General features: G+C 42.3%; 2 protein-coding genes and 1 long non-coding RNA gene across 13 annotated transcripts in view; 2 read left to right on the top strand and 1 right to left on the bottom strand.

The window, feature by feature from the left end:
* Positions 1–3,803: 3,803 nt before the first annotated feature.
* On the top strand, positions 3,804–32,211 carry LOC116985339 (carboxypeptidase A1-like). Its single transcript, XM_033040073.1, has 13 exons — positions 3,804–3,940; positions 8,010–8,080; positions 16,550–16,631; positions 18,822–18,956; positions 19,943–20,041; positions 20,742–20,843; positions 21,778–21,876; positions 22,246–22,356; positions 27,807–27,897; positions 28,931–29,130; positions 30,689–30,773; positions 31,271–31,477; positions 32,014–32,211. The coding sequence occupies exons 2-12, from the start codon at positions 8,013–8,015 to the stop codon at positions 31,456–31,458; spliced, it is 1,260 nt and encodes a 419-aa protein (XP_032895964.1). The 5' UTR covers positions 3,804–3,940; positions 8,010–8,012; the 3' UTR covers positions 31,459–31,477; positions 32,014–32,211.
* Positions 32,212–37,281: 5,070 nt separating this feature from the next.
* Positions 37,282–106,577, top strand: nrf1 (nuclear respiratory factor 1). Of its 11 annotated transcripts, none has more exons than XM_033040063.1 (14): positions 37,282–37,412; positions 52,431–52,681; positions 56,228–56,342; positions 56,624–56,710; positions 58,076–58,202; positions 59,563–59,703; positions 68,273–68,431; positions 71,081–71,266; positions 74,099–74,200; positions 76,165–76,322; positions 81,866–81,990; positions 91,656–91,778; positions 102,401–103,832; positions 104,488–106,577. In XM_033040063.1, the coding sequence occupies exons 2-13, from the start codon at positions 52,456–52,458 to the stop codon at positions 102,571–102,573; spliced, it is 1,722 nt and encodes a 573-aa protein (XP_032895954.1). In that variant the 5' UTR covers positions 37,282–37,412; positions 52,431–52,455; the 3' UTR covers positions 102,574–103,832; positions 104,488–106,577. The 11 variants fall into 11 exon arrangements, with proteins under 11 accessions (XP_032895954.1, XP_032895953.1, XP_032895956.1 ...); XM_033040062.1 differs by having other exon boundaries at positions 74,099–74,236; XM_033040065.1 differs by lacking the exon at positions 104,488–106,577 and adding an exon at positions 96,036–96,149 and having other exon boundaries at positions 74,099–74,236; positions 102,401–102,526.
* Positions 106,578–117,176: 10,599 nt separating this feature from the next.
* The window catches only part of LOC116985336, a 22,991-nt gene continuing 5,153 nt past the window's right edge, over positions 117,177–135,014 (bottom strand). The window contains exons 2-3 of the long non-coding RNA XR_004415247.1: positions 130,010–130,105; positions 117,177–118,287 (exon numbers count right to left, since the gene is read on the bottom strand). This is a non-coding gene — a long non-coding RNA (uncharacterized LOC116985336). The remainder of the gene's footprint in view (positions 118,288–130,009; positions 130,106–135,014) is intronic.

Here is a 135,014-nt window from a genome sequence, read left to right as displayed (position 1 = left end):
GCTCAAATGCATATAAAAAATAGAAAATAGGTGCAGGAGGAGGCCATTCGGCTCTTCGAGCCAGCACCGCCAAGGAACTATACAGGAACTTAAAAGTAACTTTCTGGTTCAACTTTAGCAAAGGTACAAGGTCAGCTGAGAAGCTCATGGTTTATCTTCAGAAATACCCCAGGCCAATAATATTGTTCAAATGGCTGTTGCTTTGCGCTCTAAATGTTTTATTACTTTCTTAGTCATGAGAAATATTTTTTTTGTTTTAGTTTTACAACATTTATTGCTCACAGTGTGAAGATGGTGGTGGGCCTTGAAGCAATGGATGAACTTTAATCATAGAGAGTGAAATTAAATTAAGGACAAGATTGATTTGTAATTTTCATTTGCAGACTTGTAAATAAATCATGTTGACAATTTGTGTCTGGCTTTGTGTGTGAATCAATTATTCTTTTTGAAAACTGGAAGGTTCGTATTCCTTGATGCATTTCAACAAACGGATCCCAATCCACGTTCTTGAGTCACATTATATTGTGATATTATTGTCAGTTGTGGCAAACTCCAGATCATAAGGAATTTGGAGGTAGACAAAAATGCTGGAGAAACAGTGGGTTTAGGTCAGTAATCTATCACCTGCGATGGAGATAGTGAGGTGAAGGACTCCACCCCCTACTCCCAATTCCTCCGTATACGCCGCATCTGCACCCAGGATGAGGTGTTCCACACCAGGGCATCGGAGATGTCCTCATTCTTCAGGGAACAGGGGTTCCCCATTTCTACTATAGATGAGGCTCTCACCAGGGTCTCTTCTATACCCCGTGACTCTGCTCTCACTCCCCATCCCCCCACTCGTAACAAGGGCAGATTCCCCCTTGTCCTCACCTTCCACCCTACCAGCCGTCACATACAACAAGTAATACTCTGACATTTTCGCCACCTCCAACGTGATCCCACCACTTGCCACATCTTCCCATCTCCTCCCCTGTCTGCTTTCCGCAGAGACCGCTCCCTCTGTAACTCCCCGGTCAATTCGTCCCTTCCCACCCGAACCACCTCCTCTCCGGGCACTTTCCTTTGCAACCGCAGGAAATGCTACACTTGTCGCTTTACCTCCCCACTTGACTCCATTCAAGGACCCAAGCAGTCTTTCCAGGTGCGGCAGAGGTTCACCTGCACCTCCTCCAACCTCATCTATTGCATCCGCTGCTATAGATGTCAGCTGCTCGGTTCGCAATAACCAACCTGATCTCCCGGTGGCTCAGCATTTCAACTCCCTCTCCCATTCCGAATCTGACCTTTCTGTCCTGGGCCTCCTCCATGGCCCGAGTGAGGGCCACTGTAAATTGAAGGAGCAGTACTTCATTTTTTGTTTGGGCAGTTTCCACCCCAGCGTATGAACATTGACTTCTCTAATTTCAGGTAGTCCCTACTTTCTCCTCCTCTTCTCAACTCTCCCTCAGCCTACTGGCTCCACCTCTTCCTTTCTTCTCCCCCCCCCCCTCCCCCATCCTCACATCAGTCTGAAGAAGGGTTTCGACCCGAAACGTTGCCTATTTCCTTCGCTCCGTAGATGCTGTCAAACCGTGGAGTTTCTCCAGCACTTTTGTCCACCTTCCATTTTCCAGCATCTGCAGTTCCTTCTTAAACATAAGGAATTTGGAGTCCGGTTGTGCCAGTGAAGGGTGCTGTATGAATGCAAGTCTTTCTTTCTACTTCATCGCATCCCATCAACACATCCTTCTATTCCTCTCGAAGATAGGTACAAAAAGCTGGAGTAATTCAGCAGGACAGGCAGCATTTCTGGAGAGAAGGAATGGGTGACGTTTCAGGTCGAAGCTTCTTCTTAAATCCACCAGTGGTTCAGTCTGAATCCTGTTGGTGGAGGGTTTTGGGTGCTGGTTCTCTGCGGGCGGAGTTTCAGCCCACGTCACCCCTTCAACATAAAAGGATGAAAAGAGAAAATGACATGTAAAAAAAATGCCCCTATCCCACTTAGGAAACCTGAACGGAAACCTCTGGAGACTTTGCGCCCCACCCAAGGTTTCTGTGCGGTTCTTGGAGGTTGCCGGTGGTTGCAGGTAGTGGAAGCAGGTAGGGAGACTGGCAAAAACCTCCGGGAACCGCACGGAAACCTTGGGTGGGGCGCAAAGTCTCCAGAGGTTTCCGTTCAGGTTTCCTAAGTTAAGTCTCTTACATTGAACACGCACAATTGTAGAATGTCTACCCCTGCTCCCTTGTTACATTACTTCAGAAAGGCCAGAGTCTAATTGTGAATTAAATAAAACCTTGAGAATTGTCTGTTATGATCATACAGCAAGGAAATAGGCCTCTCGACCCAACTTGTCCATGCGACCTTGATGCCCCGTCTAAACTAGTTCCACCTGCCTGCATTTGGCCCACATTCCTCTAAACCATTCCTGTCCTGTCCTTACCTGTTCAAGTGTTTTTTTAAATGATGTATCTTACATGTTTCAACTACCTCCTCTGGCAGCTCGTTCTTTATACCCACCACCCTCTGAGTGAAAAAGCTGCCGCTCGGGTTCCTATTAAATTTTCCCTCTGTCACCATAAACCTATATGTCCTCTGGTTCTTTATTTTTAAATTGTATGACTGACCTGGCCAGTGAATTTCCCTATACCAATTGGTGTATGTGACAATAAATGAACTTCTTGACTCCCTAACCCTGGGTAAAAGACTCTGTGCATTCACCCTGTCTATCCCCGCATAATTTTATACACCTCTATAACATCACCCCCTCCGTATCCTGCGCTCCAAATAATTAATTGCGAACTTGCCCAACCTCTCCCTGTTGCTCAGTCCCTCTAGTCCTGGCAACATCCTTGTAAATCTCTGCACTCTTTCCAGTCCACCAGTGGATTTAATAATTCCAACCATAAGTGCTCAGTCATTTCGGATTGAGATGGGAACGAACTCTTTCACCCAGAGATGAAGATCAGCAATTTTTTTAATATTAAGGCATCCATGAACATAGAAACATAGAAAATAGGTGCAGGAGTAGGCCATTCGGCCCGTCGAGCCTGCACCGCCATTCAATATGATCATGGCTGATCATCCAACTCAGTATCCTGTACCTGCCTTCTCTCCATACCCCCTGATCCCTTTAGCCACAAGGGCCACATCTAACTCCCTCTTAAATATAGCAAATGAACTGGCCTCAACTACCTTCTGTGGCAGAGAATTCCAGAGATTCATCACTCTCTGTGTGAAAAATGTTTTTCTCATCTCGGTCCTAAAAGATTTCCACCTTATCCTTAAACTGTGACCTCTTCTTGTTCATGACAATCTTCCTGCATCTAGCCTGTAGCGTTAGTGCAGGAAAATGGACTGTAGAGTAAAAGATTCGCAGTAATCTTATTCAATGGAGGGACAGGTTCGAGGGGCCGAATGGCCTCCTCCTACAACTATTTCTAACCCTTTTGTATGTTCTTCCGAGTGTCCGAGCGCTTTCATTGTCACCCTGGTCAGATTTTTACGCCAGTTTTAAGTGTCTCCGGTATCCCCCTACTTCTCCCTCGTGCTGAACAAAACTTTGAAGAAAATCGCTTACTTAACCGTATGACTGTCAGCCAAGAGAGTAATTATTGGGAATTATTACAGAATTTTCGAAGGCTTCATAAATCAGATGCCACACCCTTGGACAAAAAAAAAAACAACTCTGTATAGTGTACGTGGAATGAACTCCTGCAGCCGTCAGGCGGTGATGCTTTATTGCATTACCTCAGTAAACTTGTGTGGGGAAATGCAAACCGCAAATTTGTCAAGCGCCTTGGCGTCCGACCCCTCCTCTCGGCGATGGGCAAACAGCCGTGGGACAGCGCGAAGGCAAAGCCTCCTTCCCGCGCAGACCGTGCTCCAAGCCTCCGCTGACGGCGCGAACTCGTTGCTTGGACTTCGCTCTACTCAGCCCGAAAGCTCCGCTTGACCGAGGTGATCCCACCAGCAAGTTGGGGGATGAATGGCTTTTGCTGCTTTTTACTGGCGGCTCAAGGGGGGAGGTGGGCGGGAATTTTGCGGCGAGTTTGGGTGGGGGGGGGCTGTTGTTGTTGGTTGATCTTATGTGGCGACCTGCTAGCATTGGGGGGGCAATGGTCCCATGTTCATCGGTGGTGGAGGAATCGCACGGCCCATGCACGTTCGACTGATGATCAGTCTGAAGAAGGGTTTCGGCCCGAAACGTTGCCTATTTCCTTCGCTCCATATATGCTGCTGCACCCGCTGAGTTTCTCCAGCATTTTTGTGTAACGTTGATCTGGGGGAACAAGGAACTGCAGATGCTGATTTTACAAAAAAAGGTGACGGATTAACTCAGCAGGTCTGAGTTAATCTCTGGAGAATGTGGATAGTTGACGTTTTGGGTCAGGACTTCTTCACACTGATTGTGTTGGGGGAGAGAAAGTTGGAAGAGCGGAGGGACAGGTCAAAGCTCGGCAGGTAACGGGTAGAAACTGGTGAAGGAGTTTTCTGATAGGCAGATGGTGGGCAAAACCACAGCTGAAAAGACAGGGGGTGTCAGACAAAAAGGATTGAAGAGTTGTGAACTGTAAAGCTAGAGAAAGGAATGTAGGTGGGAAGGTAGGGGGGAGGGGAGAAATAGGTGCAAGTCCAGGTGCGGCAGAGGGGAGAGGTGGTGGAGGGGAAGAAGGGCGATGGGGAGGATTTTCAAATTACTTAAAATAGGAGAATTCAATGTTCATGGCATTGGGTTGTCAGGAACTGCACATGCTCTGTACAAAAAAGGACACAAAGTGCTGGAGTAACTCAGCGGGTCAGGCAGCATCTCTGGAGAACATGCATGGATAGGTGACATTTTAGTTTGAGTAGTTGAGGGGACTCAAGGACAATAGACAATAGGTGCAGGAGTAGGCCATTCACATGATCATCCACAATCAGTGTTCCTGCCTTCTTGCCATATCCCCTGACTCCACTATCTTTAAGAGCTCTATCTAACTCTCTCTTGAAAGCATCCAGAGCGTTGGCCTCCACTGCCTTCTGAGGCAGAGAATTCCACAGATTCACAATCCTGTGTGAAAAGGTTTTTCCTCATCTCCGTTCGAAACCTTATTCTTAAATTGTGGCCCCTGGTTCTGGACCCCTCCCCCCCAACATTGGGAACATGTTTCCTGCCTCTATCGTGTCCAAACCCTTAATAATCTTATATGTTTCAATAAGAAACCCTCTCATCCTTCTAAATTTCAGAGTATACAAGCCCAGGCACTCCATTATATTAACATATGACAGTCCTGTCATCGTAGGGATTAAACTCGCAAACCTACGATGCACTCCCTCAATAGCAAGAATGTCCTTCCTCAAATTTGGAGACCAAAACTGCACACAGTACTCCAGGTGTGGTCTCACTAGGGCCCTGTACAACTGCAGATGGACCTCTTTGCTCCTATACTCAACTCCTCTTGTTATGAAGGCCAACATGCCATTCGCTTTCTTCACTGCCTGCTGTGCATACTTTCATTGACTGATGAACAAGGACCTCCAGATCCCATTGAACTCCTTTTCCCAACTTGACACCATTTAAATAATAATCTGCCTTCCTGTTTTTACTACCAAAGTGAATAACCTCACATTTATCCACATTAAACTGCATCTGCCCACTCACCCAACCTGTCCAAGTCACCCTGCATCCTCATAGCATCCTCCTCACAAGTGAGGAGAAACTAAGTGAACAGAAAACCAAGTGAACAGGAGGGAGAAGGACACATGAGATATTCATGGAGTTGGGTAACAGAGGAGAATGCTTCCGTGGAACATGAACAACAGCATGAACTTCATGGTCCATACGGCCTGTTTACCTCCGACAGGTCTTGCTTACTTGGGATGCGACCATTGTTGGCAATGCCAGCATTTTTTGCCCTCCCTAACTGCCCTCAAGAAAGTGCCGATGAGAGAGTTCCAGGATGTAGACTCTGTCAATGAAGCGCTGATGTATTTCCAAATCAGGATGGCAGACAACTTAAAAGGGTACCTGCTTGTAGTAGCGCTTGTTGTCCTTGTTCTTGTTGATAAAGGTCTTGCTTTAAAGGCCTTTATCGGGGAAGCTTTGCCGAGCAACTGCAGTGCCTGTTGAAGAGACTACACACTGCAGTCATTGTGCTCTGGTTCAGTTCACATGTTCTAGGAGCAGAATAAGGCCATTCAGCCCATAAAGTCTACTCCACCATTCAATCATGGCTGATCTGTCTTTCCCTTGCAACCCCATTCTCCTGCCTTCACCGCATGACCCCTGACACCCTTACTAATGAAGAATCTTGATTAGTAAGTACAGGAAATTCATGCTGAGAGTGGTGGATCGGGTAACAATCAAGCTTGATACTTTGTCCCGGTAGCGTCAAACTGCACTCACCCACGCAAGTGCAGGGTATTCTGTTACACTCTTCGTTTGTGTCGTGGAGTTGGTGGAAATACCTTTGGATTTCAAGAGGTGAATCACTTGCCTCAGGAAATACGGCCTATCTCATGCTCTTGTGGGTTGGTTAACTTCCGTCCATCTGCAAAAGATGATGGCGCAACTTTGATGTTGTCCTGTTTGTAGAGGGGAATGTTTCCTCTATGGTTTCATTTCCTGCTGACGGCCTATATTATTAATGTGGCTGGTTCAGTTAAGATTCTGGTCAATAGAAACCCACAAGATGCTGATATTAGGGTAGTTGGGATTTGTAATCCCATTAAATGCCACGGGCTGGCAGTAAGACATTCTCTTTCTAAAGATGTTCATTGCCAGGCACTTCACAATTAAGCCCATGCCCGAATGTTGACAAGATAGTGCCAGATGAATGCATGGACGGCTTCATTTGCTGAGGAGTGGAAAATGGAATTGAAGTCTGGTTACTCAAACAAAAATGTACAAGATTCTTGAATGTCATTGCACCAGTTCAGGCAGACAAAGAGTTAAAGTGAAGCACTAAGTTGCTCCCAGCAGTGTTTAATCTATTGTGACGCCACTTTCAGGGAAATATGTACCTGCACCCCTCGATCCCTCTACTCTACAACACTCCCCAGAGTCCTGGCAAGGTCCTGCCCTGGTTTGACTTCCCAAAATGCAACATCTTGCACTTATCTGCATTAAACTTCATTAACCATTCCTCCGCCCATTTGTCCAACTGATCAAGATCCCATTGTAATTTTTGATAACCATCTTCGTTATCTACCACACCACCCACTTTAGTCATCTGTAAACTTACTAATCATTCTCATTCAAATCATTGATTTTGAGATAGCAGATGGTGTGAGACTGATTTGGCGAAAACTAAAATAGTCGAAGCTAGACACAAAAAGCTGGAGTAACTCAGCGAGACAGGCAGCATCTCTAGAGAGAAGGAATGGGTGATGTTTTGGGTCGAGACAGAGATACTGCCTGTCCCACTGAGTTACTCCAGCTTTTTGTGTCTATGGTTTAAACCAGCATCTGCAGTTCCTTCTTACACACTAGAATTGTTGAGTCTGAAGATGAAAGGCATTGAAATGCTTCAGCGGCAGATGACAGGCAGTGGCAAAGGGCAACACTATTTGGCAGTACAACTCAATGCAATGGTGAAGGGGACGATATGGAGCCAGAAGCTTAGCTCAAAACATGAACTCTGAACTCAGTTACTAGGAAATTGACTTTAATAAACAAGTGGTTGAAAAGTATTATAAAGAAACGTATTTTTGTGTCAATAAGTATATTGCGGTGAAACTTCCTTTCTGTGGGTGAGCACCATTGAGCAATGGGTTTTCTTCCGATTTATGTAGTGGATATGGCCTGGTCAGGTGAAAGAGGTTTGCCCAAACTCCACTGCTTGGTCTTACAATCATCCCTAAATTCTAACATTTTTTAATGGAAAAATGGCAAGATTCAAGATCCGATGATCAAGATCTTGACTCCACTACAATTGTAGAAACCCAGAGAAGGGAAACTAAACGAATGATAATAGTGTCCAAATTACCAAGAGGAAATATGTGAAAATGTTTAGTAACACTGCTTTCCTGGTCTTTATTTTCTCAGACAATGAAGACATCCTGGATTTTACTAAACATTGTTCTTGTGGCTGCTCACAGGCAGGTAACTTACATTGGGTAAGTAATTTCCCTTGGTCATTGAATTTTCTTGAGCCATGATTGTTGATAGACAATCGTACCCTTCCTCTTCCTTAGACCCTGCTCATAGGTTTTACCTCCTATGTCCTCCTCCCAGATCTATATCCTCTTAAGAAGTAGGCTGGCAGTCAGAGCTTACATGTAAAAATTCATTTGAACATTAAGCAAGAAGTTAGTGCTTTTTGATAATCCATGTTTTGTGAGAGCATGAGTGTATGATGACTTAGGCATCATGGCCTGGCTTTGGACTGAATAAATGAAACCTTTTAGAAAGATTAGCAGTAGAAGAAAAAAATGAACTAGAACACAAGCCTTGTTGTAACATACTTCAACTTAGAACACAAAGTCTTCAACCCTTTTATGTAACCACTGTCCTTTAAAAAATTGCTGAATATCGAAGAACAGAAGGCTAGTGACCTAGGTAAATACCCAGGCTAAGAAAAATTACCTTGCTACTCATAATTGGAAAAGTGAATGGATGGCTAAATCTAAACCAACCATAAAAAGTAGAATCTGATCAGAATCTGGCCAAGGGGCATAGAAAGTATTTTTCAGGTTGAATCCAGTAGAGCCACTGGGCTAAACGCCTTTACCAGTTCAGAAGACATTAAGGGATGAGCAGTAGCTGCCAGTCATGAAAATCAAACTACTTTGTCCTGCAACATTACAGTCAATGCCAAATGGGTAAACCTGTCTCATTTTTAATGGGACACTGTTATGTTTTTCAACACCTTTATCACTCTCTTACTCATTAAATTCAACTGCGGTGAGATGGAAACAAATGGCTGGTTGAAGGTGAACAATATAGGGCATAGACACAACATCTAACAAAAGTTTCAACAAAAGTTACAGATCAGAAATAATTTCTCCACAATGTAATCAGTGTGGAAGTGTGCCAGATGATTAATTTAAGATGAGCTAATCGCTTTGAAAAATATTGAATTAATTTAAAGAAAAGACCTCAAAGTATTCCTAGTTTGCAGTCACCATCAAAAAATAGACATTTGCTCAGAGTAAATTCCTGCATGATAGCAGTAACCCAGTAACTTGTTTTAAAGGAATCATATTTCAGAATAAATGTTGCCCGGGCACCAGAGAGGATTCCATTTCTCTTAAATAAATAATCAACCTGTGAGAGTAAGTTCTGCTTCCGTTTAACATTTAAGCCTGGATTTTCATGCTCATATCTGTTGCATGGGATTAGAACCTACATCCTTCTAACTTCCATCTAAAGGCTATGGAGTTAGCCACCAATCCATGGCTGACATCACATAAGAAGGTGGAAAGATACTAAAAGATTTGACAGTATTTGATTCCATTTCATCTAAAGGTGGAGGGAGATAGAGCTAAGTCCTCTGGGTTCAGACATGGCTTTGACTGGCTGATTAACATTTCTTGTCAAATGTTTGAATATAGTTAGCAATGAGACTCCCACACCATGTTAATTCCCAAAACAATAAATAATATCAATATTTTCAAAAATCATAACTCTTGCCAGTACAAACCACACTTTTCCTCTTATATTTACTACATTTTGCACTGCTTGATCCCAGATAAAATAACAAACTTCTTCCCCCCCCCCCCCCCCCCCCCCCCCCCCCCTCCCCGGACAACAAATAAAAATATTTTATTCATCTTCTGAGATTTTGAGATAACAAGATCTGCATGCCTGGACTTGTCTATTAAATTTCACCTCACTGAAAGAATCCTCTCCTATTTATACTGGCTATCTTCCATCCGCGTTACAGAGTAGTTTTCCACAAATACCACTCCATTTTGTAAGAAAGGTGGAAGAGAGAAAACGGGGGAGTAAAAACTAATAGTAAGATTAAACGAGAACTTACCAGTTTGAAGTTTGATCTTTATTTTATGAGGAGGAACGTTGAGGGAATACGTGAAGAACCCCGCCTACGGCGCATGCGTGTCATTCTTCAAAGCAGCGGTGTGAGGTCACAGATAGAAAATAATGACCTAAGATAGTAAGATTATTAAAGAGATACCAGTTTAAGATATGACCATATAAGGGTGGGAGCGGAGGGCACGTATTCCCTCAACGTTCCTCCTCATAAAATAAAGATCAAACTTCAAACTGGTAAGTTCTCGTTTAATCTTACTATTTTACTTCGGAGTCACGTGAGTGACTTCGTGAAGACTTCAAAGCTCTGTGACCTCATGCCGTGGAACGAGTCCAATCTTCACAACTGCCTTGGTAGTTTGGGAGAAATTGTTACTGGTATTTAAAAAAAAAAAATACAATGATACCAACATTTTTAAGCAAAAATTGTAAATAATATTTATTAAATCAATTTATAAACCTTATAAGCTTCAGGTGTAAATTAAATAGAACTCAAAATTTTGCCCGAAAAAACGTTTCTTCGTTTCTAACTGGTTTGTTGTAATATGTGCGAAACGTTTTCTCTGATGACCATCCTGCAGTTCTGAGGATATTGTCCATCGGTACCTCCAGGCGATTAGCTGCTGATGTAGATGCAGCCCTGGTGGAGTGAGATTTGAATACATTAGTGTCCACTCCTGCCTGAACTAAGCAATATCTCAGCCACCGTGAAATGGTCTGAGTCGAGACTTTATGGTATGGCTTCTTATGGCTAATTAAAAGAGCCTTTTCATTGCCTCTGATAGCCTTCGTTCTGTCCATATATAACATGATGTGTTTTACTACACAGAGACGTTCATCCTGTGGATAGGCTATGAACTCTATCACCTGACCCGCTGATCCTGGTCTATTTTGCTTAATAAGGCCCTGGATCACGAAAATCAGCCTTCCTGTCGCCTCCGTCAAGTTATCCAATCTTAACTTCTGTAATGACTGGACCCTTTGCGCTGTGACCAGCGCCATAAGCATAACCATTTTCATAGTTAGATAGTTTAGCGGTAATGCCGTAGCCGGTGACCAATTCCGTAACATTTTTAGGACTACGCTCACATCCCAGATTTGGCTATATCTAGCCCTTGGTGGGTTAGTGTTAAAGATGCCTCGTAGCAGTTTTATTACTAGAGGATGTGAGCCGACACCCTGTCTTTCTGTGCCTTCCCATAAATAACTGGACAAGGCACTCCTAGCACTATTGACCGTGCTGTAACTGAGTCCTTCAAAGTGCAGGCTTGTGAGGAATTCTAGGACAGCTGGAATATCCACCTTTCTGTGGTCTAGATTGTTGTCCAGGCAGTATTTAGTCCATTTCTTGACATGACATAAATATTGTTTTTGAGTGGAAAGTCTCTGTCCACAGTTCTATCAGATAAACCCATATGCCGAAATGGTTCCTTCAGAGTCTACAAACCAATAAATTTAGATAATTATGGCAAGGATGGCTGTCCCCAGTCACCGGATGCACCAGCAACTGAGGACTATGTTTTAAAGTAATATATGGTGTAAGCACCAAATCCTGCAGCACCGAGAACCATGGTTGGGTAGGCCAATCAGGTACTATGAGAATCCCAGATGCCGAGTCTAGCTGAATTTTCCGTAGTACCCGATTGATGAGGCAGAAAGGAGGAAATGCATAAATGAACCATTTCCCCCAGTGCAAAGAGAATGCATCTGTAGCTTCTGCCTCAGGATCTGGTTCCCATGATATATACCTAGGTAACTGATGATTTAACCTGGATGCAAAAAGATCAATATCCGGCCTTCCGTACTTTGCTGTGATATCAGCAAATATCTTTCTGTCTAACATCCATTCCGTATTTTCATTAAATTTTCGTGACCTGGCGTCTGCCACTGAATTAAGTATCCCTGGTAGATACGTAGCCGATAACCAAATATTCCTTTGGATACACCATTCCCAAATATGGTTTGCCAATTCATCACAGGATATTGATATATTTCCACCCATATGATTTATATATGCCACCCCCGTGGTATTGTCTATCTGCAATCTAACATGCTGGTTAATCATTCCCGAGCAATAAGATTTTAAACCATAAAAAGCACTCAACATTTCTAAGTAATTTATACCCTTTGTGGTAAGTAGGTTAGTTTCCTGTATATTCCATCTCCCTCCAGAGCTCGAGATGGTATCCGTTGCTCCCCAACCCAGTGCACTGGCATCTGTTTGTAATACCACAGATGGGTTTGGAATAACTATTGGGTTGGAGCTATATATAACATTTTGTTCCCACCATTGTAGTTCTTTTATAGCTCTAATTGTTAGCTCCATAGGCCTATCAAAATGGCCTCTATTAATTTTTAGTGCTCTAATTTTTTCTCTCTGTAAATTTTGGTAATGCAATCGTCCAAATTGAATGGCAGGAAACGTGGCTATAATTTTCCCAATAATCCTGGCTACCCGTCTAATGGATGGTTTAACGGTATTAATAAGCTCTGTGCAATCCTCTTGGAACTCAGTGGCTTTCCCTATAGGTAAAGTCACTAACATATCAAGTGTGTTAATAGTGAACCCCAAGTAATCAATATTAGTTGCAGGTGTTAATCTTGACTTAATTGGATGGATAATGAATCCCAGCTGTTCCATCAATATTCTTGTGGCAACCACTGCTCTACTAGCCAATCCACTTTAAAATGAGCATATTGTACAAACTTATTAAGTGTTGATAAATCAATAATTATCCGGCAACCCCCATCTTTCTTATGTCTAATGAATATATTTGAGACAAATTCCTGTTGTTCATGTTTGGTTTTTTCAATTACTCCTTTCGTGAACAACCTTTGTATTTCAATTTTTGCTTTAGCTCTGTCTAATTTGGTAAGCATATAAGTTCTGTCCGGTGTATGTTGTACTGGAGGTTCTTGTATGTGTATAAACTCTATAAGATATCCCTTAATACTGCTAAGGATATACCTATCCACAGTTAACTTACACCATGCTTCCAAATGAAATTGCAACCTCCCTCCAAGGTCTGTGCTCCTTATTAATTTTTGAGGCACAGACCCACCTACCTCCATGGTTATCGGTGGTGTTACTTTCTTGGTCTTAACCGAGGTTGCGGAGGGCCTTGAGGTTGAAAGTGGGGTAAATGTTGAAGTGGAGGCTTCCGCATTTTCCATTGTGGGCGTCCCGGGCCAACCCCTAAAAAAGGACGCTGTTGCTGGTTTCCTCTGGCCTCTCTCCAATTTTTCGTACTATACATACTAGTACTTGCTTTTTTAGTCGTCCCATAAGGATGATACCGTTTTCCGACATATCCTTTGGTCGCTTTTATTAGGCCCAACGTTTTGGCCTCTTCCTCCAAATCTTTGACCTGTTTTGATAGGTCACCCCCAAACAACAAATTTTGAGGTTTTATGGCTTTCTGTTTGCACAGGATTGCAAATTTTGGGTCTAACGTTGGCTGAATAGCCCCTTTCCTGATGTTGTTCAGTTCAAATTGAACATTGCAAAACAGTGCTAAAGCGTCTTTCATGTCATTGGACATATCCACATTTTCCAGCCTACGGGCCAAAGCTGTTATACCCGCCGAGAGTCCTTTACTAGCATTCTGTATTTTTATATCCAGACTCCGAATATCCTGCCCCACGTGTCTCCAAATGCTTCGGTTCACCTTGGGTACATTCAGAGCCGCACAATTTCGCGGAGGTAAATGTCTTGCCCATACCTCAGCTAAGGTATCAGTTTTGAGGTGATGGGTCGTCATACAATCAATGCTGGCCGCCATCCTGGCCTCTAGGTCTTTTCCAGTTTCTTCTTGCTGGAAATATGTGTGCACCATGTCCAGCAACTGTGTTCCCTCATCCTCCATATGGGAACGTGGCTCTGACTCTTGTTCAGAGTCCGAGTCAGGCAGCCCTTGAACACCCTCTTCAGATGAGGATGATATGTCCAGCAGCCTTTTCTGGCCATGCTCTGAGGGACTTACACCTGTATGTGTGCGGCTTTTATCCATTTTCTGGAGCCTGACACTATGGAGATGTTCCTCCCACAACCGCTCCAGCCGACTTTCGTGCTCTCCCGCACTAGTCGCTCGCGGGTGTTTCTTTTTAGCCCACCGCTCCTGCCGACTTTCGTGCCCTCGGGCACTAGTCGCACGCGGTTTAAATCGCAACTCGTCGCCATGCCTACCGGCTCTGGTTGCTCCCGGCCGCTGCAAAACGCCGTTTTTCGCCGTCCCGGTACTCCTCCAAACAGATAGATGACGGCCCCACATGCTGCAGCCACTCGTACTGTTTTCCGAGCTCTGCAGATGCGATCGCTGCCGGCTGCTCTATGCCCTGCAGCTGGTCATCATCACTGCTATACAAGTAAGTATTTACCGGCGATTTTTCGGGCTCACTTTCCCAGCGGTTCGTTTTGCGTTTCGCCTTCCCGCCCGGTCTAGAATTAGTTTTTCCCGGCGCGGGGTTTGAATCTGGCACAGCTGGCTCAACGCAAACTGCCTGTGCCGTCGGCTGCTGCTGCGGGTCCCCGGCACCTTTACCGCCGACATCCTGCAGCTTCTTCACAGCCTTTCTGCGTCCTCTATCCATTCCTAAAAAACGGTGAAAATGCAGAATCACTTACCTGCCGTCGACCGGCTTGTTAACTCTCTCGTTCAAGGGGACGTCCTCCCCAGGTCCGACACGTTCAATGCGTGTATGCGATATGACACGCATGCGCCGTAGGCGGGGTTCTTCACGAAGTCACTCACGTGACTCCGAAGTAAAATTACCTAACTTTGATAGCAGGGAAAATATTAGGATCTGTTACTAAGGAAGCGATAGAAAGGCACTTAAACATAATAACTGAATTGAGCAAAGAGAAATACTTGATAAATACAGCAGCATTTTTTTTTAAAGTTCTAACTAGTGGAATAGAAATGGGGAGACCAATGAATGCGATGTATTTGGACTTTAAAGTGGTCATTGCTAAAATGCCATACAAGGATTGTTAAATAAAATGAGATAAAATTGTTAAATAGACAAGAGATAGGGTGTAATTTACAGGCATGGATCAATTCAAGGACAATATAATAGTTGCAATAAACTGATCATGTTTTGGTTATGAGGTTGTGAGATGTCACCAGGTTCTGTGCAGGGATCCAGGGGTCAAGATGTCTGTATCAATGATTTGGGAATCTTGAGAAAAGCACAGTGTTGAGCACCTCCATGTTTGACAATTATACTAAACTGAGTGACATCAGGAATTGAGAAAATGATGTAGAGAAGTTTTAAGAATATATTGCTCAGTGACTGGTTGAGGAAATTACAACTGGAATATAACAGGGAAAAATGAAAAAGATTGTCCAATTATATTCCAGGTGAAATTTTGTCGAGGGAATAGGAAACCAGAGTATCTTTCAAATGAAAAATTTTAAATGCAGGAGTTTCAATGACCAATGAGTCCTTATAATTAAATCATTTCAAGAAAATGGGCATTGAATTGAAACGTACAAAATTCTTATGAGGCTTGTGAGGGTAGGTACAGAAGTAGTGTTTCCCCTTAATGTCACAGATTCAAAATAAGGGATACTGCAATGAGAAAATTCTTCACAGGAGGGCACTGAATCATTTTTCCCAAGCGGTTTGTGGAGTTCAAGCACAAAATATATTCAAGACAGGGTTAAAAACAGAAATGCTGGGAAAACTCAGCAGTTCAGGCTGCATAGTTCTAACACCTGCAGCTTATTTTATTTTCAAGACTAGGAATCTCAGTGATTCTCTTGTTTCCATCAGTCTTGCCAACATCCTACCACTGATGGGTGTCCAACATGCCATTCTCACACGTTTCCATCCCAAACAGATTTTTGCTAAGGTGCTCTTTCTTAATCCTGCAATTTCCTGCAGCAAAGTTGTCTAATACTTGGAGTCAATCCAGGAGAACTGTTGAAAGCAATTTTCCTGGGTTTGATGTGGAACATAGCATTAGTTAGATTGTTCTCTTTGCTTTCTAAGAAAGACAATAATTGTCACCAGAATCCCTATTATTTAATTTGTTCTTGAGACCTGACCTTTTCTGGCAATTCATTCGCTCCCATGGGCTGAGGCAGCATTTGGTTAAATGCCAACTCTCTTTGTTGCAAATATATACTTTCTGATACAGAGGACAAGGTGCCAATTAGGTGCAATTACAAGGCATTGTGAACTGCAGTTCCTCCTTCCTGGCTTCTGATGTTAGAGAAGGCCAATTCTTAATTGACCTGAGCGGGTGGCCAATCTTGAACATTGTAGTATTCACTGAGACATTATGGAACAAGTACAAATTACTTCAACGAATGCTACTTTGCCCTGAAGAGCCTGTTCTAATGACTGACCTCATTCACTGAAATATTGTTTGCATTAATTAGTTTTTAGTATATACCTTTCAGCACATGTTGCAAGTCAAATAATCCACTTGTCAATGTTAAATGTGAAGTTATGAGCTGAGCCCTCTAATTTATAAATTTAGTAGCTTTTAATGGCTTATGGCTGCCTCACTATTTTTGATTTACACACCTATATGTTGTGTAATTTGATTTATATTACCTTTAATTATCCAAAACATTACTTTTCAGTGATCAGGTGCTCCGGATCAGTGCCAGCAGTCAGAAACAGCTTAATCTGGTGAAGTCACTGGAACAGTTACAGCATCTGAAGGTAATAGACCTTTTATAATGTGGCTTTTGTGTCAATGATTGTGACTTTTGAAGAATCTGTAGCCTCAATCCAGAAATGAGTAAGTACCGACACATGCAGGAGATATCGCCACATCTTTAGGTCTCTGTCTTGCCGAACTATTCTAGCTCCAAATCTTTGATAACTTTTATTTGGGTCAGGCGTTGGATGGGTCTTGCTTGTTATATGATCTCTTTAACCAAAATCAATGCTTTGTACTAAGAGCAATTGCTGTCTTCTGTGATACAAGAGCATTGTGAGGATGGAATAAAGAACTTAGGCAGTCATGGTTTGATATGGAAGAGCAAGAGTCTTCCAGTAACAGGAACCGGTGGTAAAGAGACTTGTACTTAAATGATGCCTTTCATAACCGGTGGACATCCCATGGCAATTCATGTATAATAATGCACTCTGAAGTTTTCTAACTGTTGTAGAAAATACAGGAGCCAATTTGTTCAGAATATGGTAGTATCTTTAGGAATATTTCACATTCAACGGGAGGTGAGAGGGGTTTCATCTCTCCTCTGGAAATGAGACTTCTGGGAGTGTAGGAGGACACTGAGATGACACCACTGATTGTCCTAAGTCTATGCAGAGCAGCACACTTCCTGAGTTTTCCCCTTATTCACCTATTCAACCCACTGTCACCTTGAGTAGGTCTCACAGTGTAAATGTCCTCCTGGAAATCACCACTGAATGCTTGCATGGATGATAAAGCCATGTCTAAAAGCCGAATCAGTGGACAAGAATTTGAACTTTTATGAGTACCTCTGCTATTCCCAGACATTCAAAAAATTCCTGAATCTGTTGGAAAATATTTAAGTTAAAAAAATTAATAACAAATACTGGAAATATGTAATAACACACATGTACATTCATTCAATTAGCTAAAAAAATGTAAATTACTTAATACCCCTCTCCCTCCCTGATATTCCTCTCCATTCAATGAATGGGTTCACAGTTCCTGCATGTGTTCATCACATAGATTTCCATTGTATTGTATCTATACAGAACGAAAACTCTGATCTTGTGCTCTTCCGTTTTTTCTATTTGCGCAAAAACAGTATGCGATAGTGCTACGATTTTTCGCCAGCTCACTCACCATTCTTCTGTGCTGCGAGTGCAACAAGTTTCGTTCCAATCAGCCATATATTGTAAAAGTGCGCGAGGTTTAAAAATCTTTAAAACCACGTGTGCGCAAACCGATCTCCTCTCCTGCCAGTCAGCGCCGCGCGGATTGGTCTCTTCTGTCACTACCCGGGATGGTCCGCCCTTTCCTGCGCCATTGCGTCTTTACTGGAGCTGAGGGACTCTGTGGATGGCCGGCGGAGGTCTCCAACCGGACACAATTTTCGGAGGGACCGGAAGCGGCACGGAGTTGGCGATGCCGCTGATGTCGCCAAATGGAAATCGGAGACTCTAATCCCGGCGGAGAACGACCGTTGTGAGTCCCCATCGCACCGCCAGCTCCATACCCTTCCCCTCTGGTCCCCCTCGCCAGCTCCAGCCCAGTCCCCCGTGATACCCCCCTCTCCCCAATGGCTCTTCGCCGTCTTTTCTCCAACCTCCCTCCCCCACCCCCGCCTACACACCCCCTCCCCCGTTGCCACACCCCTTCCCCACACCCCCGCCCCCACATCCCTCCCCCCGTCCACACATGAAGAGGAGGGGGAGGGAGTGCTGGGGATGAGGAGAAATGAGCCGCGCCTGCGCAATTAGGGGCTATATGCGAGTGATGGAATATTGTGTTGGGGGAACGGGTTGGCATTGGGGAATGGGAGAGTGGTGGAATATTGCGTTGGGGAATGGCTTGCGTTGGGGGACCAGGCCTCCCTTGTGCCTGGGACCAAACGGTCCCACTTAGTCTAGTATTCACATGAAACCGACAGCATTTCTGCAGATGATTTAGCCTTTATGTTAAGACTCTGGAATGGGACAAATCTATAACTTCCAGATTCAGATGCAAGTCACCTCAGGGGCAGTTGATGGGGATATGGAGAAAATTGCAAATGGGATGAGAGTAAATACTGTAGGTGTTTGATGGTCGTCAGGAATACAGTGGCCCTGGTATACATGCTGTACGACTCTTCATAAATGCTTTGGTAGGCTCCTTCCTGCAGCACTTTGTATGTTACAGACAATACTAAACTTCCCTTTCGATCAACTTTGCAGCTTGATTTCTGGAAAGAACCTGTGAGGAGCTCCCTCCCCATCGATGTACGAGTTCCTGCGAAGCATGTCAGCACAATCAAAACAATTCTGAAGTCTAACAACATAGCACATTCCGTCATGATCGAAAACCTGCAGGTAATCTGGAAATGGGTCAGGTACCTGATCCATGTTCTACCTGTTGTCATGGACTGAGCGCAGGAGTGAACTGATGATGGAGAATTGTTTCATGGGTCACAGACTCATGACAAAAACTAAATGCAAAGACGGATCAGTAAATGTCAACACACGCGACTAGGCTACTTGGTCATCAAACAGAACAATGTGATGCCTAACATCAGATATAACAAATTCGTTCATTAGTTCAATTTAAAACTGTATTTTGCCTCTGATGCGAACCTGTCTAGAGCAGGTTTGGTGGACCACTATTAGGATCAATCTCCATGGAACACGGAAGGTTAAGGCGATATTTAATAATGGTACTAAAAATTAAATGGGAATGTGATGGAGCACACACACGAAAATAGAACAGAAGTACATTGGCAGGCCCTTCATGCCTGCCCCACCATTTAATGGCTGATCTTCGCTGGCCTCAACACCTCTTCTGAATAATTTCTCCACACGGCTTTATTCTTTGATTTATCAAATATTTTTCCATCTCCATTTTAAATACTTTTAATAATCCAGCTTCCACCACCCAGTGGGACAGAGAATTCAAGAGATTCGCCACCTTCTGTGAGAAGAAATGTTGATGTTCCACAATTCTAAATAACCACCCCTTACCTTCAAGTGATGTTCCCTTGTTCAAGACTCTCCCACTAGTGAAAACAGGAAGAAACTGTTTCCACTGATAGAGGGATGATTAATCTTCTGGTCCTCAGTGGTGTAGCCAACACCCCCACCTCAATGAATACAATTTCATCCACAGCAGCTCACTGCTGATCGCCGGAATGCAGCTGATGCAGAATGATGCAATGATTTACTGGATGACATGAGCAACTGAGATTCAGCAAGCAATTTATCAAGTAAATAGGGCCTTCACAAAGGTGATGTTCATAATAAACTAATCTTTGGTCCTGTTTATGTTTTTTGGAAATGAATTTGTGTCCAACTTTATTTTTCAGTCATTGGTGGATGAAGAGCGCATAAGCACATTGATTTCTGAGCTGAGACAAAATGGTACCTACAGCTTTAACTATCGGTACTATCACCTGCTAAAGGAGGTGAGATATATTGGTTCGTTTGCAGTGTTGGCCGCCCTGCTGTCAGTGAGGCATGTGAGATCATCCTGCTAGGCCTGCTCTGATCCATGTACGATTACACAGTCCACAGGTTCAACCAGTCTATTTTTACATAGTCAAATATCACACATGTTCACTGTAGCACTGTAGCATTATGTACAATATTTGGATTTAGAGATAATGTTTAAATTACCACAGGAGGAGATAGGAGAGGTTTAAGAAGAGAATTTCAGGTAAATTAGAATTAATCAAGAGGAAGAATTGGAGAAGGCAAAAGACAGAGAGTTGTTGCTCAGAAACAGGGAGAGGAGAGACCAGAGAGGGATGTGAGCACGTGGCTATGTCAGTCTACAACAGGGAAATGGGTGAAAGGGACTTATATGTGTTTGTATATATTTGGTAATATGAGGAATATGGAGGTCAGAAGTTCTGCTTGGGGTAAAGTCAGATACCAAAAGGCCCTTTGAAAGTTTACAGCCTCATGACAGTGAATGCAGATAGTTGCCATTCAGAGTCTCCATTTACCACAGTAGTGCACAGCACCCTGCAAAGTGTTGATAAATGCTTAATCCGGTGGGTTCACTGTTCTCCTTGGCAATCTTATAATTGACGTGGCGCTGCATTACCATGCTATAAGGGAACATCCTGATGTGATTGACACATTGTCTTGCTACTTTCACAGATTTACAAGTGGATGAAGAATCTTGCTGATGAAAACCCACAGTTGGTCAGGAGAATGAGGATCGGTAGAAGTTCCCAAGGTCGGGCAATTCATGTCCTGAAGGTTAGTCAAGAAATTGAGACATTTAATGCCTTTGAACAAATTGGATGTTCATCATCCAAACTCCTTCCCTAGGGTGTTCCATTATAATGCTCAACTGTCGCCATTAATTTTTTAGGCAACAGTCCCTGACTTCTAACCATTGGATTTCCATGGATATGGTGGCTATTTGCTCAAAATGTGGAAACAAGACAATTGTCCTTAAACCATGTCCCTCATTCTTTTCCAGAACTGCAAGTCTGTGAAGCTTCTCAATTTCTCCAGCCTTCTCTTCCTAGGCATAAAGCAAATATTATTTTCGATTTGTCTTGACTTTTCCTCTACTCTGCCTCACATTTGTACTATCCTGTACTTTGAAAAATGTACAAGTAGACATAAAAGCAGACTTCCGCTCTGAATGATTTATGTGGCATATTATTATATATCTTTCATATGATGGTATTAGTCTTCTTAATCTAATACAAGATTGAAGATTAAACATCTGTATAATAGCATTAATCAATTCATGTCAATAAGCTAGCAAACCATTCATGCAGTGCATATAAAATAAAGATACCAAAACTTGGACACAAATCAAGGACTCATTTAGCATGTTACAAAATTCACCTTGGCTGTTTACATAGCTTCTGTGAAACCAGATTAGGCATCTTCCGTGCTTCTAAATTGCTGCAATTTTTATATATTGTTGATATAAGCCAAATTAAGTTAACGTAGTTAACACCATTGGTTGTGCACGACTTTAGTCTCATGCCATTTCAGATATTCACCACATGTGCTGCTCAGAATGCAAAATCTGATGGAACCATTGCTGAATGAGTCTGTGTGGATGTTTTCTTGTTATTCTACGTGATTTGTCTGCACTTTTCTATCGTTCCTTTCCCCAATCGGCATTGGAGAACACTTAACGGGTATTGTTCTGTTTTCCTCATGGGGACAGTTTAGCACGGGGCACAGGCGGCCTGCCATATGGATCGATGCCGGTATTCACGGCCGCGAGTGGATAGCACCTGCTGTCGCAATATGGATGGCAAAGAAGGTAAGTGACATTTCTGGAACTGACCATTTCATTCCACTGTATGCCTTAAGGCTCAGCTCACTCCGATTCATACTGGTACATACAAGTAGAATCCTACATTCTTAAAGCACAAAGGAGGACTGTTCATTTAATTCTGCTTCTGCTGGCCCTTTGGCACAGTTGTCGAGTTGTCATTCCTTTTAAAATAGTCCCTTGTAAACCATAAAGAAATTCAGATTAGTTTATTGATATATACACCAGTGAAATTCCTTGCCCACTGGATCGACAGCAGAAACAACAAATAAACTTAAACCTGTATGTGAACCAAACTCAATAAATGCATGAGAATCCTGACATCTGAATGCCGTACTTCCTACTTTATTTCATTAGATTACCACTGACTATGGCAATGACCCTTCCATCACAACACTGCTGAATAAAATGGACATCTTCATGGTGATCATGGCGAACCCTGATGGATATGTTTACAGTAAAACTACGGTATGTGGACCAAGGTTTGGCACCTTGCCATTTCATAAAAACAGAGTTGTACTGCACAGAAACACTCCTTTTCAACCCACCTAGGCCAACCATGATGCCCGTCCACACAATCACATTTGTTCACACATGGCTCATGTCTCTGTGCTTTTCATGTCTAAATACGTTTTAAACATTGTTATTGTGTATAACCTTTACCATTTCCTCTTGTAGCTCATTCCAGATAACCACCATCCTGTGGAAAAATGCATCCCTCAGATCCGCTATAAATTTCTCCCCTCTCACTATAAAGCTGTGCCCACTAGACTCCGCTGCCTGGAGGAAAATATCTAACTATCTATTCAATCTACAGTGGCTTGCAAAAGTATCATACCCCTTGAACTTTTCCACATTTTGTCACGTTACAACCACAAACGTAAATGTATTTTATTGGGATTTTATGTGATAGACCAACACAAAGTGGCGCATAATTGTGAAGTGGAAGGAAAATGATACATGGTTTTCAAATTTTTTTACAAATAAAAAACTGAAAAGTGTGGCGTGCAAAAGTATTCAGCCCCCTTTACTCTGATACCCCAAAATAAAATCCATTGCAACCAATTGCCTTCAGAAGTCACCTAATTAGTAAATAGAGTCCACTTGTGTGTAATCTAATCTCAGTATAAATAGAGCTGTTCTGTGAAGGCCTCAGAGGTTTGTTAGAGAACATTAGTGAACAAACAGCATCATGAAGCCCAAGGAACACACCAGACAGGTCAGGGATAAAGTTGTGGAGAAGTTTAAAGCAGGGTTAGGTTATAAAAAAATATCCCAAGCTTTGAACATCTCACGGAGCACTGTTCAATCCATCATCCGAAAATGGAAAGAGTATTGCACAACTGCAAACCTACCAAGACATGGCCGTCCACCTAAACTGACAGGCCGGGCAAGGAGAGCATTGATCAGAGAAGCAGCCATGGTAACTCTGGAGGAGCTGCAGAGATCCACAGCTCAGGTGGGAGAATCTGTCCACAGGACAACTATTAGTCGTGCACTCCACAAATCGGGCCTTTATGGAAGAGTGGCAAGAAGAAAGCCATTGTTGAAAAAAAGCCATAAGAAGTCCCGTTTGCAGTTTGCCACAAGCCATGTGGGGGACACAGCAAACATGTGGAGGAAGGTGCTCTGGTCAGATGAGACCAAAATTGAAGTTTTTGGCCTAAATGCAAAACGCTATGTGTGGCCAGTTGGGGGGGGGGGGGCTTTCTGGAGCGCTAGTATGGGTGTAGTGGGCTGAAGGGACTGGTTTCCAGAGGGCTGGTATGCAAATTGTGCGCCAAATGGATTCTTGGGCTGGCGTCTCAGTCAATCAAGCCTGTTGTGCTGGCAACTCACTCACTCACGGCTGGTGGGCTGGTAGTTGACTCAAGGCTAATCCTTGAAATTCTATTTCAAGCAGGGTATAAGGCCACCAAATTCAAGTGCAGTTTCTTACCACTTCTAGCAGGGTGCAAGGCCACCAAATTCAAGTGCAGTTTCATACCATTTGAAGTAGGGTGCAAAGCCACTAAAGACAGCGAGTCGTGACCTCTCCCTCCTCCATCTTGCAGAGACTGAGCCACACCCACATTTCCGGATTTTATAACCCCTCCCCCCCCCCCCCCACTGGAAAAGGTGTGGCTTTCATGGAGTGATTGACAGGAGAGAGATTCTCAACATTTTTTAAAAAACTAATAACACTTTTATTTTTCATTGATGGAAAGAATTCTCTGCATCTGCTCAGCGGAGGGGGACTGAGTAAGATGGCCAAAAATCACAGCCGTAAGTGGTAGCGTTTTATCTAAAATCAATATACAGTGCAAACAGGAAGTAAGTGCATTTACAGTAGTGCCTTTTAACTTCAAGCCAAAGCACCCAAGCCACCATTTGCAGTAAGTAGTGCATTTCAACTTCATGCCACCATTTGCAGTAAGTGGTGCCTTTCAACTTCAAGCCAATGCACCCACGCCACCATTTGCAGTAAGTAGTGGCTTTCAACTTCAAACCACACCCAAGCCACCATTAGCAGTAAGAGGTGCCTTTCAACTTCAAGTCAAAGCAACTAAGCCACCATTTGCAGTAAGTAGTGCCTTTCAACTTCAAGCCACACCCAAGCCACCATTTGCAGTAAGTAGTGCCTTTCAACTTCAAGCCACACCCAAGCCACCATTTGCAGTTAGTGCCTTTCAACTTCAAGCCACACCCAAGCCATAATTTGCAGTAAGTAGTGCCTTTCAGCTTCAAGCCACACCCAAGCCACCATTTGCAGTAAGTAGTGCCTTTCAACTTCAAGTCAAAGCTCCCAAGCCACCATTTGCAGTAAGTAGTGCCTTTCAACTTCAAGCCAAAGCAACCAAGCCACCATTCGCAGTAATAGTGCCTTTCAACTTAAAGCCAAAGCTCCCAAGCCTCCATTTGCAGTAAGTAGTGCCTTTCAACTTCAAGTCAAAGCTCCCAAGCCACCATTTGCAGTAAGTAGTGCCTTTCAACTTCAAGCCAAAGCAACCAAGCCACCATTCGCAGTAATAGTGCCTTTCAACTTCAAGCCAAAGCTCCCAAGCCTCCATTTGCAGTAAGTAGTGCCTTTCAACTTCAAGTCAAAGCTCCCAAGCCACCATTTGCAGTAAGTAGTGCCTTTCAACTTCAAGCCAAAGCAACCAAGCCACCATTCGCAGTAATAGTGCCTTTCAACTTCAAGCCAAAGCTCCCAAGCCACCATTTGCAGTAAGTAGTGCCTTTCAACTTCATGCCACCATTTGCAGTAAGTAATGCCTTTCAACTTCAAGCCATTGCACCCAAGCCACCATTTGCAGTAATTACTGCCTTTCAACTGTAAGCCAAAGCACCCAAGCCACCATTTGCAGTAAGTAGTGCCTTTCAACTTCATGCCACCATTTGCAGTAAGTAGTGCCTTTCAACTTCAAGCCAATGCACCCACGCCCCCCCATTTTCAGTAAGTATTGCCTTTCAACTTCAAGCCACACCCAAGCCATCATTTGCAGGAAGTAGTGCCTTTCAACTTCAAGTCAAAGTTCAAGCCACCATTTGCAGTAATAGTGCCTTTCAACTTCAAGCCAAAGCAACCAATCCACCATTTGCAGTAAGTAGTGCCTTTCAACTTCATGCCACCATTTGCAGTAAGTGGTGTCTTTTAACTTCAAGCCAAAGCAACCAAGCCACCATTTGCAGTAATAGTGCCTTTCAACTTCAAGCCAAAGCTCCCAAGCCACCATTTGCAGTAAGTAGTGCCTTTCAACTTCAAGACAAAGCAACCAATCCACCATTTGCAGTAAGTAGTGCCTTTCAACTTCATGCCACCATTTGCAGTAAGTAGTGCCTTTCAACTTCAAGCCAAACCAACCAAGCCACCATTTGCAGTAAGAAGTGCCTTTCAACTTCAAGCCAAAGCAACCAAGCCACCATTTGCAGTAATAGTGCCTTTCAACTTCAAGCCAAAGCTCCCAAGCCACCATTTGCAGTAAGTAGTGCCTTTCAACTTCATGCCACCATTTGCAGTAAGTAGTGCCTTTCAATTTCAAGACACACCCAAGCCAAGCCAACCAGGGGAGGGGGGAGCAGGGGGGGGGGGCAGGGAGGCGCTAGTATGAACCATTTTAGAACCAATAGACATTTTTTTTGCAAGCTTTAGAACCAATAGACACACTTTTTGCAAGCTTTAGAACCAATAGACATTTTTTTTGCAAGCTTGAGAACCAATAGACATTTTTTTTGCAAGCTTTAGAACCAATAGACATTTTTTTGCAAGCTTTAGAACCAATAGACATTTTTTTGCAAGCTTTAGAACCAATAGACATTTTTTTGCAAGCTTTAGAACCAATAGACATTTTTTTGCAAGCTTTAGAACCAATAGACAATTGTTTTGCAAGCTTTAGAACCAATAGACATTTTTTGCAAGCTTTAGAACCAATAGACACATTCTGCAAAACATTTTAGAACCACTAAGGGCACTTACATTTGAGTAGACATGTGTTCAGTGTTATTCACAGCTCAGAGAAACGTGACCCTCTGCCTTCCTCCATCTTGAAGAGATTGTGTGGCACACCACTTCCTGGTTTTATAGTCCCTCCCCCCTGCCGCCAGCGGGGGCAGCAGAGAGAATGGGGAATTTTGTAAAAACATTAATATCTCTGTCATTTTTAATCGACGGGAAAAATCCTCGGCACACATGCGGCGGAGGGGGGCTCTGAGCAGGAAAAATCCTCGGCACACAAGCGGCGGAGGGGGGCTCTGAGCAAGGTGGCCAAAAATGACGGCCGTAGGTGGCGGCGTTCTCTCGGAAATCGCAGCACAGATGGCCAAAACCGGTCAAGAACAGACTTTTAGTAATATATAGATAAGATCCTCTCTCATCCTTCTAAATTCCAGTGAATATAAACCCAACCGGTCCATTCTTTCATAATATTTTCAGTCCCACCATCGCGGGAATTAACCTGGTGAACCTACGCTGCACTCCCTCATTAGCAAGAATGTCCTTCCTCAAATTAGGAGACCAAAACTGCACACAATACTCCAGGTGCGGTCTCACCAGGGCCCTGTCCAACTGCAGTAGGACCGCCTTGCTCCTATAGGTAGGTAGCATCTCTGGAAAAAAATGAATAAGTGATATTTTGGGTCGGGCGCTTCTTCAGACTCCAGAAATCTGAAAAAGGGTCCTTCTTCAGACTCCAGAAATCTGAAGAAAGGTCCTGATCTGAAACGTCACTGATCCATTTGCTCCAGAAATGCTGCCTGACCCACTGAGTTACGCCAGCATTTTGTGTCTTTCTTTGGTATGAGCCTGTATTTGCAGTTCCTTGTTATTACATCTTTGTGAAAGTCTTTATCACTCATTCTTTTGCTGACTCATCCTTCCTTCATATGGCAACCATAACTGTACACAATATTCTTAAGTGTGATCTAACCAATGTTGTAACATGATGTACCAACTCTTATACTCAATGCTTTGGCCTATGAAGGCAAACTTACATGCGCTTTTCACTACCTCATCCACTTGTGCTGACATTTTCAGGAAGCTATGGAATTTCACTCCAAGGTCTTTCTATCTCATACTACTTCTAAGGTCCATCCCATTTACTCTATATTTCCTTCTAGAATTTGACTGAATTTGAATTCAGTTTCATACTCATACAACCTTGCCCATCGCTCTTTGTTTCTCTTCTCCCTAAAAAACATCAAAAATACCTTACATTTCTGTAGCAGCTTTTCTATGTTAATTGGGGCAATGTCCTGTTTCTGTGTTGTAGGGTCTCAGTAAAATAATTGCTTTAATGTAATGAATAGAGATCTTTAATCAGAAAAGAACTCTAACTAGAAACTGATTAATAATTTCTCTTTCTGAATGCTGATGGAATCTACTGTGTTTTTCCAATAATATTTAGTTTCAAAAACTGAATGTGCAACTTTTTTAACCCCAGGACCGCATGTGGCGGAAAACCATGTCCAAGAGGCCTGGATCTCGTTGTTTTGGAGTTGACCCAAACAGGAATTTTGATGCGAACTTTGGAGGTGGGAAATTGCTCCTGATATTCTGATGCAACAATATTCACGAAAGTTTCTGAGATATTGATTACCTAGAGCAGGTATCATACAAGAGATGTGGAGAGACATCACACAATATCTTACTAATGAGGGTACGCAGACTAATATCTTTTTCCAGGCAACATCCCACAAGATCAAGGTTCCAATTACACTTTGATTGGATAGACCACACTATTCACATGCCATACCCCAGACTTCCCAAATTGACACATTATTTCAAGCTCCATTATAGAAATATATTATCAGGGGACAAAGGAAACAATTCAAGAATATTCTCAAAGTCTCAAAATATCCCCAGCAAGTTCTGAGAATACCTGTCCATTACCATCAAAATGGAGGAAGAACATTTGGGATGGCACCGGGATCTTTGAATTCTTTGTCAGGAGCACACATCAGCAAAGGAGCACATCTCGTCCCATTCTACCCATCCACTGATACATCAGGCACCTCCTGCTCCACCTAACCATGGCATCTCTTTGGTGTCTCTGAACTGACAGCCCATGAACAGAAGCAAATCATCCTTGACTCCAGGTTAAAAATGAAAAGAGGATTTGGGGTAAGGATTTGGATCTGGGTTGGGGACGGATCGGGCTATGTGCAGAAGGGTGAGTGTACCCTCTTCTGTTCATGTTCTCATTGCCTATGAGTTTCCTTTTCCACTGGCACCCAACCCGATTGCTTGGCTCAGCATGCTCCTAGCTCCTGACTCAGCTTGCTTGTCATCATCCTTTATTTGGAAGTTTCTTTGTTCCTGACTGGAAGTTTAAGTTGGATTCAAATTCAAGTTTATCCCATCCTCTAAAATTGGGAAACACTGAATGGAACATTAAATATCAACCAAGTCTTTGGAACTCTTATTAGCAACTCCGCTACAATATTCTGCACAGGTGTATTTACAATCGATTTGGAAATTGTTAGGGAATCAGATACTTTGGATGTGAAAGGGACAAGATTCAATAAACCCAGTGGTAAATGAATAAAGACTGTTTTTAATTGGCAGGGAATGGCAGCAGCAGAGTTCCATGCTCAGAAAGTTATTGCGGACCACATGTGCACTCCGAACCTGAGATCAAAGCTATTGTCAATTTCATCAAGAAGAATGGCAGGTTCATAGTGTTCCTCACCCTGCATAACTATTCCCAGCGTTTGATGTATCCTTATGGATATACACAGGAAACTCCAGAAAACGTTGAAGAACTGGTATGATTCTCTCTTTTTTTTAAACAGTAGTTTTAAACCCAATTGACTTCTGAAAGCATTCAGGAGTATTGATGTACTGAATAATTGATAATAACTGAAGATGTGTCTGATTGGTAGCAAAATCACCTAGTGGTCACCCCCAAGAATATCGGGTGTCAGTTGTGGTGAAGAACCTTAGGGATTGTAACATCCAGTCCTACTAATCAATATGAACATCTGGATCAAACCAGTGACTGCTGCGAAAGGGGAGCTGACAACCAGGGAAAAACCTAGTGACGGCCTGGAGAGACTGCTGACCGTAGGGAATAGACTCCACCTAGCTCCTCATGCCAGCAGGATCCATCGCTAATCAGCGTTTTGGATCCACCCTTATATTGCTACAGAAGGAATCGACTATGAATAAGAGAACTAGCACAGCAATAGACAGAGCAGCAGCACCGGCAGGACATAAGCTACGAAGCTGCATCTGTGGCTGGGAAAAGATAACATCAGAGAAGGGTCTCAAGATCCACCAGGGCAGGGAAAAGTGCCTGGGAGAGCTTGGTGTGGGGCCTCGCATTGACCATTACCTTCTAAGAGGTAGGCCAAATCAGTCGAGTGAAGCCCAGTGACAGGTTAACCACCACAGTCCACAGGGTATCAGCACCCCAGGCGAAGCTCAACCAAGTACTGTCCCACCAATGGACACGAGTCCAGAGCCCAACCAGCCACAGTCAGCGGTAGAGAGGAAGATGGAAGGAAAGAAGCAGAATGGAGCAGTCACCGGCTGTGGCTGAAGAGATAAGATGCTGTCTGGGCTGCCACGTGACCATCTAGAAACTAACCATAAGGCACACACCCAGGGCTGATCACCTTGCGGTGGGCCTGCCTCGACTGAGGGTGTCTTGTGATAAAAGGCCGAAACACCCAGTGATGTTGAGGTACACAACTGAAGATGTGTCTGATTGGTAGCAAAATCACCCAGTGGTCACCCCCAAGAATACCGGGTGTTAGTTGTGGTGAAGAACCTAAGGGATTGTAACATCCAGTCCTATTCATCAAAACAATAGCACATTCCGTAGCTTTTCTAGAATGAAAACAAATAACATAAAAAGAAAGGCTTGCATGTACATCTGGACTTTTGTGATCTCAAAAGCACCTCAAAACCAATAAAATACTTTTGAAATGACTTGATGGAGGAAACAGCCAATTTGTTCACAGTGGTTTCCCATAACATCAGTAAGAGTTAATGATCAGATTTTATTTCTAGCAATATTGGTAATTTGTCAGCCATAGACACTTCCTGCTGCAACTGAGAAAGCAATTAAACACATGTTTTAAAATCTATCTCAAATGAAGGGTTGCCAGCAGTACAGCACTCCTTCTGGAAGACACTTGCGCATAATCTTGGAGGTAATACTTGACCTCTCAATACTCTGATTTAAAACCAATGCTACCTACATAGCCGCAGCTGACAATTCGTCAACTTGTGTAGATGTTGTTCTAAGCCACGAGTTTATTCCGAAAAAGCAAATCACTTTCATACTCTGATGATTTCCGTGACCTCTTTCTGCTACAGGATATGTTGGCTCATGAGGCCACTGAAGCTCTGACCTCCCTGTATGGCACTCGATATTCGTATGGAAGCATAGTACAACTTATAAGTAAGTAATCTACAAGGAACAACGGTGCATTGTGATATAAACAAACCCTTGTAAAGTCCAGCTCAATTGTGGGGTTTCTCTGGCATAGATACAACTAGCTGAACAGAACAGCAAGCTGCAGATGCACCCTGAAACTTGCTGGACTGTTAGAGAGTATTCTAAAAAACCTTTGGGATAATAGACAGCAAAGTCCATTAAAACACTGAGGTTTTTGTTTCACTCTCTTTCTTGGCCTAACTAATGGCAGGAAACTACAAACCTATTTCAGTCTGTAAAGCCATCAAAAGCCAAGTGGTTTTGACTTGCCAGGTTCAAAGGGCCAGGCCTTCTTTGGTCCAACCCTGTCAATGCCACATTATAATTCTGCTAGTCTTATGAAACATTATATGATTACATAAATAATGCCATAAGTTATCAGTTGGTCTTCAATACAATTAATGTTGCAAAATAGTTCGATATGTGATCTTCATGTGTTCTTTTCTTTTTCCCACCTTCAGATGAGAGTAGTGGAAACAGCATTGACTGGAGCTGTAAACAAGGTGTTAAGTACTCATATGCCTTTGAGCTGCGCGATGAAGGTCAATATGGCTTCATGCTTCCACGGAGTCAGATTGTCCCGACTGCTGAAGAGACATGGTTGGCTGTAAAGAAGATAATGGAACATGCCTGCAATCGCTTGCCTTAACTTTGGATATGTTGCCATCTATTATGCACATTACGCCAATTTTGGCCTCCCTTCACTGGCTCCCAGTGCACTTTCGAGTTCATTTCAAAATTATTTTATTTGTTTTTAAATCGTTGAATGGGCTCGCCCCGCCTTACCTCTCTGAGCTGCTCCACCTATATGCTCCTGCCCGGTGCCTCAGGTCAGCTGATCAGCTGCTCCTTGAGGTACCAAGGTCTAAGCGGAAGCTCAGAGGGGATAGAGCCTTTTCTGTTGCTGCTCCGGCACTCTGGAACACCTTGCTGCTGCACATCAGACAGGCCCCCTCACTGTCCATCTTCAAATCCTCCCTAAAAACACATTTTTATTCTTTGGCTTTCGACACTGGCTGAGGCATTGCTCCTGTTTTTAGTGCTTTTAATGTCTTTTAATTTTTAGTGTGTTTTTTATAGTCCTTTGTTTTACGGTTTTTAATTGTTTGTACTAGCTTTTTGTTCATGAGTTCTCATGTACAGCACTTTGTGGCAACTGCAGTTGTTTAAAGTGCTTTATAAATAAAGTTATTATTATTATTATTATACATAATGTAAATTACTTAATACCCCTCTCCCTCCCTGATATTCCTCTCCATCCAGTTCCTGCATGGGTTAATCACTTAGATTTCCATTGTATCTATCGATCTATACATAACTAAAACTCTGATCTTGTGCTCTTCCGGTTTGCAGGGTTTTTCTATTTGCGCAAAAACGGTACGAGATAGCGCTACGATTTGTTTGCCAGATAACTCACATTTCTCCTGTGCTGCGAGTGCAACAAGTTTTGTTCCGATCGGTGGTATATTGTAAACGTTATCGAGGTTTAAAAATCTTAAAAAACCGCACATGCGCAGATTCTTTCAGTCAGCACCACGCAGACTGGTCTCTTCTCCTGTCAGTCAAAGCCACGGCCGGGATGGCGACGCCCCTTCCTGCCCCACCGTCGGTGGCCTGTCCCGCCTCACTCACAAACCTCTCTCTCCCCTCCTCATAGTAACTTGTCTATCATCCCCACCATCACCGGCAGCGGCCGCGAGGGGGGTTCAGTGGAGGCCCTGGTCCCGTCTCTTTCCATCATCACTCACCCCTCTCCACCGCCCACCCTCTGCAAACACCGGCTCCATCCCCCCCCCCCGAGGCCCGGCCTGGCAGCGTCAGCGAGCCCGGCATGTAGGCGGGTGGGCGGGGACGGGCCGTGCGGCAGCAGCGAGAGGGCGGGGCCGAGCCGGAATGGGCAGAGGGAGGGAGGGAGAGTCGGGTTGCAGGGTGGCCGAGCAGTTTGTGCGGAGTTTGAGTAACTTACACACGATGCAAACTGGTCCAATCATCAAGTCAACTGGATCTAAACCACAGCTAACAATGAATGACCTGTGGTGGAAGGAACTGCAGATGCTGCTTTTTATGGATGGAGGGAGGGAGGGAGTGACTGAGGGGAAAGGAGAGGGAGGGAGGGATTGGGGGAGGGGAGGAGGAGAGGGGAAAGATCCTGGGGCGGTGAGGAGGGAGAGGAAGGGGTAGGGAGGGAGAGGGGGAAAGTGGGGGAGGTGTGGATGAACCATGAGATCCACACTCTTTTGGTCCAGATCCCGGGCATTCCGGTCTGAAGATGCAGAGGTCTACAAGAAGTCCAGATACGACCTTGTTAAGGCCATCAAAAAGCACAAAAGGGACCTGCACCAAGTTGGACGATGAGACGGATGTTAGGCAACTGTGGAAGGGCTTAAATGCCATCACCTCGTACAAGGCGAAATCAGGAGGCAGCTCAAATATCAGCGAAGCATCACTCCCTGACGAGCTCGATGCGATAACACGCTTTGATAGGGAGAACACTGATGTGCCTTCCTGAGCCCCCATTCGCCGTGACGGTATTTCAGTCACAGTCACAGAGTCCGACGTCAGAAGATCCTTCAGGTGGATGAACTCTCGGAAAGCGCCTGGACCTGATGGCATACCTGGTCGTGTTATAAAAACCTGTGCGGACCAACTTCCTGGAGTTTTTACGGACATTTTCAACCTCTCACTTCTGAGGTTCCCACCTGCTTTAAAAGGGCATCAATAATACCGGTGCCCAAGAAGAGCAAGGTGATATGCCTCAACGACTATTGACCAGTGGCACTAACGTCTGTGGTGATTAAGTGGTTTCAGAGGTAGATTATGGTGCATATCAACTCATAGCTCGACAAAACCTGGACCCACTGCAGTTCGTTTACCGCCATAACAGATCAATGGTGGATGTGATCTCACTGGCTCTCCAATTCGCTCTGGACCACTTGGACAACAAAAACTCATATGTCAGGCTGTTATTCATTGACTATAGCTCGACATTTAATACAATCATCCCCAACAAACTGGTTACCAAGTTCTCAGATCTGGGTCTCTGCGCATCCCTCTGCAATTGGATCCTCGACTTCCTCATCCACAGACCCCAGTCTGTCCATATTGGTGGAAATGTGTCATCCTCGGTAACAATCAGTACGGGAGCACCTCAAGGCTGCATGCTCAGCCCTCTGCTTTACTCACTCTATACTCATGACTGCGTAGCCGGACATAGTGCGAACACCCATCAAGTTCGCCGACGGCACCACTGTTGTGGGACGAATCACTGATGGGGATGAGTGAGAGTATAGAAGTGAGATCGACCGATTGACCAAATGATGCCAGCACCATCCTGGCCACACACTTATCTCCCCGCTACATTCAGGTAGAGGGTACAGGAGCCTGAAGACTGCAATAATAATAATAATAAATTTTATTTATGGGCGCCTTTCAAGAGTCTCAAGGACACCTTACAAAAATTTAGCAAGTAGAGGAAAAACATGTAAGCGGAATGAAATAAATAGTAGAGACATGACTAGTACACAAATTAAAGACAGAATTCAATACAAAACACAATATGAGGCAATTCAAGCACAGATGAAAAGGGAGGGGGACGTGGGGCTAAGGATAGGCAGAGGTGAAGAGATGGGTCTTGAGGCGGGACTGGAAGATGAAGATGGTGAGGGACACGGAATTGCGGATCAGTTGGGGGAGGGAGTTCCAGAGCCTGGGAGCTGCCCTGGAGAAGGCTCTGTCCCCAAAACTGCGGAGGTTGGATTTGTGGATGGAGAGGAGACCGGCTGATGTGGATCTGAGGGACCGTGAGGGTTGGTAGGGGGAGAGGAGGTCAGTGAGATATGGGGGGGCCAGATGGTGGAGGGCTTTGTAGGTGAGGACCAGGATTTTGTAGGTGATCCGGTGGGAGATGGGAAGCCAGTGAAGTTGTTTGAGGACTGGAGTGATGTGATGCCAGGATTTGGTGTGGGTGATGAGTCGGGCGGCTGCGTTCTGGACCAGTTGGAGTCGGTTGATGTAGGTGGAGCTGATGCCAAGGAGAAGTGAGTTGCAGTAGTCCAGTCGGGAGGAGATGAAGGCATGGATGAGTCTTTCAGCAGCGGGAGGTGTGAGAGAGGGTCTGATTTTGGCGATGTTGCGGAGGTGAAAGAAGGAGGTTTTAATGACATGGTGGATGTGAGGCTCAAAAGAGAGGGTGGAATCAAAGATCACGCCAAGGTTGCGGGCCTGGGGAGATGGGGAGACAGTGGTGCCGTCGATGGTGAGAGTGGGGTTATTGATTTTGCTGAGTGTGGTTTTGGAGCCTATGAGGAGGAATTCTGTCTTATCGCTGTTGAGTTTGAGGAAGTTATGTTGCATCCAGGTTTTTATAGCTGACAAACAGGAGTTGATATGGGAGAGGGGGGGGTTGTGGGGGGATTTGGTGCCGAGGTAGATCTGGGTGTCATCGGCGTAACAGTGGAAGTCCAGGTTGAAGTGGCGGAGTATCTGACCAAGGGGGAGGATGTAGATGATGAAGAGGAGGGGGCCGAGTACGGAGCCTTGGGGAACGCCTTGAGTGACTGTGGCTGTAGCAGAGGTGTGGTTATGGAGAGAGATGAAGTGGGATCTGTTGGAAAGGTAGGAACAGAGCCAGCTGAGTGCAGAACCTTCAATGCCAAGGTCCCCAAGTCCGGTAAGCAGGATGTTATGGTTCACTGTATCGAAGGCTGCACTCAGGTCGAGGAGGATGAGGATGTTGAGGGAACCAGTGTCAGCAGAGGTGAGGAGGTCGTTGAGGACTTTGAGGAGAGCAGTTTCTGTGCTATGGAGGAGGCGAAAGCCAGATTGGAGGGGTTCGAATAGGTTATACGCAAGGAGGTGGGAATGAAGTTGTGACGCAACGATACGCTCCAGGGTTTTTGAAAGAAAGGGGAGGTTTGAGATTGGGCGGTAGTTAATGAGAGGAGGGATCAAGACCAGGTTTCTTTAAGGTTGGTGTGACAGCAGCAGTTTTGAAAGCGGAGGGGACAATTCCTTGGGACAATGAGGAGTTGAAGAGATTAGTGAGGTAGGGGCAGAGAACGGGGAGGCAGGACTTCAGTGGAGAGAGGGTCGAGGGAGCAGGTAGTGGGTTTGGAAGAGCTGATGAGTTTGGAGATTTCAGTAGGGGTGACCAGGTCAAACTGGGAGAGGAAGCAGTGTGGAGGAGGGGTAAGGAGGTCAGTGAAGATGTTGAAAGGAGGGGCCTTGGTAGGTGGTGGAGTAGATGCTGGGGAGTCGGGTACAGGGGATAAAGATAGATGCTGATTTTATCAGTGAAAAAGTGGAGGAATGAGTTGCAGAGAACCGGAGTAGAGGTAGGGAGAGTGTTGGCTCGAGGCTTGAGGAGGTTGCCCACTGTGGAGAAGAGGGTTCTGTGGTTTAGGCAGGGGTCGGTGAATATGGAGGAGAGGTAGGCAGATCTTGCAGCAATGAGGGCATCTTTGTAGGCAGTGAGGTGGAGTTTGTAAGCTTCATGGTGGACTGTGAGAGATGATTTCTTTGTGAGTCGTTCAAGTCGGCAACCAGTCTGTTTCAGCTTACGAAGTGCAGGTGTGTACCTGGGTGAAGATGTGTTAAAAGTCCAGGTTCAGAAATAGCTACTTCCCCACAGCCATCAGACTATTTAACTCACCAACAAACAGACTCTGAACTGTTTAAGAAGGAACTGCAGATGCTGGAAAATCGAAGGTACACAAAAATGCTGGAGAAACTCAGCGGGTGCAGCAGCATCTATGGAGCGAAGGAAATAGGCAACGTTCTTCAGACTGAACTGTAACAGCCTATTGCACTTTATCTGCTATTTATGCGTATATTGAACTGAACTGTTCTGTATTTTTGATTACAATATTCTGTTGTGCTGCAGCAAGCAAGAATTTCATTGTCCTGTCTGGGACACATGACAATAAACTCTCTTGACTTGATTTGACAACTAATGATGAACAGATATACCAGTATACCAGAACCAAACACAGTCAGTCAATGTGAAAACATATGTACAAATCCAGAATCAACAAATTTACCCCCTGGAGGTAAATTTACTCCACGTTGGGGACCTTTGATCTAATCCCTCAGCGAGTGACCTCTAAAATAGGACTTTCTCTAATCGCTGAGCACTGGGGTTAATCTCAATCTCCAAGAATCTGTTATATGCATACCTCAATCTGAAAGAATATTTCAACTTCTTGATTTAAACTGGTACCAATTTCAGGGTAAGAATCTACCTCAGTCGTAAGATGCAAGGTGAAGATAGATACTAAAAGCTTGAATAACTCAAGTGACTTAGTCGGTGCCGTGGAGCGTACTGCGTAGGCGGTGGGGGAAGGGCGGTCCTGCGCTATAAGAAGATCTTTGGTCCTGCGCGGTATGGGAGGAGCGGGCCGGCAGACACCGTAGCGCCTGCGCGGTGGGGGAGGGGCTGGCAGACACCGTAGCGCCTGCGCGGTGGGGGAGGGGCTGGCTGGCAGGGTAGCGCCTGCGCGGTGGGGGAGGGGCTGGCAGACAGCGTAGCGCCTGCGCGGTGGGTGCTGGCAGCGCAGACACGGAGAGACAGACCGAGTTCCAGGCCTTCGGCGCAGCCGCTCTGAGGTTAGTGCGCACCGCGCATTCTCCACATTTCGGCCCTGGCGCAGTCGCAAATCGGATCCCAAAAGCCGCCCGGTCGCGCAAACGGGTGTTTTGCTTCATAAAAGGACGAGAAAGAGCTGCCTAACCGAATTTTGTACGGAGGGGAAGAGCTTAAAATGCAATGCGAGAGGGACTAGGCCGCACTAGGCCCGCCTGTTAACAGGGCTGGATTTTGGCGGGACTAAGGGAGGAGGAAGAAAAAGGGATTCGGGGGTGGAATAAACTCCCGAGCATTGAGCAGGCTTTGGAGTGGGAGCAGGTTCCTTGTCCCTGCCACGGGCCCCTGTGCCGAGTCAATGCTCCCTTTTGGATGTTTGATAACCCGGTTGCCGCTTCAGGACTCATTCCTGTAGCTTCCAAACTACTAAGTATTTCTATTCAAAATGGGTCCCAGGGCGGAGTTTTTGAACGTCGTGTATTTCGAGGTTTACCGAGTGATTACTAAACGGTTGTGCGTTAAAAAAAAATAAAAATCGTACAAATTGAGCAGGAATTCAGTAAAAATGAAAACAATCAAGGTTTTACGCGCGTAGCATAATTAAACAGAGGGATAAAAAGCCTCGACTTTGCAACGATTTTGCGTTTGGATTGTTTATTGGGGTAGAATTGTAAGATTCGCTATTTGTTAAGTTGTGCTAAAATATGCTTACATGTAAGGTAGGAATGAATGTAATGTCACTTTTGTCTAAATGCTCCAATTGGAATGTTTGTATGTGTATCATCACATGTTATATCTGACTACCTTGAGTGTTTAAAATAAAACACGTTTCTCAATGCGCATGTATTTTAATTAGCTTTAATGCTTTTCGGGGGGGGGGGGGGGGTAAGGGAGCTAGAACACAAGATTTGCATTGTGTTTGGGGTCTTTGCTGTCCTTCATCAGAATTTGAAAATCTAATTTTTTGGTTTGTGCAAGCAATTTCTTTAACATAAAACTTTGATTTGCAGCACTGAAAACAACTAGGAGAGGAGCAATTTAGTAAGAGCGGTAAAAAAAACTGATGGTTATTTGAAAAGGAGGTTTAAAGTAGGTGCAGTTAAGGAAAAGGCGTATTCTTTAAAGTGTTAAAATGGTAAATATAGATTTTAATAATTGCCTATGTACTGAATAAACAATGATTATAATAGTACCAGACAACCATAGTTAGCCACTAAAAAATTGTATTCAAAATGTTAGTCGAAAGTAGTTGATATATTTCCAGGCATAGAAAATCTGGATTGTAGAACACTAAGTACATATACAGAACTTTTGGAAGTAACCATTTCTAATTTTGCCCAAAGACTGGAATTATATTTGAGTAAGCTTGTCTTCAATAATTATCAAGAATAAGTGAATTTATTGTGCAGTATAGTGTTGCATTTAAACCTGTAAAGCTGCAACATTATTGTGCATATGAAATAAACACTCTTTGAAGAAGGGTCTAGTTCTGAAACGTCACCCATTTCTTCTCCCCAGAGATGCTGCCTGTCCCACTTAGTTACTCCAGCTTTTTGTGTCTACGGTTTAAACCAGCATCTGCAGTTCCTTCTTGCACACTCTTTATTTCTTGATTAGCACCATGTATATTCAACATTACAAATGCATCCTAAGCGGTATATGGAGGAAAAAAACACAGTTGCTGGGCCATTGAACTACAAAGAGATATAAGGATACCTAATTAACTAGAGTTAGATATAGTTCTTGGGGCTAACTGGATCAAGGGCTATGGGGAGAAAGTAGGAACGGGGTACTGATTTTGGATGATCAGCCCTGATCATATTAAATGGCCTTCTGCACATATTTTCTATGTTTCTAACCATGACTGAAATAAGACTGCTGAAGAAGGAAGAGGTTGGTGATATTTAAGGCAGAAATTTCAGTTTACTGCCTTTTCACCTGAAATTCAGGGCACTTGTGCTAGTGCGATTACATTGGAAATTTCGGGGGTGGCCAATGTTCTTGGAGATTTTTTGAAAACCAAAATCTGAGCTTTAAAATCAGTTACCGTGAACCATTATAGCTTAAGTACAATGAGTGAACGTGGATATGGTTTGGATGGTCTTGAAGTGATGGTGAATAGAACACGGAAAGCTAGTTGGAAATGTTTTTGATTCAAGGTAGCAAAGGCATAGATGAGGATTTAAGCATCAAAAGAGTTGAGCAGCAAGGCTTCAGCTGTGGAAATAAATAGTTTTGATAAAGGCATAGATATGTTCCAAAATTTAAATCTAGTAAATATGAGATCAATGTTACAGTCTAGTTTGGTTTAATATAGTTTAAATATGTTTAATACAGCACGAACAAAGATGCTTATGACCTCAGAACTAAGCTTTTGAAGTTGGGGAGCAAATGTCAAAGTCTTTCATCTGAATATTTATTTGGAAGCAATTTCAATTCATCCAACACTTCTTTATGGCAACCATTTGAACGGTTTAGAGCCATTTATAAGATCTTGCATGAAATGTATGGGAATAAGCCAGTGACCCCAGAACTACAAGCATAAGCCAGGACCAGAGGTTAAAAAATAGTTCCAAAGTGCAGGGAAGTTGAAAGAAGAGATGGATACAACAGAGGGTGTCAGAATAAAGTTGCTATGAGGCTGAATTTTCAGGGTCTTTCGGGTGAATTTGGTTAATGAAAGCACTAGATAGTGCTAATATGACCAAAGATGCGTAGTGCATTTGCTAATAACTGGACTGAGGAATATTCCAATAGGTCGGACAGTATTAATGAGGGATGGAAAAACAGATCAAATTTCACAGAAATAGCCAGAGAATTTGAGTTACCCAAAGTTGGAAAATTCAATTTTGGGTCAGGAAAGCTGCAATACACGTGACATGCTGTTCTCAAGTTTTCATTCCGTCACATTATAGCAGTTCAGGATGTCATAGACAAGTAGGTCAGAGTGGCATGGAGAATTAAAGTGGTAATCTGCAGGAGGGTCAGGTTGGTTTCTGTGGAGAAAGGATGTTTCACAATTTGGTCAAATGTGACTTAGTGGCCAATAATGAAAAGCTCACTGGGAAAAGTGTATCTAGATGGCATAGACTCCTCAAATAAATGTATTTGACTACTAAATGGCCACTATTTATAATTTAAAAAAAGTATTCTATGGATGTATTGGCCATCATTTTTTTTCCCAACAAGCATTAGGAAAGTACTGTGTATTTATTTTGCACGTTGTGGAATCTTGCTGCTGATAAGTTTAACATGTCTATCTTTGACTTTAATTCAGTGTAATTTATTTTAGTACACTAATGACATTTTTTCTCCTTGCACACGCATCATTTGGATGTAATTGGTATATGAAAAGGGCAGGTGTGGAGGAATTAATTTTACCAGTAGTTCAATCCGTAACGAAAAGACAAATGTTAAGGTAATTGGACATTTACACATCAGTACCATTAGAATATTTTTCAATGAGTTAATATCTGCTATGCATTATTGAAAGGGTTACAATACATTGAATTACAATTTCCAAAAGGAATAAGTTCATAGGTTCGAGGAGCAGAATTCGGCCCATCAGGTGTACCATTCGATCATGGTTGATCTATCTTTCCTTCTCAAACCCATTCACTTGCCTTCTCTCCACAACCCCTGACACCATTACTGGTCAAGAATCTACCAATCTCATGGTGATATTTTATTGAAAAAGGGAAATTGCAGAATTAATCGGGTAAGAGCACTAAGAAACCGGGATTCTTTGGACAATAAAATTAGCTAATACACAATTTCAATATCATACAACAGTTCTAGTCAGTGTCAGAAAAATGGCAAATGTGGTGAAAGTAAAATTTAATGTAAGAATAGCAAAGCCGAAGGTAATGAAGTTGGTTTGGGTCACAAAGTATGGAGTAACTCGACTGTCAGAGAGCATATCTGGAGAACATGGATAGGCAAATTTTCGGGTTGGGGCACTTCAGAAGGGTCTGACCCAAAACATCGTCCTATCCGTGTTCTCCAGAGATATTTCCTGACCCGTTGAGTTACTCCACCACTTGCTGTCTTTTTTTGTAAACCAGCATCTGCAGTTCATTATGTCTAAGTTGATTTAGGCGTTCATTACATGAATCTCAAAAGTTAGATGCAGCTACCTGATGCAATTAGGAAGGCATGTGTTATATTCATCCTCATTGAAAGGCACTGTAGTTTAGGAGTAAGGAACTTTTGTTGCCATTGTTATTGATTTAGATATGGCCATGTTTGAAGTACTGTGCAATTTTGTTCTTACTGAAGGTAGGATAAAATCGTCTTGGAGGAGATGCAACAGAAGTTGAATGCATTGGTTGATTCTTAGAAAGAGAGGGTTAACTGCATTTTCGTTGAGTTAGTACAATAGGCCCATTTTATCTGGAAAATAGAAGAATTTTAAAAGGTGAGCCGTTTGAAATATATACATTTCTTTGAGGGCATAATAGGTTAATACTGAGAACTGGAGGAAACACTTACTTGTCCGTTGGGCTATTTAATTGAAAGTTTTATTGAGAATGCCTTTTAGCACTATTGTTCATAGCCCTTTCTCGTAGATCAGTTTAGTGAACCTATTGCTATCTCTTTCTAATCCAAGTAATTCCTCACTCTTAATGCCTTTGTTTCTTTGGGATATGTCTTTTGCACCACTATCTTTCATCATATTGAATAACTCAGTATGGGAAAACTGTACTGAAGTGCCCGTAGAACATTTCACTCAGCCATTTCATAATCTTTTTCAAGGCGCAATCCTTTTCATAAATAAAGTAATGGTTGTATAGAAACATAGAAAATACGTGTAGGATGAGGCCATTTGGCCCTTCGAGCCAGCACCGCCATTCATTGTGACCATGGCTGATCATCCACAATCAGTAACCTGTGCCTGCCTTCTCCCCATATCCCTTGATTCCGCTGGCCCCTGGAGCTCCATCTAACTCTTTTAAATTAATCCTGCGAATTGACCTCTATTGCCTTCTGTGGCAGAGAATTTCACAAATTCACAACTCTGGGTGAAAAAGTTTTTTCTCATCTCAGTTTTAAATGTCCTCCCCTTTATTCTTAGACTGTGGCCCCTGGTTCTGGACTCCCCCAACATTGGGAACATTTTTCCTGCATCTAGCTTATCCAGTCCTTTTATAATTTTATAAGTTTCTATTTAAGATACCCGCTCATCCTTCTAAATTCCAGTGAATACAAGCCCAGTCTTTCCAATCTTTCCTCATATGACAGTCCCGCCATCCCGGGGATTGACCTCGTGAATCTACGCTGCACTCCCTCAATAGCAAGAATGTCTTTCCTTAAATTAGTAGACCAAAACTGCACACAATACTCCAGATGTGGTCTCACCGGGGCCCTGTACAATTGCAAAAGAACCTCTTTACTCTGATACTCAAATCCTCGTTATGAAGGCCAACATGCCATTAGCTCTCTTCACTGCCTGCTGTACCTGCATGTTTACTTTCAGTGACTATCCTCATTTAGGGAAGGTAACCAAACTGCATTCAATATTGCAGGTGTGTTCTCTTCAAATTAAAGCAAAAAATATTTGAGCATTTGCAGGCAAAAAATATTTGGAATATCCAAGGGACATGTAATCTGCTAAACTCTTCAAATTAAAGCAAAAAATATTTGAGCATTTGCAGGCAAAAAATATTTGGAATATCCAAGGGACATGTAATCTGCTAAAGATGTGGACAGGATGTCTCTTGCATCACAACCGACTGAAGTTTATTTACCTTGAAATATAGATCTGAGGGGCTACGTTTAATATTTTGCACACATCCTTCAATTTGGAGTGTGCCTCTAATGTGAAATGTTATTGCTACGGCAGAACAACTTTTATCTACATAATACCTTTAAGGATGTTGTAGATTCGTTCGGCGTAGAAATAGGCCCTCTGGCCCAACTTGCCCATGCTGATCAACACGCCGCATCTGCCTGTTCATGGTCCATAACCCTCTAAGCCTATGCTGTCCAAATGTCTCTTAAATGTTATAGTGCCTGCTTCCACTACCTCCTCCAGCAGCTTGTTCCATATACTCGCCACCAGTTGTACTAAAAAATAAATAAATAGAAAGTTATCCCTCGGGTTCCTATTAAATCTTCCCTTCCCCTCACCACAAACCTGTCCCTTGGTTCTCCCATCCACTTCTCGGGGCAAAAGACTGTACATTTACCAGATCTGTTCCCCTCATGATTTTGTACACCTCTATAAGATCAGCCCTCGTCCTTCTACACTCCAACAAATGAAGTCCTGGTCTGCTCAACCTCCCTCAGTATCACACGCCTGAAGAGGCCTGGCAGCATCCTCGTAAATCTTTTCTATACCAGCTTTCCTATAATTCAATGACCAAAACTGAATACAATACTTTAAATGGGAATTACCATTGTCTTATATAACTGTAACATGACCTCCTAACTTCTCAACTCAATACTCTGTCTGATGATGGCCAATGTGCTAAAAGCCTTTTTGACCACCCTATCTACCTGTGATGCCACTTTCAAGGAACTATGTACCTGCATTCCTAGATCCCTCTGCTCTTCAACACCCCCAGAGTACTACTATTCACCGTGTATGTCCTGCCTTTGTTAGACTTCCCAAAATCCAACACCTCACAATTCTCTATTAAATTTCATTAACCATTCCTCAGCCCATCTACTCAACCATTCAACATCCTGCTGTTTTCACAGCCATCTTCACTACAATACCTCCCATTTTAGTGTCATCTGCAAACTTGGTAATCATGCCTTGTATCTTCTCATCCAAATCATTGATATGGATGACAAACTGCAATGGGCCCAGCACCGAACCCCGAGGCATACAGTCCTCCAGTTCAAAAAAACAACCTTCCATCATTACCCTCTGCTTCCTTCCATGAAGCCAATTGTTTCTCCATTCAGCTATCTCTCCTTGGATCCCATGTAATCTAACCTTCTGGAGCAGCCTACCATGTGGAACCTTGTTGAATGCCTTGCTGAAATCCATGTATACACGTCTACGGCTCGCCCTCATCAACCTTTTTGGTTATATCTACAAAAAAAAACTCATATTTGTGAGACACGATCTCCCACTTATAATATTATGTTTGAGCAAGACTGAGTTTGGAGATAGTTCCATATAGGACCAGATTACCACTCATAGAGCTGTGGTAAGAGTTGAGTGCATTAACAAGGCAGTAAACTGCATTTGGTTGGCTGTTCCCCATGAAGGAAACTCACTTCCAGGGTGTGATTGGCAATCATTCCGGTTGAGTTGTACCATGGTGCATAGTTTCCCATTTACAGACAGCGCTGCAGCATCTCTTTAAACTCACTGTCGGTGACGATCAGATTCCAGGCAGCATGTGCTTATTAACACTACTGAGTTCCACCTGTACTCGTAATCTGTCCTGATAACCGCATTCATCAACTGTTTATCAACAGTGTTGGGTGAAAATGCTGGAACAACCTAAGCTGGCATACCTTCAAGTGAGCTGCCACAGTCTTCAATCAAGGGTTATATTACAACCAATACCCCTATCCCCAGGATTAAACAAAGTGAGATTTTTGCACTTTATATTTACATGTACACTGTCCATTTTCCCTTCTCACTTTGTTTAATTCAGCTTCTTGCACACACAGAAGGAACGATCACTCGAGCCTGGTACAGGGTGACACTCTGCATCCACTTTTCTGCCATTAGCTTTGTTATTCTGCCAAGTGCAGAATAACGATACCAGGTTGACCTGTCACAGTGTGTGACAGTGTTTGATGTGGTCAGATATCTGGTATCCCTGAAAGGAAAAGGGCCAGTGTCTGATCCTCATGCACTGGTTTCTGTTGTGTCGTGGGATGATTATTCTATTGTAATTTCAAGTGGAAAAATCACTGGATGTTTCTACTGCTGGAACACCTGCCAAATTGTGCCCATTTTACTGGCTAGGTTACAATTCCAATTTCTACACACAAAAAAAAATCATTCCCTATAATGGCGCAATCATAATAAACAATTTCATAAATATTTGTGCTCATTTGTTCTGTCACGAAGTATTTCTTGCTGAATCCAAGTGATAATCAAATGTACTTTTATTAATAAAGATTGAAATAATCATTAATAATGGTGTCCAATCCTTGATCAATAACCAACTTCACTTAAGATCATTGGAGATAAATAAAAAACATATAATGCTGCAAATACTCAACAGTTCTGGCAGCCTCTTGAGAGAGAAACAGAGTTGATGTGTCAGTCAATAAACTTCCATCAGAATTTAAAAATGGGCAGATTGGAAAAGTTTCAACTTTGATGCTTTGTCTGTGCTAATTGAGTTCAACTGTGTTTCACTGTGGCAATGCACCGAGCTGCAAAATCCCTGATTTAAGGGGAAAGGATATTAGCCAGGGGTCTTGTTCATTTGAATGACTGACAGGCTAGGACAAGAACTTGAGTTTAGGTACAGTGAAAAGGTTTGTTTTGCATGCTATCCAAATGGATCAGATATTACCATACGTAGATACAATCAGGTCAAACTCAAGTACAATAGACAGAGCAATGGGGAAGATACACAGCACATTATATAGTTATATAAGCATTGTAGCCCATCAGTTCCTTGATCAAAGTTCAGTCTCCTGAATAAGGCGAAGGAGACTCGTTCACTACTCCAGCTTATGGAAAGAATTCCATTCAAAACCCCAATAGCGGAGGGGAAGAACCTGTTCCTGAGTCTGATGGTGCGTGCTTTCAAGCTTCTGTACCTTCTGTCGTACAAGAACAGGGAGGAAAAAGGAATGACCGGGGTGGGACAACCCTTTGATTATGTGGTGGCTGCTTTTTCTGTAGAAGTTTGTATGTATCACTGGGAACGTGCCAAATATCCTCAGTCCCCTCAGGAAGTAGAGGCGTTGGTGTGCTTTCTTGGCTGTTGGATCATTGTAATTATTTCAGTATTTTGCATCAATGTGGTTGGTCCATGGCAGATAGTTCGTAATATTAATGCTGAGGAACTTGAAATTCTCAACCATTTCTACATCCATACCTTTAATGCTGATGGGGGCATGTACTCCCCAATGTTTCCTGATGTCAATAACTAGCTCCTTCGTCTTGCTAACATTAAAGGAGAGGTTATTGTCCTGATACCATGTCACTAAGTTCTCTATCCTCCTTCCTGTACTCCATCTTGTCATTTTTCATGATTCGGCCCACCACAGTGTTGTTATCTGCAAACTTCCAGATGGAATTAGACCCGAATTTAGCTGTACAGTTGTGAGTGCAAAGGGAATATAGGACTACACCCAGAAACATCACCTATCCATGTTCTCCAGAGAAGCTGCCCGACTCACTGAGTCAGCATTTTGTGTCTTTCTTTGGTAAACCAGCATCTGCAATTCCTTGTAACTACTTACACCAATTCAGCATTCAAAAACAAAAAAATGGAACCATTATTATATTCCCCAATGATTGAACAATACAGTGCCCTCCATAATGTTTGGGACAAAGACCCATCATTTATTTATTATTTATCTATACTCCACAATTTGAGATTTGTAATAGAAAAAAATCACATGCAGTTAAAGTGCACATTGTCAGATTTTAATAAATGTTTAAGAAGGAACTGCAGATGCTGGAAAATCGAAGGTAGACAAAAATGCTGGAGAAACTCAGCGGGTGAGGCAGCTTCTATGGAGCGAAGGAAATAGGCAACGTTTCGGGTCGAGACCCTTCAGACTGATGTGAGGGTGGGGGGGGGGGGGGCGGGAAGAAGAAAAGAAGAGGCGGAGACAGTGGGCTGAGGGAGAGCTAAGATGGGGAGAAGAAAGCAGCGACTACCTGAAATTAGAGAAGTCAATGTTCATACCGCTGGGGTGCAAACTGCCCAAGCAAAATATCAGGTGCTGCTCCTCTAATTTCCGGTGGTCTTCACTCTGGACATGGAGGAGGCCCAGGACAGAAAGGTCGGATTCGGAATGGGAAGGGGAGTTGAAGTGCTGAGCCAACGGGAGATCAGGTAGGTTAATGCGAACCGAGTGGAGGTGTTGGGCGAAGCGATCGCCAAGCCTATGCTTGGTCTAACCGATGCAGAGCAGCTGACATCTAGAGCAGCGGATGCAATAGATGAGGTGTGAGGAGGTGCAGGTGAACCTCTGCCGCCTCTGCCTCACCTTTGTTCCCCTCTGTTCCCACCTCAATTAGTTCCGCGTCCGCCACGATGTGGAGCTCTTCTTCCGTCGCCTCCGCATCAAAGCGTTCTTTCATGGGATTGGATTGGATTGGATTGTTTCTACCTGTTCATGTCCTACCAAAGTTATTTCCACATACCTCGACTCAATCCTATCCCTCCTGGTTAAATCCCTCCCTACCTATGTTCAAGACACCTCACATGCTCTTCGTCTACTCCAGGCCCCCATTCCCTCATCTTCACCATGGATATCCAGTCACTCTACACCTTAATCCCCCACCAGGAGGGTCTTAAAGCCCTCTGTTTAGCAGAGCTGGTCCTTACCCTTAATAACTTTTCGTTTGACTCCTCCCATTTTCTCCAAATACAAGGTGTAGCTATGGGCATGCGCATGGGCCCTAGCTATGCCTGCCTCTTTGTAGGGTACGTCGAACAATCTTTGTTCGAGGCGTACCAGGGCCCTATCCCCAAACTACCTCCGCTACATCGACGACTGCATTGGTGCTACCTCCTGCACCCACAGACAACTCACTGACTTCATCCATTTCACCACTAACTTCCATCCGGCACTCAAATGTACCTGGACCATTTCCGACACTTCCCTACCATTTCTAGACCTCACTATCTCCATCACAGGTGATAGACTACTGACCGACATCCACTATAAACCCACTGACTCCCATAGCTATCTGGACTACACTTCTTCGCACACCCTGATTCCTGTAAGGACTCCATCCCCTACTCCCAATTCCTCCGTCTATGCCGCATCTGCACCCAGGATGAGGTGTTCCACACCAGGGCATCGGAGATGTCCTCATTCTTCAGGGAACGGGGGTCCCCCTCTTCTACTATAGATGAGGCTCTAACCAGGGTCTCTTCTATACCCCGTAACGCTGCTCTCACTCCCCATCCCCCCCCCACTCGTAACATGGCAGAGCCCCCCTTGTCCTCACCTTCCACCACACTAGCTGTTACATACAACAAATAAACCTCCGACATTTTCGCCACCTCCAACGGGATCCCATCACTGGCCACATCTTCCCATCTCCTCCCCTGTCTTGTTTCTGCTGAGACCAATCCCTCCGTAACTCCCTGGTCAATTTGTCCCTTCCCACCCAAACCACCCCCTCTCCTGGCACTTTCCCTTGTAACTGCAGGAAATGCTACACTTGTCGCTTTACCTCCCCCCTTAACTCCATTCAAGGACCCAACAGTTTTTCCAGGAGCGGCAGAGGCTCACCTGCACCTCCGCTCGGTTCGCATTAACCTACCTCATCTCCCAGTGGCTCAGCACTTCAACTCCCCCTCCCATTCCGAATCCGACCTTTCTGTCCTGGACCGCCTCCATGGCCAGAGTGAGGACCACTGTAAATTGGAGGAGCAGCACCTCATATTTCGCTTGGGCAGTTTGCACCCCAGCGGTATGAACATTGACTTCTCTAATTTCAGGTAGTCCCTGCTTTTTCCTCTCCTTCTCGGCTCTCCCTCAGCCCACTGTCTCTGCCTCTTCCTTTCTTCTTCCCACCCCCCCCACCCTCACATCAGTCTGAAGGGTCTCAACCCGAAACATTGCCTATTTCCATCGCTCCATAGATGCTGCCTCACCCGCTGAGTTTCTCCAGCATTTTTGTCTACCTTCGATTTTCCAGCATCTGCTGTCCCTTCTTAAATATTTATTAAAATCTGATAATGTGCACATTAACTGCATGTGATTTTTTTCTATTACAAATCTCAAATTGGCCATCTATTTTGCAGCTAACCAGTGGCTTGCATCTTGCAGTGTATCCTCTGTATTTCTGTTCATGAAGTCTTCTGCGGATAATGGTAATTGACAAATCCACACCTGACTCCTGAAGATTGTTTCTGATCTGATGGACAGGTGCTTGATTAGTAAGCTCACTTTCTTCTTAATGATGTTCCAAACAGTTGATTTTGGTAATCCGAATCATTTGGCTGATGTCTCTAACAGTTATATTCTTGTTTCTCAGTTTCATAGTGGCTTCTTTGACTTTCATTGGCAAAACTTTGGTCCTCATGTTGATAAACAGCATTAAAAGTTTGCAATGGTGATGGAAAGACTAGGTGCTCGGAGCTCTCTTATACCTGCATGAAGGAGCAATTACAAACACCTGTGAAGCCATGTGTCCCAAACATTATGGTGCCCTGAAATGGGGGGGACTATGTATAAACACTGCTGTAATTTCTACATGGTGAAACCAAAATGTATAGAAATGGCCTTTATTAAAATCAGACAATGTGCACTTTAACCACAAGTGATTTTTTTTCTATTACAAATCTCAAATTGTGGAGTACAGAGGCAAATAAATAAATGATGGGTCTTTGGCCCAAACATTATGGAGGGCACTGTAACAATATAATTTTTATTCAACTAATTTTCTTGTTCACCCTAATCTGCTGTTAGGTTATAAAACACAGTCGACTGTAAGGTATTTTGGATTGCCCCGAGGTGCATTCTTACCCGTTCTTGCTTCAGATTGTTTATCGCAGCGGGCCTGAAGAAAGTTCCAGAACCATTTCTAATAGCCTGGTTGAGGTCAGCTAAATAAATAGGGCTCCTGATTGAACACAAGGTGCTCAGTAGCTCAGCGGGTCTGGCAGCATCTTTGGAGAACGTGGATAGGTGAGATTCAGGTGGGGACAGTCCAGACCCGAAACGTCACCCATCCATGTTTCCAGGGGTGTTGCCTGACCCATTGAGTTACTCAAGCACTTTGTGTCCAATAAGGAGCCCTTTTCAGTTAGCTGACCTCAACCAGATTATTTGTGAATCAGCATCTGCAGTTCCTTGTTTCCAGGGCTCCTCATTCAATATAGATACAGTGGCTTGCAAAAGTATTCATACCCCTTGAACTTTTCCACATTTTGTCACGTTACAACCACAAACGTAAATGTATTTTATTGGGATTTTATGTGATAGACCAACACAAAGTGGTGCATAATTGTGAAGTGGAAGGAAAATGATACATGGTTTTCAAATTTTTTTACAAATAAAAAACTGAAAAGTGTGGCGTGCAAAAGTATTCAGCCCCCCTGAGCCAATACTTTGTAGAGCCACCTTTCGATGCAATTACAGCTGCAAGTCTTTTGGGGTATGTCTCTACCAGCTTTGCACATCTAGAGACTGAAATGTTTGCCCATTCTTCTTTGCAAAATAGCTCAAGATCAGTCAGATTGGATGGAGAGCGTCTGTGAACAGCAATTTTCAAGTCTTGCCAGAGATTCTCAATTGGATTTAGGTCTGGACTTTGACTGGGCCATTCTAACACATGAATATGTTTTGATCTAAACCATTCCATTGTAGCTCTGGCTGTATGTTTAGGGTCGTAGTCCTGCTGGAAGGTGAACCTCCGCCCCAGTCTCAAGTCTTTTGCAGACTCTAACAGGTTTTCTTCCAAGATTGCCCTGTATTTGGCTCCATCCATCTTCCCATCAACTCTGACCAGCTTCCCTGTCCCTGCTGAAGAAAAGCATCCCCACAGCATGATGCTGCCACCACCATGTTTCACAGTGGGGATGGTGTGTTCAGGGTGATGTGCAGTGTTAGTTTTCCGCCACACATAGCGTTTTGCATTTAGGCCAAAAACTTCAATTTTGGTCTCATCTGACCAGAGCACCTTCCTCCACATGTTTGCTGTGTCCCCCACATGGCTTGTGGCAAACTGCAAACGGGACTTCTTATGGCTTTCTTCTTGCCACTCTTCCATAAAGGCCCGATTTGTGGAGTGAACGACTAATAGTTGTCCTGTGGACAGATTCTCCCACCTGAGCTGTGGATCTCTGCAGCTCCTCCAGTGTTACCATGGGCCTCTTGGCTGCTTCTCTGATCAATGCTCTCCATGCCCGGCCTGTCAGTTTAGGTGGACGGCCATGTCTTGGTAGGTTTGCAGTTGTGCCATACTCTCCATTTTCGGATGATGGATTGAACAGTGCTCCGTGAGATGTTCAAAGCTTGGGACATTTTTTTATAACCTAACCCTACTTTAAACTTCTCCACAACTTTATCCCTGACCTGTCTGGTGTGTTCCTTGGGCTTCATGATGCTGTTTGTTCACTAATGTTCTCTAACAAACCTCTGAGGCCGTCACAGAACAGCTGTATTTATACTGAGATTAGATTACACACAAGTGGACTCTATTTACTAATTAGGTGACTTGCTGAAGGCAATTGGTTGCACTGGATTTCATTTAGGGGTATCAGAGTAAAGGGGGCTGAATACTTTTGCACGTCACACTTTTCAGTTTTTTATTTGTAAAAAAATTTGAAAATCATGTATCATTTTCCTTCCACTTCACAATTATGCGCCACTTTGTGTTGGTCTATTACATAAAATCCCAATAAAATACATTTACATTTGTGGTTGTAACGTGACAAAATGTGGAAAAGTTCAAGGGGTATGAATACTTTTGCAAGCCACTGTAAATGGCTCAGTTATTCGCTGCTTTGGCTCACTGAGTTGCAACTTCATACTTTCTATTTCGTGCTGGTGATTTTAATTACTAATTGACTATTTCAGTTGCTGAGAATGGATAAGTAACAAGATAATTTTTCTGCGCATTTGCCCTCCAATCAACTAACTCAATCCTCCAGCAGTTCCTCCATTTTGTTGCAATAAACTATTCAGAAGTCCACAGACTATGAAAAACCTGATCAACCTCATTGTTCTAGTTGAGATTTTGCTTTTAGCAAAGTTGTATCATTTATTTTGAGATTCTCACAAAATATTCCTGTGTTACAAGCAAGGAGACTATTCTGCACTTGCTAATGGATATGAGATATAACAGACAAAATGTTATATTATCTTTACGTTTCGATGAGGTGTTTCTATTCTTACTATTCATCTCTTTGAATCAATCGCATTTCCAGCCTTTTGCAGCATTGTTTGATGGAAGGACACGAAGTAAATCAAAATCACGGACACATGACAACCATCGAGGCTCATGCGGTTGCCCAGCAGGTCCAGCAGGTACATGTGGCCACGTACACAGATCACATCATTCTTAGCGGGGAGGATGACTCGCCCTCATCGCCTGAAGAGACCTCCTTTGACGATTCTGACATCCTAAACTCAACCATCACAGATGAGGTTACGGCCCATCTTGCTGCAGCAGGTGAGACTCTGGAGTGAATGGGAGTAGGTGTTTACTACTGCTGGGTGGAAAACTCATAAGGTCATATGTGATAGCAGAATTAGGCCATTCAGCCCATCGTCTATTCCACCATTCAATTATGGATGATCTATCTCTCCCTCCTAACCCCATTCTCCTGCCTTCTTCCCTAACCCCTGACACCCATACTAATCAAGAATCTATCTATCTCTGCCATAAAAATACCCTTTGATGGCCTCCACAGCCTTATGTGGCAAAGAATTTCACTGATTCACCACCTACTGACTAAAGAAATTCCTCCTCATCTTCCTAAATGAACATCCTTTAATTCTGACGCTATGACCTCTAGTCCTAGACTCTCCTACTAGTGGAAACATCCTCTCCACATCCACTCTATCCAAGCCTTTCACTATTCTGTGCTTTTCAATTAAATCCTTCCTCGGTCATGGTGCCCAACACAGAGTGCTACATGTTTATGTTTTCTTCATTCAGAGTCATACAGCTTAGAAATAGGCCAACTCATCCACACTAAACTAATTCCATTTGCTCACCTTTGGCCCATAGCCCTCTTAACGTTTCCTGTCAGTGTAGCTATCCAAATGCCCATTACATGTTATTGTACCTGCCTCAACCACTACCTCTGGCAGTTCATTCGATTTATGAACCACCCTCTGTGTGGAAATGTGGTCCATTGGGTTCCTATTAAATCCTTCCTCTCTCATCTTAAACCAATGTCTTGCAATTCTTGATTCCCCAACTCTTGGTAAAAGACAGTGAGCATTCTGCCCCTTCATAATTTTATACACCTCTATAAAATCACCCAACAGTCTTCAGTGCTGCAATTATTAAAGTCCTAGCCTGTCCCTATAACTCAGTCCTTCAAGTCTTGGCAGTACCCTTGCAAATCTTTTTACACTCCTTCAAGTTTAATAGCATCTTTCCTGTTGTAGGGTAAACAAAACCAATCACAATATCCTGAGAGTAGTCTTGCACAACTGCAAAATAGCATCCCAACCTCTCTACTCAATTCCCTGATTGATGAAGGCCAGCAGTGCAAAAGCTTTTCTAAAACTCCATTTGCCATTCCTTGGCCCAGTTAACCAACTGATCAAGGTCCAGCTGAAATTCTTGATAACCTTCACTGCATACAATATCACCTTTATCTATAAACTTACATGCCCTGTACATTCTCAACCAAATCATGGATATGGATGACAAACTATTTCCTGTTACCTTTTTGTATTCTTCTCCGTTGTCCTGTCCCATTTCTCAATTCCCTAGTTTTCTCTTCCGGACACTGATTTTTTTTGATGGACTGCAGTTTAACTGCTATCTGCTACCTTCCATCTCATGGTTCAGTAGGTTAACCTCTCTATGCACTTGATAGTACAGTCCAAGAATAGCCTGTGAGAATGCAAAAGATTACATGGGGTTATTTTGAAGTAACCTGATGATGACTCGGGCGTGTCTTGGCTGGTATTTAACCCCAATTCTATTCTAGAAACCGGTAATCTGATTATTAATGTTGTTGCAGTTTGTGGAAGCTTACTTTGTGTAAGCAGCTTGCTGCTTTTTTAAGCAGTGGTGACAAAGTTTATCTGTTATATCTCTGTACACATAACAAGAATACACCAACACCAAACTCTTCCCTGCTTCTCTAAAATAATATGCACATTGGCCTGAAAATGTTTTGTGTTTTCGCAAAATGCAAGCTGGCCACTTGAATGAAGCACTAGAAAGGAACCGATAAGAGTTCATGTCTCAAGACGGGAACAGAATTGTGCTGGCATAAAAATAAGTTTGTATAGTGCATTGAATATCAGGGCCAGCAGATGGTGCTAAGAAACCACCAAAACATTAAGCCAGCTACCTCGACGCTGTCTCGCGTCAGCCAGCTTGGTCACAAGAAGGTGCAAATCCGGTTCTGGAAGTGATCACTGCTACTGTTTAAATCCTTTTATATATATTCGGTTTTCCGTAATTTTCCTCCTAAATGTCATTCCTTTTCCCATTGTAAAAGTACCAACTCAAACTGGATACCCAGTCATATAGAAATCTGCCTTGTGAATGTGGATAGACTTTACCGCCCTATCCTGTGCCCATTTGATGTTCACCTACACCATGCAGCAGAGCTACTGGATACAAGAAAACGGGGAGAGAGTGAGTAATGGGGAGGAATCCGATCTTAATTTCTCTTTTTCAGTGAATATCTGCTCCCCAATTGTCCAAATGCAAAAGGTTCTTATGCCCCTGTCCCACTTAGGAAACCTGAACGGAAACAAAAAATTCAAAACCGGCTGCGACTAAAAATAGGTTGCTGTTTTAAAAATCGGTAATTGTTTAGTCGAAGCCGGTTGCGATGCTAGTTGAAGGTGGTTGCTGGAGGTTGCAGGTAGTGGAAGGTCTTACCTTTCACTACCTGCAACCTGCAGCAACCACCTGCAACCTCCGGCAATCACCTTCAACTAGCATCGCAACCAGCTTCGACTAAAAAATTACCGATTTTAAAAACGGCAACCTATTTTTAGTTTGGCCGGTTTTTAATTTTTTGAAATAATCGCCGGAACATAGAAGAAGTGGAAACCACTTTTGACCATTAGGGAGACTAACAAAAATCTCTGGGAACCGCACGGAAACCTTGGATGGGGCGCAAAGTCTCCAGAGGCTTCCGTTCAGGTTTCCTAAGTGAGACAGGGGCATAAGGATAACTGGAATTCTGCATCACTCAGACTGATGTCTGCCAACAACACAGTGGGCTGCAGCTTGTTCCTTGGAACTTCACGATCTTTATTATTCTGTAATGAAGTAATTACTGAGATATTAGGACAACTATGGTTTCACGTTCTCTTACTTCTTTGTATGTTCATACGACCTGTGTCTTGTTAAGTGATTGATGTAATTGCATCTTTGGCAATCCCAAACACAGTGCATTTGTTTAGCTGTTGGGTCACACAAACCAAGGAAGTCTTCTATTCTAGTCTCCATTCCAAAACTGTTGCACGCAGGCCGCAGGCACTTGTACGGAAGGAAGTACAGTTGATTGGTGTGGCCTTATTTAACAAAAGGAATATGTTCCCAAGGATCCCACTCCTGATTACCCTGGCAGTCCCCTCATCTTCCTGCTCAATAAACCCCCTCAGTTTATTTCCCCCATTATCATCACTGCAACACAAATGCCTTTGCCACCATGTCAAACACTGAAGATTTCCTAAATTCATATATTTTCTGGCACCACCTCAACTAATACACCCAAAGCAGCCACAGAGGGAAATACTAAGTTGGAACATTAAGCTAAGTGTCGTTCTGCCTCTTTTTTAAAAATATGTGAAGCTTTTGGTAGAATTGTGCAGAGTGAGAATGCAAGTTGTAAATGAATTTGTGTTTTAACTTCAGGTTCAGTGATCTGCTCTATGATCTGTGCAAACTAACAGGTACAGTCTTGACTGACCCTTTGCCCAAAGACGGGCACAGTGATGAGTGGCATCACGGGTGATTTTCATTGTCGGGAAAGCTGTGGGGCTTACTGACCTTTCCACTCTTTGCTCTCAGGTCCGGTTGGAATGGCAGCGGCTGCTGCTGTGGCAACGGGCAAGAAACGGAAGCGCCCCCATGCTTTTGAGTCCAACCCATCAATACGCAAAAGGCAGCAGACGCGCTTGCTACGGTGAGACTCCCTTCTGTGGCTCAGGAGCCCCAGCTCAGAGCACCAGCCACCATGTATAAGTTACCTGTTCATAGACATACCAGATTAGGACATCAGTACTGGCCCCACATGTAAATGGTTGAGTTGAAAAGAAAAAGACCTAGAAAGTATTTGGGGAAAAATGGGGGAGAGGGTTCACTGAGAATAGAAACTGTTGAATAAATGTTATAGGTTAGGTTTAATGTAGATTTAAATTTCAAAACATAAAGCTGATGTAGAATTTCACTTTTTTTTCAAAGCAGCCCCAATGGTGTAGTTAGTAAATACACTGCCCAGAGCCTGGCCGTGCATCAGGAAGATCCCTGCTTCAAATCCACGTCTGTAACTGAGTGAGTTGATCTTCTGAGGTTAAGTCACATTGTTAGAGTGGAGGAAGTTTCACACTACGTCTATATTCAAGCCAGGGAGTGAAATCAGACAGTGAAATCATACATAGAAAAGTGTTCTTCTCTGGGTGAGTGACTTGGGACTGAACATGAAGCAGTAAACTAAGCAGATTGTTGGGCCTCTTGCAAAGATTTGATCTGAGAAACTGCAATTTTCATAGCTGACAGATGAAGTGGAGCTGGTTTACCTGTAGATCAGTCCGTTGATTAATTTGACCTGGTGCTACTCAGTTTATTTTATACATTACAGAGAAGTTCTAACTTGCCACAAGATCTCTTTTTGTGTATTTACGTGCACTAGGCAAACCTCGCAGCACATGCTAGCTTTCCATCATGTTTGACTTTCCTCTGGAGGGCTCAGCTTTTATTTTCCACACAGCTCCCTGAGCTTGTTGTTTGTGTGTTTTTCACCTGCGGTGCATCATTCGGGAGCCTTGATTATTCCCCATATCCTAGGTTTGAGGACAATGGCCTCAATTATATTTGCCACACTACACCTCTAGCAGCGATCAGTCTATTCAGCACAGATTATGGATCAGACCTGGGATTTTTATGACCTCTGGTTACATACCAAACTGGGCAGTACGTTTATTAACTGCTACTGGAGAACCTTGTGCTCTATGAACGATTTAGAGGTACAGAGCTTATAGGGAATGAATTCAGCTTCTAACTTCACCTGCCCCCAAGTTCAATATTTTGAGATGTATTTGAGACTTGAATGAAAACTTCCCAGTTTGAAAGCCACTCTTTTCAGTCAAACCTACAGCTGCGGTATAAGCTCCAAGCCGTTGCAATATACATGTTGACTAACTGAGAAGGATTATTTCTCTAGAGAATGCTTTACAGTGGTCTAGTAAAAAATGTATCACATTGACTTTGAATCCATACCCAATAAAGTCTTATTTTCCTGATAGAGCTCTTCCTAAAAATTATGTATCTGTAATTCTTCTATAGAAAGTTCATTGTAAACATTTTAGCCATTAAGTAAATGTTTTTTTTATGATCATTGGATGACATAAGAATTAAGCCAAGTAAAAATATAGCCCTCTTTCTATTTGTGTGCTCTGGGCATGTTAGGATTAGGGATTTAAGGACCTTGGGTGTCTCCAAATGTTAGGGTTTAGGACATTGAAAGGCAGAATCTGCAACTTTCACTCAAGTATTTTTATTAGATGATAGGATTATAGCATGGAGACGGTCAATATCCCAAGTGAAGCTGGTGTTGAGTTCTTTACTTTAAATCCAAACTTCCATCATCTCATCCGAGTTTCTGTTTTCTCTCTCTCTCTCTTTCTCTCTGCCTCACAGAAAACTACGAGCTACTTTGGACGAATACACAACCAGAGTTGGTCAGCAGGCGATCGTGCTCTGTATCTCCCCATCCAAACCAAACCCCGTCTTTAAAGTGTTTGGAGCTGCTCCTCTGGAGAATGTGGTAAGCAACGAATGACCGTTGGTTTTCAATATTAGTTTTCTTTTGTTTCTACTTCATTGGCAGGTGGCAAGTTTAGCTGTAATTCACGTGCAAAGGCCCCATTATAATTGGGGAGGCTCACCTTCATGGGTATGTTTAGAGCCGATTTCTCAACAAACAATTCTAGCCTGCAATAGGAACAGCTTTTTACGTATTTCTCCAAATAAATCCAATAGAGAAAGTTGACTTTTAGCTGAAAAATCCTCCCGTATTCACACGAGCAGGTCACTGGATTGTTGTGAAAGGTAACAGTGAGTTGGGGGAGGGGTGGATTAAGCGTGGCTGGACTGACTATTAGAGGGTTTATTTGATGCTGAATGATTGCATTATAGAAAAAGGTTACGTGACGTGTAGGTCAAAGGTAGGACTGTGCTGGCAATTGCACAGGTGGATGTGAATTTAGTTGTTTGGAAATTTCCCCTGGGGATTGAGGCAAGCATCTGCTTTTGAAAAAAAGACTTGGCTTTGCTATTAATTGGGGTGTGGTTAAGGTTCATGTACAGGCGATAACAAAGCATGAAATCATTGCTTATTTTACTAAAAGGTTTTTTTTAAGCCTTCCCTTCAATTTTATTGCATTGGTAAATGTCAGCTGTATTTACCACCCTGTATATTTGAATGCAATCATGGCTTCAATCTGGGTTCATACAGTAGGTTCAATCAGTTTATATCCCTCGATGTAAATTCAGTAATATCTCAATTCTGTTCTGTACAATTCAGCACTGTTCTTTACAGCTTATTTTCCATCGCGGGACCTTCATTGTAAAACATTATTTCCTTTTCTTTTTGAGGGGACATTGCAGCTAATGAGGCTAATTGGGGACTTTCCCCATGACATCTGCTGATAACTGTTCACTGAAATAATCTTAGACTATCCGCACGGGATCATCTCCGTTCCCTTTGTACGACCCTTGTGATCTGGGTGCAATGATTTGAAACAATGAGAGTGGACAAGTCAATAAACAGCAAATAACTTGTGATGATCGAACATCCACGTGAAAAATCCACTCACAACATGTAATATTGGCTCTTGGGCAAGACGTATTACCTGCCGCCTTGGTGATATTTAGAACATGTTTCCCTTTACATTGACGTGGCTGTTTGGTTCTCTGGTGGTAATTTCTAATTCCTGTTTGCCTGTTCCAGTTCGCAACCTGTCTCCTCTCACCGCATTCCCTCTGAAGTACAGAAGCAGATGCGCCCATGTTTTGGTAACACAATCCAGTGCCACCGAGCACCTGGAACATGTTGTTGCCTAGCAGTAGTTCCCTTTGGTTGCCACTTTACAGATTGTTTACCTAAAACCTCTGCCTTTCCCTAGGTACGCAAGTATAAAAGTATGATCCTGGAAGACCTGGAGTCAGCACTAGCAGAGCATGCTCCCCCACCCTCGGAGCTTAATTCCGACCTTCCACCGCTCACCATCGATGGAATCCCAGTCTCTGTAGACAAAATGACGCAGGTGAGCCAAGCCTGTTTTGCACTGATGATGCATATGGATAATGGAAAGAAGGAAACACAACAATCTACTGAAAGCTTCAGCGCAATTGTCCTAATGACATCAGAAAACCAACAGTTTTATGTTATCCTTGCCCTCAATTGCATATTCCATCCTCCAAAATGTCCTGATTACTCGTAATCACTTGTTTTCTCATCTATTCTGCCTCAGGCCCTGCTTAACACTTGGTCTTTATACTCAGTGTTGCCAAGTATGGATGGAGGGCTTTTTGATCTTGGTTTTAAGTTTGTTTCACATACAAGGTTCACTCTAATCACAGTGAAATAGTGATCCAATTGTATTTATCCAGAACTTTCAACGCCATTTTTGTATCACTTCCCAGTAACAGATTGTTTAGATCATAATCTGTATCCTACATCACGATTTAAATTCTTGGAGTCAAAAGAACAGCAGAAAGAGTAGGCAATTTAGCTCCATTGATCACCAGCTCCATTGATCTTTTGCCTCGCTACCACTCCCCTGTACCAGCTCTATGTCCTTTGATATTCGTTATATGAAAAAATACTCAGCAAATTAACCTTCACTGTCCTCCTTAAGATTCAAAAACCTCCAGGTGAATAAATGTTTTCAAATCTCAGCACTTATATCTTGCAACTGTGACCTCCCTGGTTCTAGACATCCTAGCCAGGGTAATTATCATCTCTGTATCTTGCCTGTCAACCCCTAAAATCTGTATATGTTTCAATGGGATCATCCCCCACTCTTCTAAACTTGGGATTATGTCCTCTTGTCCTTTTAACCCCATGTTATAGAACAGTCCTTGCATTCCTGGAATCAATCTCATGAGACTTCATTGCAAATCCTTTATGTTCCAGGTATATATTTTTTTGTGGTAGGAGACTAGGCTCGTATGCAGTCAAATGGTTTTGTAGGTTCAGGCCTCACCTGAATGTAAATGTATCATATATACTGATGCTTGGCTGTGAGGAGGTAGTGCATTAATGAAGGGCTTTTCCTGTGAAGGAGGAATTTATAATATAAAGAACAAAAACAGATAATGACTGAAATGCTCAGCAGGTTAGGTAGCATCTTTGGGTGAAGAGAAACAGTTAATGTTTTAGTTCAATTACATTTCAATGCCATGCTGCTTGTCCCATTAGTATGGTAGCTATTACAGAATCTGCCACACTACTCAGTTTAGCCAACCTTCTGCTCTGGACTAATTCCATTAAACAAAACTGATTGTGTTCATTTCTGTTTGTGGGAACTTAAGAGTCACAAGAAACTGCAGATGCTGGAGTCTTGAGCAAAACAAAGTGCTGGAAGAATTCCGTGGGTCAGGCAGCATTGGGGAGGGAATGGACAGGCATGTTTCAGATCAGGACCCCTTTTCAGACTGATTGGTGTAGGTATTAGAAATCTGAAAAAGAGAGATTGTGCAGGACAAAGCTGGAAAGTGATAGGTGAGTACAGGTGCGCAGAGTTTGATGGATGAGTGGAGTAGGTGACAAAGACTAAAGTTAAAGAGGAGATAGAAGGGTGACAGATAAGGAAAGGAGTGAAATGTAAATCCAGAGGGAGGGAAGTGGGTGCAAGGCGAGGGGTGATATAGGGAAATCGGGGACTCGGGGATGGGAGATGGGTGTACGAAGGAGGCCTTTCTTCAGACTGATATTTTAAGGGACTATTAGAAACTAAAATTAAACCTTAGATTTATGAATTGCAAAGTGGTGCAACATTAATGTGGGAATACATCAGCTAGCCCAGTAATAGTTGTGAGGAATGATGTTGTGAAGGAGGAATTAATAAAGCACTTGGAATATAGTGCATAACAAGAGTTAGCAGTGCTTTATTGGAATTCAAATTTTTCAAATAAATATTGCAGCTGGAAACGTTTTGATGAATCAAGAAACTGGTCAAATGGAAGACATTGTTCATTTATATTAAAGCCAAGTAATCACACTAAGTGAGGAGAAAAGTGTTTGTGGAGGTAATTTAGCTTCACAGTCTTCAAGATGCTGAAAATAAATGACCACCCTGAACAATACTGTTGCTCAATTAATATATAATTAACAAATAAAATTGATTTGGAGATTCAATAACACTCAATATGTTTACAAAATTCCTACATGTATATGCCCCAATATTCTTTGGGGTCTTATTTCATGAGTATGTAGTAATGTTGGAGCTCCTTTGAATTTCTTGCTCTTTAATTGTGGAAGTTTAATCTTTCTTACCCATACTCCTGAGAATCCTCTTTCAAAATCCCTTCCTCAAAAACTGCCAATTTGTACATCTCAAGAAATATCTCTTCCTCAAAGGCCATCACATATTGTTTATATAATTGTGAAGGCACAAACTATCACATCACACAAACAGGGTGCTTTGGTCTTTCCATTCTTTAATCATCTCATATTTTCACATTTACCGAATAACTCTTTGGTGCGGAATTAGAAAGGGAAGATGTTATCCATTCTCAATACATGTGTGGGAAGGAATTGCAGATGCTGGTTTACATCAAAGATAGACACAAAACGCTGGAGCAACTCAGTATGATAGGCAGCATCTCTGGATGGAAGGAATGGGTGATGTTTCGGGTTGAGACCCTTAGTCATAGTGATACAGTGTGAAAACAGGCCCAACTTGCCCACACCGGCCAACCATGTCCCAGCTACACTAGTCCCACCTGCCTGCGCTTAGTCCATATCCCTCCAAACCTGTCCTATCCATGTACTTATCTAACTGTTTCTTAAACGATTGGAACAGCCTCAATCAACTACCTCCTCTGGAAGTGTGTCCCATACGCCCACCATCCTTTGTATGAAAAATTCCTATTAAATCTTTTCCCCTTCATCTTGAACCTATGTCCTCTGGTCCTCGATTCCCCTACTCTGGGCAAGGGACTCTGCTTCTTCTATGCACCCATCTTCAGACTTTCCTGTGTTGATACATGTGTCCAGTGAAGGCACAATCTGGCTTGATTGGATTATTTACCAACTCTTGCTAGCACAGGTCACATGTGGAGAGGTACTAGCTAGATATTAACACGAGGCTGCATCCTAATGTGACCAGGTGCCTTTAAGATTATTAGGAAAAATAATGTATTGTTCAGATGCTTAAAAAAAAAAAGGATCAAAATATTTCCCCAGCTGCCATTATCGCTCTTACTCTTCCTGCACAAGGTAAATAAAAAGTGCCAACTGTGTGGGGACTTATTTAAGAATCCAAAGTTGTCACCAATGCTAGTTTCATTGGGCAACATACAGCTGCCTCAAGTGAATCATGCTGAGCTGAGCAAATGAGCACAGAAGAAATGAATGACTTGCTTACTAATTGCACCTAGGGTCCCATGGGAGATAATCTTGTTGCTGGTTGCCATTGCGTGGCACTTGTGAGCAGGTGTAACATGCGCTCGTGTTGGTCCTAATTTCAGGAGTTGCTTGTGTTTAGTGAATGCCAGCATCACAAGTATATGTGTTTTATTTTCCTTGTTACTGAATGAGCCAGGTGAGACTGCCATGCTGTGAGCTGCTAATTAAACTTGGGCTGAGCCAGGTATGAGGCTGATTGTGTCCCCTGTGGATTAGAAAAAGACCCTCTTAACAAGAGCATCAAGCTGCTGTAGCCCCTGTACACTCCCAATGCTGTAATTAAAACCATCTGGAAAGTAGCCAAAGGATCCCAGGAGCAGATAAGGGGAGGAAGTTTGAATTTTGGGGGGAAAAAGAAATGCATGAAGCAGGTAACTGAAGCTAAAATCTTGTGTTAAAAATTGAGTTTTATTAATCCAATGAAATGACTATTTTATGCCCGTAATTGCTTAACCAGATTCAAATTCATGGCAAATTGTCCTTATCCCACTCTCACCTGTCTTTCCGTATGTAATATTATTTTCCCTCTGTCATATACTTCACATATAATGTGCTATCTTGAAATATCAAGACATGTGCAATTAGTAAGTATGGCATCTACGTTGAATACTGTTGAACACATGCCAAATAAAACACAAACATTGCTCACCCATGGATGTACAAGTCTGTTGTTGCAGGCATTAGCTGAGATTGTCTTATTGTAACTAAACAAAAGAACTGGAATGATATAATGACTATATACTGGGCTATTGTGTAGATCATTCTAGACTTTTGAATTACTTCTATTTTTTACTTGGTGTGTGGGTTATGCTGCTGGCAACGTTCCAGTACCCTTAATTCATCACTGCTCATTTAAAGTCACCTGCACAGCTGACCAATGTTACATCTTTGATTCCAAGCTACTCCATCAAAATTCAAAGTAGTATTTCCAGGTGCAAGTTGAAAAAGCTATAATCTTATACTTGTGTTGATAAAGGAAATAGGTCATTGTAAGCTGTTTGTAGGATGAAAATGAGTAGCTGGTGCGACTTGGGTGTGGGAGGGATAAAGAGAGAGGGAATGCCGGGGCTACCTGAAGTGAGATAAATCAATATTCATACCACTGGGCCCAAGCGAAATATGAGATGCTGTTCCTCCAATTTGAGTTTAGCCTCACTCTGACAATGGAGGAGACCGAGGACAGAAAGGTTTGTGTAGGAATGGAAAGGAGAATGAAAGTGTCCAGCAACCAGGCGATCAGGTTGGTTCACGCATTTCCATCCGTTTCTACTAATGCTGAATATCTCCTCATAGTCATACTGCATGAAAACGCACTTGTCGGCCTCATGTCTTTGCTGCAACCATCAGGCATCCATTTTGCTCACGAACAACATTGAATACAACATAATTACAAAATGGATGAAGTTTTGTTGTTATATAAAACCAAGATAAATTGCAAAGAAAAATCAGATGAGCCAGGTTTATGTTCCCTGACATTCGTAGAGTTGAGAAGTGATTTGATAAAAAAATTCAGAGGAATTAATAAGGTAGATCTGGTTAGGGAGTCTAGTATGAAATATCACAATTAAATGGTAAGAATGAAGTTGAAAAATATTTCTACATACATAGGATTTTGGATCTCTTCAGTAAATGGCAACTGATACTCGATTGACTTAATTTCAAAGGCGGGATTTTTTTTTTTAAACAAAAGTGATTTGGGACAACTGTCGGAGTAAGTGGAATTGGGTCACTGATTGGCTGGGACTACATTGAAAAATGGAATAAGATGAAGATTAAATGTCCTGCTTCAGTTCCTGTGTTTTGTATGGTCCCTGTGAAGAGTAGTGAATGTTAACAGTCCACATAGGAACCAGTCAGAGCCTCATATTGTCCTTTTGTCAACTCCAGAGGAATAATTTGTTTATTCTCCTGCGTATGTGCATGCACACTCAAAACTCAGGAAACTCACGTTAAAGTATAAAAGCCGTGTCCCACTTTCCCGGGTTACTCATGAACTCTCCCGAGTTTTCACCTTGATTCGAACTTGGAGAATTACAGTAATAACCATTCGTATGTACTCGGGGCTTTTTTTAAACTCGTGGACATTTTTCAACATGTTGAAAAAACGTCCCGACTTATCTGATGCCCCGAGTTCCCACGGCTGGCATTACGACCCTCTACGGACTCCTACAGGCTCCTACGAGCTCGCTACCGATATTACCCGACATTCCCCGAGTTCGAATCAAGGGGAAAACTCGGGAGAGTTCGTGAGTAACTCGAGAAAGGGGACAGAGCCTTAACTATTGTTTTGCTATTTAGTGAAATCAAATAAGCCTCTCAGAAGTCTTGAATTTGTTTTTCCAGAAATCTGTAGAGCAACTTCCCTCTTCCCTTCCGTCTGTCTAAAACATGACATATCTCCATCATGTTTCAGATCTGCCTACTTTGTAAATTAGCAACAAACTCTCCTTTGCCGACAATTTTAGTTCCCGGCCAGCATTTACAGCCTGTAGTTGTCATTGAAATGTTTTGTCTGTGTCCTTTCCTTGAATTCTTGTACAATGTCATGCACAGTGACTCCAACTCGGAAAATATTCTAGTTTGGTGTTACCAAAACTTCCACGGCGCCACATTATCAGAGTTTAACTGTTATTGTGAATCGCAAAATTGAGAGTGACAAATTGTAGCAGGATGTGAACTAGTGGTGGAATGGGCAACTATAACAAATGGGGTTTAATGCTAAGAAATGTGAGGTAATGTTCTTTGGTAGGAAGAATGAGGAGAAGCAGTATAAAAAATAAATGATAGTCCTAAAAGTGGTGCGGAAGCAACAGGAACTCGATGCATGTCATTGAAAGTGGCAGTTCTGAGCTTTATCAATGTAGGCTTCTAATATAAATGCATAAGTCCTGCTGAACCTTTATAATTGAAAAAAAGTGTTGTTTCATCTAAAGTAGTGTTCAATTTTGGCTGCCTTATTGGAAGGATGTGAAAACACCTGAGAAAATCCCAGAATGTTTCCTGGGACAAGGGATGACGTTGTTATAAGGCTAACGTTGGAGGGGCAGGGACTGTTTGCATCAGATAATGGAAAAATAACGGGAATCTCGATAGATGTATGTAAAATAACGAAGGGTTAGGGCGGGATGGATAATGGCAGGCTGTTACCATTGGAGAGGGGAAGGATGGGGACCAAATGTGACATGAAAGGCGCCTTGGTGTTACTTGACTAAACAATGCACTTCAACTGATTGACATATTGGGGACAATGGGAGAAATAATCATTTGGGGAAAGGTCAATTTCAGTATGATGAAAATAGATCTAGTGTGTGTGAATTGGGATCAAAGCAGCAACAAAACCATAATTGAACAATTCTTTGAAATAGGGATTTTTCAGCTATAGTGTAGGGAAAAGAGTAGGGACATTAAAGTCAAAACTCTGAATGGGAGTAAATCCTACCTCGAAGAATTCTCCCTAATAGTTTTCTTATTACTAATGTGAGGCTCACTGGCCTGTAGGTTTTCTCGATCTCCTTTCTTAAACAAAGGACCAACATTGGACCTCATCTGTAGCTAGTCAGTACTGGAACCAATGCTTTGGGGCCATATTTTCAAATTTGCAAATGACACAACATTTGAGGAGAAATTAACTGTGATGTGGAGAGCAATAGATCCCAATGAAATGTTGACGGGTTATTGAAATGGGGGGGATAGGCCAAGGATAGTATGAGTGAAGAAATTCCTCTTGGACTTGACTATCCAATGCCAGGAAGAATGGTCTTGACCCAAAACGTCACCCATTCCTTCTATCCAGAGATGCTGCCTGTCCCACTGAGTTACTCCAGCTTTTTGTGTCTATCTTCAATCCAATGCCAGTGTGGTTACTGTGGAGTATTGTGTTCACTTTAGAAACAATGCAAAGGCTTTGGAGAGGGTGCAGAGGAGATTAACCATACTGATTCCACAGATGAGGGATTTTAGTTGCATGGGTACACTGGAGAGGTTCGTTTTGTTCGTAACAGAGAGATTACAAGGGGATTTGAAAGAACAATTTTAAGCCAAGGAGGATATAGACATAGAATGAAACTGTTCCTATTGGCAGATGAATCAAGGAGACATTGAATGAAGATGATTGGCAAAAGAACCAAAGTAATATGAGAATTTTGTTTTTAACACATTGAGTCATTAGAATGTGGAGTAACATTGGATACACATTCAATTGCATTATTGAAAACAGATCAGGTAGGTATCTGAAAGGGAGGAATTTACTGTGCTATGGAGTGAGGGCAAGGAATTGGACCAGTTGAATTGCTTTTACTTAGTCAGTACTCGACTGGCTAAATATAATCATTCTACGGGTTGAACAACTAATCTATCTGATTGGACACATGTGATCCAGTTCTAATTCAATTGGTGCTTTAATCCACCATGAATGTAATTAATCTACTTCAATCAATAGATGACATGCAATTCGTTTCAAGCCCTACTTTGTGATGAGAAAATGGAATTCAAATTAATGTGAACTAATTTATAGTGTATAGGAGGTGCTATTTATATCTAACGTTGTGAAGCTTTTTAATTCCCCATACTGGCATCGGTATTGAATCTCACAAAAGCAATGATAAAGTTACTAATAAAGCTTGATAACAGACATATATTGCACAACCTCCAGTCTTAAAGATTTTGACATAATTCAGCTCAATAAATAAAGCATAGGTGCCCTTCCACCCCCTCCCACCCAACCCCCACCTTCACTGCATCTCCTTCACCAAATAGGGTCAGAAACAGAGAATAATCTAATGAGCTGGAGTCAGTATATTTGTTTTTAGTTGGCAATAAGTGTGAATTGTACGGGGCAAAGCAAAAAGATTTGCAGATGCTGGTTTACACCAAAGGTGGACACAAAATGCTGGAGTAACTCAGCGGGACAGGCAGCATCTGGAGAGAAGGAATGGGTGATGTTTTGGGCCGAGACGCTTCTTCAGGCTGAGAGTCGGGGAGAGGGAAACTAGAGATATGGAAGGGCAAGGTGTGAAAACGGCAGATCAAAGCAGACGACGACCAAGGAAATGTAGAATGATTCAATGCTTGTGCATCTCCATTTTTTAAACAAAGCATTAGCTACCTCTTGGGCGATGTATTTCCCCGGTAAGCCTGGGAATCTAATTATTTTCAAATGTCTTTTAGGTCAGATTACTATCTCCCCATCTTGCTTCTTCCAGGCGCAGCTCCGAGCTTTTATTCCAGAAATGCTGAAGTACTCAACGGGCCGTGGGAAACCTGGCTGGGGGAAGGAGAGCTGCCGGCCTTTGTGGTGGCCCGATGACATACCATGGGCCAATGTTCGCAGTGATGTTCGTTCAGAGGAACAGAAACAGCGGGTAAGGAGGTTGTTGGAGGGTTATATTAAATACCGTGTTATATTAAATAATGGAAGTTTCTGAAATGAAGCTGAATAGTAAACTGCAAGATAGCAAAAACCTCTGAAATATATATAACTGCAATCATTTGCTTTCCGGCTGTTAATTTTACATTCTATTGTGATTTATTGTGTGGGCAAGATATTTATTCACAGTGGTGGGTGTCTGGAATGCTCTCTTCAGGGTGATGCTGGAGGCAGATATAATAGGGGCATTTAAGAGGATTTTAGGTGGCACATGGATATGCATGGAATGGAGAGATGTGGATCATGTGCAGGCATAGGAGATTAGTTTCAGTTAGCATCATGTTCAGCACAGGCATTGTGGGCAGTAGACCCTGTTACTGTGTAGACACAAAGAACTGCAGATGTTGGTTAATGCACAAAAGGACACAAAGTGCTGGAGCAACTCAGAAGGTCAGGCAGCATCTCTGGAGAACATAGATTGGTGATGTTTCTGATTGAGACGTAAACATGCAGGTACAGCAGGCAGTGAAGAAAGCTAATGGCATGTTGGCCTTCATAATGAGAGGATTTGAGTATAGGAGTAAAGATGTCCTTCTGCAATTATACAGGGCCTTGGTGAGACCACATCTGGAGTATTGTGTGCAGTTTTGGTCTTCTAATTTGAGGAAGGGCATCCTTGCTATTGAGGGAGTGCAGCGTAGGTTCACGAGGTTAATCCCCAGGATGGCAGGACTGGCATATGAGGAAAGATTGGAAAGACTGGGTTTGTATTCACTGAAATTTAGACGGATGAGAGGGGATCTTAGAGAAACATATAAAATTATAAAAGGACTGGACAAGCTTGATGCAGGAAACATTTTCCCAATGTTGGGGGAGTATAGAACCAGGGGCCACAGTCTAAGAATAAAGGGGAGGCCATTTAAAACTGAGATGAGAAAAAAACCTTTTCACCCAGAGAGTTGTGAATTTGTGGAATTCTCTGCCACAGAAGGCAGTGGAGGCCAAATCACTGGATGAATTAGTTACATAGAGCTCTTGGGACTGGCGGAATCAAGGGGTACGGGGAGAAGGCAGGCATGGGTTACTGATTGTGGATGATCAGCCATGATCACAATTAATGGCGGTGCTGGCTCAAAGGGCCGAATGGCCTCCTGCACCTATTTTGTATGTTTCTATGAGACTGAAGACGGTCGAGAGTCTGAAGAAGGGTGAATGAAAATGCTTGGCAACCAGCTCATGATTTCTCCGACGGGTTTGGGGGGTGGTAGTAGCCAAAAGTATGTGGAAGCTTCCATGTTGAATTGTTAGTCTATGTTAAAATTGAGTTCTGTCAGACAGAGCAGGAACTGCATAGAGAAGTCATTACATTTAAGATAGCTATTAACAAACTCAGAAAGGTTTTCTTGTTAGACAAAGAAAGGTTCCAAAATATTAGTGTTCACACTCTCACATGTTATCCATATTTTGCTACTCACCTTAACAACTGCATGTGGTAACAGGGTTCACATTCCAATCACTCTCTTCAGTTAAATATATTTCTCTGATTTATTAGCTGCTGTTTATAATTGGAAACATCACTATTTTGCTAACTTCAAACTCTTTAAGGATCTTTAAAGGTTACCAGCAGACCACTTGTGGGGAGCTTGTAATTAAGTAAATTCAATGAAAAGATCATCAAATAATCCAGTCAGGATTTGCCAGAAGCTTCTTTACTCAAGGGCTGGTGAGAATGCGGAACTTTCTTCTGCTGAGAGTATTGAGGCAAAGAACTTAAGATGCATTTAAAGGGTGGGTGTTCAAGTATATGTGGGAATAGAGGGTTATGTAGATAGGTTCAGTGAAAGAAAGATGTGAGGAGGCACAAGAGGAGTACAAATACTGTCATGAACTTGTTAGGGCTGGGTAATCTGTTTCAGTACCAAATATCCTATGTAAATCGAGGTAACTTGCATGGGTATTAGTGCTCCATCTAAGTGTATCACAAATCTACCGAATTCCTCTATCCTATTTTGCTATGCATTTTCCTTGGAATATTCACCTTATTCAAAGCAATTGTAGTTTAATTTAGAGATACAGCGTGGAGACAGGCCCTTCGGCCCACCCAGTCCGCGCCGACCAGCGATCCCCGTACACTAGCACTATCCTACACACTAGGGACAATTTACAATTCTTACCAAAGCCAGTTAACCTGCAAACCTGTATGTCTTTGAAATGTGGGAGGTAACCGGAGCTCCTGGAGAAAACCCACGCAGAGAGAACTCTGTTAGGATCGAACAAGGGTCTCTGGTACTGTAAGGCAGCAACTCAACCGCTGCGCCATCATGCTGTCCACCATTGTCTTAAACTGGAGGATTGACAATTACTTGCTTATGCTTCCACAAGGAGAATACTAAAAGCTCTTAAAGGACAAATAAATATCAGCAAGGACAAGTCTATCAGAATGGCCTTATTATTGCAGAATTCATTTCATAATAATCAGCTTGCTCCTGATGACTACCAGGTGACTGATGCTACAAATAAATCATCTGGAAGATTATTTTCAACTGATATCAAATACCTTTTAGGATCGGATGGGAGTGATGTAACAAATATAGCATCTGATATTTTATATGATTGTATGTAAAGGTTGAATTTGTCACCATAGGTATCCTGGACACAGGCGCTGAGGACGATAGTTAAGAACTGTTACAAACAGCATGGGAGAGAGGATTTATTGTATGCTTTTGAAGATCAGCTGACTCACCCACAGACACACATTGCCCATCTCGTCCCTTCTCAGACTGTGGTACAGACAATCAGTAACCCAGATGGGACAGTCTCCCTTATACAGGTGAGTTTTGAGTTTGCTGTTGCTTCTCACAGAATCGCACCTTATATGTGAGAAATTAATGCATGAGTTGACCTTCAATCCTGTTTCCCCATTCATCAAGATCATGGTTGATTTTTTTATTTTCTGTTTTTTTGTGCAAAGAGAAATACGGTTAACATTTCGGGTTAATTGCAGGATTTTATTTGAAATGTTAACCTTGTTTTTCTGTCCCTAGATAGTGCCTGATCTACTGAGTGGTTCCAGTATTTTCTATTCTTATTTTTTCCCCTGCCATTTTCATTCTTCACTGCTCTAACCTGTTGGCCAACCTCCTGTGTGGGACCTTATAGAAAACTTTCTGAGAATGCAAATACACCACATCCACCTTATTCCTCCTTATCTATTCTACTGGCTCAAATATCTCCAGTGGATTAGTCAAGCACATCCCACTCCTTAAATCTATTAAGTCTTCTGCAATATGATACGATAAAACTTTATTCATTCCCAGAGGGAAATTGGTCTGCCGACAATCACAACACAAAAGGTACACAAAAACTTGAAATTAAAAGTGAAAACAAAAAGGAAAAAGACAAGCGATTGTTGGCTGGCTGCCGTGTGTACAGTGCCTTCGCCAGAACAAATGAACAAACAAACAAACGCAGACTTTGTTCTCCCACCGTCCCACACAGCGATCCCCCCACGCGGTCCCCATTATCTTCCGCCCTCCCTCGTCGACCGTGAGGCACCACCGCTGCTGAGGCCCATGTTGCCGCCGAGATCCCGCTCCCACTATCGCCTCCACCGCTGAGGCTCCTTCGGCCTTGGCTTCACCTCAGTCCACTGCGAGGCCTGTGGGGCGAGTCGGGCCTACCGGGGCGCGTTCCAGTCGTCGGCAGGTGGATTGGGCCCGCGCGGCTCACCGGGACACTCCCACTGCGCGCGTGGTTCCCGGGCTCCTGACTCATCAAGTCTGCGGCTCTCACTATCCACCTGGAACGAAGTCTCACAAAATCTTCATGCCCTAACTCCCCTTCCTGGTATTTATAAATTGTTCTCTTTCCTCGGGATCAGCCCCCTTCAAAGCTATTGGCTTTTCCCTCTTCCTCTTGACCCGGATATGCTAACTTTTATCTTCATTTTCCCTTGTTGCTCTGAAGGCCTCAAACCAGTATTCACTCCCAAATCTGCGCCCATCTATTCTGCAACTCCTTTTTTTTCAAACTTTAATGATACTTTGGCCTGTGCTGCAACATAGAAACAATCCTCATCACCATCCTAAATTACTGCTTCTGTGACTGTGACAATGGTGCTCTGTCCTTCTTGACTTGACTCCAACCGTTGATGAAAGCTCGTTCTGCTTTATCTGTCTGGTATATGGAACAATTGGTCCCATTGTTACCAGTACTATTGTTCCCAGAGAATCTCTGCAAGGGCATCTTTTCCTTTCCTGTTCTTTAGCTGCTTCAGTTGATTGTGGATTTATCTTGGCTCCTTCATGTTTCTGAACTGCATATTGGTCCTCAGTGACATTATCCACAAACATAATGATCCGCAGATTTGCTGCTGCTAATCATCTGTACCTCATCACTATTCATCTTAATTTATCCACATTTTCTGATCTGTCACAAGTGTAATGTCCTATTTGGGGTGGGGGGCGAATATTTCTCAATTAAAAAAAGTAAAGAGCAAACCTATAATCTTCAACCTGTTGTTCATTAGCTACCTTTATATTCTTTCACTATCACTCTACGCTCGTCAAACTATTAACATTTCCAACATCCTACTGGATCCCATTCGCTCTTCATTGCAAAGGTACTGACTAATAAGATGCCTCTAATATCATCAACCTTCAATCCTACAGCATTTCATCTGCTGCTGAAACCCTCAATGTATGTTACCTCCAGATGCAATCATAGTTCTCCTGGGCTCAAATTTCCCGTTTGAGTTCATCAAAAACTCTGCTTGCTGACTTTGGCTTCCAGTCCAGAAAAGCCACATTTTTCAAATTTTTGCCTGTGATTTAAATCTCTCTAGGTCCTTGCCCGCCATGTTTCCACCTCCTTTGGCCTATCTGAGAACTCATTGCTCTTCACACCATGCCCTCTTGTTGATATACCTCACCTATTTCACTGTGCTGTTGGTTTCAAGTCAAGTCAAGAGAGTTTATTGTCATGTGTCCCAGATAGGACAATGAAATTCTTGCTTGCTGCAGCACAACAGAATATTGTAGGCATAAATACAGATCAGATCAGTGTGTCCATATACCACAGAATATATATATATATATACACACACATAAATATACGGATAAAGTGCAATAGGCTGTTATAGTTCAGAGTTTGTTTGAAGTTGTGTTTAATAGTCTGATGGACAATTAAATAGACAAAAATGCTGGAGAAACTCAGCGGGTGAGGAGCAAAGGAAATGGGCAACGTTTCGGGTCGAAACCCTTATTTCTTTCTGTCTGTCTTTTACAGAGGGTGACACATATGGTTCTGATCCTTACTTTCCCTGACCATTCACTCCTGTCCTGTGGTGGTGGTGTGGGTTTATATCCTGGAACTACAGATGAATTTTGTTTCCCCACACCCCAAACTCTCTATTTGGCTGTCTTCCTAACAACAGCAATGTGTCGATTTAAAAGGGACCTCGTCTCATTCCCCTACCCGGCTCAGAATAAAGATGGGAAGTAAGAATGTCCCAGATTTTGCAGCTTTGCACCAGACCACATTCACTAAGGACGTGAGGCACTGATTAATTTATTTTTAAAGAAGGACCAATTTTTGAAGAAAAATGTATAGGGAATACAGGTGCCCTGCTGCACATAAAATCGCTCTTCTTTCTTGTTTGCAGGTTGGCACGGGTGCAACAGTTGCGACTCTGGCCGATGCATCTGAGCTCCCTGGAACGGTAACTGTTGCTCAGGTGAATTATTCCACTGTACAGGATGGAGAGGTGAGGACAGCAATTGCTCATGCGCTCTTCGGGAAGGTGGGTGAGATACTCTTTCCAACCTCCCATTGAGCACCACGCATTCCTAGAATCCCAACACCATACTGGGTGGCATCCATAATCCTTTCCACTTAGATATCCTGAGAGTTTTTTAGAATAGGAAGACATGGGGCAAAAAATGTAAGAATAGAACAAAAGATGTGAAGACTACTCAACCACCTGAATCTATCTTGCTTTTCATTCATAATCACGAGCATACGAATTAGGAGCAATGATAGAACAAACTGAGGAACACAAGCCAATCCAGCCTACATGGGTGGTGAATTAATTATTCAAAAGGTTTTGAAGAATAAGATGAGCGATGTAGAAAGGCACAAATACAACAAGAGCAATCAGGGCGTATCCTATCTAAAATATGGTAATGAAAATTTGTTTGCAGTACTGTAGCTGTTTTTCATCTCGCATTCTGTCTTAGCTGTAATATTAAGTACTGCTTTTGCCTTTTAATTACCTTTTCTATCTATGCTGCAATCTTCTGAGATTTTGGCCATATACTGTAAGGTGCCGCTGTTCGTCAATCATTTTTGAGTAACCAACTATTTGATGTGCATTTCCTTGCAATGTTTTAATTTTCCCAGATTAAATACCTCAATTAGTTACCTCAGATTAATTATTTTGGAATTGATTTCTGGCTGATCTTTTCCTGTACCCCAGACTAGGCCATTAATATCTTCTTACAGCTATCTTCCACAATCTCTCTCTCTCTCTCCCTTCATGTGTTGGATGATTATTGTAGCTATACTGATTAATCAACTCTTGAAGTTAAGGCACAGGAATAATTCATTGAGACCAATCAGCTTTTGTGAGTCACTTGGATATTTGCTGCAAATATTTAGTCACCTCGTACATTATTGCAAAGTTAGTAAGGAATTTAATTTTGTAGCCAATGGTATCTCTCATTGTTCCAGTCCGCTCTATAAATCGCAAAAGTGCTTTTTTTTAATGTACAGCCTGACAAATGCTGTGTGCCCTTAGCTTCTAATCCCTTGAATGTTCTTATCCATGTCAGGCAGTTTGATATGCAAGAAGAAGAATAATGTTGACTCCAGATATTATGTGAAGCCTGTAAATTGAGGAGGCTGCCAACAGCATTTCTGTTTGGATTATGAATGATTCAAACAGAGAAAGATAAAATAATTCAACAGAGAAAAGAAACCTGCTTCAAGTCATCATTGGTTCAGGAGAGGAAGTTATCGAACTTGGCTCTTGAATTATAGCTGTTTGTGTTTCTGATACAAAGTGGATGATACTTAATGATTGGGCAAGGGAAGCAGAGCTACAAGAAATGGGCTAGCAAATTATATGTAAGGATTGAAAATAATTTTAATGCTAGTTCTTTTTTATTAGATGTATGTTGCCTGTATTGCTACCTGAATTATGCCCTGTTTATCCATGCTGCGTTTACTCTCTGACCTGAGCTAGCTTCTGGTCTGGATGCTTGCCCTTCTTTATTTCTAACTTCCTGCAGCCCAACAACTCTGAGAACCTGCATATTTGCGTATCCAGTCTAGCCAACCAGAATAATGTTCTGATAATATAAAACATTTGTGAGCTCGATAGAAATTGGGCGAAGCTTGATGACTATAGGGCAGCTTTAACTTTTGCTCAAGTCTTTCTTTCAGATCTTAAAAAGAGCCAATTTTTTATATTGTCACTGTTTCAGGGTACTGCACATTAAGGTACTTCTAAAGATGAGCTCTCCGAATCTGTATTGATTCTTAACCAGTACTCATTTGGCGACAAGCTGCACATATGCATCATCCTTCCCCACCTCAGAATAATAGTTTTCAAAATTATCCAAAATAACTCCATGTGGAGGAAGAGATGTATATATTTTGTTTACGTTGTGTTCTGTACCTTTTATTGCTTGGTTCTCCTCTACGATATTCTGCACTTTCTTTGTGCAGGTTGAGCAGAATTGGACCACGTTGCAAGGTGGGGAAATGGCAATCCAGACGACGCAAGCTTCTGAAGCCACACAGGCTGTGGCCTCTCTGGCAGAGGCTGCGGTGGCTGCATCCCACGAGATGCAGCAAGGGGCCACTGTTACCATGGCGCTGAACAGGTGAGTGTCAGCCAGTAGTGCTCAAAGATGACATTACAAATTGTTCCTCTTCAGTTCCCGTCGCAAGCTGGATAATATCTGAGATTCTTACAGTAATATACTTTAGTTTTACATTTTAGAATTTTAAATAATTTCTCATTCTTGCAACTGAATTGATGTGCCTCGTTACCTTTTAAAATTTGGACGTAAATAACTCCTTGGCACAATTCCAGATTCATCCACCGAGTCACTGGATTCTGCTGATTTTGGGTTGTGTGGAGTGAATGTTGACTCAGGGAGGGAGAGTCTGGGTAGATTGAAACCTGAACATTCTTTTCAAGATCTCTTCAGCCCTCTTCGAAACCAACTAGATTAGGCACTGTGGCAGAAATGGTGAACTTCTAATCTTGACTATATTGCATGGATGCAGCACTTGAGGTTACTGGGAGTGTAATTACTTAATTTGGCTGGAGTGGTCTGCTTGTGGTAAGGCAGGCAGGGAGAATAATAGCTTGGGATGAGTGGCAGCAAACGGAGAAACAAACTTATGTCTGTTGGCTGCAAGCTCTTTCTTGAGAGGTTTATTTATAGCAGCCAGGTCAGGAAAATGTAAGTTTGATGCTTGAATTGATTGATCTCAGTTGGAGGAAACCAAGTAGGGACCTGACGATAGTTTTTGGCCCTGAGGCAACATTGGCTCCTACCCTTAAAATGATAATGGTAGAATTAATAAGATAATTAAAAATACAAAGCGCTGGAGAAGCTTTGTGCTTTCTTCAAAATTCCTGCATCTAAATTTCCTTGTGCCTTCTTAGTAAGTTAATTGCCTGAAACATACCGTATTTCCCGACAATGAAGATGCACCTGCGTCAAAGACGCACCCCCATTTTGCTTTGCTACATTTTGAAAAAGGGCTTGCAGGGCATGGAATTTCTCACGCTCAAAAACAAATAAAATAAATAAACATAAAGAAAGTAACAATTCAATTTGCCTAAGGCTTCCAGGTCTCCATTCTGAATGACTGAATGGGTGGTGGGTGGAGGGTGATGGCAGGTGGAGAGATGGTGGGAAAAACGGGAGCACACTGGGACAAGTTGAATCAGTTGTGACCTTATTGAATGACAATACTAGTTCAAGGGACCAATTGAGGTTACTCGCGCGGACACAGGAGTAAGCTCCACCGCCCGCTGTCCTGTTATCCATCGCCCGCTGACCCGCTCCACTCCATGATCTTTGCTCTTGAAAGACACGGACCAGGCAGTGAATGCCATGCAGTGTCACCCAGCGCAGCAAGTGTGGCTGACATGAGCGAGGCCGATGAGCGGCAGGAGAGAGGTGTTCAGACGGAGAGCAATGCCAGAGATGAGCGAGCCGGCAGAAGGCGCTGAGGTGGTTGAGGCCAGTTCATTGGCTATATTTAAGAGGGAGTTAGATGTGGCCCTTGTGGCTAAAGGGATCAGGGGGTATGGAGAGAAAGCAGGTACGGGATACTGAGTTGGATGATCAGCCATGATCATATTGAATGGCGGTGCAGGCTCGAAGGGCCGAATGGCCTACTCCTGCTCCTATTTTCTATGTTTCTATGTGGCGGCTGGTTCGGCTGTCCGGTCCCGGCGGCCGCTCGCAGCCACCCGAGCTACTTCCCTCCCCGGCCACAACGCAGAGGCTCTCTGCGCCCGGAGCGCCGCGGCAGCAGTGAGTGAGTTGCTGGCATGATCCCGACCCCCTCCTTCTCAACACTCCTGCCCGTGCTGACCCGGGCCAGACTCCCAACACGTTGTGAAAGGAACTCTTCTCCCCCCCCCCCTCCCCCAGCGGCACTGTCCTATTAAAGCCGCTTCCCATCAGCTGCCAGCAATGAGGGATAGACTTGGCTATCCCTCAGTACAGCAAAGTCGTTCTTGATGTGGCTGTACTGAGGGATAGCCAAGTATCTTTCTTGGCTACCAACCTAACCTTTGGCCTTCAAGAAGCAGGTTACAAATATCAAGAGAGGTACTCTCTGAGACACCTACTCTTAATTATAGATTAAGATTTTCTGGTATAATGTGAAGAATAGAGATATCCTGGCCAACATTAATCGCTCATTCAGCCTTGCTGAAACTAATTCTGGTTACTATCATGTTGCTTCTTGTGAGACCTTTCTGTGTGCAATTTGACTGCTGTACTTCCTACATTGTTGGCTGAAGCCTATGCAGGGCATTTTAAAAGGGAAGATTATTTACTTAATTTGTACCTCTTGCTGTTGTTTGACTAGATTCCTTACCCATGAACAAATGATGAGTTGAATCACAGGCGCTCCCATGCCAAAGTGATTGTGCTACTCCTGACTAAACTTGGTCATCCAAGTAAAGTCAGTCATCTTCCAGCAGAACAAAACAAAATGCTATTTTGGAATTCAGCAATAAAGCATAGAGATTTTCAAACCTGTAAACTGCTGACAAGATAGTCGCTTGTGGTTGAGCCCATAGCATGTTTTTCGGTTGTGTTGTTCAAACCTCATTATCCAAAATAACACCAGCTGGATGTGTTTTCAGAAACTGGTTACTGAGGCATGTGTTAAGCAGAATGGATGGGGTGGGTACATAAGCAGACTGGATTTTAACCATGCTACTTTGATTAGATAAAGCAAACCTTAAGAAGACTTCGAAGATGGACACGAGTATCTGCAGTAAATCAGTGGGACAGGCAGCATCTCTGGAGAAAAGGAATGAGTATTCTAGAAAGGCGCTATATAAATCCCATCCATTATTATTATTATTATTTCAGGTCGAGACCCTTCTTCAGACAGTCTGAAGAAGGGTACACAAAAATGCTGGAGAAACTCAGCGGGTGCAGCAGCATCTATGGAGCGAAGAAAATAGGCAACGTTTCGGCCCGAAACGTTGCCTATTTCCTTCGCTCCATAGATGCTGCTGCACCCGCTGAGTTTCTCCAGCATTTGTGTGTACCTTCGATTTTCCAGCATCTGCAGTTCCTTCTTAAACAGTCTGAAGAAGGGTCTCGACCCAAAACGTCACCCATGCCTTCTATTCAATGATGCTGCCTGTCTCGCTGAGTTACTACAGCTTTTTGTGTTTATCTTCAGTTTAAACCAGCATCTGCAGTTCCTACCTAAACACTTAATTAGAATGAGCATTGAAGCTAAGTCAAATAGTAAGTGGGATGTCTTGGTTTTTAATGAAGACACTGAAAAAGAACAAAGTACTCTAGACAGAACAACTAGTCCCTTTGCTATTGATACTGAGGAAACATTGCTAATGGAAGTTTAAAAAAGTTGTGAGACTGGTTAAACGCTAAAATTGTAGAGTCATACAGCACGGAAACGGGTTTTTAAGTCTAACTTGTCTATGCTAGCCAAGATTTCCCGTCTAACTTAGTCTCATTTAGCCATGTTTGACCCATATCCATTTGCAGTACTTTATTTTGCGTTGGCTGTGACCAGTCGACTAAGTGCAGATATAGGAACGAAAGTGGAATAATTATGATGATGGACTAATAATGTTTTTTAAACAATGATAATCCAGCCTTGGATATAAACAGTTACTTGATTTTGTGTTCCAACCTTGATGGTCCCTAACTTTAATCACGGTCGATTCATCCCCATGCTGAGATCCTAAAACAATGCAGAGAAGTAATTTCTAGTTTGCAGACAGACTACAATTAGAAGTGGCTTAGAGTCCTCTTCAGGGGCATTTGTTGAAACTGCTGCTTCTGGATCAGCACTCTTAATGGGGCTGCTTTTTGCGTTTCCCTGCATCAAAACCCAGAGTTAAATACTACGGATTTTGCAATTTAACGTGGATGTTGGACACATTTTGTTGGTCAATATTAAAAAGAATGAAGTAACAGCGATCCTATGATGTCTCTGCCTTCGAATAGATCAATTAACCACACTTCTTTGCTTTGCACAATGATCTTTGTACTTAGCATGCAGGTTAATCTTTCTGCATTGTGTCATTAAACAGTTTGAAAGAAATATCACTTTATTGCTCTGGAAGGTTTGTCATTGAGTAAGAGTGCTACAAAGGTTAATGTTGCCTGAATGCAACAGTTATTAAATGGAGTTGTATTTGAATACTTTTGTTCCCCTGAGGTAAGCTACATCAGATGCAGTTAGTCTTTGTTGAGGGACACACATATCCATTGCTACTAACTTTTGAACAGCCACTATCACCACTTGCTATCAAACCTAATACATTTAACAATATTATCTTGGATGCACCTCTGTTTAGCTGATTAGGGGTGGAAAATCTATAGTCAAAAGATTCCCGTGACATAATTTTGTACAAGGTTTTACATGATGTCAGATGTTAGTGACTAAGTATATTAAAACCTCTTACCTTATCTAAAACGTAGAATGAAATGTTGGTCTCAATAACATCTTCAGTCTGTTTTTTCTTTTTAAGAAATCCTTTTTCATGGAGGCATTAATTCCAGTAGAGGGCAACACTGACTGGTATTTTCCAGCCAGCATGAGTAGTTTCATTTGGAAGTACAAAGCATTATGCACTTTTGAATATTGACTTCTCTGACTTTGCAACCCTTGCCTTCCCTTATTCCCCACCCCTCCTCCCTTCCCAGTTCTCCGACTAGTCTGACTCCCCATTAACATTTTATCTCTGTTTGCTTTGTTGTTACCTTCTCCTAGCTAACCATGATCTATTCTACATTTTCCATGAACTCCATCTCCTTTGTCTTGTTTTTACACCTTACACTTCCTTATCTCTATCTCCCTCTCCCCCGACTCAGTCTGAAGAAGTTTCTTGACCCGAAACGCCACCCATTCCTTCTATATCAGAGATGCCTGTCCCGCTGAGTTACTCCAACATTTTGTGTCTACCTACGGTTTAAACCAGCACCTGCAGTTCCTTCCTACAACATGGTGCCAATTTAAACTACTTGCACTTTGCCTTCTCATTGTCCATATCTCTCATCGCCTGTCCATGTGCCTGTCCACATGCCTCTTAAATGTTGCTACATCTCCTTTCATCACCTCCCCTGTTCTGAGCACTACCATTCACTGTTTAAAAAAAAACTAACCATGTAAATTTCCTTCAAATGTTCCCATTCTCACCTTAAATGTATGTCATCTTGATTTTGATATGCCTCTTTGGGGTTGGGGGTGGGGGAGTTCCCTTGCTTAAGATGCAATTTAGTGAAGATGCTCAAATGATAGAGATTTGGGTAAATGAAAAGGCATCAAACTGTTACTATTGGCCAGGCAGATTTAAAATATTTGGTAAATTAACTGAAGATGAGAGAATTTTATGCAGCAACTTGTGAGCTGGACTGCACTATGGAGAGTGCAGCATATAATAATAACTTAGAAAACAGCCACCATCTTTATGCTACTCCCTCCACCATATCAAGTATCTATCCGATTCCTTTTTTAACAAGACAACATTTATGAATGGGCAGTTGACCACTGCCTTTGCTATGTGCTTCTGTATGTGGAAATGTGCTTATTTGTATTTATGCAAGTATGTTTTACTTGTGCTGTCGGTTGTCAGCACCAAGAAGCCCATCTTGTGCCCAATACGTTTTTCCTTACTCTGTTGCAGTGAGGCTGCTGCTCATGCTGTCGCCACGCTTGCAGAAGCCACTCTTCAGGGCGGAGGTCAGATTGTGCTGTCGGGAGAGACCGCTGCAGCTGTTGGTGCGCTGACTGGGGTTCAGGATGCTAATGGTAAGAACTGCTTTTATTTTAATTGTAAAGTATAATTTAGACTGTGGTTAGGTTTGAAGTTACACCAGTCTTACTACCATTGAAGTTTAGTATCAATAGATAGGATTTTGTCCCTTCATCTTGTCCCTCCCTCTCTCATATAGCCACATTTCCACAGGCCACATTCAGTCTCCCAACACCAGTATATGTCTTGTTCTTTACCTCTTCTGCTTCACAGTATCATTTGCTCTTTCAGCATTTTATTCTTCATTTTCTTGAACTCTTAACATCTCCATGTCTTATGTCCTCATCAAGACCATTTTCTTTGCAATGCTTTGGCCTGCTTTCCCTCCCTTTCTTGCCTTTGTTCTGCAGAGCGTTCGAAGATTTGCCTCTGCACGCAGAGTGCAAAAGAAATGCAAGTTGATTTTTTTAATTTCTAAATAAAATCCTTTATAGCATCTGTAGAATTTTATTTCTGCAAAGTTAGGTGAGCACGACATTATACCCAAGATTGCAGACTAAGAATAACGTAGAAATAAAATATTTCAATCCATTGCTTCTTGCTGATACTGGAAAGTGCTTCAGATCCAATAAATTGTTTTAAGATTATAGTGACTGCTGTTATGCTCCAATACAATGAATAACTGTGAGCAGCTTAGAAACTAAAATTGACTAAAGAAGTTCAGCTACTTAAGCCAAAAAGCTCCTAGTGTGGATTCCAGCTGGGGGTCAATATGGATGTTCCTCTACATAATTGTAACTGCAACTGTGCTTCAGATGTACTTCATTGGCTGTAGAGTGAAAGACGTTAAATCCAAATCTTAAATCTATTTTTGGCTTTTTGAGGTGCCCTGTCCAATGATTAAAATTAATCGCTATTGGATTTATATTTTCTTCCATGGTTACATGGCTAAAGTGTGCCCCCGTTCAAATTAGCAATATCAAACTGTTTGCTGTACAACATCTATTCTTCTATGAACATTATGGCCAAGCCTTAACCACCATTCCAAACAAATGGTAATTGCTAGTCAACTGCATATTGAAGTCTCCTAAAATTGGTTTCTCCAGTCCTTCTGCCTAGACATAACAAAAGGTTGTTCAATGTTTGCTTTCTAGGTCCTGTTAAGTGACTTCTTTTATCAAGAATTTTAGTTTATTATATATTGCTCATCCATCTGGCACAGGAGATTAACAAACGTAAAGATTTGGATTGAATTGAGTGGATTTTCAGTTGTCTAAATAAATCAAAATGCGGTATCTATTTCTGCTGTAAATTTAACTGCACAAATATTGGAGACTGTTACTTCCACTCTCCAGGCAATCCAGGACCTATTGGTCCTGAACTGATGTCTGAAGCATTACCGGAATAAATATTTAATGACAACAAGCTGTCATTAAAGTTTTATGACCATATCGTCATAATGTGATGTAAACTTAATTCATAAAAACTCCTCAACATTTCAACACACACATATGTTCAAGTGTGTCTGGCACTTTAATCAGCCATAATTAATGAATGAAGTGCACTAGGTTCAATAAAGATAAGTGCTTCTAGAATTTGACTCCATGAGTTTGAGCTGGAAGAGGAAAGAAGGATTGGAACTATTGAGTCATTTAAGCTTCTAATTCAGTCTAGGAGTTGGCTTCTGGGAATTATTATGATAGGTGCAAAACCTTGTTTTAGTATAAGATTTATTGTGGTGCTTAATGGAATTAATACTATGGAATAGAGTATTTTCCACTATCTTCCATGATCTGGTCTAATATTGTCCAAGAAATCTACCTCAATGAAAATATCAGAAATATATCAATGTGAGTCTTTTGCTTTATCCGCACCCTCTGGCTTAGGCAGAGGTGCCAAGATATGCCAGTTTGCATGCATTTAAAGGTAGACAAAAATGCTGAAGAAACTCAGTGGGTGAGGCAGCATCTATGGAGCGAAGGAAATAGGCAATGTTTCGGGTAGAAACCCTTCTTCAGACTGATGTGAGGGGAGGGGGGGGGGGGGGCGGGAGGAAGAAAGGAAGAGGTGGAGCCAGAGGGCTGAGGGAGAGCTGAGAAGGGGAGGACTACCTGAAATTAGAGAAGTCAATGTTCATACTGCTGGGGTGCAAACTACCCAAGCGAAATATGAGGTGCTGCTCCTCCAATTTATGGTGGTCCTCACTCAGGCCATGGAGGAGACCCAGGACAGAAAGGTCGGATTCAGAATGGGAGGGGGAGTTGAAGTCCTGAGCCACCGGGAGATCAGGTTGGTTATTGCGAACTGAGCGGACTTGTTCGGTTTTCCAGCATCTGCAGTTCCTTCTTAAACATGCATGCATTTAAAATTGGTTTGGTTCAAACCAATTTAACAATACGTTAATCTAGCCAGCGCTTGAGGACCCCAGAGATGAAAGAATGCATTTGTTAAACCCCTGTAACCTTTCATTCTCTCATTAGTGGATCTAAAATAAATCTGCTTGATTAATGTTTGTGGATATCAACATCGCTGAAATTCTGGGCTACATTATTTGGCTCTTGTGGAAGTACATTGATTTAGGATCTGGAACACTTGCCTTAAAAGTTGGTTGCAATGACTTGCAAACTCATCAAATTAGCAGTGGAGATTTCCCAAGAGACTGCCTTAATCATATTTATCTTTACACCTGCGAGAGGGAGATGGCAAAAAGTAGTGGGAACTTTTGTATATGTGTTCCTCCAAAGCAATGCTGCCTTCCATTATACAGCATTTTGTCATATAGAAACAGTTCTTGTCAATTTTTCCACTTGGAATTGCATTACGAGATGCAGTATAAATTATGTAATTGAGCGCAGCAACTGTTCTGTAGTGTGTACCAGCACCACCATATCATTAGCAGTCACTGTATTTAATGTTTTATTAAGGGCATGTAAGAACGTCTGGGCAAATGCTGGTTTGTCACTTCCACTTCAGTGGGACTCAGCTCTGTGATTCTTTTATAAATGTTTTACAAGCTTCTCACAACATCCCTTGTTCTCCTTTTATGCAGCTGCATGAACAACACAATTTAATCTCCTTTTTCACATCTATGTTGCTTTGAGATTAGGCAGTCACCTACCCATCCTCCAGATAATAGTATTGTGTGGTGTCATGTGCTTTTAGTTACTTGAACGTAATTGAAGACATATAGTATCTATCAGTGAGGAAACAATGAGTTATTTTTCTTAACCTCATCTTCCTCCCCCTCCCTCAGAATTGTTCCATCCAAAAATAGTTGTCTCTCCTGAGCGGTTTTAAAGAGCTTTGATGCAATCCATTATCGGTCACCAGACTAAGCAGAACAGCTGTCACGGGCAGTTTTGCCTAGCCCTGAGAAGCAAATGCATTCTGTGATTCCAGGCAATGGCTGGAAGAATGTGCACGTTATTGAAAAATAAATCTGCTCAAGAAATCTAACTATGAGGTTTCGGCCCAAAACGATGCCTATTTCCTTTGCTCCATAGATGCTGCTGCACCCGCTGAGTTTCTCCAGCATTTTTGTGTACCTTCTAACTATGACATGCAGGATATATCGTCTTTTTAATGCTAAATTCTGGAATCTTTCAAGATGTGAATTCAATGTCCTTTCTGTGTGTGTGTGTGTGTGTCTATATATCTGGCCATTTTGACATCTCCCTCTCTTCTCTCTCTTTTTCCGCTTGTTGATCTGCCTTGAATTTACAACGGTTTAAGAGGCGATGGTTGTTATTAAGGGAATCTCACATTTAAAAATATTATTATGTGCTTTCATTACCGGTTGTAGTCTCAAGTTGAAACAGATTTTGGCTTGTATGCCTGCTGATGAATCTCAAGTTGCTCCCTGTGGTACACTAAGCAGTTATATACTTGGAACAATAGATTGGGCATTTGAGGGGGTAAGAAAAGACAGGTTTGTGTTGAACAACATATTCTTTGTCAAAATCTAATAAGCAGACACCAGCAACCATGGAAACATACTATCACCAATAGAAATCCATGTCAACAGGGTGTCAGTGCCTGTGGAATCACACCACAGCAGGAAGGCAGCAATAGTGATGATAGCTCCATGACAGCGCATGTTACTACAGGTGGTGTGTGATTCCACAGGTGCTAACGTCTTGTTTAAAACGAGTAGTAGGAGCAGGGTATCCCATGTGGGTACTTTAACCCGTTGGTCATTGAGTAAGATCAAGGGTGATCTGACCCTGGTCTCATCTCCACTTTTGAGCCCTTCCCATAACCACCAGCACTCTGTAGATCAAAGCCAGAGAATAATAAATCCCGAAGCATTTACCCAAGAATGATCTTGTCACCGTGATAGCACAGAGCACGGCAGGTAATGATACTTCCGGGCAGTTCTGGTGACTTAGGTTTGATCCTAACCTCTCCTGTTAACTGTGTGGAGTTTGCACCGTTTCCCTGTAACCATGTTGGCTTTTCATGGATGCTTAGTTTTCCTCCCATATCCCAAGATGTACAAATATATGTGTCACTTTTTGTGAAGATTCTTGGGCCTCAGAAGAAGAAAAAAATCCTTCCCATCTGAATCTTAAATGCCTTCTGAAATTGTGCCCCCTTGTTCTGGTTGCCTCTGAGCTTTGATCTTGTCAAGGCCCTTTAGAATCCTATATATTTCATATCTCTATGTCCTCAACCTGTCCCCAGAAGACAAGCCCTTCATTCCCAAGTTTCAAATCTTGTTATACTCCTTCTTTGCAGTGAAAGTCAACATTCTGTTAACTAATTGATGTACCTGCATGCAAACTTCCTTTGTTTTGTCTATAAGGCATGAGGATCCTTCTAAACTGCAGCATTCTGAAGTCTCTCTCCGTTTAAACAACATTCTGCGTTCATGTAGTTTCACATTTTCCCACATTATATTCCCTCTTGCCACGTTTTTGCCACTTCACTCATCTTTAAGGCTCCATGCTCTTTGCATCCAACTCTCAATTTTTCCCTGCCCACCTTTCTTTGCAATCCATTGAAACCTTTGTTTCAATCCATTGCCTGGGCTATGATTCTACAGTTCCAAAATGGTGGCTCTCCATTTCTATATGTTACTATGTTGTGCAAGGTTGGTTATTTTTCTACGCTTGGAAAGCATTCAGAATTAACTGTTTTATCCATTGCCTTATTCCTTGCTCCCAGTTTCACACTTTTTTTTCATTTTCCTCATATATTTTTTTTAATCAATTGAATTTGGTACTATTGGGGTGAGGGCAGCTTCCAATTTCAGTACTAGCTGCTTCTGCCAGAACAATCTTTCAAGGTCATTGCAGTCCAACAGGCTTTCTAGGGCCAGCATACAGACTACATTATGTAATCGCCGTTAAATGGGTGTGCGATGACTATTTGCCTGAGACTCTTAAAATATGGTGAGACGAAAACTGAAAACACATTAGGAAGAAAGGAAAACATGCCAATGAGCGTGCAGCATTGACACACAAACAAATGACAAATGAGAGGGAGAAATGGAACTCTATTTAAATCAAAAACAAATAGTGATTTTGGTTTTGCATAGCTATTTAAGATAGGAAGCCTCTCAGCAGTTTAACAGTGTGTGTACCACTATACAAAAAAAACATGTGAATGACAATGTTTCTCAGCATAAGTCATGGCTTCTTAGGAGTTAAGTAAAGACTTTGCGAGGCATCATTCGTATGAGATAAGAATGAGGGGAAGTGATTTTTGGTCGAGAACAGTAAACAGCAACTTTGAGACCAACATTATGGAATCATGTTGCAAGGAGTTATTTATCTTACCAAACAAGAAATAGCTCTTCAAGGACGTATCCAAGTACTTTTTATAGATATGATAACTGTTCTGCTTCTACTATTACAGAAAGTAAGTTACACATACTGTCTTCTGACTGAAGAAACAACGTCATCATAGACATAGAAACATAGAAAATAGGTGCAGGAGTAGGCCATTCGGCCCTTCGAGCCTGCACCGCCATTCGATATGATCATGGCTGATCATCCAACTCGGTATTCATCATCTTCCCTCCAATCTTCTTCCGCTCCATTGCTTTAAATCTGACTCCTCTAGTTTTTGACTCCTCTGCCAAAAATGCATCCTTGTTAGTATGGACCCAAGAGATTTTTACATAACTCAGCTAAAGAAGACCATCTTAATTTTTCTAATATTTTCTTAGCACTAAAATCTTCCAGTCCTGGTGACAACCACATATAGATCCTCTGCATTCACCCTGCATTATTCAGGAAGCCACAGCATTTCACAATGTTGCACCAGCTGTATGTTTTTACTGAATGAAAGACGGGACAGTCCACGAGTGACATTTTTCTTTTGCACCTAAATGTCATCAGATTTTTGAGTTTGGATTTTAAAAATAAACTTCATTAGTTGAAAACAAGGATACTGAGAGGCAAAAATGGTTTCCTCTGTTTTCAGGCCTCAGGAAAGAAAGACTTAAGCTAGAAAAGGAAGTCATGAGCTTCATTTCAGCTATAGAGAACAGAATTGTGTAGGCTAGAAGAAATTGCATTCATGGAATCTTGCAACACATTTGGTAGATATTTATTTCATTGTCTCTGTGCCAGCACTTCGTAAGTGATGTCTGGTGAATGACTCTTCTCTCATCTTTCTCTATTTTCAAAATCCTCCTCTTTAAGATTTTATTCAGTACTTTTATGAAGTTACCATTGAATGTGCCAGGATCACCCTATCAGACAGCAAAATTATTATAATAACTTGCTGTTGGAGGGAAAAGTTCTCATCTCTATTATTCAGCAATTTTGGAGAATTGCAATCTGTAAAGAGTTCAAGAGATTTCTTCTATTATTTACTAATCAGAATATAATCTCTGAATCCCACACCCAACTCTGTTCCAGTAAAACTGTCCACAATTAGTTCAAGAATTGAGCCTGATATCTACTGGCATTTATAATTTCTCAATTTTTTAATGTAATCCAAGAGAATGTGGATTGGATCCACTGGATCCATCTTTCTGTATTTGTGTCATAGCAGAAGATAATGATTGATATGTGATTTTATGACTGGATGGTTTCTGCCAAGGAGTTCCAGAGGGCTTAGCACTTTAGTCCCTTGCATTTTTATAATAATCCTGATTGATTTTTGATCTGAATGTAGGGAGTATGATAAAGAAATTGCAGGTGTTGTAAAAAACGTGTTTACTAAAGAAAGAGGACATCTTGGATGTCCTAGAATGGAAAGTCTCATCTTGGGAGCACATGCGGAGGAGACGGGAGAAATTGAGAGTAGGGGATTTAATAAGTAGGGGATATTTAAGAGGGAGTTAGATGTGGCCCTTGTGGCTAAGGGGATCAGAGGGTATGGAGAGAAGGCAGGTACGGGATACTGAGTTGGATGATCAGCCATGATCATATTGAATGGCGGTGCAGGCTCGAAGGGCCGAATGGCCTACTGCTGCACCTAATTTCTATGTTTCTATGATAGCGTCTTTGCAAGAGGCAGGGTGGGAAGAGGTGTCGTCTAGATAACTGTCGGTCAGTGAGTTATATTATGAATGGCCTGGTTACAGTAAAATAAGATGGACCTCTTTTCCTTAGAAGAGAGGTCAGGCTGACTGGCGATGTAGATTGAAAGTCATCAATAGAAGCTTTAATCATTGTCACTTGGAAAGTGATAAGGATCTGGTAGAAGCACCTGATTGCATTTGAAAGGCACGTTAATGTGTACTTGGAAGAGGTGTGACCTACAAGGATTCTGGATCATGCGCAGGAAAGTGAGGCTTAGCTCCTTTTTAATATGCATGGGCCAAATGGCCACTTCCTGTGTCATAACCTTCTTTGATTCAATTTACTCTGAATTCACACAGTTGTATTTGATTTTACTTCTCTTAAAAATCACCTTGCTTTGCATGACATGAGTATGTGTATATGTTCCAAGCTTGGCTATGCATGAATTGCATGTGTTACTTTCTTGTATACTCCCATCTCTGCAGGTAATTTTTTATATATACTACTGATACAGGACCATTTTTTCTTTAGGGTTGAAATTCACAAACTTCAATCTAGTACAGCGTTTCGAACAGCAAATCAACATCCTATTCCATATGTTTAAGCAATTGTACATCCTCTATTATACATCTCTTGATTTGACACAATATTGGACCCATTTGACACAGGTTTATACTTACAATTTTCGCTGCTATTATTTAGACTAAGACCCAGATCATATTGGTGTTTTTTTTCCCCCAGTTGCTACATTTCCCTGTTTTGCAGACGAGTAAGCATAGATCTAATGTCAACTCCAGCACGGACTTTGTTGAAGCTTTGACTGGCCTTTTCATGTGGAAGGATAGTTGAAGTGTTTAAGTAGAGTGTATGGTTAAATTGCTCCTAGGCCAGAACTATGGGGAAAATAATATTAGACGCCATATTTGTCACTTAGGCACAGATAAGCACTTACAGTGTGCTTGTGTGTCTCTGTGCTAGAGTTGTCACTGGGAAGGTTCAGATTAAAGTGTACAGTGCAGTACATTGGTCAAGTGAAAAAGAATAGGAAACATTGAGATGAGTAGAACAACCTGGGCACATCAAATGTCAATTAAAATTCTTAAAAATTGAATGAGGAAGAGGTAAATGACTGTGGAACATATGGACTGCTCTTTGGCAGGTTAAAGACATCGAAAATAGATGAATCTGCCCATTCTATACCTCCGATCTTTACTCAGCTTTGCATCGATAGCTCGCGCTGACCGCAGCAGCTCCTGACAGCTTGCCTTGTTCTAAGTATCTCACATGACCACATTAATCTGCAGCCTGTAATCACCAGCAGCAGAGCTGCAGAACAGATCACCTCTTTGTCCCACACTGTAGAGGCCCTACTCTGGCCTCCCGTTTTATTGTTTTTTTCCTGAGCTCAGTTGCTGTGGAATTAAACAAATTTTACTTTTGAGGGCTTTTTTTAAAAGCGTATTCCAAAAATCTTACAAGTGGCTGTGAGTTTATCCAGTGTAGAATTGAGCCAAGACGGTTTGGGGTTTGATTCCTATTTCTTGCTGAATTACCTAGTGTCAAGCCAGTATGACGGTAACAGTGTTACCATAAGCCTGGTCTTCCTCATATAAGAAGGCAATTTAACAAAGCTTCTTGACCCTGATGGATATACTGACAGTCCCACTTGTCAAGTTCCCTGTTGGAATGTATTCTTGATTTGGCCTGCTTCCACACTGAGTAATTGGTGTATTCATTCTGTGGGCTAGCACATATCACATGGCTGTTTGGGTGGTATCTGCAAAGAATTGCCCGTTGTTTAAAAGGCACGCTTTCTGAAGAAAGTATACCTGGTCATGGTGGCAAAGCATAAACTGGTAATACCTGACCCATTGTAGAATGTCCTTGAGGTATGTAGGTTTTGCAAGGAAGCTACAGTGATGATCTATCTGGAAGGCATCAACAACTTGCATATATATAGGCTCTTTAAATTAGTAAAACATGGCAAAGCATTATACTGTTACGGTGTTATCAAGCAAAGTATGATTCACATAGGACATAATTAGGATGGCTGATAGCTTAAATTAAAGGGTAATATCATTAGTGCAGAAAAGTTTAGAGAGGAAACTCCAGAGGTTAGGGCTTTGGTAGCTAAGGGCGCAGCAAGAGATAAAGTCAGGGTGCTTCTGCTAGTGGTGCTGGCCTCATTTTGCATGTGTCAGTGCCGTTTCCATCATATTCCCCTCTCATTTTGCAATTCACAGTGGCCTTGTACGTTCCTGTAAAGGTTGCCGCTTCCCAGTTGACCGCTGTCTGCCGCAGTTCCATGGGCAGCAAGCAACAGAAAGCCCCTGAGTTCAACAAACTGGATCGAGAAATCAGTATTGGTAAAGATTCAAACTTGTGATATTTAGTTCATTTTGAAAATGCTGAATATAAGAGGTGCCATGTTTGGATGGTATCACCAAAGTTAGAGGTGCATGATCTAGTGAAGTGCCCACAATGGGAAGGGAAGATACTGAATGTTAGTGCGATTTCTCTAAACAGGGTATGACCTGTCCTGTAAAAGAAACATGTCTGAGATTAATATATCCATTAACCAGCACCATACAAACAAATTATATGAGCTTGACCTAATGGTTGCATTCTTGCCTCTAAGTTTTTAAACACGGTAGGATGTAAAAAAAAAAGTGCATCCAGGGCACTTTGATGTTCTGGAGGCATAAGAATACAAAAGCAAGGAAATAGTGCTAAAACTAATACATTTCTGATTAATGGAAGTGTTGGTTTCCACTCGTGGGCACAACATTACAAGAAGCATGCAAAGAGGATTCTGGGGAAATTTAAGGAAACACTTTCTTACATAAGGAGAATTGAGAAGATGGAGTTTCTCAGAAAGTGGGTACAGTTAAGAGAAGATTTAATGCAGGCAGATAAAAGCATGAATTGCTTTTAATAAGGAAAAACCGTTTCCACTGTCAGTAGACTCAATAACCAGAGGAATCAGATTGAAAGTGTTGGCAAAAAATCTAGAGGTGAGAGTTATTTTCCCCAGAACAACTTTTTCACCCAGAGAGTTGTGAATTTATGGAATTCCCTGCCACAGAGGGCAGTGGATGCCAAACCACTGGATGGATTTAAGTTAGAGTTAGATAGAGCTCTAGGGTCTAGTGGAGTCAAGGGATATGGGGAGAAGGCAGGCACGGGTTATTGATAGGGGACGATCAGCCATGATCACAATGAATGGTGGTGCTGGCTCGAAGGGCCGAATGGCCTCCTCCAGCACCTGTTTTCTATGTTTAACAATAAAAAATTAGTGTCACTACAAGAGCTCCCCGGACTTTTCAGAAATATCCCATATATGGTTAAAGAATTTTTCACTGTAGTAATAATGTTTTGTGCTATTTATTAGCAACCAGATACAGTATTTATTCCATTCGTTTAATTATGGATAGTGTTAGGATGAATATTCAGACCGTCATGAAAAATGTGAGGGAAATCAAGGACAGGAGCAGCAACAATTAAACTTTTGAAACTGCAATCAATTTAATACAGCATGTCTGGTGATGTCTGTAATGGAACTGTTAAATTAAAATGACAGGAATGAAGGCTGATTGTATAGCAGAGTAATTGAAAATAAAAATGTGCCAATTGCATTAAGACAGATTTTTTTAAATCCATCTGCACATCTGAAAATAATTCCAAATGGAGACAGGTGATCAAGAGAGACAGATTTAACTGCTTTAAAAAATGATTAGCAGAGGAGTAATTATTATAATCAACTCATCTCCAGATTGTGTTGCCTGGTAATCTTTTGCAGGCTAGCTACTGTCAGCCATAGTTTAAAATATAGGATAATGAGCTTTGGAGCAGCAACAGCTGATAGGCTAGTTGCAGCCTGTTTCCCTCATAGCAGGGACATCATAAACTCTGAATGAGCCAATCCTGATAATATTATCCTTTGCAGCAGAGTATATTGATGGGGAATGAAATGTTGGTATAATTTGACAAACTTAATGATTTTCATTTAACCAGAAAGCACTTTCAGTTCCATTAAACATAAGCTTTATTTTGCTAGTTTGGGCAGCTCTATATTTATTAAGAGCATGGTATTGGATTTCTAAAGACATACGTCAAAATCTAGAAAGAATGAGTGTTTTATGGCATTATAGCAATGTAAATTAGATATTTTGAATATTGCAAGTTTTGAACTAAATGTAACGATTAAGCTGCTTTAAAAGAACAAACCTAATGTACATTAGAAAGGAAGCCTTCCACCCTAACCAGTCTCGTCCTGTTCCGGCCCAATGCAGTTGACTCTTAACTGCCCTCTGCAGTGTTCTAGTGGACTCTTCAGAGATTCACAAATACAGCCCATCTGAAACTCTGGATAAATAACATTCTAAATTTTCCCAAAATACCACATTCCAAAAACATGAGACATAATCATATTAGGCCCTTCGATCTTTCGGGTGTAAAGGAATGTGGGACGTCTACTCAATCGCTTGTCATAGAATAATCCCTCATCCCAATAAATCAGTCTAACAAATCTTTATTGCACTCCCACAAACGTAAAGTTATACTTCATGTATGGTCTTGCCAAGGTGCTATTAATTTTTGTGTGATTTCCTTGCTCTTATACTCAGTCCATTTGTAATAATGACTAATATCACATTTACATTTTTACTCATTGTATCTGCATGTTAGCTTGTGATTTGTGCCCAGGGCATTCAGGTTACTGTGTACGTCAAATTTCCTGTTCTCTCGTTATTTTAAAATAATTCTGCTTTCCTTTTACTCCTACTAAAGTAGATAACTTCAAATTTCCCTGTAATGAGGCAAAACTTGCTGGCTAGAACTGCTAACTTTCAGCCTTGAAATTTCAATCACGTGCTGCTGAACACTGAGGTCTGAGACTTGCCGAGTTAGAGATGGTGCCACCATGAGGTATCCAGCAGTGAACCACTGTCTTACTGGGGAATCACCTCTCCAAACTTAATTCAGTTTAAATCTGAGGTAGGATCAGAGACCTGTTGATGTGAATGGGGATTCCAGACCACTGGATTAGAAGGGAAAGTAAGTAATTTATCAATAATTTTCCTTGAGCCACATTTCCTCAGGACAAGTACTGATGCCCTGTAAAGGAAAACTGCTGTTTCCCCACACTACTCTTTCAGTCACTTGTCATCCGTTTGGCAAAAAATCCAGATTTCCTGTGCTTCCATTCATATTTATTTCCAGTCACGTTCAGCTTCCGCATTTCAACACTTTGTACACCTCGTTCAATAATTCTTTTGCTCGTTTAAATCCACTCCTTTCTTTCCATTTAATAGAACAGAATTCCTCGACCTGTCTTTCACCCCAAATTTAGTCTGCTTATATACTAATACAATTAGTGCAGTGTTTTCTCAGATGTTGTTTCTCCACCAAATAATGAGTATTAGTGGGTTATGGTTGGAAGTTCTCTAACTATCTTCAGTTGTCTACTCCGCAGCACAGTCCGCACCTTGAGAGTTGATGAACTCTTGGTTGCAACTCTGTGAGAAACGTACCTGCATGTAAACCTGAATGTGAAATATTCTGGACAGTTAGATGTAGGTGTAACGTTAGGTTTCAGTAAACATTATCTTCTGACTGGCCTCGTGATATTTTTCCATTTTTGTGGTTTGCTAACCTGTGGAAAGCTTTGTTTTTGCACCAAAAATATTGTATTTAGACTAATCTAAAGGTAACCTCGGGTCTGGAATTGAAAGACAGTCACTAAACTAAAGAAAAAACAAGCTAATAAAGTGTATGAGATCATGGGCCTTATTTCAAAGGGATAGAGTGCGAAAGGCGAAATATTTTAAATCTACATTAAACACTAGTTCAGCTCTAGAAAGGATATTGAGAGGAAATAATTAAGCCGCTTGTGACTAGAATAGACCCCCAACAGGCTATTCTTGATACCTTGCTGATTGGAATGACTCATTCCTTCACTGTTAAATGTCCTCTATCATAGCAGGACATTCCCTTTCTGTTCAACTTAAATTTCTCTGAAAGCATGGGTGGTTTAATTATTAATTAGCTGAATGGTCAAGACAAGTGCCTCAATGCTAATTTTGTCTCAAGCGTTATCCCCAAGTTCTTAAATACAAAGAGAGCTGGCGGTGTTTCTGCTACCTGTTGCAATAAGCAGTTTGCATTTGTACAATCCTTCAACACATTGTAATGTCCTAAATCACTTCACAAAAATGTAATTGGACAACATTTAGCAGCAAGCCAGTTAGAGTGGTGTCTTGTGCAAAGGTAGGTTTTGAGGATTGTCTTAAGGGTTGCAAGCAGTTTAAGGAGGAACATCCAGAGTTAGGATTTAGGCAGGTGAAGATACAGCCAGTGATTGGCGTAATGACAAAACTGGGTATAGGCAAGGTTCAAGAATTGGAAGAGCAAAGAGGCCAATGTAAGTGGATATTGATGGATTTGAATACAAGGATTCAAATGTTAAGATTGTGGGATTGCTAGATTGGGAGTCCATGTAGGTCAGCAGGCATGGGTGAGCAAATTAGGATGCAGGCGGCTGCAGTTTCAGATAATCTACAGTTTATGACAGATCGGATTATATTACTAAGTATTTTATTTTACTCCCTTCTTTATGTTCACAGATATTTATATGGTACTCCAGCATTTCAACTACAGTAGTCAAATTGACAAATCAGATATACAAGCAAGCACCTGATAAGCACATGCTTATCAAAGGCCCACTTTGGCTGCCAGAAGTATGTTTTTCAGTATTCATCATCAGCTGGCAATTAAGTCTGTTTTAGTTCTCTGTGCTGTTTCAGAGCCACACCCTGGTGAAATTCACGACATGGAGTGAAGAAAAATTCTCCACTTTCTGTTTTTTATATGATTTCTGCAATGCCATCCCCTCTCCCATCACATTAGCCTCAACCCTTTTCTTTATAAGAATCAACTAGAAGCTTTGTTGCTGAGCAATGTTATTGGGTGATTGGGTTTAATAAAAGTACTGAATCCAAGTCAGTCTAGGAGTGGAGTAATGAGCTTAAGTGTGGAGCTTATGACAAGCTAGTGGCTCTGTCCTATTCACAGTCTGGCATATTTCCTTGTTCCTTATAAAGTTGGCCTAAGTGCTGTGCTCTTCACATCTGGGGACTCCAAAACATAGGGGCATAACTACATGATAGTAGCTTTTAAGTCCAAAAGGAATTCCATAGAATTTGCTTTACAATGCACATGATGAAATGTAAGGGGTAGCTGAAGTAATTAATGTTGACACATTCAAGGGGAAGTTGAATAATCATTTAGGGAATAAAAGGATAGGCTAATAGTTTCAGACTAGAGGGTAGCTGATGTGGAGCGTAGAACTGCTTGGGCCAAATTGTCATGTCTAGAATTTTATTCTTAAGTGGTAAAAATGTTCATGGTTACGATCTAACTTGTTTTTACTGACATCCAGCATTTTAGTAAAATTAGAGTTAGACAGGGCATGTCTGGAAATAATGCTCTTGTAATCATTCACCCTCCGCTACTTTCATTTTAAAGGTTCTTAAAGTATAGTGGAACCTTAAACCTTAAAAGTATTTATAGAATCAGCATCCAGCACCCATACAGATAGAATGCTTCAGATCTGATAATTCCGACTGGAAAACATTCCTAGTTCACTTCTCATAAGATGTTGGGATAATGATCTTGCATCCATGATTGCTAATTGGCGATCTACTTGTCAAAGGGAATGCTTGCCCTCTATCATTATATCCCTCATTGTCTTGAGAAACCTCTATCAGGGCATCTCTAAACCTAGGTGAGCAGTTCTCCCCTTTCTGGCCTTTCGTGGTGGTTGTCTCTTATCCCTCGTGAATCACCATGTACCCCGACATATTACTTGATTTGGTGTCCAGACTTGTCCTCAGTAAAACACAGGTAAATCCATTATTACCTTTTTCCAGTAGCCACATGCGAAGGTAGGGCCAGACTGTACAATTAGGAGAACCAGGAGTAATCATGCTCCCTATTCCCCAGTGAGTGTTTGTCTATTAATAGCTACTAATTATGTCCACTTCATTTCTTTTGAATGTTGTGATTTGGTTGTGTATGAGCGTCGGGATGGGTAAGGGGGATTGTGGATAAGAGATTTTTTTTTAATACACTTTGAAAGCTTGTCATCTCATGTCAAGGTGAAATTGTAAAGATTAGCTTAATTAGTGGCTGCTTCTAGACGTATAGACAGAAGTACTGAAAAACATAATAAAAGCTCCGTCTGTTTACAAATTAATCATCAATTATATAACCCGTAGGATTAACTGCTAAATCATTCACATGGCTAGGTCCTCCAAATCTTTCAAAATGAATTAAAAATAACTTGGCATGGTAAAACCATGCAGACGTAGCTCAACATCTAACCTTATTACACAAGGACAGATATTTAAATAGAAGAGATTTTGGCAGACTACGATTTCCAAAAGAAAAATCACCCAATTGTGCGGCCAAGATAATTCACAATACAAAATGTTGCAATTTACATCTATGCTGAACCTTTCACAATCTCCAGATATGCTGGTGCCACTCACCGTCCAGCAAATAGTTTAGTTTAGAGATACAGCACGGAAACAGGCCCTTCGGCACACCGTGTCCGCACCGAGTGATCCCTGCACACTAACACTATCCAACACACATTAAGTCAATTAACCTACATACCTGAACGTCCTTGGAATGTCGGAGGAAACTGAAGATCTCGGAGAAAACCCACGCGGCTCACGGAGAGAACGTACAAACTCCTTACAGACAGCACCCGTAGTCGGGATCGAACCTGCAAGTGCTGTAAGGAAGCAACGCTACCGCTGCGCCACCGGTCCGCCCCATTAGCCATTTGGATGAGAGGAGAAAGATTCTTGCCGTGAGCGCAGCAGTAGAGTTGCTGCCTTACAGTGCTAGAGACCCAGGTACGATCCTGATTACGGTTGCTGTCTGTATGGAGTTGTTATGTTCTCTCTGTGACCGCATTGGTTTCCTCCGGGTGCTCCAGTTATTCTTCCTCATTTCAAAGACATGCAGGTTTGTAGTTTAATTGGCTTCTGTAAATTGGCCCTAGTGTATAGGTTAGAACTAGTCTACGGGTGATTGTTGGTTGATGCAGACTGAACGGCCTGTTTCCACACTGTACCTCTAAAACTAAAACACTTACCTAGTGCCAAACAAGTATATTAGTTCACAGTGCCACCTGTATACATTACTGTACACATTACTCCTGAAGACTTCACATGTTTACTGGTATTCAGTTATGCAGCCCTGTGTCATCAATTGTCAATTATTCATGACTGAGCAATCACAGTGAGTAACAGCTGGTTGCCTGACCTCTTCGATAGCTCAGTTGAACCTATGAATACTATCCATGTTCAGGGTTCCATTTGGATTGTCATCAGAGACAGATTTTTTTACCTCCATCCTTTCCTGAATCAAGAATGACAAATTTGATTTGTTTAGAACTGACCACTTAGTAAATTATCAGTACAGCAAACTCTTCTTGACTCTGCTACCCAACTATTCTTATGCTGGGAGAAAATTTCCTCTGTTCCTCTGGCAACAGAAATGCTAATTCTTATTAGAAAATAGGTAACAGAGGATAATCTTTGCTTCTTTGAGAGCAGCAAATCATATCTACGTCCACTAGAAGCTACATGTGAACCACGACCAAATTGAATGGGAATTGATTTTGCTTTGGTTGAATATTGTGTTTTAGTCACTTTAGTATTTTAAAACATTTAAATTATTTTCTTTAATTATTTAATTCAACGTTGATAGTTTTTTAAAAGTCTCTGAATGTTAGTGACATTTAGGAATTGTTAAAATGCGTGACAATTTTTATAGCTGGTGAGGCCCAGCTCTCCTGGTTGTTGGAAGATGTTGGGTGTGTTTTGGGCACAGCCCCTCTTCACTGTGCCACAGGAGTCAGTGAGAGAGGCCCTCTGCATCCAGCCCAGGTAAGTATGTGTGGGTTATCTTGCAAGCATCTGATTCCATTACATTCCTCCTACCTACTTATTCATAATGGGGGGGATGTTCCTAGGAAACATACTTTCAGATAACTCGAGTTTTGTCAGATAGTGATTGAACAACAGCACATACTTCAGAGCATTTTAAAGGCTGCTTCACAGAAGGGAAATGGACATCAAGCAAAACTGGAGTAATTGGAGACAAGGCAGGAACCAAACCTACAAGATAGAGAGGGGATGTTCTAGAATAGAGAACCAAGTTGGCTGAGTGTTCAGCTACTCATTTTAGAGGAGAGGATTAACAAGTTATTAGCTCTAGAAAGCAGAGGACTTGAATTGGAAATGAAGGCTGAGTAACATTCCATGCGGAGGTTACGGCAAGGTTATGCAGGAACTACATGGTTAGGAATGATGATTAAAGTGTAGATTGCTATGTTTTAATCTATCACATCGTAACTTCTTGTCTGAAGTGAGTTTGAATGTGAATGTCTGAGAAATATCATTTTTGTATCGGAATTGAGGAACGAATCCAGAATATTAGAACAGGCCCTTTAGTTCACATTGTCTGTGCCGAACATGATGCCACTTTTCATTTTTGCCACTTTTCATTTCACTGCACATCTCGTATGTGTATGTGACGAATAAACTTGATTTGACTTGAAGACCAACTTTCATCTGACTGCACATAATCTGTGTATCTCCATTCCCTGCATATCTATATGCCTATATGTCTTTTAAATTACACTATTGTATCTGCCTCAACTACCGCCCATATTGCAGACGTTCACCGCCCTCTGTAAAGAAAACATATCCCACACATCCCATTTAAAGTTTTCCCTTCTCATCTTAAACTTTGCCCCGCCATATTTGATTTTTACATCCTGGGAAAACGATTCCAACTGTACCCTACCTTGCTGCTCATAATTTTTTATCAGGTCTCTCCACAAATTTCGGCATTCCAGAGAAAACAATCCAAATCTGTCCAACCTCTTCCTATTGCTAATAACTCCTAATCAAAGCATCATTCTGGTAAACCTCCTCTGCATCCATTCCAAAGCATCCATGTCCTTCTTATAATGGGGTAACCAGAATTGACGTGTTACTCCAAATGCGCCCTAACCAAAGTCCTATAAAGCTGCATCATGACTTCCTAACTCTTATACGCAATGCCCTGGCCAAGGCAAACATATTATATGCTTTCCTTGCCACTCTGTCTACTTGTTTTGCTACTTTCAGGGAGTTATGGACATGGACCTCAAGATCCCTCTGTACATCAATGCTGCTAAGTGCCATTAATTGTATATTTTCCCATTGCATTCAACCTCCCAAAGTGGACAACCTCGTACTTGCTTGGATTAAACTTAATCTGCTATTTCTCCGCCATCTCTCTCACTGTGTATGCTGTGATTGCCTTCCTCACAATCCATGACCCCAGCATTGGTGTCATCTGTAGACTTACTAACCAACCAGTCTACATTTATGTCCAAGTCATTAATATATATAATTAACAGCAGAGTTCCCAACACAGTTCACTGCGGAATTCCGCTGGTCACAGACTCCATCCTCAATATTGTCCTTTCACCGCAACCTTCAGCAAGCCAGTTTTGAATCCACATGACCAAATCACTGTGAATCCCATGCACCTTAATCTTCTGGATCAGCCTACCATTGGGAATTTATCAAATGGCATACTAAAATCCCTGTAGACGATATCCATCACTGTGTACAAAATCCATATTGACTGTCCCTAATTAACCCATTCTCTTCCAAACGAAAGTAAAACGGAAGCTACTGAAGAATCCTCCCCAGTAGCTTCCCTTTCATTGATGTGAGGTTCACCAGCCTATAATTCCCTGGATTCTCACTGTGTCTGTTAAAGGAGCAACAATAGCTACACTCCAGTCCACCGGGTCCTCGCCTATGGCTCAAGAAGATGCAAAGATCTTCGTGATGGCTCCAGAAATCTCCTCTATTGCCTCTCTCAATAACCTGGGATAGTTTCCATTAAGTCTTGGGGATTTATCCACCTTAATGCTATTCAAGAACCGCAACACCTCCTCCTCACTCTCAAACTGCCCTTGCTTAGTAGTATTCTCCACACTGACCTCACTACCCCCTTGTCTTGCTCCTTGAAAACAGATGCAAAGTACTTATTTAGTCTATCACCTTTAACCCTTGACTCTAAGCACAAATTCCTTCCTTTATCCTTGAGTGATTTTTATATTCTCCCTGGTTACTATCTTGTTTTTAATGTTGGTATAAAAAGATTTGGGATTTTCTTTAGTCTGACTTTATTACCTTGGAAATTGGGAAGTACTTTCTCTCGGATGAAACCATTAATTATATAGGATAGCATGTATATGTCCATGACTATGAGTGTGTGTTTTTTCTATCTGCTTTTAGTTTTAGAGATACTGCGTGAAAATAGGCCATTCGGCCCACCGGGTCCATGCTGACCAGCAATCTCCGCACATTAACACTATCCTACACGCACTAGGGCAATTTTTACATTTACCAAACCAATTAACCTACAAACCTGTATGTCTTTGGAGTGTGGGAGGAAACCGAAAATTTCAGAGAAAACCCATGCAGGTCACGGGGAGAACGTACGAACTCCGTACAGACAGCACCCGTAGTCGGGATCGAACTCGGGTTTCCGGCGCTGCATGCGCTGTATTGCAGCAACTGTCCCGTTGCACCAATGTGCCACTCTTGTACTCCTATAGCTGCCGAGATGCACCCTTGACTCTTCAGTGTTCTAAATAACATTTCATGATCAACACCTTTAAAATGAGAAAGAAATGGGTTTTTTTTTTAAAGAAAGGGAAGAGTAAAATGAGCGAAGGTAATATTTCAGGTGGCTTTCAAATGTCCTATTGGACCATAATTGGCGTTAACAACCTGTTTGGAGATATCGACAAATTGAATTGCTTCTTCAGAGGGAAATGGTGGTGATGTTGGTGTAAGGACTCTTGTCTGCATTGTTAACTTGATCTTTCCCTTTCCTTTATTTTCAGGCCTGGTGCAAATTCCAGTGAGCATGTACCAGACTGTTGTGACCAGCTTGGCCCAGGGCAACAGGCCTGTGCAGGTTGCAATGGCCCCTGTCACCACTCGAATGACAGAAATTCAGTCATCTGGGGTAACAATGGACGGTCAAGCAGTGGAGGTGGTGACTCTGGAACAGTGAGGACTTAACCAGTGGCAAAACAACTTTTCGTGTACTTACGTCCAGCTTTGGAGTCCAGCAATCGGGTGTCTTGTGTGTCAACAGTTGGCCATAAAAGTAAAAGTAGGCCATGACATGTGGCTTTAGTGTTTGAGAGAGAAAAGGTAACGGAAGGACCTCTCATCTCTAATATTATCTTCAAAGAGATTTCAAGCTCTTGTATTTACTGTTTTATATGGGGTGGGTGGGCCAAAGGAAGGAAAATGGAAAATCAGACCTATTTGTATGCGTTTCTCTGTATTTATGCACAAAGTGTTTGTGTCTTTGACTGAAGATGGCAAAGTTGTCTTGTTTATTAGTGATCTTGATTGGGGAACTTTATAATTGTGGTTCCAGAGGTTTGGAATGACATGGGTGTGTGGAACTAGGGGCGGATCTCAGCATTTTCCATTTTAATAAAAGTTGGCGCAGAAACCAGAACAACGATCCTTTTACCTACTAATCTCTGGTTGGTGTGCAGATTTTTACTTTATTGCTCTTTCACTTGTTTTAAATATTCAATTAAAGCAGAAAGTTATACATCCCTTGTCTCCGCTGTGTTCAACTCCACAGCATGGGAGTGGGTTAATCACCATTCTCCCTTCCTATCACTCCCCAGTGACCCCTGTTTGTGTGTATAAACCTGTATATTTAATGTATGTTAGATACATATATACATACATAGAGCAGTACAGCACAGGAACAAACCCTTAAGCCCACAATGTCTGAGCCGAATGTGATGCCAAGCCCAACAATATCTGCCTGCACATAATCCATATCCATTCTCTCCATATCCATGTGCCTATCCCAAAGTCTTTTAAATGAAGGTATCCTATCTGGCTCCACCACCACCCCCGGCAAACACCATTTGTGTAAAAACTTGCCCCGCACTCTCCTTTAAACTTTGCTCTTCTCACCTTAAAGTGGTGCCCTCTAGTATTTGATATTTCTATCCTGGGAAAATGGATGTCCTTTAAAAGTTGCAGGGGATCTAAGACATAAGTAGTATGAGGTTGAGTTCATCTTTCGATCACACTCTGCTCTGGATTCCCACACGAACGTCTTCAGGTTTTGGGTCCAGGAAGGCCACTTCTTTGGCCAGAGGGTTGAAAACACCAACCAGAACCTTTGGGGAAAAGAGAGGGGGGGCCATAAAACTGGCAGGAGTTTGAGAAATGTGAAGTCAGACAGGGTCCATGCAAAGGGTCAAAGCAAACTAGACCAAGGAATTGCAGATGCAAGTCAAGTCACATTTATTTATATAGCACATTTAAAAAAACAACTCTCGTTGGCCAAAGTGCTTTACATTTGTTATAAGAATAGTATAAACAAACAAACTACATACATATATACATATAACCCTCACTCAGTGGACATCAGGAAAGGCTTGGGAGTATAGATAAGATTTTAGTCTTGACTTAAAGGAGTCGATGGAGGGGGCAGTTCTGATGGGAAGGGGGATGCTGTTCCACAGTCTAGGAGCTGCAACCGCAAAGGCGCGGTCACCCCTAAGCTTATGCCTAGACCGCGGGATATTCAGCAGCCCCAAGTCGGCCGATCTGAGGGACCTGGAGGTGGAGTGGCGGGTGAGAAGACTCTTAATGTAGGAGGGGGCAAGCCCATTGAGGGCTTTGTAGACAGAGGAGGGACTTGAAATGTATACGGAACCGCACAGGGAGCCAGTGGAGAGAGGCCAGGATCGGGGTGATGTGGTCCCTTTTTCGGGTGCCTGTCAGGAGTCTCGCTGCGGCGTTTTGGACCAGTTGCAGGCAGGACAGGGAAGGTTGGCTGATGCCAGTGTAAAGAGAGTTGCAGTAATCTAGGCGGGAGGAGATAAATGTGTGGATGATCTTTTCGAGGTCATCAAAGTGGAGGAATTGTTTAATTTTGAAGCAGGAATCTTGAGCACAACACAAACTGTTCGGAGAGCTCTGCGGATCAGGCATCTATGGAATGGACAGGCTCCTTTTTCAGACACGGATTACTTTTATTGATTTTGATTTTCCATAAACTTCATTCATTTCCCGCCAGTTCCCCAAGTAACAGATGTAAAGCCCAAGTTCCACCAGGGCTAATATCTATAAAGAAATGTGTTGCAGTAAACATTGGACACAAAGGTACCAATTTGCAGGTTTTCAACACTGTCAAGGACTAAGGCTCTAGGTCAGGAGAGAGGGACAGATTCTCGTCCACTCTCTCCTGTCATGTTCACAAAATGAGCAGTCAAGAAGGAAGTTGAGAATATTTGCTGTGAATTGAATTAAAACCACCCAATGAATAACAGTAAGGATATAACTACAACTTGCACTTGTATAGTGCCTTTAACATTAGTAAATAGACCAAGGAAGAGAAAGTAGGCAGCTGATCAATAATGGAGCCTTGGGTTAACAGAATACTCTCACTTGTAACATTTAGGAAACTCTGACTGGTTTCCATGCAAATTAATATGCAGGACACAATTGTTCTATCCCTTAAGTTAACCCACAAATTCATATAAATTAATGTGATACATATTTTAGATTTCCATTGAAGCACATTTGTCAAACCGCATGAATGGTAAGCTGGCTATTCAAAGCCCTGGTATTGTGGTCTGCAACGTGTTCCTGATGTTTTTCTGGAGAAAAAAACTTTCAGTTGTGGAATTTATTTTCTAAATGAATCGACGAACTCAAATAAGTAAAATTAGAAGTGAAGCTAAGAGTTAAATATGGACTTTATTTGGCATTGTCCAAAAGACCTGGACAAATGAAAGACAATGTGTTGTATTAGTGACTGGGGCAAGTGATGGAATTGCTCTCACTCATCCTGATATTTCAGAAGCAAAGATATCAATGATCTTGTTGCATGGTGTAGATGCTGTTGTCCATACCTAGTGATGCATGCGAGGTATTGTGACACAGTGATTAATTCTCCTCTGTAGCTATGGGTAAGTGAAGAGAGCTTAATAAAGTCAAAATACTGTGGAGCTGGATGTTATTTAAGCTACTTTGGTATTCCTTGTCATTAACCTTTCTTGGTCTTGGAACAAGACTGGGAAACTGCACTGCCATGTTGTCACTGGGGTTACTTGATGCTTGCCCAGTGTTCTGTCAGGAAAAATAAATTGCACTTAAGCTAAGGTGCCAATTTGCTTTTTGTGCACTACATTACTTTTTCACTCCTTATCGAAATGATCGACATGTGCCACAACCAAGCTTCTTCACCTTCGTGTTGAGAACCCTTCTCCGGTTCATTATTTGGGAGGATAGAAAATCTGCAGTGAGATAGCTGGATTTTGGATGTAGAACATGTGATGGTTTTCCACAATTTTCATCACACTTTATTAAAATATTATTCAGCATAACATTGTACTTAATTTCCCATTCCCCTTCATGAAGAATCGATAAAGCTCTATCATTAGGTGTATTGAGACCATAACAGCACTGGTTAAAATCCATACAAAAGCTTGTTGACTTTGGGTTCTGGTTAGTGAGTGGGATTATTAGGAGAAGGGGCTTAGGGCATAAGTTTGTAGCCACATAAATGTGTTCCAGTCATTGTGAAAAGCAACCCTATTCAACAAGCTGGAATAGATTGAAAAGGACTCCTATAAATTTTAAAATTCTTATTTGTTCACTGATATTTTATTCAAATAGTAAAGTGGACCAATGGATACTGCAGAAGGTGGCCACATTATTACAAGGTGACATTGCAAAGATTGGATCTTCATGTAGATACAAATACTGTATATATGATAAAGAAAACATTCTTTTAATTGCTGAAAGTGACTGCAGGTCGTAGAACTACTATGGTTTGTTTGCCACCATATTTATTCCCCTTGGGTACTCTTGAAAATGTATTTGAATGAAGTAATTTGCATTTGATTTTGTTTGCCATGTTGCTTTTTTTTGGTTTGGGAAATGTGATTTGCCAACTAAACACCGACAGCTTTTTTATGGACTTAGCAAGTTCATAGTGTGTAATAAAGATGTTAATAATCCTGGTAAGTTGGAGGTTGATGGCCTTTGCCTCGTTTATTGCAGTCACACAATGCTCTTTGCTGTAGCGGCATTGGCCAAGAAACGTAGAGTGAATAAAGTAGATATCCAGTCTTTGTTGAGAGCTGCTGATCCATTAAGCCAGGACAAATAACTTCATTGGGGATCAGACAAAATGGCCTATGTTCAGCAGGGTAACTCAACCCCCACAAATGCCGTCTCTCTTCCTTGTTTCCTCTATCTGTGTTTGTTCCCCCCCCCCCATTTGTAAAACTTCCAATTACTTTTTCTCCTCTAAATGGTATCATCCCAATTTCATCAAGATTATGCTTGCAACTCTATCTCATCCCATGCTGCTCTCATCTCCAACTCTTTCTCTTCCATCATTGTTCAAACCCTAAATTTATCTGGGTGTGAGATGTATAGATTTTAAACTTTGCTCAGCTTTCATTGAATTATTTAACGGGACTACACGTTGCTGTGTGCCCTCATTTATTTGGTAAATGTACTGAATCAGTATGAATTTTTGCCTCATTAGTCTGCAATTCCTCCCTCCCCATTCTCCCTATATAATACTATTATGATTGTTATTTCATGTATTTATACTGGTCAGACTTAACACAAATCCCCATAGTTTATGATTTACTGATTTGGCACTTCTTGAGTGTCTAACTTAAAATATCAATAAGTACATATAAAGTAAAAAACATGCAAGAGATTAATGTTAAGTGTTCTTTTCCATTTTGGATCAGTAAAGGAAGACTTTCATTTCTATAGTAATTGGATGATAGTCCATTTTAATGAAATTCTGTCTTCTCTGGAAAAAAACACAACAGCTTTGCTCTGCACCTCATCCACAATGCATCAAAACTGATGGTCAAAGGTAAATGTACACTGATGTTGTGTCTTCTAGAGTGCTAACATCCTCATCTCTACTCAATAGTATCTCTCAGATAAAATAGACTGCTGAATTTTTGAGTTTTATTTAATAATAAATTAAACCAACAAGAAGTGCAAAGAGTTTGTTCAGTGGTAAAACTGAAGATTCTCCATTAACCAAAGAGGTATGAAATCAATCCTATGAGATGGAGCGCTGTCACTCCTCCTTGCGTCAAGACCAGAGCTAGAAACACTTGGTGTCGATCTTCAAGATATCAAACTACGAACAAAAAGTTTTCATTGAAAAATTGGAGAAAATAATTCCCACTACGGTCTCCTTGACTGTTTCATTCTTCTGAGAAATTACAGACTCCCAAGCATGGTCTTGAGCACAGAGCTATAGTCTATGATCAACAGCCTGACGTATGTGTTTTTATTATCCAAGTCATCCAGTGGAGAGCCAGCAAGATCGCATCCCCTGTTGATCTATTGTGGCGGTAAGCAAATTGTAGCGGGTTCAGGTTCTTGCTGAGGTAGGAGTTGATATGTGCCATACCCAAAGCACCTCATCGCCCATGGATGTTTGTGCTACCAGTTGGTGGTCTTCAACGCATGTCCACGTTACTCTGCTTGGGCACTGAGTATTATTGATGCCCTTTTAAAGCAGGTGGGAACCTCAACCTCAGTAGTGAGAGGTTGATGATGTCCTCAGAAACTCTAGCCAGTTGATCCTCGCAGGTTTTGATGATGTGAGCGGGTACATCATCAGGTACAGATGGTTTCTTACAGTCATATAAAAGGTACAGATGTTGGTTCCAGGTGCAGATTAGCTGAGGCCCGAGGTGAAAAAGTGGATGGTGTAGATGGGTGATGATAAACTTATTTTGGAATCAAGCTGACAATGGTCTAGTTCGGCCTCAGCCTTGGTAATCACTGGACTATCGTGCCAAGATAATGGAATAAAGAAACAAGTGACAATTAGAGGGGGAAATGGCAAACTAGTATTATTAATACAGTTTGTGCTCCGTGAATGACCCAGTTTTCATTGGAAAAACTCTTGCTAGAACATTTTTAATTTTCAGTGTACTTTCCAAAATTATGTTATTGGAATAACAAATTTGTGAAGAGGTCATATATTCATCAAAGAAGACCAACTATAGCTTTTGTGAAGTGAACTTTACTTAATTCTGTTAAGATTTTAAAAAATATGTGCACCCCTTTGCTAAAGTCCTACATACTTATGATAAACTTGTTTCCTGCGTTGATGTTTAAACTTTGCTGAACAATGAAATTTGAGAATCTTGAAGCATTCCTCAATTCGCGTGCATTTTGTATAGCATCAGTCTTATCCTGTATTGGTACAATTTTTAGTTTTTCGAAATTCAGCATGGAAACAGGCCTTTTGGCCCACTAAGTTCCACCCCGATCATTGATCACTCGTTCACACTAGTTCTATGTTATTCCACTTTCTCATCCACTCCCTGCACGTAAGGGACAATTTACAGCAGCCAATTAACCTACAAACCCACGCGTCTTTAGGATGCAGGAGGAAATCAGAGCACTTGGAGTAAACCCAGGCAATCGCAGGAAGAACTTGCAATCTCCATGCAGTTCGTACCCAAGGTCAGGATCTAACCCAGGTCTCGGAACACTGTGAGACAACAGCTCTACAAACTGTGTTGCTCACTGTACTGCCTGGTGAATCGATTTCTATGGTTTTTGATTTGATGGTTTTTGAACCAAATTCATGGTATAATTTGAGATCTTTCCAAAACACTCTACTTGATCACAATTTATAGTGAAATCTTTAGAAAGCAACTTTGCTTCTCAAAATATGTTGAGCTCACTTATTTGCCCTTTTTGCCATTAAAAGTAGACCCTTTGAGTATCGAACTTCAATAGCCCAAGGGACCAGCCTTGAGATTGTGGCTTTGAAATGTGAAAATATTACTTGCATTTACCTCCTGCTTCTTTACTCCAAAGTGTCCACAAGTGCATTACATCCTACAAAATATCTTTTAATGTTTAGCCACGAGTAATGTAGGAAATTTAGCAGCCTATAGAAAACAAAGAACTGCAGAGGCTGGTTTACTAAAAAAAAAGGCACAAAGTTCTGGAGTAACTGGTTCAGACAGCATCTCTGAAGAACTGATGGGTGACGTTTCAGGTCGAGACCCTTCTTCAGACTTGGGCATAGAATATGTTTTACTTAAGTAGACAAATTAATTAAGGCTCATGTCCACTTGGGTCAGTTATGACTAATAGTGAGAAGAAAGGCTTATCCTATTGATCTAAATCTGAAACGAGTTCTGACGCACGTCCTTCAGTCCCACCAACCAGAATCACACTTTAAATTCGGTTCTGCGGTCTCGGATGCAAAATGAAGCTGTGTACACCTCTGGTGCATCTGCATGAGTCAGGCTGTTGGCCTGTTTTGTGTAAACAACCCCACCATTTAACCAGCTGCCTCAATTTTTTGTTATTTGTTTATATAAAACAACCAACGTCTAATTCAGCCTTTCATCCGTGGAGTTTAGCTTCCTACACTTTTAAAGGGGTGTCCTTTCATGCACCACGAGCCCCACCCTTCATCTAGAATACTTACATAGCTGAAATTAGTGGATGTACTGAGTGACCCTGCGATGCTTCACCTAGAAGTTAATATAGAGGGATTAGGTGATCAAAACAAAGTGCTAGAGGAACTCAGCAGGACAGGCAGCATCTCTGTAGGGGACAGATGATGTTTTAGGTTGGGACCCTACAACTGATTGGAGAATGGAGGGTAGAAAGCTGGAAAAGTGGTGGGGGCAGGGTTGTGGCCTGGCAATTGATAGGTGGATTCAAGTAAGGAGGGCTGTTTGACAATTGGGTGCACTAAGTGACAAAGGCTAAAGGTGAAAAGGAGACGAAAGGGTATTGGGCAAGGTTTAACTGCTTATAGGAGAAGCTTTCTCAGATACCAATGGTGCAAAGGATTGGTGGCAACGAGAGGCACCATTTTCTACCAGACAATCAGATACTTGTATGACAAACTTCCCCAATTCCCAACAAAGTGCTGCTTTAAGCAGACTTGGTTAATGGCAGACAGAAACAAAATGGTGGAGTAGCTCAGCGGGACAGGCAGCATCTCTGGAGGGAAGGAAAGGGTGATGTTTCGGGTCAAGACCCTTCTTCAGCCAGATTAATTTTTGTGGTGATTGGACGTGTGGTTTTGAGGGGAAGGAGCGGCTGATTTGAGGTGGGGAGACATTTGATAAGATCTGGAATACCTCTTTCCTCTCCACAACTTGTGGAAGACGGTGCCAGGAGTTCAGATTGTACTCGGCTTGCGTACAAACAGCCCCAGCAGGAGACCATCCCATGCTCAGGTTAGCAAAGCAAATACAAAGGTCCAACCATTCTGTTTTCCTGGCAACTCAGCTTGTGGTTGGAAATAAAAATCCATCCATGATAACTGGAAACATAGCTCAGAATTCAAGCGGGTGCAGTTCATACAATCCCTTTTTTCCTGTTTTTACTTCCCTCAGTAACAACTGCTGGCATTCACAATTTTTTTCAACATCATGGAACCTTGGCAGCACTGTGACACAGCTGGTAGAGCTGCTGCCTCACAGCGCCACAGATCCGGGTTTGGTCCTGACTATCGATGCTATCTGACCTCATGGGTTTTCTTCGGATGTTCCGGTTTCCTCCCACATTCTAAAGACTTGCAATTTGTTGGTTAATTGGCCCTCTGTAAAATGTCCCTCGTGTTTTGGATAGAACTAGTGTATGGGTGATCATTGGGCGGCTTGGAGTCGATGGGCCAAAGGGCTTGTTTCCACACTGTATCTCCAAACCAAACTAAAGAAAGACTGCATAGATTTCCTCCAAGATGCTCCAGTTTCCTTCCACATCCCAGAGACTTGCAGGTTAGTTGGCCTCGGTAGATTGTCCCTTGTGTTAAGGAAGTGGGATAACATAGACCTGGTGTGAATGGGTGATCTGTGGTCAGCATGGACTGTGGACTGAAGAGCCTGTTTCCATTCTGTTTCTCTGAAAAAGCGGTTAGAACCTGTAATGCATTGCCAAGAGAGCAATGATGGAGGCAAATTCAAAGTATTTGACAAACTGAATACACGTTTGAAAGCAAAAGGTTGGTAAGTCTCAAGGGAAATGGGCAGGTGAGTGCTCTGGTTACATAGATTACATAGAGCAAGAAGATGGATTGAATGGCCTCTAACTCGGCTATAACATTTCTGTACGTGAATCTTTGACTCACTTAGCGCCTCAAATGTAATAAAATACGTTGAGGCATTTCACAGGAGTATTAGTCAGAGAAACCTTGATATTGAATCACTATTGGAGACATTAGGGAAAGTGGCTGTAGGATGAGAGCATGGAAACGGGCCCTTCAGCCCACTCAGTCCATGCTGACCATGGATCGCCCATTCACACTAGTTCTATGTTATCCCACTTTCTCATTCACTTCATTAACACGAGAGACTATTGAGGGAGTGCAGCGTAGGATGGCGGGACTGATGAAAGAATGGGTCGACTGGGCTTGTTTTCATTGTAATTTAGAAGGATGAGGGGATCTTATAGAAACATAGAAAATTCTGAAAGGATTGAACAGGCTAGATGCAGGAAAAATGTTCCCGATTAAAAATAAGGGGTAGGCCATTTATGACTGAGATGAGGAAAAACGTGTTCACCCAGAGTTCTGAATCTGTGGAATTCTCGGCCACAGAAGGCAGTAGAGGCCAATTCACTGGATGTTTTCAAGAGAGAGTTAGATTTAGCTCCTAGGGCTAAAGGAACCAAGGGATATGGGGGAAAGCAGGAATGGGGTACCGATCTTAGATGATCAGCCATGATCATATTGAATGGTGGTGCTGGCTTGAAGGGCCAAATGGCCTATGTTTTTTTTTGTGTAGGTTTTAAGCAGAGAAATAGATTGTATATGGAGTAAATGGCAGAGCTTAGAGTCTAGGCAACTATGGGTGGCATGGTGGCGCAGCGTTAGAGTTGCTGCCTTGCAGCACCACAGAGTCTGGTTTGATCCTGGCAATGGCTGCTGTCTGTACGGAGTTTGTGCGCTCTCCCTGTGATCATGTGGGTTTTCCCCAGGTGCTCTGGTTTCCTCCCACATTATAAAGACCTACAGGTTTGTAGGTGAATTGGCTTTGGTAAAATTGTGCAGTGTGTAGGATAGTGTTCGTGTACAGGGATCGCTGGTAAGTACAGACTCGGTGGGGCCGAAGTGCCTGTTACCCTGCTGTATCTCTTAAACCAAACAAACTCAAGGAATGTAGAGATCTCCAGGAATGCCCGATTGTTAACTTAGCCTATTGCCAGTGCTCCCCAGAACATTCAGGAGTCACTAATAGCAGGCTTCTGCATCTAATGCATTGGATAACATAATTCAAATAGGGCAACAAGCAAGAATAAACAGCCGATTAGTTGAGCATGATACCAAACTTAGTTTTCTTTAGACATTTGGAGTGTAGAAGCGGAAGATGAAGAGAATGGAACAGCTCAAAGCTCCTGCAGAAGATCCTAACAAATTATCACAAATGGATCCATAACTGGGGCTGTGCAGACAAGATGAAGATGGCAAATTCCTATTCCTAAAGCACTTTAATAAATACGTTTGGGTTTACATCAATTCAGTCACTTTTGTTTTTAAAATGTTTATTGGTCCATAGTTTTTTTTCATTTTCACTCATGAAATATTAAGTGCAGATTTTCATCTCTGAGTGAGTCAAATCTGTTAGCCATCTCTAATTGAGTCCAATTCTGTTATTCTCAATATATTTAAGGAAGTGGATTGAATCTCCTTTAACCATTTTATTCTTTAGCTGACACCAGACTGATTCCATGAGTCCTCTCCATGTAGCTCAGGTGAGACCCAGAACCACCTGGCCTGCTACAATATACAAGCTGTCAACTGCGCTGAGCCTTTGTCTCTGTACTGATGTTGAGCCCATAATGATAGTCCTGAATAAAGAAAGCAAGCACAAAGCTATAATTTACTTTTTAAGTCCAGGGTTTTTTAAATCCACATTCAGAATGTCACTCTGATGATTTGTGATATCATTGTAGTAAAATAACAGCCTTGTTGCTCATGCCCTTTCCTTTCTGATTGGACACTGCTTTCTCTTTTTCTTCTGTTTCTATTGTCAGTAATGATTCTTTTGATCTTGTTTCTTTAAGCACCATCCCCATCTCTATTTTATTATGGACGGCTGCATTAACAAACACAACAAATTACATTAATATTGTATGAATATTAAATTTCCAAATTTCAGGTAACCCACACGCTCAGTGCACTCCTCTCACACACTCACCTGTCCACCTGGTTTTCCTCTCCCTTTGTTCATCCTTGCACTCCCTCTGCCGGCTTGGTTCCATCTGCCCATCATTCCCACCCCATCTGTCTCCACTGATCATCCACCAGCTTCTGTCCCGTCCCCACTCCCCCACCTGCCCATCACCCCCTCCGCATCTGCTTCCACCTATCACCTAACAACCGCTATCCCAACCTGCTATGTGCTGCTATCCACCGGCAACCTGTCCTCTTCCCTTTCAGTCCTGATACAGAATCTTGACCCAAATCGTCGACCGAAAGCTTTTACCTCCACAGGAGCTGCTTGACTCGCTGAGTTCTTCCAGTCTTCTGGAGTCAGGGTGTCAGACATGTCACACACCATCATATGTGTAGACATATTCCTAAACTCAGACATCTGCACTATTATTGGCTTTTGTTTTTTATGTGTATAATATATATATATATGTGTGTGTGTGTGTGTGTATATATATATATTTGTGTGTATATGTATATATATATATGTACATATACACACAATGAAGTGTTCTCGTTTATTATACTGTTTACAATGTACTACGCTTACATATTCTGTTGTGCTGCTGCAAGCAAGAATTTAATTGTTCTATCTGGGACATATGACAATAAAACACTCTCGGGGACTTTACCAAATACCAATCTTGCCATTTTTCCCCTCAAGAGGACACTTTGAAGTTTGAAGCAGGTTGTTTGCTCCCATATAATTCTGCCAGCTGAGCAGACACGAGCCAATCTCCTGGTAGAGGGTTCCTCATGTGTCAGACCATGTTAGAAGGCAACGTGCTAGAAATCAGGCTGATAGGCCAACCAAGTAACAAATGCTGCGTCAATGTAGGCTTTTGGAGTGGAATTAAGAGCATGATCTTGACTGACCCTTGTTCAGAATTGAGAGATCACTGCATCATCATTCAGAGGAAATTTTAATAATTCTCATTAGTTCTGCTGCCAAGTGTTTTAGATTATTTTTCCTGATAACTTCAAAAGGTAATTTGCCAATTATGCTCACGGGTGTTTGGGGGAAGATCAATGAAGTATCTCAAAATAAGACAGCAACCTCACCATGTCACCTTGCACATGTTGATGAATCTGCTCTGCATTTCTACAGTTGAGTAAAGAAAACCATTTGTTTTGATAATAAACTGTAACTGTGGAATAGAAAATAGGTGCAGGAGGAGGCCATTCGGCCCTTTGAGCCAGCACCACCATTCATTGTGATCATGGCTGATCGTCCCCTATCAATAACCCGTGCCTGCCTTCTCCCCATATCCCTTGACTCCACTAGCCCCTAGAGCTCTATCTAACTCTCTCTTAAATCCATCCAGTGACTTGGCCTCCATTGCCCTCTGTGGCAGGGAATTCCATAAATTCACAACTCTCTGGGTAAAAAAGTTTTTTCTCACCTCAGTCTTAAATGACCTCCCCTTTATTCTAAGACTGTGGCCCCTGGTTCTGGACTCGCCCAACATTGGGAACATAGACAGGAAATTTGTACGTGTAATGATCCGCTGCAGCAACAGGTCGTCATCTCCTTGAACCATTTCTCTTGTCCTGACGCCAGGAATCCAGTGTGAGTAATACTGCCCCTGCTCATGACCACACAATGGAAGGTCACCATGTACACCACAGGTGTGTAGCTCAGGATTCATTGCATGTTATATGTGTGTATATTTGTTTATGATTTTACATGAATAGGTTCATATGTGTAATCAAGTACATCAGTATGTTTTAAATGCGTGCCTATGTGTGTACATGCTTATTGTGTAGCTGTGCCTGTGCAAGGATTTGTTCATATATGGGTCTTTATATATATATTTGTCTTTTACATGAATGTGTGCAAATGTATACATTCAGCTGTGTGTTGCACTTGTACATTGTATGTGCATACACGTCTATGTTTGCTTTTCTATACATGTTTGTGTGCATTCATGTATGTTCTGTGAGGGGTACAACAATAAACAATTGTCTTTTTCACAAATGTACTGCATAGCATCTGCAAAATATTCATACCTCTGACACAGTTGGAGCTGCAGTTGGTGAATGTTTCATGGTAGTAGTTTATTTAAGTATAATGCAGGTGCACTATCATAGAGAGCAAAGTCACGGTAACTGACACACAGTGAGCAGTTACTGGGTTGAATACTGCTTCAGGGTGCAGAATCAGAAGAACAATGTGCACAGCAATGTCCTGACTGAACCTTACCTCACCGAGCCTACATCTACCTGCATAGCTCTATACAACATCTCAGCTGGAAAAAATCCCTCCATCTCCCAGTTTAATAACTAAAACTAATCTAAAAAAAAATTAGCCTCAATTCATAATTGGGGTTAATTAGGCGATTTCAACAACGGGAGTAATTTTCTTGCTGCCTTCAGTGTCAGTGAGCCAGAACCAGCCGGGTCGCTGCTGCTGATCCAGCGATTAATCCCCTTTGTTAATCATCTAGAGTACTTCAACCCACCTGGCAGGGATTATTGAGAGTTGCCAGAGAGGATCAACTTGCTTCCTAACTCCTGTCACAGACGTGACTGTCTGCAACTAATCCAAGATTCCCAGATGGCTTCCTCTCAATAACTAAATTTAAGGGAAATGCAGAAGAAGTTCCAGGGATCAGATATATGAAACTGCGTTACTCAAAGGGAAGTGCAATGGTACAGTGTAATGGCTCTTTTCCCATTGATCTAAATTCTTCCATTCTGTTTATCTCTACAGGGTGTTGTCCAAAGACCCAGATCCATGTCCTCTGACAATTTAGCTAATTTGGTATAAATTTGCATCAAGCTGCTATGACCTGAATGTGCTGCCCAAAAAAAAAAATGGAAAGGGAAATACTGAAATGAGTAGACTTGGTTTATAATAATTTTCAATGATCCAGTGAAGTCATTTCCTGATGTGTGGTTAATATTGAGATCTGTGCTGAAAGGAGGGAGACACTCGGGTGATATCTTCAGAAGGATCTCGACCTGAAACATCATCCATTCTTTCTCTCCAGAGATGCTGCCAGTCCCGCTGAGTTACTCCAGCATTTGTGACTGTCTTCAGTTCAAACAGCATTTGCAGTTCCTTTCTGCACGAGATACGTGGGAGCATGATTGGTGCATTGAAAGATATGGTGCAGAGGTAGAGGATCTTGACGAATATAGTGAGAGAGGGGGTGGGTTTGAAGAATATGTTGTGAGTTTGGGTGGTGTCTACCCATTTAAACAGAGTGAGACAAACAATCAAGTGGTGATTACTATCTCTATTTTCTCCAAGGGCCAGACTCTCTCCAGAACTCTGGGTGGGCAGAACTGATCACTGAATGACCAAACCTTTTGTTTGCTGTACGGGATTACTAAAATTGGTTCCTAAAAGACTCGAGTAAATTTCACACTTGACACAGTCAGAAAATTAATATTTTATTTAAAATGATGCCAGCAGTTTACAACTGGATTTGTGAAGTTACAAACAATCAATGTTTCTGTGTAAACCATGACTTTATTTACTATAACCTTCGCTGGCAGTTTTTTTTAATAACATTCCCATGTCCCACTGCCTAACACACCTGGAGTATGTGCTTGCATCGCATTAACTCACCTGATGTGTTTGTCCTCCTCTTGCACACTCTCTAACACACTTGCTGTTTGTGCCTTCCTGTGACACACTGTCTAACACGCCCGCTGTGTTTCCTGAAACTGCAGCCTGTAACTCTACAGGTATGTGTGTCTGTCTACACGAAATTGTCCATATACTGCATTTCTGTGCAATCTAATGTCACATCTTCTAATACAGCTGGTGTGTGTTTTCTCATATCTCATATTGCCATATATGTCTCATATACCAGTTGTGTCCATGCCTTCATGTACACTATCTAACACATCAGGTGTGTTTTCTGATATTGCAACCTGTCTAACTCAACTGCAACATGTGTTCTTTTTTTGTATATTGTACATGCAACCGGTATGTGTCTATTCTTGTGTTGAACACTGTCTAACATCTCTGGTGTGCGTGTTGTGTACTATATCACACCATCCTGACAAGTGTTAATATCTAAATCTGATTATTGACACAGAGAGGCTTGATGTTCTGTCTGTCTACCTAGTTGTAACAGTTAACCTCTTGGAGAAACTGCTTTCAATTCCATCATGACCACATTTATTGGAACAGGAATGTGCCGTGTTTTACGACAATGTAACTCTGTGTACTGTGGACAAGATGTAGAAGCAATCACTTCACCTGTGACATTATTTTCTTTTAGCCCCAGAAAGAGCGGATTAACTCTGTGATACTTTACTAACAAAATGGTCTGAAGATACAATGTTTTTAGCAATTTGAGTGCAAACTTCCATTCTCTATCCTCCTCCCCACCACCCCACTGCCAGGTTAGTGTGTCTGAGAAGAGGCACTAAGTCCTACATCAAATAATTAAACCAATGCTTACTGACCATGTGACGTCCAAATGGAAGCGATGCTCGGCCACCTGTTTCCCGCCCTGTCGTATCTGCCAAATGTAGATTCTATAGAAACCAAAAAAACATAAACTTAGGATTGGGACTCTCTCAGCGCAGACCCTCCAAGAGGGGTGATCTTATACAGGTGTATAAAATCATGAGAGGAATAGATCGGGTAGAGTCAAAGATTTTTCAAAATATGTTCAGCTTTTGAAAATTCATGCTGGGAATTGAATTATTAATTGAAATATGAATCTAATATCGGTACTAAAATCAGTCTGAAGAAGGGTCTTGATCCAAAGTGTCACCTATCCATGTTCTCCAGCGAAGCTGCCTGATCTTCTATGTTAGTCCAGCACTTTAATTTTCTCAAGTTTCCAACAGCTGCTGTTCCTTGTGTCTCCATCCATTACTCCTCTCTGTCTCCATCACCAAGCCAATTTTGAATCCAATTTGCCAGCTCATCTTGAATCCCATGTGCCTTGACCTTCTGGACAAACCCACCATATGGGACCTTGTCAAATACCATACCGAAGTCCAAGCAGGTAATGTCTACTACTCTGCCTTCAGTGATCTTCTTAGTTAACGTCTCAAAATACTCAATCAAATGAGTGTGAAAATATGTATATGCTGCCCATCCCTGATCCGCTCTCATTGTACTTATCATTTCCCCAGTAATGTCCTTGCTACATCATGCTCACCAGTCTGCAGGTTACCTGGCTTATCCCTGCTGCCCAGTTAAAATAAAGGATCAACATTCTTCTTCTTCTTGCATATGGCGTGTACAGCCTAAAGTTGTAGGACAACTTGTTCTATGTGACCTTATTTGATTGTGCACATCAGGTTGATTGCATTCGTCGAAACTGGGCGGACCATGTGAAGGTTGCAATCTCCCACCCCATTCAACATTAGCTATCCTCCACTCCTCTGTTATCCTACTCACACCTAAGGAAGAAGCAAAGATCTCTATCAAAGCTTTATGATTCCCATGACATCTAATGCCTCCTTCTTAATACTGACCTCCTCCAGATTATCCACATATCCTTCCCTAACTCATGAACTTCCATGATGAAGAACATAACAATAGACAATAGGTGCAGGAGTAGGCCATTCGGCCCTTCGAGCCAGCACTAACATATAGGAGGTTATGGTACTGAGCTCCAAATCTCATCAGTTTGCTCTCAAAGTCTTGCTGAATAATGGCACGTCCAACAGACATAGAAGGAAGCATCAGGCCTGTAATCTATGTGTGGGCACAACAGCTGTGATTACTGCTGACCCACACCTGCCTACTGTTTTGGTTCTTGGGCAAAATTAGTTTGGAACCTGGAGTTGAGTAACGAGGATTCTTCTTAAAGAGGCTGCATAATCCAACAAAACAGTCATCTCGTGGGGCCTGTTCTCAATGGTCACTGCCTTTGGAATTTAGTGTCAACTTCACACTGTCAATGTCAGTCATTGAAATCGACGAGGGCATTGGCTCTGCACTGATTGCCCTGTGGGTTAAAGATTACCTGCACATTCTGGATCAGTTGGCAAGGGTGAGAATAAGTGTAGTGTGGGAGGAGCAAAGTAACCAAACTCAACCCTCTCCCCGCTATGGAGGAGCTGGCAAGTTGCCAGGTGATACCTGGTAGGACCACCTGACCCTGAGATTGGCCAACTGTGGCCAAAATCAGGATCTTTGTGTCTAATGCTTCAATATCACCAGAAACAGCCCATTTAGCCAGCAGAGTACATTTTAAGCGTGTAGGAAGGAACTGCAGATGCTGGTTTACACCGAAGATAGACACAAAATGCTGGAGTAACTCAGCGGGACAGGCGGCATCACTGGATAGAAGGAATGGGTGACGTTTCGGGTCGAGACACTTCTTCAGACTAAAGAAACGTCAGCCATTCCTTTTATTCAGTTATGCTGCCTATCCCGTGGAGTAAATTTTAAGAATGTAACAGGACTGGGAATGATTTGTGGCTGCTCTGCCTTCAACGACTAACTTGGTGCCTCAACTTTCCCACCCAATCTCCATACCTTGATTCCATTATCATCCACGATACCCAGTTCTTCATGAGATTACTGGAGTATTCCCTGAAGAATTCCTAGTTCAGCAGTTGTTAATTCCTGCCTGCAATATTTCTGCCATACAAGGCAGCATGGTGGCGCAGCGGTAGAGTGGCTGCCTTGCAGCGTTCGCAGCGCCGGAGACCCGGGTTCGATCCCGACCACGGGTGCTGTTTGTACGGAGTTTGTATGTTCTCCCTGTTACTTGCGTGGGTTTTCTCCGGGATCTTCGGTTTCCTCCCACACTCCAAAGACGTACAGGTTTGTAGGTTAATTGGCTTGGTATAAGTGTAAATTGTCCCTAGTTTGTGTAAGAGAGTGTTAATGTGCAGGGATCGCTGTTCGGCACGGACTCGGTGGGCCAACAGGTCTGTTTCCGCGCTGTATCTCTAAACTAAACTGAAAGACTGCAGTCTTTTTCCGTGTTCCTTAACATACCAACCCACCCCAGCCCACGATTGATGTGTGTCAGCAGTAGACTCTCTGAGGCTACTGTAGCTGAAAGCACAAATGGACGCGAGTTTTAGTTTGTGTTTTAGAGCGACAATGCGGAAACTGGCCCTTTGGCCCACCGAGTCAGTACTGACCAGCAATCCCAGCACATTAACACTATCCTACACACACTAGGGACATTTTTTTAAACATACATCAAGCCAATTAACCTACATACCTGTACATCTTTGGAATGTGGGAGGAAACCGAAGATCTCGGAGAAAACCCATACAGCCAGGACCCGTAGGCGGGATCATAGAAACATAGAAACATAGAAAATAGGTGCAGGAGTAGGCCATTCGGCCCTTCGAGCCTGCACCGCCATTCAATATGATCATGGCTGATCATCCAACTCAGTATCCTGTACCTGCCTTCTCTCCATACCCCCTGATCCCTTTAGCCACAAGGGCCACATTTAACTCCCTCTTAAATATAGCCAATGAACTGGCCTCAACTACCTTCTGTGGCAGAGAATTCCACAGATTCACCACTTTCTGTGTAAAAAATGATTTTCTCATCTCGGTCCTAAAAGACTTCCCTCTTATCCTTAATCTGTGACCCCTAGTTCTGGACTTCCCCAACATCAGGAATAATCTTCCTGCATCTAGCCTGTCCAACCCCTTCGGATTGAACCCGGGTCTCCGGTGCTGCAAGTCAGCAACTCTACCGCTGCCCCACAGTGGCAGCCCCCATAAGAAAGCCATCACTGTGCACAGTGGCCCAGCCAAGACAAGTAACCACATGCAGCCACTGGTTAGCAGCCACGGGCAGGAGCTCTGGCTGCTTACTCACTGGGCACTGGGACTATTTATAAAGCCATCTGCTTGCATAACCAGGTGAAAGCATACACCTGAACTGTGGAGCTCAGCTTTTCACCAGTTGCCTTGTGTACCCATCTCTATACTTACATGAATAAAAACAAAAAAAAGCAGGAAACACCAGCAGGTCAGGCTGCATCTGTGGAGAGAGAAACCAGAGTTAACCTTTCAGATTGTTGGTTAGATTCTGCCTGCCCGACCCTACTGAATATTTCCACCCTTTCCTGGTTCAATTTCTGATTTTCAGAATCTTTTAAATTTAAGTTGCTAATTCTCTTATTACTCTGAATGGCCAAACCAACATCTGCCTAACAGCCTCAGAATTGTACAAGTTAAGAAGACCTAAACACATCTCATTAAATGAACGGATGCATAATTTCCCCTCAACCTGCACTCTATTACATCTAGATTATTGAACACGAGACTTCTGAATCGTTCAAAAAATAGAAACAAGAGCACATATTCTGGCTGCATTGTTCCCTGTGATAATAAGTGTTGATCGCTTCTCAATGAACTTGTACCAGTGACGCAGTAGAAGTTTATTTTTCTATACCGTTGTCAACACTTCAGTACAGAGAGAATTGCAGTCATTGTGAAGCACCTATAATATTACAGGTTCCCCTTTTCAAAGGAAACCCAAGTGCAAAATGCCCGACATGTTAGCAAAACAGTCCTCAACTGTGCATTACAATCACAAAATTGTCCCACTAAATGTAAGGGTTGTATGATCTATCTAAGCAGCACAGAGAGGATTGATTTGGCAGAGATGAGAATGAGAGCTTGAGGGTTTTGTTGTGTGATAAACGTAAGTACAATCACAACCTGGCAAACCAGCTGTCGATGTTGAATCGACGGTTCATCTGCATCACCAGTAAAAGGAAATTTCACGCTCAACATGTGTTTACTCAAAATATTGCCTTTTTATTTTGATACCATTACATTCAGTTTGGGACATGCTTCAAGGTTTCCTGTAAGGTATTTTCTGGCCAATTTATAACTACCACTAATTAGATCAACAGATTGTCCCGTAGACCTGAAGATCTTTCCTTTCCAAGCGTCTATCCAAATTCTTTATTACTGAATCTTTGCACAAAGCACGGGCTAATCGTAAACATTCGAGACATAACGAGAATGTCTCCTCATTATTCTCCGATTTGGTAACCAATTTCCTTTCTGCATTTTTGTCATTTTTAGTTCTGTATCTGATGATTAATTCTCACTAGAATGGATTAAGTTATCACCGGCGTAAGATACCTTTCCTCCTTTCAACCCTTCTCAGAGTTTTGCTGGAGTTTTGTTAGGTAGAGCTTTGTTACATCAGCTTCAAGGCTTCGGCAGTATTAACCCACACTGACGTCAACCTAGATCTTACTAAATGTTACTGTCCACCTCTGTAACAAAGTCACAGTGATATGCTTCTTTGTTCATTGCAGGAAGAAGTGCGCTGCTCGCTGGCTGTAGTTGGCAAGTCTAGAACCACCGGATCCCTCTATCTCACCAGTGTGAGTTCTACCATTGCCAAAAGCAGCCAGAAACTCGCTCCTCCCACTATAGCAAGGCAAGAGTCCTCCTCAGATAAGGTGCCTGCACTACACTGGTGCAGTGAGAGAAATCCATGAAGTCTTCCTGCACCCGTCTCTGTCAGCAGACGGTTCAGCATTAGAAATAATGGATATAAAAGGAGTGTGACAAGAAAATCAATACCATTGGTGCAGCTCAGTTACCAGTGGGGGGAAGAGAGCAAGGTCACAAAGTACAAGAAGCTCCTTGCCAACATTAACCAGTCAAGCGGCAGAGAGTGAGATCACAAGTGTGCAGGCAACATGATCACCAGCACTGCAGCGAGCAGGGAGGATAATAGAGGTAAAATACAGTTTCCAGAACTATTCATAGCACCCCTGCCCAAACTAATTGTCTCCACAATTCCACATTCTTCGGCAGACCTTTGGGGCCAGATTTGGTGTCCCTTGTCCTTTGCTTCTCGATCCATCTCACTTTCTGTCTGTCTTTCAGTGGTGTCTCATGCCACGGACATTTCACCTAAGGCACTGCGTGGTGGGTTGTGTCGCATTCTCACCCAGGACCATGGTGGTTGCTGTGCTTCCTTTTCCCATATTGGCACTACACATAATTGCTCAAAATCCATACACAAAAGCAAAAATGTGCTAGTGCCAAAATGGGCGAAGGAGAGATTCCTTTACTTCCTGCCATCTCAGTTCTTTTCCAAAGTATCCTCATCAATTCCAATCCTCTGAAGAACTTGGATGACATTTTCTTGGCATGGAGGTAGTATATCGTGCAATTAGTTGATTCATGTATTCTTACTAAATGTTGTAAACGTGACTCCATGAGACACAAGGAACTACAGATGCTGGTTTACAAAAAAGGAAATAAAGTGCTGGAGTAACTCAAATGATCAGGCAGCAGCTCAAGAGAGCATGGATAGGTGACTTTTCAGATCAAGACACTACAGTCTGAAGACGGGTCCCAACCCAAAACGTCACTTATCCATGTTCTCCTGGACTGCTGAGTTACTCCAACACTTTGTGTCTTTTTGTAATCCAATGTCACGGCTCAGGTTCAGGCTTTGGAGAGATAGATCAAAAGTAAAATATTGCCCAAGATGCTTGACTTGATGTTACTTGCTAAAAATTTCCGCCTTAAATAATTGATAATAACTCATTTATCTTCACAACTTCTGTGCTATCTTGTAAAAACAGAGCAAAGTATTTAATTTCACATCCTGCCTCTGCCTTTTAAAATGAAATTTGAACACACAGCTTTCTAATTCAAAGGCAAGAGAACTATCACTGTGCCAAAATGTACAAACACCAAGCAGGTCTTTGACTTTCAGGGGAGCTTCCAAATGAAAGATTTAAAGTGTTTGGGGAAGAATTTTGTCTTTGGCTATGTGGCCAAACATCTAGGAGAGTAGCGATCAACAATTTTTGATTGATTGAAAGATACAGCGCGGAAACAGGCCCTTTGGCCAAATATTGATCACCCATTCACACTAGTTCTATGTTATCCCACTTTCACATCCATTCTATATACACTGGGACAATTTACAGAGGCCAATTGACCTACACAACTCGCACGTCTTTGGGATGTCTACGAGGTCACAAGGAGAATCCACACAGACAGCACCCAAGGCCAGGATCAAATCCTGGTCTCTGGCGATGTGAGGCAGCAGGTCTATCAACTGCACCACTGAGCCACACTGAATGTTGTACTCATCATACTTACCTTCAGTCCTACTCGAGTCAATGGACACAAATTCAGTGTGAGCTGCACTGGTCACTGAGAACGTTTTTGCTTTGTTCAGGTTACATGCAAATGATAAATAAATATAAAACAAGGGTCCCCATGTATGCAATCATCACCAACAACCTACCTAACACAAAGTTCTCCCCTCTTTGTTTATTTTCTCCAGAGACTCCGGTGGCAAAAGGTTAGGGGCCATGATTGAAAATTATAAAGTGACTGTAGGATAATGTTTGTAAAATGTTTTTTCTCAAAAACCTGCACATGTTTTCAGCAGTTATCTTTAGCAAGTTGAGAAAATCTTATGTCAAGTTGAGAAAATCTGTGATTATCTGAGAATATCTTCCAAATATGTGATATTCTTGAGTGGAAAATACTTTCTTGCAGCAGACAAAGGACTGAAGGAATTCTCATAGAAAGGCTTTCAAAAGGACTCAGCAAAGCTTTAAGCTGCTCTGGTTGTGTACAATGAATTTGAAGAGTAGATGCAATGTGAAGCTGACTTGCTTCATAACTGTCGAGGCTCAACCTCCTTATTATCTGCCATGCCCTCATGGCACAACCCATCTGTATCTAGCCAGGCTTGGCGTGGAGTAGCTTCTGGTCAATGTTGCTCAATGTGTCCTTTGGCTTATTGAATCACTTGGTTTTATAGTGTTTCAGCAAGGCAGAGAGAGAGAGAAAACTTTGGAGGGGGATCTGTCAACGGATGTGAGTATTCTGCGCTACCTGGCAGCGACTGTACAGATGGGCTTCATCTCTCTGAGCAACAGAGTTGCTGATGTTGGCTCCACTTTATCAGAAGAACATGTCTTCCTGAACCAAATTATTGACCTTGCAAAAGTAACTATTTCAAGGTCGGATTCAATGGACCACAATACACATGTCTCAACTGAAGAGATGAAAAAATAAAAACAAGAACAATCTAACAATATTGTCTGAAGAAGGGCCTCGACCCGAAACCTTGCCTATTTCCTTCGCTCCATAGATGCTGCCTCACCCGCTGAGTTTCTCCAGCATTTTTGTCTACTAACAATATTAGATGATGACATATTCCATAGCAACTGGGACTGATTCATGCTGTTCATGTTCTACAGGAGAAAAGAGGGTGTTTATATGTGAATTTATTAAATAAAAGGTAAGTTTATTACGGAAATTGTTACAACCCACTGTGGTTTCAGCTAGTACGGTATTGAGCTGTATTGAGCATGAACACCTGCCTCTTTGACATCCAGAACAGAAGTATGGGGTACCAGAGCTGACTCATGATTCCTTGGTTAGAGAAGGGAAACCTCTCTTGTATGCCTGATCTCAATTACTATCCATTGGTTCAATACCTTCTCCCTCCCTCATGGGCAGATAGTTTCAGGCAACTGTGAGTAGCCCAATGGTTTTGTAGAGGGCAGTTGGACAAACTTACTGAACCCTCGTGAAAGTGATTTACCAGAATATTGAGTACCTTCAGGACTAGGCGAGAGGAACTAAGTGGACATGGGGAAGATGATACGGAAAGAATGTATAAGAATTATTAGCATTACAATCAGTGGATCATCAATTATTGCTGCATGAACATTCCAGGTAAACTGCCTTCTTTAAATCAATGGAAAGAACCTGTCGTACAGATATGCGAAATATTTGTCTGCTATTATCACTAAATGTAAGTGTAATATTATCACCTTCCTTCTCCCGTGGAGGAGTGTGCTGAGTGATATTTTTCCAACAGAAACACTTACCAGACACCTCTGAATGGGAGAAATGCTGTCTCCCTCTTTTGGTAGCTGGAGAGATTTGGTAACCATGGCCTTAGTCCAACCAGGTCTTGGCAGGGATTTCTGTTGCCGTGTTTGTTGCAATTGATTTTTCCAGTTCCTGGCTACATTTACGACAATTCCGGGCTCGTTAAGAATGATTCTTGACTTTAGGTCTGGCCACAGCCTCTGTGGTCCACAACACAACCTCTGTAGTGAATACAGGTAGGGTTATTTGTGTTAGGAGACAGGGGGAGGGGTTGGGTGGGGTGGGGTTGGCAGGGCTAGTGTCAGGGAGGAATTGTCTGACCCAGCTTCTGGTAACAGTGGCTGCTTTGTATTTTGCCTTCCTTCTCCGTTTCTCCTCAATGGACAGGCTCACATTCATGAACAAAGATTGAAACACTTTGATTTCGAAGAGAAAGATTAGAATTGCCTCCCCGTTTATTCGCAGGTAGCGAATAAATGCCCGATTTTGTAAAACAGGTAAAAACCCTGTACTTTATAACAATCTGCTAAGAAAAACATTTTAAAACGTTGCTCTGATTTTGCGGTCTTTCACATTGATAATGACCAAAAGTCTCTGTGATAGAAAAACTCTGCAGGTAATTCGGAGTTAGCATTGGCATTGAATGTAACAAATATCGCAGCACAACATGTTGTGGGGAAAGGAGCAGTAATTTGCACAAAAGAACTAAAAGTGATAATAAGCATTCCAGTTAATGAACTGCTACTTACATGCACCCTGTAACTCACTTAAAGGGTTTATTCCGAAGCCTTTGATAACATTTATTCTGGGGACAATGGAATTAAAATAGCTGTACACTCTCTCAGTCGAGATGACTTCATGCAGATACATTGCATCATTGTGTCAATAGGTTGTGAGGACATGAGAAAGGTTTGCCCATACAAACGTCTATGAAGCCCTTCCTCATTAAAGCAGAAGATTCATTCAAAATGCATTACAGTGCACCCTCTAATCTGTGCAGTGCAGTGCATGACAGTGGGGTGGGAGATTGCAACCTTCACGTGGTCCACCCTGTTTCGACTAATGCAATCAACCCGACGTGCACAATTAGATCAAATAGAACAAGTTGACCTACAACTTTAGGCTGTGCACGCCATACGCAAGAAGAAGAATGCATGACAGTAAATATAAATTGGAGAAAGATTTCTCAACAGATAATCGTAAACAAATGCAGCTTCTCGATACAATTCCATAAGGAAATAATATGCATTCGCGGAGTTGATCGTATCTAGTTGTGTTGCATAGTCCAGGTCTGATCTGCCGCTGATCGGGGCCCTGGGTGTGGCACCTACCAAAGGGTGTTTTTCCAAGGTCGGCATTGTGGCATTTGGTTATTTCTCTGCTCTGTTTATGGCCCTATGGTAATTCACTGATTGTGTGTTGTCACAGTGAATTCTACCAGTGCCATACACAGAACAGGAGTCAGAATCACCCCCAATCAATTCAGGACAACTGAGGGTACGCCTCGCACTTGTTTTTATTGTCCATTGGAGTAGAAAGCGCGATTCAAGGTTGGCAATTGCTCAGGTCAGCTCTACCGGGCGGGCTCCTCTGACATTTAAATTAGTGACACACGATACACAGAAGAGCCATTCCTGTAATATATAACCTATGCTGCTGACACCAATCTGCAAGACTGGACATCAACGTTAATAGCAAATTATTCAGAGACCAGGAGCATTTAAGTAGAATTGCAGCAGGTTTTTAAAGTCAGGTGAATCCAAGCTCCAATGCACCTGAGCAAGGACCATGGATGAGTGTTGCTGATGAAAGAGGAACCATTAACGAGGATATGTTTGTCAATGACAACAAGATACTGGTTGCTCACTTAGCTCTGATATGTTGTAGGACTTTTGTCCTTCACTATGAACACACTGATATGTACTCCTCCATACCTTGAAAAGAATCTGGCTTGGACTGCTCTGCGTTGTTCTGGGTATCTGATGCAAGCTGCTGCCTTTCCCCTGGCTGTGCACTGCTCCACCAGGACCCTGGGTGCTGGGAACTTGCTGTGAATCCCTCTACTCTGCTGGCACTCCAGCACCAGTGAATCACCCCCACTAGTTTAGTTGTTATGTCACAGAAAGAAGCCATTCTGCCCTACATGTCTATGCCATCACTTAAAGCAATGTGTTACCGTACCCATCCCTATCCCCACTTACCTTCCCATGCTCCCTCACATGCCCAATGACATCACCCTACTTCTCCCACCACTCAGCCACATGCTAGAGGCAATGTACGGTGGCCAGTTAACCTACCAACCCACACCTCTTTGGGATGAGGGAGGAAACCGGAGTGCCTGAGGGAAACCTTCAAGGTGAATGTGAAAACTCCACACAGACAGCAGCAGAGATCAGGATTGAACTCAGGCCACTGGGATCGTGCGACAGCAGCACTACCTGTGGCATTGAGCTTGGGCAAGAGGGGTGATCAGAACTGCATCCTGATCAGTTCCTCAACACATCTATGAACAGCTGATGTAATTGTGTAACACATGGGGGCAGGGGGAAGTGACCCAGTGTCTACTCTGTAAACAGCAGTCCCCCAAAATGGCTGAGCATGGCCAAAGCCCTACCAATGGGGAAATATCTACCACTGGAAAAAGCTCTACCGATGGGGAATCCTGAGATCACCAAGACTCATCTTCATGACAATGATTGATTGTCCCTCCAGTCACAGTGACTGATGATTGTCAAGTGAATCATGTTACATGGTTGATGTACATGTTTAACCAGATTAAAATGGAGACTGAAATGCTTGCCCTTTATCTTGATGTGTTCCCCATCCCCTATAAACCCAGTGAATGTGCCAGGCCCAGCACTGGTGCCATTCTCACCAAGAGAGAGCTAGGGCATTCCAGAGGAAGTTCATCCCTCTGAAACCAACGTTTACGTTGGGAAAATACTGGATAAATAAAACTAAAAGTAAAAATGGACCAGCTACTGTCGGTTCCCCAGCTATGTAAGAGGTAAGGGCCACATTCCCAGCATTCCTTCACCTGTCCCATCCCATCCCACCACATTCCCAGCAGAGCAGCGTGGAGCAGTGCAAGGGCCAGGATTCAAGTCAGATTCCCAGAGTAACAGATGTACTGTGAGTAACACATCTCTCATTAAACAATGACTCCTGATTTCATTCGGGGGCATCCTGAACGCTATGCCAAGTACCAGTGTGGTCAGATGAAAGGGTTAATGCTGGCACACTGACTGCAGTGTGCGATTTGACAATTAGCCAGAGGTTTTAAATCAACATGAAACTGCCAGCCAAACATTGCTTGATGAATTGTGGAAGCACCTCACTTGTTACTGGGATACATTATTCTAACCCTGGACTGTTACTACTGTATTTGCATTGAAGGCATAAAATTTGCAACCCTTACCTGCAAAGTACATTGATGTGACGGAGGGAGATCCACAGCCAAGGTGATTCCACGACTCAGTCCTCATACTCGCAAAGAGCAGATTACAGAGTTCAACTGCAAATGAAAGCGACGTGAATGTGATCCAAGGGTGAACTGCTGAAGAATTAAAGAAATCGTAGACTTTCTCTTGCGTCTGAACTCAGAACTAAGCATTGGATTAAAGCAAGAATAAACAAATGTGAGGGGAATCCAGACAACTGGGAGATTGCATCCGCAGTTTGGGACATCAAATATAAACAAGACGTGTACAGTACGTTGCAGGGACCTCAAGCTTATTGATACACAGTTCATAGCACTTGAAAATGGACACTTTAGTCAAGAAGGCATTTGGTATATTTGCCATCATAGGCCAAGGCATGTAAGGACATCATGTTAACAAAGCATTGGTCAGGCCATACATGGAATATTGTGCACAGTTCTGGTCGCCAGATACAGGAAAGTTGTGGTTGCATTAGAAACTATGCAGAAGATGTTTCCTGGAATGGAGGGCTTTAGTTATAAGGGGAGCTTAGATAGGCTGGGTTTACTCTCTCTGAAATTCAGGAGGCTAAGTGTGACCTTAGTTTGTGAAGAGCAAAGATAGTGAAGATAGTTATAATTGTTTTTTTCACATGATTGGGATGTCTACGGCTAGAGGGCACCAGTTTAAGGTGAGAGAGGAAATTTGAAAGCAGATTTGATGGGCAATTTTTTTACAGAGAGTACAGTGGTTGTATAGAATGAACCATGTAATATTTTTGAGACTGCAAATTGTCTGTGGTAATTTTATACTGAGATCAGGCAGATTGGATCAGGCAGATATAATTGCCAAGCTTAAAAGGCTTTTAGACTGGTATGGATCGGATAGGAAAAGAGGGCTATGGGCGCATATGTGGGCAAATGGCATTAGCAGAGATGGGAATCAAGTCAGCATGGACAAGGTGGGCCAAAGGGTGTGTTTCTGTGCTGTATAAACCTCACATGATGCTACAGATAAGAGTTTTCGACTCTCCCACCCAAGTGCACAACAGAAGTGCCCATTTACCACAATTAATATTTCTTCATTAAGAAAATGATTATATCTAGGCAACATGGCTTTAAAATGGTATTGAAATGAGATAGCTTGGGGGATGGTGCAGCAAATTGTTAGTTGATTAAATCCTTCAAAGAGGTATTATAAAGATATTTGTTTCAAATGGCAGAGAATATTCTGCAGACAACATGTGGCCATGGTCGATTTAAGGAATTTGTGACAGTGAACTATGCAGCAGAGAAACAGGACCTTCAGCATCTATTGTCCAAGCCAACCAAGTTGCCACATTAGGCTTCCCGCCTGCATTTGACCAATAGCCCTCTAAACCTTTCTTATTGACATACTGTATGTGTTCAAATGTAATAAAAAGGAATTACAGATGCAGGTTTGTAGTAGTTCATGCCTTTCCATGTGTCCAAATGTCTATTAATTCCTTCATTCTTGAGAACGAGGCAATAAATATGTGAATATCATGGATTAAAGTATTTGTGTTTCAATCAAATGATTTTGGGAGATATCCACTGAAAGGACAATGCATGAGGTGTGGTTCAATGTAAAGTGCAGCATAACTGGAGAAGGAGAGGGAGCTGAATCAGGGGGAGAGGATGATGGAGGAGAGAAAATGACATAATGATCTCAGTATAAAATTACCACAGACAATTTGCAGTCTCAAAAATATTACATGTGTTGCAAATAATTAGACAGAATGGACCTGCAGTCTGAGTGCCTCTGTGGACACTGCCTGTGTGGTGTGCTTACATATCATGCTGCATCATCATAAGGATTAACAACTGTGATTCCCTTCCTGTTGGCCAGTAATGGATCTGTTTGGTATTTATCGCTCAGAGTATTCAGATTAATACAAGATCATAGATCACAGTATAATGACATTAGCAAGCACACCACACATTCATGTATATACAAACACAAAGAGAAAAGGAGAAATATGGTTCTAACTTTCACCACCTTCCTCCATATACACCCCATCACTATGACCAGTAAATCCCTCTCTTCTCTTGACACTTTTTGTTCCTCCCATAAATTGCTCAAAATTTTTGGGACGACGCAGGAAAAATCGCACAATGATACATTTGCATTGTTATATAATCAAGAGCGTGGTGGAAGCTCCCTAACACAAAGCTAAATATTTGTTCACTCAGAATAGAAGTAAAATGCCAAAGGCAAAAGGCTTCTTCTCCATAATATTCACACAGTCTCTGTCTGTATCACTACAGCCTAACCTGCTTTGAGAATCTCCAGGCTTCCTATATAGTACATCCTTCCCTGAAGTCAGTGACACACATTATGATCCACATAATAAATGTCACAGTTACAAACACTGAAAGCCATTGTCGGCGAGTAATTAATAAGCATAGAAAACATGGCAGGTCAAACCTCTTTTAATCCAAGGCAGGCATTGGCACCTATCTGGGTGGAAAAAAACATCCTTTTGCTCTTGTGAGTAAATCAGGTTAATGGTCTGATATGCTAGACAATAGATTTATTTGGAGGCAGAGCCAGAGATTGTTGGCTGTTTTGGGAAACTGTGCCAAGAAATTAGTGTCCTTATTCTATTTCCCTTGCCACCTTTCCTTCCAGAATTTAAAATATGTGAAAATTACAGTGTTCTAAAATTGCAGCTCCCATATGTGGGATTCTGCAAGGGGGGGGGGGGGGGGGGGCTTTCAGGAAGATCTTTGAGCTCAACATTCGGACAGTTGTATGGAAAAGTCAACCAATTAGTGCCTCTCCCGCTTCCCCCACACCCCTACACATATTTAGTTTTTTTCAATATACACCAATTCTCTCTGTAAAATACTGATTAATGACCAATTTCTTCTTGCAGTTAATTTCGAACCTTTAGTCAGAACAACTTCCATGCACCAGTTTATGGTTGACATAAAATTCACTTTAAATTCTTTGAACATACTGGTATCAATAATATAAACCTTGAATGAATTGACTAAATTAATTAATCTGCCTGAAAAGTTGCTTTAGAATGTTTTACCTGCTGCAAAACTGTCCATTCATCTTCACATTTATTGTTAAAAAAAAATCAAAAGGGGCAGCTTAATCCCTTTTGCAGATCAACAGTAAATTCTTTAATGAGTCTCCTAATTGGCTATTGTGCATTATATTGGTAGAATTTTGGCTAAATTACGTCTATATTGTTTGCCTCGATTAACAATTCAGACATTTAACTACAAATCCCACAATGTTGCCTGCGAAATTCATTTAATAAGGTCATGTTAACAAAAACATCTGTAGCATTGACATTCACACAACTTCTGAAATGTAACATTTCATTTCATTCACAAATGTCATTCCAAGGCGGAAATCTATCATTCTTACTTCATTACTGGCTGACCCTGGAGTATCTTCAGACAAAGTGGTTGATTATGTAAAGGCTAAGTAAGCCACTCAGTTCAAGGGCATTTAGAGATGTATAAGAAATCCTCGCCTTGTCAGTGACATCCAAATGCTAAATATTAATTTATTTTATCCATAATTTCCTGTGCATATGTTATTGTAACTAACCTAAGTTGGAAAATCATTATGGTTGTACATCAGTTTGCAAACCCAATCATTTACTGTAATCATAGCTAGTGAAAATTATACCTTTTTCTCCCCTCTTAAGATCAGAACCGTTACGAGAGGAAAGCCGGTGATGTCTGTTGGGAGGGGTGGCAATTCTCAAGAGATACACAACAGATAGATGCTGCCTCGCCCACTGAGTTTCTCCAGCATTTTTGTCTACCAACTCTGCTGCTAGTCAGACGAGTGCAACATCCAATTCTGAGATAAAGCCACCTGAATCCAGGTAGAAAGAATAAGTGAATTCAGGTAAACATGAGAAGATAGAGGAAATTAGAATATAGAGCAGTGCAGCATAGGAACAGACCCTTCAGCTACAATGTCTGCCTAGCATGATGCCAGGATAAACTAATCTTATCTATATCTCATAGAAATGTGGTCACCAGAGTCTCAGAGAGTGTTGGTGGAATTAGGCTCAATCTCAGAGTAAGTCAACTATATTTGTTTTGAGTCTCGAGTAAAAGGTCTGAATCACAATGAAGATGAAAATTGTGAAGGTGTTTGACTGAACCAAGCAAAAATGCTCCAGAGACTCAAAGGGAGAGAGATTGGAAGGCAGAAAAGGAAAGGGAGCTGCCCTGCCAGCGGCGTTACGGTTGATCAAAGGCTTGGCGTAGCCAAAGATGCTGCCGAGACACCAGAGGACTTTGGCAGCTCAAGGCGACAATGGGGGAAGTGGGAGGCAGCCCGACTTGCAGCGGGAGGAACAGCGGAATAGTTTGACCCTCTCCTGAATGCATGCCCAGCCAACAACTCGGTTCGGTTCGCAGTCAGACCAACACCTGTTCTGGGAACGAGAACGTGTTTTTCCAGGCGAGGGTACGTGGTGAAATCAGGTGGAGCCAAGTGGAGGGGGAGTCGCAGGATCAGTGGCGCAAGTGAAGCAGAGACAGGAGATGCTGGAACATTGAGCCAAACACAGTGCTGGAGGAACTCAGTGGGTCAAGCAGCATCCGTGGTGGGAATGGATAGGCGGCGTTTCGGGTTGGGACCCTTCTTCAACTCTGTCACGAACGAGAGTCGCAGAAGAAGATTCATTGACGAGGGTTGATGGATCCACTGCTAACTGTGGTGTTTGAGGCAATATGAGGGGGTTAGGAGGCGCCGTGTTTTGTCAGCGCTGGTTTATGCGGCAAATGTACTGGTGCAGGCTTTATTGAAACGCGGAGACAGTGTCTAGTGGGAGACAGTGTCTAGTGGGGAGGGTGTGTGTGTGTGTGTGTGTGTGTGTGGGGAGGGGGGGGGGGGGCGGAGTACCGGAGGTCGGCCCCTAGCTCGGGGTGGGGTGGCAGCGGACTGCATTGCACCAAACGCAGCCTATTGGCTCCGTCTACCTGAAGACAACTTTGATGTTCG

This window comes from Amblyraja radiata, chromosome 21 (genome assembly GCF_010909765.2).
Source record: "Amblyraja radiata isolate CabotCenter1 chromosome 21, sAmbRad1.1.pri, whole genome shotgun sequence".
Classification (NCBI taxonomy): domain Eukaryota; kingdom Metazoa; phylum Chordata; class Chondrichthyes; order Rajiformes; family Rajidae; genus Amblyraja; species Amblyraja radiata.
Note: the sequence above shows the minus strand (reverse complement) of the source record. Positions and strands in the feature narration are given on the sequence as shown.

Bases quoted from the DNA above. Each gene is read 5' to 3' on its own strand.
- nrf1 (XM_033040062.1), top strand. From the start codon at position 52,456: ATGGAAGGACACGAAGTAAATCAAAATCACGGACACATGACAACCATC. The intron at 68,432-71,080 runs GTAAGGAGGTTG...TTGTCACCATAG, and splicing joins CAGAGGAACAGAAACAGCGG to GTATCCTGGACACAGGCGCT. The intron at 71,267-74,098 runs GTGAGTTTTGAG...TCTTGTTTGCAG, and splicing joins GGACAGTCTCCCTTATACAG to GTTGGCACGGGTGCAACAGT.
- LOC116985339 (XM_033040073.1), top strand. From the start codon at position 8,013: ATGAAGACATCCTGGATTTTACTAAACATTGTTCTTGTGGCTGCTCAC. The intron at 20,844-21,777 runs GTTAGTCAAGAA...TCATGGGGACAG, and splicing joins GGGCAATTCATGTCCTGAAG to TTTAGCACGGGGCACAGGCG. The intron at 27,898-28,930 runs GTGGGAAATTGC...TTTAATTGGCAG, and splicing joins TTTTGATGCGAACTTTGGAG to GGAATGGCAGCAGCAGAGTT.